Below are 109,411 nucleotides of genomic sequence, written 5' to 3'. Positions count from 1 at the left end.
CATTATTAAAGCAGACTCATGTAACTAAAATATATGATTAACATATGCTTTTCATATCATAGTTATAAGTATATTGTATGTGGTTGCTAGCCGCTTTTTCTTGAGACCAACACAGTTGTACTTGCCTGTGTATTACTTTTGTGAGTTCTTCTTGGCTTTTGAGATGGGAAAACTTGATTGCATTCTATGTGGGGGACCTCTAACTCTAATCATATATCTTGATATATAAATTACCTCAATCTATAACATATTGTTTTGTAAATGGGGCCATTGTCCGGCTGTTCAATTGTTATGGAGGGGACCAGAGCTAGAATTCTTTGTTTTTACCTTTTGTGTGTTCTGGTGAAGCAACCCAGTTGGGCAGCATCATTAGTACTGCGGGTTTTTTTGAACATTTTATCTCAAATGAATTGCTAATGTGGTCCAACACTAGTTATTAGCAAGATTTGGAGGATTTGTTGGTGTTTATATTGTTTGTTGTGGGATCAATTTGTAGCACGTGCGTCCTAGATTAGGATCCGGTCTTATAAAATTACAGACCTGGAATTCAAATTTTAGTATTTTACATAGGAAATTGGGTTCAAGTGAAGAGCATTGATAATGAACATTCATTTAATCATTATATGTATGGATGGACAGCCATGAGTCTTAAGACGTGGAATGAAGGGTTGGGCACATTCCATAGAGTTTGGTTTCATTTCTTTCATAACGGCAACGCAGCCCTTTATAATATGCCTGCTTCCCATGCCCAGATAGGTTTCTCTCCATCACCGGCAGGCTAGCAACCAAATTTAATTTTCTGTTTCTTCGGATGCCCAGTGTACTAAACTTCATCGGAGCTCATCTTCTTTCTGACTCGGCCATGGAGTCGCAGCACCAAAAGAATACGACACACAAGAATGTTAAGGTGCTGTGCACAAACCCTTGTTGTTTCTTTTGCGCCATGAATGAGGCAGACCCGTCTCTCAGGAGGGCTGGAATAGCCAAGTGCTTCAAGGAGATGCCTCTCAGAGACGATCAAGAGCACGTCCTGGCATTGAGTGGGCTCTGGAACATCGCCATGACGCAGCCTGATGACCCGGAATTTCCGTTGCTCGGCATCTTTGAATGCGCTGCAAATCTAATCCGCAGGGGGATCAGTGACAAAGAGTGGCTTCTGAGGGACCAGAACATCTACATCCCATACTATGCGGCCCATATTATTGGGTCCTACACCATGAACAAGGTTCAGTTTGCAGAGAGAGCTGTGAAATCAGGCGTGATTTCGTCACTGATGGAGCTTTTGAGAGGAAAGATGAGTTGGGTCGAGAAAAGAGTGGCTGTTCGGGCACTGGGTCACCTGGCAAGCCATGAAAGAACCTTCGAAGCCATTGCTGTGCATGAAGCTGAGATAATACACGAATCCATGGAGACAGCTTCCACATGTCTTGACGAGGTCTACGTTGAATTCGTAGGCGTGGAACATACAAGAAGATTGAAGTACCACTGTGATTTGCTAACAAGAGGGACTGGAGGATTGGAGATTGAGAACAGAAAGGCTGAGGAATGGGCTAGCCAACTCCAGTGCTGGTCTCTCTATCTCCTGAACTGCTTTGCATGCAAAGAAAGATCTCTGAATCGCATCTGTAACAAAGAGTTCTTGAAGAAATTGTGTGGAATGTGGGGTGGGTTGGCTAATGGATCTTCTCCCGCAGGAATTGGACTCATCAGAAATCTGTGTTACACCAAAACCGGAAGAAGAAGCGTGGCAGATTCAAAGGAAGTGATAGAGAGCCTCTGCAACACATCTAGATCTTCAGATGAGTGGCAGTACATGGCCATTGATTGTCTTCTCCTAATTCTCAAGGACCCAGATACGAGATATAAAGTTCTAAATACTGCGGTTCTGTTCCTCGTTGATTTGGTTGAACTCAGAAGCCTCAGAGGAAGAACCAAAGTAGGAGAAGCAATCACACAGACGCTACTACAGGATTATAATCAACTCAAATACGGGAATCTGGATTTGAAGAGCAAAAGAGCTGAAAGAACATTGGAAGAGATATGGGATTTGAAAGTGGAGAGAAAAAAGAGAGAGAATATAATGACAGAAGAGGAGGCTAGAGAGAGAAGACTCCTGGCGGGCGTGATGAAACAAGAAGGAAATCAATTGTTCTGGTCAGGTGACATTGAAGCAGCAGTGTTGAAGTACACAGAAGCTTTGGAGTTGTGCCCATTAAAGATGAGAAAAGAGAGAGTTGTTCTTCATAGCAATAGAGCTCAATGCCATCTCCTCCTGAGAGACACAGAATCCGCCATTAGCGACTCAACTCGAGCTCTGAACCTATCCAGTGTGCTGAGTCCTCACAGTAAGAGCCTGTGGAGAAGATCACAGGCCTACGATATGAAAGGTTTGGCCAAAGAAAGCTTGATGGACTGCTTAATGTTCATCAATGATCGTATCAAGTCTCTGGACACCAACGGTGTCAAGATCCCCTACTACGCGGCACGTATGATTACCAAGCAGATGAACACCACGTGGATTTTCGCAACTGCCAGGTCAAAAAATTTGAACAATCATGGTGTCGAAAATCAAGAATCGAACGGGCATCACCAAGTTGATGAAACGACAATGACGACGGATACAAGGAAGAGGCAGAAGGGCATTGCTGGTAAGCTACTTATTTCTTGCTGCATTAAACTCCAATATTTATTTATCAAAAGTTGCTGCCTCCTTAAAAAAAAATAAAATTTCATGAATATTAAATTCATAAATTTAAAAGTACAATTTTACAAAGCATCGCCACCCAGTTGATATTTTAAAACAACGGCCTATGCCAATAGGCCCCAAAAATGGGCACAGTTGCAGTGAACCAAAGCGGAACTTTTGGGCTGGCATGTGTGATTGGTTGAGGTGAATTTGATCTGATAAAGTAGGATTCGATCAAAGGCACGTTAGAATATTTGGGTATTAGTAAATTCCATGATTTTATGGGGTGAACTCATTAACATTTTGATTGTCGTCAGGTATGCCCACTATTGCAGAAGAACCGGCGATTGGAATAATGCAGGGGAGAAAGCTAGAAAGGACAGGACATAAAAAGAAAGGTCTCAGCGTTATTGATAAATTGACACGTGCCAAAATTGGGTGACGGCATTGATCCGGTGTGGTTCAGCTTTTAATTCTTAAAATTCCTTTGTCAGTATGTACCGAGATTTGGAATGTATAACCATTACGGCAAAGGGCTGTTAGCCTTCTTTCACCTGGTGGTTGCATGCCCTTCGCAGCCGCTGTCAGTTGCTCTCTTCTCTCTCTAAGACTTGGAAGCCCTCCAAAGAGACCTATTCAAAACAACTTATTGATAGTGAATCGAAGTTAGATTTGCGGAAGATTTTATCATACCTACCGCACTAATTATGGTTTGACGTGATGCAGAAACACTACAATTATTGTTTGAAATCTGCATTATTCAATAAACTTGTTTGCTTTAGTTGGAGTAGGTAGTAGTATAGCTTTCAAATTGGTAGGCGTCTCTACCTTTGGAATTGAGCCACCGAGTAAAACCGTCCATTTCATTAGCTTTATTAGGAGCAACATCTTGCAAGGGAAGTTTCATTGTCATGAACAGGCTGAAACTGACCTGAAACTCAAATCATTTCTCACTGGTTACTACGGTTCAACTCACATACGTACAAACTCAAGGGTCAAGGCAGGTGGAAAACAGGTCCAACATGTGCCACACGTGCACTCAGTGTCTTCGATAAAAGATGCTAGATACCACTAAACGTTAGTGAACTCCCATTCTTGTTTTCCATCCCTAATGATTAACCATGTATGGGTTTAATGAGAACGGATCTTGCTTCAGCTGACCATCTTTTAAAATGTGATCGATTTCAAGGTGAAGTTGGTGGAGCAAGGAAATAAGATTATTTTAGTGTCTTCCTTTACTTCTGCATAGACCATGAACCAGTTTGGGAGTTATCGTAAGTGATTTAACAAAATGTTACTAGTGTTTTATAACACTTGAGCAATTTAAGATTATATTTGGTAGGCGTAATACAATAGGATGAAATATGTATATTTTAAAATATAATTTTTAATTACATATGATATCTTTAAATACTCATAATTAACATATTTAAAACTTATAAATATAAAGTTTTTATATTATGGTATTCAATATATAAAAATAATTTATAGATAATATATTAATATTATTTTATAAATATTTTTTAATCATAAATTTAATTTATAATAAAAAAACTATTTTACAAAATTGGTATATAAAAAAAATAAATTTATGAATATGGAATATACATATCTTATATATCAACATAACTCATATAGAAGGATATAAAAAAGAAAGTGAATGATATATCCATCCATTTATTCTATTTCGTATTTAGATGAACATAAAATACAATAAGTGATGAAATAACTTATCTTATACCATTTTATGTTCAACTAAATATAAAATAAGATATAATATCCCTCTTTTATCACATCTCATACTATATCCAAACATCGACTCAAAGAATTTTAGATAATCACTTTTCCTTTTTCTAAAATGTTATATATTACTGAAAATACTATCAGCAGTTATTTTTTATTTTTAGGTATACTACAAACAAAATGATATAGACGAAAAGCATTTTTATGAGAATTAATCCCAAAAACAAGTTCATAATAGCAATAATAATAAACAACAAAATACAGCTTTAATTATAAATTTTACAAGAATCTCAACCATCTGAGTGGTTCTGTTCATGACTAGAAAGTTCTAAGAGGGAATTCTCAAACAACACGAAAAACAAATGGAAAATTCATTTTCATGGGATTTTCAAACGCCTCACCTTTATATATTCACCTTTGCTTTACCACGGTAGATCTGACAAATTCAAAAGACCTAGTAATGGAGTTAAATTCTACCTCTTTAGGAGGCCAAGGGGAGATCAGTCGTCATAAGAGCTCAGAGCAGCAACAACAGACCCAGTTGTCGAAAAAGTTGACGCCACGTCCGGATACTCTTTCCAAGACGTTGTGACCTTGAGGGACGGATACAGCCAACTCTTCACAGAATCCAAAAAGGAGTCTGGCTCCAAGTTCAGAATGGCCTCCCAATCCACCTGAAAATCTTTGGGGATGCTTCCAGTGAACTCCATGTTAGCAGCAAGAAACAAACCCAGCAAAACTACAAACCCAACTGCAGCAGTGCCTCTTGACAGTGGCATGAAATTGTACCTGAAAAGTAATTCAGTTTCTTTTACATAAACAAACCGCATAAATTGTCTAAAACCATCTGTGTGCATTGGCATCTTACCAGTAATATGTCATCCTCAAAATTGCATCTCTCACATTTTCAAGCATGTCAAAATTAGTCGAACCATAAGTTTTTTCCCCACAATACGCATTGCACAGGGCCTGCAAATCCATAATTGAGTAGAGTCAGATATTATGGCAGGATCAAAATCTTTTAATTTCAATATCAGTGCTAGGCCCAAAAAAGTGAGTGTATTTCAATCTCAGCAAAGTCTGCATGATGAGTCTATCAGAGAACATTTTAGAATTGGCACACATTGAAGGAAAATATGTCCAAACATATGGGATACCAATGGCCTTGTGGGTGACTGGCATCCAACTGCCTCCCGATGGCAGAGAATTTACGATTGAGACCTGAATCTACCATGGCTAAACTTCAGAAAATGCCAAGAAAAACAGAGGTAGTGCCAGTCATTAAAATATAAACTCCATCTTATTGTAATTGTGACTTTATCCTGAGATAAATGCAAACTCATGCAGCTGAATTCCTAAGTTACAAGCGAACGTTTAGTGCCTCAAAGTTGGCACTGTTACCAGTTATGATGTTATAGGGCACCACACCCCAAGATGCAATTGAAAACTCTGTCCAGTATGGCTGAAACACATGCAACATGAAAATCATGGTGCTTGAAGGATTAATTCTAAACCTGACAATAATGGAGAAATATAGGAAATGATCTATTTCCATCCTAAGTATTGAATGCTCCACTCGGTTTGATGGATTAAGCTAAACAAATTCTAAAAACTACAGCATGATAACTCTTTGAAAGATAAAGAAACCCAAGCACATGGCCTTATCCAGATGTCATTTTAAACTTTGAACCATGCTTCTTGTGGGAACACTGTTTGCATAATGTCACGCATTATTGTGCTAGTGGGAATCACATAGCATGGGCAAAACTGTTTGCATAATGTCACATTACTGTGCTAGTGGGAATCATATAGCAGTCTGAATTTGAGCTGCAATTTGAAACATGAGCAAAACAGGCACCACATTCAATGCCTGAAAGAAACAGGAAAGGATTTGGCTCAAGTTAAGGCTAGAAGAACATACATCCCATGCCACTGCCATTTCTGTGTCAAAATCATCCCATCTAGAAGGTGTGCACGGTGTTCTAATTGCAAAGTCAAATCCATGTTCGCCCCTGGAAGAGATACACTCAGCAAAGAAATACGCAGTAAAACATGAATAAAACAAAAGAAACAAAAATTAAAACAAAAAAATAAAAGAAGAAATAAGTCTTGAACTTAATCAGTTATGAATTACATTTTCAATAGGGTGATCCTTGTTCCCTCAAGCCGTTTCCTGAAACAAGCATAATAACAATAAGATATTAGGTCATGACAAGAAATAGACGCCTAAAATATTACATCTTCCTTGATAAGCCTAGTTACCCCTCAATTGCTGTACTATTGCACCAAGTAGCCAACCAGAAATCCTCACCAACAATTTTGTAAAGATCAGAGCAGGATTCTGCATGCATAATCTGCACATTGTGTTTAAATTAGCTATTAAAACTACCCTTCCTTTTTAATAAAAGTATGAGACATGATGATAGGAATCAAAGAGATATAAAATCAACAGAACCAGAAAAGTAGATAAAAACTAGCAAATATGCTTTGAAGAAAAGAGCATTTCACACAAACAATTGTTCTGAAACAAAAATCACTAATTTTAAAGTGTGATTGGGGGGTTCAGAGGAGAAGAAGAACAAAGAGGCTTGCATAGTTGCATTACCTCCCAGTAATGCAGTGGTACCCCATCTGGTAAATAGTCTGTATTTGATTCCCCTAATTTTGGCACTTTAGAACTAGGGACCTAGCTAATGGAGCGTAACAAAAATCATGACACCTTGCCATAATTGTTCTTCTATTTCACCACAAATGGACTCTCTTAGCCATTCCATCAAATCCAGGTCAACTAATATCCTTCCTCCCAAGGTGTGTGGTTGGTTGGACAGGTCACTGATAAAATCTATTTGTCATGCCCATACCTCATTGCAACCTGAATTTAAGATGCCAGAAACCTAGTTTTCCAGGTTGGTGGTGGTCAGATAGGATTTTGGACTAACAATTTAGATTCAGCTGGAGCAAAAGAGGGGCACCAGAAAATATATATTATACCAACCTCTTTTCCTTTCTTTCTTGAAATGTGAGTTTCTTTTGATCAACTAGACCCATTTGTCATGTCCAGACCTGATTGCAACCCTGAATTTCGTATACCAAGGATCCAATTTTCCAGGTGATTGGTTGAGCAGGAAAGGATTTTGGAGCAATAATTCACATTCAGCTGCCACAAGAGGGGAGCACAGGACAACAATGCATGTCTAATTATGCAATCTACTGCCAAAGGAAGATCCAAACAGGTTGACAAAATAACTTCCCATGGAATATCCAAGTCCCTAGAGCCTACAAATGTTAACCCTGCCAATAACCATAAGCACACTCTTTTTGAACTTAACTTGTAGGCCTAGGGCAAGTTGGCAATATCTTAACAGGTATCTCACATGTTGCAACTGGGGATCAGATGTGTCAGAATAATAATCAAAGAATCATCTCCAAACTAGAGGTCAGAAATATCTAGATCAAACTGCCACCAAAAGGGTGAATGAAAGCGTAAGAGCAAAACCACTGTGCTGGGGCGAGAGAAGATGTTATTTTTGTGTCTCTGCTGTTGTATTAAGGTGGACAGACAGTTCCTTCACCTTCTCTCCCCACCCTTCTCTCTTAATAAAATCTATCCTTTGAAGTCAGGAGAATCACTTCACCATTTCTAAATTCCGTGAACCAAGTCACTTCCAAAAATTTCAGACAAATAGTTAAGTTCAATAATGCTTTGGCATCTCCAATACACATTCAACAATTTCATTCTTTATTCTTGACATAAAACTTGTGTGTCTCATTTAGTGCAGTGAAGTTATGACACAGAAAGTAGTATATTGAAGATGCAACCTTTAATTTATTAGAATTAAAGGATTAAATGGATGAAAAATCCCAAATTTGTAAATCTAACCCCTTTCATGTTTGAACTTGAAAAATAACCCATCTTTGACATAAATGACATTCAATATTTAGATTATTTACATATATGTTTTAAAAGAGAAGGTTATTTTGACAAGAAAAAAATAAGGGTATTTTTGTCAAAAATATGTATTTTTTAGACTTACAAAATGTGGAGGGTTAGATTTCCAAATAGGGAATTATTTCACCCCTTTTAATCAAATAACCCAATTTATTAACATTTTCATGACATATTTGAATAGTATTCGACTAGAACTTCTTGTTCCACTCTTTAATTTCCTAGTTAACCACATACAAGAAACAAGATCTTGACAATCTTCTATATAAATTTGATTAAATGGGAAAATAGTGGATGAACACAGGATAAAGCCCCAGAGCAGTGTTTTTACAATGGAAGATACGGAACAAACTAATAAAAAACTCACTTCTTGTAGTTTCCCATCTTCAGATAGATACATGATGTCATCCGCCTTGTTGTGCACATACCTTTTCTCCTTCATGACAGTCTTGGCAACATCTAATGTTCTGCAAGATTAGCAAATAATCAGCATCTATTAAAAAAACATTGTTCTTAAATGGAATAAGAACAACCTTTTACCTCTGGTAATTTGGAAAATAGCGAACAACTTTTGCTTGTCCAAGAATAAGTGGTGTGTGAGACCCAAATCCAGAGTTGAATTCTTCACTGAATTGCAGAGCACCCAACCAGAATAAGTAACTCTTTAATCATTCAAACAAAGAAGAGTGAACTGTGAAACTATGAGAATCAATGAAATTCATCCACACATTGTTAACCAAACTCACATTCTATGGATCAAAATGGACCAATGAATGAAAATGTCTCCTAATGTTGGAAAATGAATATGATTAAGCCATGCCAGTTTCTGAATATTGTGGCACTGTGCCTAACCTAAACTCAACCCCTGTTTTGAGCTCATAGCTGCGGTTCAAATGAACTGAGTGTTAGACTTAGGCAACCCCAAACAAAGTATGTGTTGTTCAAATTATATATATTGATTTAGTAGATACACTTGTGTTCTATTTATATAATCCTATAATCTATTTTCTATATATATTTCCAAGTGTAATTTCATCTGAAATGTGGATCTACAATCACATGCCATGTGACCATCATGAACAGCAGGATCAGTTATATATGGATGCATTCTCAAAGGTCACATTATTTGTTGTTCCACTGCTATTACACTGCCCCAGTGCCACTCACTGCCAATGCTAATGCCTACTGTTGTGTCAATGGATCTTTCAGACACCTAGTAGTTCTAGTGCCTACACCATGGACCATCTTCCACTGCTCCTACTAGGTATTCTAAGGAAGCATCTTCAACTATCTTGTTGCAGCTATAATATCAGTATCTCTTCCAGGGATGCCAAGTTTGCAAGGAGGCATCTATCGTTGACCCACTTACTACTGCTTCTACTTGGCCACTTCTCCACCAAGAATGTTGCTACTCTATCAAGGCTACCACAACTCTTACCAGTTTGGCAACACAAAGAGGAGATACCTCTAACATAGTACTACCAACCCCTGCAACTATGTTGTCAGTGACCAATGCGGAATTGTTGATAAGAGAGCCATGTTTGCTTGTGTTGAATGCCCACAAGTATAACATGAAATGATGAGCAATTGGAGGTCAGTTCCCCAACTTCACTCATTAGTTTTACTAGTGAATCATGAGCATTAACAACTATGGTCTAAAGCGAAACTCAAGAGCCCACCTAGGCTAAGTGCACCTTGGTGTTAGGCTTTGACCTACCCAACCTAAAATATGTCTAATGATTTGTGGATCTTGATTTGATAGCTAGAGTTAAAAGCATGCTAATGAAGATTGGCCCTGGCACTATAGCTTGTCAAGTTTTGAGATGAACTAATCTAACATAATGGTAAAGAAGTTGATTTCGAGTGTTACTTGGACCACAAGCCTGAGCAGGTTTTGGACCAATGGTAAATAATTGTCATCTCTAGAAGAAAGAAACACATTTTTCATTTATTCTTGGGACAGGAAGAAAAAAGTTGCCTCTCTTAGGACATGGACTTCTATAAGGAACCACGATTAAGAAGAAATGATACATTATAGATAATGTAGAACAAGGTTAGCGGAACTCTATAAATGCTAACCTCACAACAAAACAACAAATGAGCAAAAGATGCAGTGCTTTTTTTTTTTTCCCCTTTTTTTAATAGGCAAAAGATGCAATGCTTATACACAACAAATAAGAGATACTAACAAAAAGACCATCTGATCACAAAGATACATTACCTCAACTTATTAACCCACACAACTGGGTCACAAGGTTCAGAGATCTGTCTCCATTTCACAGCCAAGGAATAAACGTCATGCCATGACATCATAGGACGGCCTGATGATCTATCTTCTGTAATACTATATGAAGTTGATGTTTCTGAGGAGCTACTTGTACTACAGCCAGCACCACCTCTATTCAGACTGGGCGTATTGATTTTTTCCTTTCTCCGGGCTTTCTTTCCATGTTTTGATGTGTTTCTATTCCGTTCAACTTGCAAAGAACGCCAAGCCTTTGAGACCTTTTGTGCAATCTCAATAGCAGCTAATCCCGCCATACGATGCTGGGACATGTTCAATTTTGGAAGATAAATAATACATACAGAAATTCACCAAAGGTACAGCACAGATAATGGAGCTTCCATGAACAACAACAAGAATCATTGGAGCATGGATTGCTTATGTTAATAGCCAAAGGCAGTATTCTGATTACCAATACTTAGATTCTAAACATGCTTCTTTGCCCTTATTTTAATATTTGAAAGAAAATATGTTTGGTTACAATAAGCCCTCAAATGAAAGAACAAATATGCACACACATATATATATCACAAGAAGGAAATCAGAAAGTGAAAAAGCAGACACAAAAAACAAGCCATAACAAGAAATAGAGATTAACTTGTCCATCAGAATAGTGCATGAATTACAATCACCTGGCGCCTATTGGGTAAGAAGCCTGGACAATTATATTGTATCTTCTTGCCAATAGAATCTGCAGCATGCAGAAGAGCAGCCTTCTGCTTTGTAACAGCAAAATCTTGCTTTCTATGCTTATTCTTTTTCAGGGAAGGTTGCCTGAAAACATTTTCACTTACATGCTTGGGGTGCAATCTTTTGCACCAGTATTCCTGAAAACCACAATAGAGAACATAAAATTCGTGTGAATAAAGAAAAGAATATGTTTATTATAGGAGCAATTGTCTATCAAGCATTTTTGCATTCTCTAAAACTGTGTATATTTAATTAGTTTGGCGTATGAACAGACGATTAAATCTCAATTAACATACGAGTGAAGTGATGTACAAGCTAAAAGGTCAACTCCTATGTTCCTACTTATTTGCATTCATATGAGAAAGTACTTGTTGGTGGTACTCGGCTTGTTACTATACCCTGATAGTCACCGCATTACCTTTTAAACTTTAGACCATAATAAAGGAATTGCACCCTCTAGAAATTGAAAATTATTAGTGAAAGTAAAGCCATATATGAAAGGACACATTCAACTCCTATGATATCTTTCTTATCATTGATAAATAATTCTTTCCATTGAAGAATATAAGGATGCAGAGAAAAGGATAAGCTACCTTTCACAAACAAAAGGATCTGATCAAACGTAGGGAAACTAAGCATGGGACAAGGAAAATTATGAAGTGCAACAACCCAAAACCGCAAAAGAAACAGATAGACACCAAAAAGAGCACAGACGAAGGAGGTAGAAACTCCACTACAAAACTATCTAACAGAAAGGTTCCAGACTTGGCAAGAAGGTTTAGTAATTGGTACACTAAGCATGAAATCCAAGAGTGGAAGCACCCCAAAACTCCAGTTAAATCTATGATTTGACATGACCAAACATTCATGATCCTCACTTTTTAGACACCCAAGAAATGACCATAGCATAATCACCATCCACTGAAAAGATTGACAGTCCAAAGAGTTAGCCAGACAAACACTCTGATGTAGTGTCAATCTCTGCCTCAACAGTTACATAGACCCCAGCTGGTTAGGAGAAAGCTCTCAACATGCTACCATCATGATCTCCCTCCGATCACTGCCCCAAACCCTAGATGTTCCCCATCACCCAATAAGCTCCCATCCAAGTTTAATTTGAGGACACCTGATGGATGGGATCCACTCAGCTTGTATCTCCACCATACTCCTGGAAAAACAAACAGAGCCTCCAATCTAATTGGATGAAGATTAAATGAATATTAAAAAGAGAATTTGTAATGAAGCCTAAAGCAAACAAAGAAAATGGTTGCCAGAAAGCCACCGCTGACTTCCATCTATCCTCCAAATTCTGGTGTTCCTTTCAAGCCCTATCACCTTTAATTGAAGTGAGGCAAACAAGTGATCATGGCACTCTACCTCTTGAAAGTCCTCCAAAACCCCAAAAGGCAATAATCAAACATATCAACTACATTCCTAGGAGCCCAGTCAATCACTGCAAGCTCAAAACCCTATGCCAAAGCCCTAAAGAGACCAGGCAACAAAAAATGGATGATCCACTGACTTACTACAGTCCAGGCACATAACACAACAATTAGAGTTGAGGGTCTAGCCAGGTCTCCTCAACTGCAACTTCACACTGTCTACAGTATGTTGTTGGAAATTGTACATGCAATGTGCATAAACAATTTTTCTTCCTACAGAAACTAAGTTCAAGATCGAGAAGTTTTTCCTCAAAGCCATACACCACATAAACCAGTCCTAAAAATGTTGTCTTGAACCTGAACATAAAATCATATATCCAATGAACAGAGTTATGCATAATAGTTTGACCCAATTTTGCGGGGATTCAATTTGTCTCAACTTTAAATATAAAGGAAAGGAAATCCAGAAGCTTTAAAATCAATGCAAGCAGATATTCAAGGTTTCCTTCCAGAGGACTTGAGAGAACTGCCTTCAGGAATCTATTCCCCAAAACATGTTCATAATAGTGTAGGACATAAACAACATATGGAGCCAGTAAGCCCAAAATAAACTTCTCATAACAAAACTGAAACATAACATGAAGCACGATATTGCATGTTTCAAAGGCTAACTTTTGGGAAAACCAGAGACAGAGCTAAGTTTTTATTCATGAATTGGTGCAGAAAGCAGCAGAAAAATAATAACAAAGAAATAGAAATTGAATTATCAACAACTAGACATTACCTTAAATAGGGGATTAATATCCCTATCAATATCAAACCAGCAAAACTCAACATTCATCTTTGAAGCAGCATATAAAGCAAGTTCTTTCTGCAGAAAAAGGTATGATATAAGTAAAAATCGATCATTTGAGACCAAAGAGAACATAAATTAGGCAAAGAGTAAATTTTCAATCCTATAATTGGTGAAGAGTAAAGATTTGGTTGACCATAAATTAGGCAAGATTGATATTATTTTGTTCAATTGGTTAAGTATAAATTTTAGAAACCAAAGAGAACAAGCCAGGAAGTGTCCTAAAGTTTTACTGATAAAAAATGTTCCCATGTATGTATAAATATAGATATATAGATATATAATCCATGATAATTTAGGTATGTGATATTTTAGACATACAGACATGAATACATACATGCACTTAAAAGAACATATACATTAAAAAAAAGGCATATCTATATCTAAATAAGAAGTACAAACTTGGTGCTTCTATAGTGCCTACATACTAAACCATCTCCATATGCATTTGCCCATATGTAAGATATTTATGGCATGTGTACATATAACTCAAGACTCACCCATCATATGCCAAATTTGTCACTCTTGTTCTGATCTAGTTACAAGGTCAGCATGTTCCATCCTGACCAGAAAACAGTCCAAATTTGGTTGTTACAGGCCAGGGCTCTATTTCCTAATCTAAATAACATCCCACTGAACAGACAAATTTTTATTTTCAACCCTTTATTGGTTGGGCTGGGAGAGATGGACCTCTAAGCCTGCTGGAATATCAAGAAGTTTGCTGCATGTGTTGGTAGATAGAGAAATAACAATTTTATTCATGCAAACTCATTTGTGGCAGGTAAGAGGGTAGAACAGGAACCTGCTAGTTCTGAGAAAAAACCTGAGTCGGCTACCATGATCAGCCAGTTCCAGGTACAATTTTCTGGTGGTGCTGGTCTGGGGATAAGCAGCCTCAAGTTGATCATAGAGCAAATACAAACACCCTATTGGACAATCAATTTTCCTAAAAAAATCAGTAGTTAGAATTTGGGCCCACAGTATATGCCATGCTCTCTAACACCTTTCACGTATTGCCCCCGACCCACACATGGAGAAACAAACAGATTCGTAGCCAAATGAATCACAACAACCTTTTTGGACTTACATATGAGCTCAATAAATTGGGAAAATAAACATACAGTGCAATTTGAACTCATGAGCCTCCACCAATCCAGACCCTAATATTTCAACAATTAATTTTCCTAAAAACTTAAGTTATTGGATTTAGGCCACAATCACCCTCCTCTACATGTGACGAGGCACAAACTGCATTACTATTATTATTTTTTTTAATACGTAAAAAAAGATATGCATAAATCAATAATAGAAAAAGGAATACCAGAGTACACAAGACATATACAAAGAGCACCAAAAGGAAGGCCTCGAAAAAGTACACAAAAAACCCCCAAGACACTCAAAAAGACTCAACCCACTCTACAAAATCAAACAAAGGCATCGGACCTTCTCTTATATACAAGATAACCCAAGGAGAAAGATTACAAAAGAACGAATGTTTTTTAACTTTTGATCATTTTGTTCTTTGTCTCAAAAGCTCTTTGATTACTTTCCCTCCAAATTGTCCAAAATATGCAAAGGAAAGCAACTTTCCACACCTTTTTCCTTTTGATCCATACAAAGGAATCATGCCAACTTAAAAGGGTATCTTTGACTGAAGAAGAGATCACCCAATCTACATTGTAGCGAAGAATATGATCAATGGACTTCCCCTCCCATTTACACATAAAGCATCTATTCACTAGTGATTGCCCTTTCTTTTGGAGATTGTCTAAAGTCAACACTTTTCCTAACTTGCTTCCCACACAAAAAAGCTCACCTTAGACAGGACTCATGGGTTCCAAATAATGTTCTTTGGGAAAATGACCGTCTTCACCACCTCCAAGGCTGCACAGAAAGATTTAACTGAAAACAGTCTTTTTTTACTTTTTTTTAAAATCACCTTGTCATTAACATCTCTTCTAATTATCCTTGCTTGCAACAAGGAAAAAAAAATCTCAACCTCTTCAATCTCCCAACAATTAACATGCCCACAGAGACCAAAGTTCCCACAAATTCGCCACCCAAACTTCCTTTAACAAAGTCAAAGCATACAAAAAAGGGAATGAGTTACAAAGGGGCTCCTCCGTACACCATCTATCCATCCAAAACTTAACTCTTCTACCATTACCAATTTCCAACAAGGTTTTACTAAAGAAGAGATTTAATTCCTTCCTTATAGCTTTCTAAACACCAACCCTATAACTACCTCTCACTCCACAAGGGTGCCAACCTGCTCCTTCCCTCTCATACTTCTCCTCTATAATTTGTTTCTATGAAACTTCTTCTTTAGAAACATACCTCCAACTCTACTTTCCAAGGAGGGCTTGAACCAACAAAGAGAGACTTCTAATACCCAAACACCCCTTTCTTTTATCCATACAAACAGTAGACCAACTAACCAATTGAGGTTTCTTTTCCAAATTCCCACCTCCCCAAAGAAAGTCTCTTTGAATCTTTTCTAACCTCACTCTTACCTTTTTAGGTATAACAAACAAGGACATGAAGTAGATTGACAAGATCAACAAAGTACTTCTAATCAAAGGAAGCCCCTCCTTCTTTGAGATGTATTGTCTTTTCTACATCAAAAGTCTTCTACGAAAGTTCTCCTCCACTTCGTCCCATATTGCTTCAAATTTGCACCCAAAGGCAACCCTAGGTAAAAAGAAGGAATTTTCCCCACCTTGCAACCCAAACTACATTAATGGCAAACAAATCACATTTTTGATAAATAAATTGATATGGGAAGGACTTAAACACGAGACCTTCAATTGACCTAACCAATTTTCCTAAAAGTTTAAGCTAATAGGATTTGAGCTCACAATGTATATCATACTTTCCAATACATCCAACACCATCTCACTTGGAACCAAAGAAAACACCAAAGGGACACATGCGTGCACAAAGAAGAAAAGAAAGTGAAAAAGAAAGAAGAAGGGAAATGTCCCTAAGGCCTAACTCATATGAGAAGAAATTGAGGTGTGGATGGTGAAGTTCTATAGTTTGAGTCCACAAGCCCAAACCCTAAGAGAGAGAGAGCGAGAGAGAAGAAGAAGAAGAGGAAGAAGAAGAAAAGGTCACCTATCAGGTAAAGAAGGATGTGGGGAAATACAAATCAAAATAACATCCACAAAACAGAAGAGCCATATTTGTTAATTTAAGGTGGGAATTTACTAGCTTTCCCTAATGCATTAACACCTAGGTTCCCATTTCTGCATTAGCAAAAAATATGAGTAGCATTATGGAGGAGTGCCTCCACCAATTTCTCAAGGATACTCTTCTTGCCATTCAACACCCCAAGTATTTACTATCTTCACTATACTTTCTATAATGTTTGTTTTTGGTTCTGGTCCATCAAGGTGGATAGTAGAGAAATATAACTTTAAAAACAAAGAAACAAATACTTAATAATATTAAAAATGCATTGCAACAAAACCATTTTTTTTATTTTTTATTTGTGCATAATGGAGATGTTTTTCTCCACCATACTTACTACTTTCTTCCATGACAATTTCGATAATTTGTACAGTAATAACTCTAACCAATTCAAGCTGGAGAGCCTTATTACGTTGTGTAGACATATGCCAAACTCAATAGTCATATGCATGTTTGTGCAAGATGATGCAAATAAATCACTTAGAATGCTTTGTAAGCATATTGCCAAACCATCAATCTGATAGACTAGGGCAAACATTCAATCTGTGGAAGAATGAAATTACGAAAGTCATGATTTTGTAATTGAGGAAAGAATTAGGCAATCCTGTAATCAAAGGGATCTAATGTAATTAAGTTAGGAAAGTTCCTAATTTTGGTGTTATGAATTTTTTTTATATATATGTAAGTTTATGTATAGGTTAAAAATCAAGGAAAAGAATTTGATATCTTGTATCTCTTTCATTTCTTTTTTTCTACATGGTATTAAAGCATTAGGCTCTTAAATTTGGAAAAAAAGTGATTTTTTTTCGGCTTTCATTGTCGAGTTGAAGATCATAGTCAACCTTCACTGTCGACCCTAAGGTTTCCCTCTCATTTGAGTCACGCCATTGTTGTAAACCTTGTTCTGACGCTGTAAACCCACATCGCGAACTCAGCAACCAAAGACCTCAATCATCGTCCTCACATTGATGTCCTTGTGAACTCATCCCAAAACCATGATTGCACCCTCTGCTTTGTACCAGTATAGATCTTCCTTCTTGCAAGCCTTGTGTTATTTGCAAATGGACTCAATAGTACTCATACAAGCCCTAGCTACCTCGACTTTGCTTGTCTTCTTCGGCATCGTTGATCTTTCTCTCACATGATTTGAGTCTCTGACGGTGACGACAATCCTTCTTGCTCTGTCGGAAGCAATAAAGGATTGTGTCTTGCATTAGTTCTCTACAACTTCCCTTCACGGTCAACAAAATCACGAGCTTTGAAGTTTCGATCACCACAAGCCATGTCGACAGCTAAGTTCCCATACTCTGCATATTTTCTATTTTTTATTTTTGGTTGGTCTAATCCTTTCTGCCTTTAATCTTAGCCCTTTTTATAATTCTTTAAAAAAAAAAAAAAAAAAAAAAAGTCGAAGGTATCAAAAACTACCGTTGTCACTGCTCATTATGAGGGAGTGATAACCAGTCACAACATAAGAGAATTACAGAATGTTCAAACAACATACAGACTTAATGGGAATAATTGCTTAAAATGATCACAACTTGTTCATACCTTTCTAAAAGAAAAAGGGAAACTCGGTCATCTTCTGGGAATTAGACTAAGGAAATGAGACCCGCGATTTGATGCATGGGATGAGCAAAACTCAATGATTATGGCATGGTTGTGGAACTCAATGACACTTGAAATCAGTGATACATGTATATTTCTGACAACTGCTAAAGACATTTGGAATGCACTTCACAGGATAGACTCGAAAGCTCTAGATGCAACCCAAGTGTATGAAATAAAAGTTAAGATTGGAGCAACAAAACAGGGAAACAAGGCAATCAAGGAGTATGCCAATATGTTGAAAAATCTATGGTAAGAACTTGATTACTATCAATGCATTGAGACAAAATGTCTTAAGGATGCAACAATCTTGAAGAATTATATAAAAAAAGAATTATACAAAGCTCTAGAGTCGGGCTCTTCAGTTTTATTTCCGATGAACATTTGGAAATCATGTGTGCAGTCAAAAGTAGCTCTTCAGTTTTAGTTCTGATGAAGAACATTTGGAAATCATGTGTGAAGTCAAAAGTAAGTTTCTTCGCTTGGGAGACATCTTGGGGCAAAGTTCTAACCTTCAACCAAGTTAAAAAGAGAGGTCAGGTCTTAGCAAATAGATGTTATTTTTGTCAAGCAGAAAAGAAATCCATTGACCATCTTCTTCTTCACTATGGGAAGATAAGGGCTTTGTGGGAGATGTTTTTCACTCTTTTTGGAGTGTCTTGGGTGTTTCTATCTTCGGTTAAGGAAACCCTATTGGGTTGGAACGGATTCTTTATGGGAAAAAGGCATAAGATAGTTTGGAAAGCGGGTCCCCTTTGCATTTTTTGGACAATTTGGAAGACAAGGAATAGGATTTCCTTTGAAGATGAGGTGTTATCTAGCCAAAGGCTGAAAACTTCTTTTCTTAACTTTGACAGGAGACTAAACTGTTTATAAAATATGGTCCTTCGACCTTTTTGGAGTTTATTGATTGGGTGGGTTCCCATTAAGGGAAGTGCTGTTTTTTTTTAATATCATTGTGGACAGTTTTTTGTTTCTCCTGTTAGGGAGTGAGTATTTCCCTTTCTATCTTGTACATTTTGAGTCACTATTTTACCATCTCCCCGTAATATAATACTTTCCTTATAAAAAAAAAATTATATAAAAAAAAGATCAAATATACGATTTCTTAGTTGGTCTCAATGTTGAGTTTGACCAAGTTAGAGTTCAAATACTTAGCAAAAAGCTTCCAACTTTGAAAAAGACTATCTCTATTATCCGAGCAAAAGAAAGCAAGAAAAATGTCATACTTGAACCTCATAATATAGAAGGCTCATCTATGGTTGCTAACAAGGGCAATGATTAGATGGCTAGCACTACTGATAACAAAAGGAGTGATCGGTCAAGGGATTCAAACTGTGATAATAGGGATAACTTATGGTGCACTTCTTGTCAAAACACTAGACATACACGGGAGAAATGTTGGAAACTCCATGGTAAGCCAACCACATCTAACAAAGAGTGGGGTTACAATAGACGACAATGGAGAGATAATGAGCAAGCACACTTGTCTCTTGTTCAACCAATTGAAGAAAAATCCTTGGAACAAGGCAGAATCAATTAAGAGGAGATTGAAAAACTGGGAGCTTTGTTGGGAACTCTTGAGAAACCTTTAGGTACCTGCTCATTAGCACTTTTAGGTAAGTTTCCTATATCCATTAGATTAAAGTCTTAGATGAAACCTTTGTCTATTCTTAGGTTATAAATTCAAGTGTCACAAATCACATGACTCATTCATCACATCAAATTAACAACTATAACCCTTGTCCAAGCAATAGGAAAATAGCCACAGCGAATGGTTCATTAACCACTAAGGCAAGTGTAGGAGATCTCCAAATTGATCTTACACTCACACTTAGAAATGTGTTTCATGTTCCAAAGTTGTCCACTAATCTTGTCTCTATATAAAAGCTTACACAAGATTTGGGTTGTAATATGACTTTTTACAATGTTTTAAAAACCAAACCACGCCGGTGGATCCGACTGCCAATCGGCGATCAAACCGATCTGGTCAACCCTATTAAACTGTTTGGCTATTGAACCATCTACAAACCAACGGAACCAATGAACTAGACGATTCTCCATGAACTGAACGGTTTGTTGATTATTATTATTATTATTATTATCAATCCAAAATGACGTCATTTTAATGCATTTTGCATTGAAACAACGTCATTTCCTCTGGGTATAAATGTTCCACTTTCAACCCCTAACTCCCATCTACCCTCCCTCTCACGACCAGCCTAGCCACTCCTCTCCTCTTCAACACCAGCAGGCTTCCTCAGTAGTCCACCCCCCCCCCCCCCCCCTTTCTCCAGCACGACAGCACCTCCAACCAGCACAATAGGCTCATGTTGGCGCTGACATCGACAACTCCACCGATAACAAGTGCTCTCCGGCCTCCCTCGTTCAATATTTAATTATTTATCATTAATCCGTTTGATTTATTTAATTATTTCATTTGATATTTGTTATTTTGTATCATTTTTAATTTCTAATTTTTTAAATTTTGATTTTCAAATATGTGATTTTATATTTATGATTTTAATTTTTAAATTTTTGAATTTTGATTTGAATCATTTTATTCATTTAAAAATAAATTTCTTATCTTAAAATAAATTTTTGATTTAAAAGAAGTTTTTGACTTAAAAATAAATTTTAAAATTTTTTATTTTAGGATAAATATATGATTTTCAAATAAATTTTTTATTATCAAATATATTTTTTATTTAAAAAAAAAATCTGATTCTTTAAATTTCTAATATTTTGAATTCCTAATTTCAATTATCAATTATGAATTATCATATAAATTTTGTTGCATAAAATATTTGATAGAAAGTTTGTAATTTGAAATGGAAAGTCTGTAATCACTTATCAGTATTGTAAATCTTAGATTTTTAATGAATGAAGCTTAGCTAGAAGTTTTTTAATTTATAATAAGTATCAATGCAATTGTTGATAATATTTTTGAATATTGATTAAAATTGTTAGTTTTTTTTTTTTTTTTAACAATTTGATAGAAAAATGGAATCAAACTTAACTCCAACCTCTACTCCAAATTCAACCGCAAATTCACAATGAATTAGAGGTAAGACTGACCCTGCATAAAAGCATGTTTTTGAATAAAGATATGCTAATGAAAGGAAAGCTCTCATTTGTTTGTATTGCAAAAAAGTTACAAAGTGGGGGAATTCATAGGATGAAACAACACCTTGCTGGAGTGAAAGAAGATATTGAACCATGTAAATCGATTCCTTCTGATGATAGATTTCAGATGGAAAATTCTTTGCAGAAGTTTGTGAAATAGAAAAAAAAAAAAAAAAACAGCTCAAGAAGCTTATAAATATGAACATCTATATGATCCTAATGTGTCACACTCTAAGGGGGATGTGCCGAAATATGAAGAGGTTCAAGAAATGCAAAATCTTGTAACAAAAAATAGTGGAAAAACAAAAATTAAGTGTTTGGACCACGGTTCAAATCCTAGTAGCAACATGTTTGGATTTATGATTTTTAAATATCATTGTGAAAATGAATCCCACATTGAAAACGGGGAACAAAATATAGCTATATCTAAGGAGGGAGTGCTCCTCTATCGGTCACATGTGAAGAATGGGCTAGGCAGCCCCATATTGGGCTGCTTGGCTCACATTGCTATGTTCCTGAAGTTTTGACATTGAAGGGAGTGCTAAGGTGACGCCGATTTTTCAGCGATATTCCCAAAATATTGAGAAAATACCATAATATCACCGATAAATTGGCAAAAAATGGGTAGAAAAATCAGACTCTGGATATTTCATCCCATATAACATGTCGGGACTGCCCAATACTCAATATTTTGGCGAAATATCAGTGACATTGCAATATTTTCGTCCTTGATTTCAAGCAAGTATATCCAAACTAGGAATGGAAAACATCTATTCACCAACTTGAGAGGGAGTGTGGAAAAGTGAAATTAAGAAAGTCGTGATTTTTAATTGAGGAGAGAATTAGGCCATTCCATAATAAAAAGGATCTAATATAATTTAGTTCCAGTTCCTAATTTTGATGGTAGGAATTTTTGTATATATATACATATATATGTGAGCCTCTATACAGACTAAAAATCAAGGAAAAGAATTTTATACCTTGTATTCCTTCCACCTCTCTTCTTCTACACAACATAATACCAAAAGTAACCAGGTGAGGTTTGCTCAACTTGAGTTCAAGTTGGGGATATTTTCTTATATTCTATAGGAAAGGAATGTCATGCTCATGCAGACTTGAGGCTAACTTGTAGATAATGCTAGTTTTTGTGGATCAGGTCAAGTTTTGTCAGTGTTCAAAGCCATTGAACCATGAACAAGCTAGAAGAAACTTGAAAATTACAACTGGAAACGGATAGTAGACTTGACAAGGCATGGCATGGAAACTAGGGATTTGATGCAAACATTTGCATTACTATGACAATGGAATCAGATGCTAGCAATCAAGACCAGATAAAGGGAATGGCAAAAAGGGGAGCACAGCTAGCCCATCACTAAAACGATGGCTGCAAAAAAATTGGCAAGTCAAATTACATGAGACAGTTCAGTTTTAGAACTGGATTTTTTTTTCTTTTTATAGGCAAATTAATCATTTGTTTAGAGGCGTCTAACAGAAGGGGCTTTAAAATAGCAATTCTGTTTCAAAGGAAAATCACATTACATACAATTCCATCAAAAAAAGTTGACATCTATTTGAAATAAAATTTAGATAAAAATCCTGCTTATATTGCAAACGATTTTTATAAAACCCAGCCAAAGATTATGGGTGCGCCACTATTACTAAGCACAGCCATATTCTTCCAAGAAAGGCAAAACAAATTCACAATAATAGTGGCACAAATAAAGGCAAAAATGTAAATCGCAAGCAAGCAAGCAAAACAAGAGCAACATAAATCAAGAGGCCTAAAGAAAAATATCCAAATGAAGCCCTTTTAAGTGCAAGTTAATTTTGAAATAAAATTAATTTATCTAGAGTTCCATTTTAAGGTAAAAATAATATGAAATAATTTATCCATCATTCTTTTTCGATTTGAATTTTTTATTCATTTTTTTCTAATTACCATTTAATATTTTTCCAAAGAAACAAGTTCTCAAGTTTCATTCCATTATTTTTAGAAGCCAGTATTTGATCTCTCATCTTCCCAATTGGATAAATAGTCAACCAACACATTTTTACAATAATAGAAATTAACTTAGAATACTTAGATTTTAGGTGACTGCCTAAATGGCTTAGTGATTGGATCAGTCTTACTTGCAGAAAAATCACACATTGATGCTATTATTCAGGAACAACTCACAGTAGGAATGAATTCAATGTTAACCTATACATCATAAACTGTTATGTCCCAATCAAAAAAAAATTTAACCTTTGAGTGTGAATTTGTGTGACCATGCATTTCAATATAGACAAAGACACATAAACGTAGAGAATAAATATTAAACAATGTTAATACTGCTAAACAACCAATTATTTACTTGCATGTTGTCAAAAGATGACTTTTCCAGTTACCAATTGTTTGAGCAGAAATCTGAATTGATTTGGGAATCAAGGAAGATGATTAGTTTGAGGCATGCAATTTCGACTAAAAACATTGAGTCTAAGTATAAAAAAATTAATAAAAATAGCCCACCATGGCTTAAAAACGACATGCTTTGGAAAGAGACAATGACAAACGACATGATAGCTAAGGATTTAATGAGGGTTATGGCTCAAAATAGACTTGGATGGTAAAAAAGGATACATGTATCCAATCTCAAGTACTGAAAATAAAGGCCTTTTCTGAGTTGAGTAAGTTACTCATGTCTAACAAAATATATTCCATCTACAATTCAAACCTGATAGAAAGCCAGGCATTGGAGCACAAATTTTTCCATTGAGTCTAGTTCCAACGTCAAAGCCTTATCATAGTCCTTAATCTGATGCCAAAAAAAAAAAAAAGAAGAAGAAAAAAATCCATTTCAGAAAATGCAGGAAAAGGGCAATAAAAATGTTGCACCATATTTTAACCCAACCCTCCCCCACCCCTAAAAAATAGGAAAAATAAGAAAAAGAAAACTTCTCAATACCGCTTCTCCATATTCTCCAATAGCATGGTAGCAGGAAGCTCTTAGATACAAACACTCAATGTTTGAGTTCTCAATGCCTAACCCAATTGATAAATCCGTGATAGCTTTCCTGCCAAAAACTCAATTCAGGCAATTAAAAAGAAAAAAGAAAAAAGAAAAAACTCATTACTGGTGGAGAAATAACCTAATAAAGAAAAAAGAAATTCATTGAAGGTTAAAAATATGTTGACTTTGCACATACAAAGAGTAGATAGTGCATTTCTATGGGCCTTTGACGATTTCAATATGTCTAAAATGAGATTACTGATTTGTTTCCAGATTTTGTTCTCTTTTCATAACCTAGACCCAGGAATTGGGAAGTAGAAATTTTAGTTAAGAAGGATGCTTTCACACTTGAAGAACGGGTTAGCACCATGCCACCTTAAACTGAGTGTTGGCTTATTCCATTTGTATTTTTTCTCCCCTACTTCTTTTCCTAAAAGAACCTCCTTGCTGACTAGAAACTTAACACAAATAGCATGACCATCATTATTAACTTCAACAAACCCTTGACCAAGCCCTTCCCCACAAATACAGAAATGCTTCTCTATCTGCTTTGCGATACCATTTTAAACTCAAGGATTCTTCCAGTGGCCAATAACATAAATGGCTCACAAGGTAGCACAAAGATTTGATTGAGCAATTACTAGTTTGAACAAAATTATTTAAAAAAAAAAAAATCCTTATAATAAAATATCAAGTTGATAGAAAGTTACTTGTGTTCTCCCATGCCATGACGAAGTAGTCCACGCAGGTGATATGCTTTGGCAAACCTATTTTAGAAGGCAATAGAGAAAGCAATTATATCTTACATGGAAAGTTTTCGAAGTATGGAGTGTCACAGTTGCAACAGAGCACCATATATGCAGCACAAATTAAATTATATCATGAACGATATTGTATGAATCCACAGAATTTACCCCTCATCAATTTGTAATACTCGTTCAATGCATTCTAAAGCCTTTGTTGGATTTGCCAAATCTTGATAGAACTGTCACAAATTCAACACAAAGCACTTAAAAAAAACTAGTTGATACATAGAATTGATACTATAAATTGAATAATTCACACATTTCTCATAAAATTTTATAGTTTTTCAAAAGCTAATGCAATGCCTTCCCAATATTCTCTTGATGGAACTTCATCATGTGATATAAATGATGACAATGGTGACAATGATAACTATACTAAAAAAACAGGAAGCTCATTGACCATGCATCGGGAATAATCGAAAGATGAATGATGCGCATAATTAATTATATGGTGGTTCCAAACTTATAAATGATGGCTAGAATTAATCATAACACGGTTCCAAACCTTTAGTGATAACACATATTTACTAAGTCAAAAGTTTTTTGACGGGTAGCCTCAGATTTTACATCAGAACAGACCAAAAAAATCCAACAATCTGCAGCATATCAATGGCATTAACTGATGCAGTGGGGTCATGCATGTCACCCAAACAAACCACATACTGAGTGCATAAGGAAACAACCTGGTACAAATGGCCAATACCAGCACATCTAATGTTGCAATAGTAAAGGTGCATGTAACCCAAAAAATTCTCAACTGTGCTATGGCATTATGAGCGACCAAATTTGCCAATTTTTAAGCACTAACCAGCCTGATCCGCAATGTTGAGCAATAATATTGCCATATAAATAATAATAAATAAATAAAAACCCAATACTTGTAGTTCTTTATTGATAATTTAAATTCTACAAGACTTGATCAACTAGACAACTTCTAATACATATTCTGCAGTCCCATTCAATTCCAGGACCAGACCTGACAAATCTTAAGTGCCAATAGTCAAGAAGAGCCAAGGTTGACCTTGCAATTTATATAAGTAGCTCTTGAAGCAACTAAATGTCAAGCCCAGATAGTTCTTTATTGATAACTTAAATTCTACAAGACTTGATCAAATTGACAATTTGTAATGCATATTTTGCATTCCCATTCAATTCCAGGACCAGACCTGACAGGATCTTTAAGTGCCAATAGTCAAGAAGAGCCGAGGTTGACTTTGCAATTTGTATAAGTAGCCATTGAAGCAACTGAATGTCAACCCTGGATAGTTCAAGCTACAGAAACCAGTTGTTCCACCCCATATATGTTTAGTTAATTTGTTCCAAACAGTTTAATGAATCTTTTATTTGATCAGCACTGAATTTCCATTGATCAACCTCATAGTTCAGCATTGAAATTAGTGTATTTTTTCCATACAATGAATTTCAACTTCTTTCAATTTAAAAATCAATTGAGTAGTAGTTCATGGATACCTGAGTTAGATGAGCCCATCCCTCAAGGAAATTCTGATCAAGTTGAATTGATTTCATATGTGCCTCCTCAGCCCTTTTATATTCGCCAATTGAAGATAAAGCCAAACCCTATCAGATTCAAAATTTTCTAAATCAACAATTTATTAAAAAAAAAAATGCCTCAAAAAGAAATTTTGAAAACTTCTACTAGACTCCAGAATTAGTTAAGTTCCAGGTCTTGTGGACTCACCAAATATGTGTATGCTGACTTGTTCTCCTTATCAAGCTGCACACATGCAGAGAGGTCTTCAACAGCAGCATTAAAATCCTTGAACTTGAAATTAACAATTCCTGCATTAATTCGGATCCTAATGGTCACTCGTATTTCATAGAACAATCACTATATTTTTATTTGATACCCATAAGTTGACTGATATTTTAATATTACTAGATATTTATGAATTAGAATTGCAAGTTATCGGTGATGTCAAGGTGATGCAATTGCCTCAGCACCCTCCAATCACACTTTTTTTTTTATGATGTACTATAGAATAACTACATATTCAAGTTATTAACATTGCCTAACTTTTTAATTTCATTCACTGACACTACCAACAATTTCTAAAGGGTACCATCAACTGCAACTGTCTTTAGAGCCCTCAAGTCTGAAACTATAGGAATATGGTGATAATCATCAATAGTATTTCGAATAATTCTTTCCACTCAACAAAATTTCAAATTGCAACTATTACTTCATTACCTCTATCTAGGGTTACATCCTCCATCCATACGTATAAAATGAAATTAAATAGAAGAAGCCGGGTCATGAATTTAGGTATATACAAAACAAAGAAAAAAGAGTGTCCTAAAGAAGAATAACAAAAGAGAAGAGACTAAGAAAGCTACCCCTTTCATGCAGAATATCTGTGGAATTCGGCTCAAACTCTAATGCCTTGGTCAAATCTTCAATGGCCTGTTAACAAAAGAGAATCAAATATACAACACATGTAGGTAGGATGTGTGCACAATAACAAGCATCAATAACTTCAATAACTTCATGCATTGAGATATATATTAAATGGGAATTTCATAAGACTTGGATTTTAAAAAGTTTTAGGATAGATTTGATTCAATAGCACAAATATGCAAGTGTTGCAAGAATAGGTATAACATTAACCATGAGGAAGAAGGATCAAAACAACACCAATTTCAGCTCTGATCAGATATGCATCCTCTAACACATTCCTAATAATACTTCATAAATTTTGAAAATGTCCAATATTTACAGGCCAGTGTGTGTATAGTTAAATTTTGTCCCCATTGAAACTTGAACCTAGAACCTTCCACAAACCCTCCCAACTCTTTACCACTTGAGCCAAGCCTCAAGGGCCCAATGTTTACATATAATTGTAGCATACTCAACAACAATAAAATTAAAATTTTAGGAAAAACTGCTCTAACCTCAGATGATTCCCCTAAGGCAGCTCGGGCCTGGCCTCTCCGCTTCCATGCCTCACAAGCAGATGGGTTTGATTCAATAGCCTAAAACACAAAATATTAGAAATGACATTTAACTAGAAGTTGCAATATTTTCGACACTTGTTTGGATTGGGAGCTTTAAGTACCTTTGTAAAATCAGCAATGGCAGAACTTAGTTCACGTTGAAATGCATATGCAGTTCCTCTTCCCACTAGTGCCTCAGGATAAGTAGGATCCTCTTTCAGTATCTGCACATATAATATACAGAAAAGCCAATGTTTCATGAAACTTGGAAATAGGCCCATGACACTCACAACCCCTCAACCCCATCCCCACCCAAAAGAAACAGAAAGACAACAAAATAAAATAAATAATAGAATGTAACAAAATAATAATTAAAAAAAGAACCATGAAGACCAATCGTAAAGCACTAGAAGACCATGAGGATAACTAATAAGGTTGGAAGAAGTATAACCTGATCAAAAATGGATATGGCATTGGAATAATTTCCTTCATTTACCTGCAAATGAAGTAGATCATGATGTTGAAATATAATAATTCATTTAAGACATACAACAAAAAAAGAATAAACAATAATTGCAATCTATAGATATACATGAAGCCAAAAAAGAAGAATGCTCCCTTTCTGATGAAGTTCAATTAAAACTATATCATGACAAAACTTGAATATGAGAATCGCATATATGGATAATAATAAATCAGGGAAAAGCAATGCTGAGTGAAGAGTTGAAACATACTTGTGCTATTCCCCTTGATAATCGGAAATCTACACTTATTGACTTGGTCTTTGAAATCCTAGTAACACAGAACTTTTTATTCCTGTTGGCTTCATCGCCTAATTCACTGCGTATATCATATTTATTACTTGATTTTCGGCGAACCTCAGATATATCACTTGATTTGCTGTGAATCACAACAGATGATTTACTGCTTTGTTCAGATGTATCATTTAACTCGCTACATAACTCAGACTCATCACTTGATTTAACAAAGATGTCATAAGTTCCATTTGATTCACTATTCAATTTCTCATTCCCATTCACTGTATCTCTTAATTCATCATGGCCATCAGATGTATCAAAAGCTTTGCAGTGGATCTCAGATGTATCACTCGATTCACTGCATAATTCAGACTCATCATTCAATTTACTATCATTTTTATGAGTTGAATTTGGTTTGCAGTGGATCTCAGATGTATCACTCGATTCACTGCATAATTCAGACTCATCATTCAATTTACTATCATTTTTATGAGTTGAATTTGGTTTCTCATTGACATGAAGAGCTGATTCAGATACAGATATGGATGACTCAGGTGACTCCATGGCATGGTTTTCACAAGTGATTCTTCTGTTTTGTTTCAGAAGCTCTTCCAGCTCTAGAAATTGCTTCAAATCAGCAGATTGACGAACAGCATGGCCATACCCTTGCTCCCAAACCAGAAGAGCATCCTCTTTCTTTCCCAAAGCAGAAAGTGCATGACCTAGACCACATAAAGTACCAGAGTGAGTTATAAGAGAAAGCATAAGCCCCCACAAAGTAACTAATTCATTCTCTAGCTTAGCTGCAATTTTTTCTTCAACAAAGAAAGGGGGTTTCCTTATATGGAATCATAGAAAGAATCAGCCAAATGAAATAATGAAGAATTCATATTTTCACAGATTTACCTTGATCATTATAATAACCTTTATCAGTTGCATAAGCCACAGGAATAGATCTCATCTGACCAAATCATCCCACAACTGAAATCCTCACCACATTATACTTTTCTTGTTTAAGCAAGCAACATGCTTGCATAATCATGTCTCAATTTTCCCTTTTATATTTTTAATGTTTACTTTCCTCAGTAGAAGCACCTCATTTTTTTTGCAAATTTTCAGATTCTATCTTTTTCTGTTGGAATAGTATATCTACACTCAGCAGTATAATTTCAGCAAGTAACCATCTAAATTACAGAAAAATCAAGCCCTAATATTGTTTTTTTGTATGATGCACATCATGTTATCCATGGCAACTCTTCACCACTCTTGCTTACAGAATTAAGAAACCAAACAGCATCACCATCAAGAGAGAAATCATGTAAAAAGACGAGAGAGGATGAAAATAAATTAATGAGCAAAAAAATGCATAATAAACAATGATGGTAGAATCTTGGTCTTCAACCAAGAAGAAGCAAAAAAACTTTCTTATTCAGTGAACAAGAATTCAAAGCATCATGCAAAACAACCTCATGATGCAGATGAAGTTAACCAAAGTATTAAAGAAGCAGAACAACGTGCATGCAGACATGAAGCACCGTTGTATAAACTAGGGATCAGAACCATGATACAAGCGATAAGTTCCCAGCTGTTGTAAATTAGATTGATCAAGGATTAATTTCACAATACGTACATCAATTGAACAATTTATGAACAAAATGATGAGAGTCTAATCCAAAGTGTCGCTTTAGTAGATGCAAGATATGCCCAAATAATAGCTAGCTTCTGATATCCCTTTGAATATGTGCTAGTACCTGGTGACAATAAGGGGATACTTTATTTTGGAGGAGGAGGAGAGGAAAACTTTAAGGGTGAAATCCTTCTACAATTCCTTGTAATAAGAATCTGGTCCTGCTCCTTGCCAAAGAAATTTGGGGTACTTGTGCCCCTTTTGAGGACCTACTTTTTCACTTGGGAAGCGGTGTGGGGAAAGATGCTCACCATTGATGTACTTATCAAGTAGTCAATGATAAATAGATGACATCTTTGTAAAATCAATAAGAAATCCACAAATTCCATCCCTATTCATTGTGATAGAGCTCAAAAGTTTTGGGACACATCATTAGTAATTTTTCAGTTACAGTGGATTTTTCCAACTTCTGTGAAAGAGCTTCTTTTGGGCTAGAAGCTTGGATAAAAGGCAAAATAAGGTCCGAAGTGTGGCTCCCCTTTGCTTATTTTAGCGCTTGTGACAAGAGCCAAATAGAAGGATCTTCAACAACTCCCTGACCGAATGTTGTAGCAAATTCTTATTAAGTCTCTTTTGGAATGGTCTAAAGCCCCATTGGGGTGGGGAAACTGTTCTATGTTGGATTTGATCAATATCCTAAGTTATGAATACCAGAGCTTTTTGCTGTTTTGTCCTGGTGTTACCCTTTTATTTTTTTGTTTTAACGGTGCCTCTTGTATACACCTGTGTACATAGGGAGCACTCCCTTTGTTTGATGGCAATTTTTAATATTTTTTATATACCTATCAAAAAAAGGGCTGCACTAAACAATTTATATTTATTTTTAAACAAAAATACCTAGGTTTTTCTTCTTTTCTCTAAACCTCTGAAAACAATACACTTAAAGAAAGAAAATAACTTTTATTGTTGATCCCCCTAGCAGGAAACATAATTAATTTTCTATAATTTCACTTCATGTATTACTCCATCCGATCACTTTCTCCCGAACCTTTGCAGCATGAATAAAAAGTTCAACACCAAGAATAGGTTGAAAGTCCTAAATATCACCTATACTCAGCCAGTGATCCAAGCCCCAAGATATTTTTCTCCATAATTTTCTTAATCGTTATAATTAGGTTGAACAACTTACTCTACCATACTATACCACAACTAATTGAAAATGCAACTACTGAACTAATTAACAAAGTAGAAAATATCACAATTCCGCTAACATAGAACCCAAGACGAATGGCTCCCACTACCACCATTCAGATTCTAAAAACAAAGAAATCAAACCATGAGATACGAAAACACAGAGAAAAGCAGTAAAGATTTGAAGAGACAAACCTTTGAGGATGTATGCTTGAAGTAGCGTGGGTTCAAGCTGAAGCGCCTTGTCACAGTCCCTAATCACATGCTTGTGCAACTCCAATTTACTGTAACAGAAGGCTCTATTGCTGCAACCAAGAACACACACATTTGCAGTTGAGGATCAATCAAATCGCAGAAATTGAATATCAAATGCAGCCAGGATTAGAGAAATTGAGAAGTGAGCTCGCACCAGATGTCTTGGATGACGCATGACTGCGCAAGGAGAGAATCGAGAACACGAATGGCCTTGGACCAGTCGCGACAGCTGCAGAGCTTCGCAAGCTCCTGCCTCTCCGATATTGCAGACTCCATGGACCACGACCACGACTGAGCTCCTCTTGCACAGATCGGAACTCGTCAACGCCGTTCCTTCTCTCGCCGTTTTCTAATGAGAGAAAATCTTTGAAAGGGAGAAACGAAATGAGACTTGGAGGAAAAGGAAACGAAGCAGCTGGGCAAGTGTTGGAGCCACCGATAGGTGATGGTTAAATGGGTTCATCCCCTCCTCCTACACGTGTGACAAACTTGAACCGGTGACTCGGTGTAGTGTCTGAACTCTGAACTAGATATCACGATTCATGGTCGGACTCAACCCGAGTCAACTCAACCATAAGAAGATTGCAAAATCCTTTTTTTTTTTTTTTTTTTTTTATCTTTCAATTCATTTATAATTTTTTTTCTCCCTTTATGGCATGGAGACAAACCAAACATTATTTTTTAGATAAAGTTAATCCTTTTTAATTAATTTAATTTATATTATATCAATTCCTACTATCCACTAATGTTTTCTCATAAAGTGAAATAATTAATAAAATAAAATGACCATGTAGTTTGTGTTTATATAAAAAAAATTGATTTAAATAAGATTTTTTTTTTTTTGTTATTTTTTATTAAGATAAGTTTGGACGATCGAAAAACTTTATTATAGTTAAGAATACAAATGTAATTTTTAAAAAAAATTGAAAAACACTATAAAACAAAAATACTTATAAATTCAATTAAAAACGAAACAAAATAATTTTTTAAGTCAACTTTTGTAACATCTTTAACAAAATAGACTATTAAATGATCAATTTTATATTATAAATATATTTTTTTAATTAAATAATTTATTATTTTATTTATTTCTCTATAAATATGACTCAGTTTTATTTAAGAAAATAGTCAAAATACATTTGTCTCGAATTTCTAAATAAAAATATTCAATAATCATGAGAAAATGGGAAAAAAACAGACCCCCACGTGACTTTGCGTGAGTAGTCGTGCAAAAAGATGCTTCCTCCCAAACAAAGTAAAGTGGAGGAACCGAAGATTAAAGTGAACGAAGGAAAAAAATACATAAATAAATTAATAAAAGGAAAAAGGGGGTTCATCAAAGATAGTTAAAACTTAAAAGACATGTAAGAAAAGAATTAGTATCGTGGCATTAGTAGTAGAAGTGTAGAACATGCCTATTGTGATCGACTGATTGTATATTACGACTCGATGCGGTATGACCTCGCTCGATTTGAAACTTTGTCAGAGCTCCGTTTGGGCCCTTTAAAAATGCGATCGACTGCAGCCCAGTCCATTCGTCAGGCATTTGATGAGGTGCCATCATTGGATTGCCAAAAGCAAATATTGCCTGGTGGGCCTGGTCCATGGGCCATTTTTAGGGTCACAGTTTCCACATTAAGCTGTCCAAATTTTTAAAAGGGTGGTTAAAAAATTAAAGGCATTTCCCTCAAACTTCCTCTTAATCAAGGTAACCAAAATTTTGGAAACAACATATTCAATTATTCATTAGATATAAATTCATCTAGAAACCACGTAATCATGTTAGAGTTAACTTATGCCTTTTGTGCTCTAAAGATTTTTGGATGTTTATAATTTTAAAGTTTAAATTTCATTTTTTACATTCATTTTTTTAATCAATTCTTTATAAATGAACGCAAAATTATAGGACATGGACACAAAATGGTAGGACACAAGGAAAATATTAAGGATCCATTGATATTTTCATAAATTTAGAGCAATCGAATATTAATAATATTTTGTTTTCTTAACTTATTAAATAATATTTATTTTAAATAAATTAAGAGCATTCAAATATTAGTATTAGCTTGGATAAGCATGAGATGAGCCATAATTCGTAGGTATTTATATACCGTGCACCACATCGTACTTAAAAAATGACCATTAAAGCTAAATAAATCTTATTTCATACTAATGATGTCTTCATTAGCAATGGGATTACCATGTGAGAACCATCTTTTATTTTTATAAAAAGAAATGTTAGAGGGTATTTGGTAACTCAGAACAACTTAAGAACTCAATTTAAGTTGTTAAATAGATTAAACATGTTTGATAAAATAACTTAATTTCACAATTTACAACAAAATAACTAACTTATTTTTAATTTTATTTATTTATTTTTGTCTTATTTACTCACATCTAATGATAATATATTTAACAACTATGACTCCACATACATGACTCAATTCTTATAGTAAATATTTTAAGATTATCTTACAAACCTACAATATTTTAAGTATGAATGTTTAATACAAAAATTTATTACTTAAAATTAATGAAAATAAATATTAGTTAAAATTTTTAAAAATAAATATTAATTATAATTAAAAAGGGTAAATGCATTAATTTAATAACTTAAAATCATTTTTAAGTTAATTTTATCAAACAAACTTAGTACTTAAAGTAAAAAATAAGTAATAAATTTTAATTTAATAACATAAAAATAATTTAATTTAAATTCAACTTAAGTTATTAAGTAATAAATGTTAGATTTACTAAACACCCACTTAATTTGAAATGGGACCAATGATGTGAGATAAAAAAATGTTTATTGAGAATGTAACTTTGTACATTGAAGACATAAGTGGATTTTGCTTCAAGTATACCAAGGTTGAAATTGGTATGGTTCCAATCACAAAATTCAATTCTTTAACCATTCTAATGATTTATAAAAATAAATTGGAACTCCAAAATTATACTTATTACTTGCCCAAACTGATATAGAATATCATTATAGTATTTAAAGAGTAGATGCATAACGAAGAAAGATGATTTATTTGCATATTTTAAAAAATAAATTAGATATTTTTATAATTATTTTGAACAAAATATTATTGCTATTTATCATTTATAAAAACATGATTATTTATTTTAACAAATATATTCCACTTATAAATTTATTAAAATTTAATATTTATATTTTAAGTACATAATTTATATTTTTTATTACGTACCAAATTTATCATTACATTATCTATTTATTTTTTAACTACTCCTTTTAATTAAATATTACATTTTAAAGTAGATAAAAATTTGTGTGAATTTAAAAAATACAATGACTTATTATTAAAAAATTTCAATTTTTATTAATGAGAAATATATCATTCCAATATTTATTTTAGAAATTGAAAATTTTGGATACTTTTTATAAAGGATAATTTTGAATGAGGTTATAAAGTAGAAAAGATTAAATATAAAAAATAAATAAATAAATAAAAGACGGATGCATTTGGCTAGAGAGTGATTTTGTAAAGCAAAATTTTTAAAAAATAATAATAATAAAAAGATGTGTGTTTAGTAACATAAATAGGTTGTAGAATGGATAGGGGTGATATTTTATTTTGGGCCTGTGGCCCATTCGCAAGTTAGTTGGGCCACCAAAATGAAGTGACAGGCATTAAAGCATAGTTTCCCGCAGAATTAAAGGTAAAAAATTTTAAAAATGCATAAACCGAATGGAGCTTTCCAGACTCTTATGTCTGACGTGGCACTATAAATGGACTCACTTGTGGCCTTGGGTTTCCCTCACTGCCGCCACGTAAGAAAAATTATTTATTACTCCATTAGACCGGAACACCACCATGGTTTTACTCAAGAGTAGAAGGCCATGTCCAAAAGCAATTCCAAATTTAGAAGTAAATCGGAATCCAATATAAAAATACCCACCCCAAATAGTTTCCCACCGTGCCCTATAATAATAATAAAAGATAAAAAAGCCCTGTTACATGTATGTGACCTGGAGTCATTAAATGATGTTTGAGATATTTAATGATGTTGATATATTTTATTGATTGTCGACGTGGCGTGATTGGGATCACGCTTACTAGCATCTCCATGCGGCCAACTCAACGCCTCCACTTGAATGCTGCACAGAAAAATGGCCAGAGCCACTTGCAGTTGTAACTTGTAAGTGTATGCGATAGGCTCAATAATTTCATTGATAGGGATCTTGTCCCCCACCTCGTGCAGCTTGTATTTTAATCAGCCCCACCCCTTTTTTTTTTTTTTTTTTTTTTAAATAAATAAAATAATTGATAAATAATAAAAATTACTATCAAAATTTAGAACTGTATCAAATATCAATGCACATAGCTTATGTGGAGATAATGTAAAGCGATATTTTTACTAATTAAAATTATGATTTTTGAAGAGAAATTTAGAAACGTTAGGAAATATAGAGGATTTTTTTTTTTTTTTAATTATATATGCTGCATTGTTGGTGGGTAGGAGCCATTTGGGTCAGCAGTTCATTGGGGCGCCTCTTAATTATTTGTTGAAGTGGAAAAGGAAAAAAAGAAAAAGAAGTTGTAAATGGTAGAGAGTGGAAAATGAATTCATAAGAGTTTTTAAATGATTTGTTGAAGAGACAAGAAAGACGAAAAGGAAAAAAATAAAATTGTAGATGCTGGATAGTACTGAATTTGATTGATAATGCCATGTCTTAGCTGGAAAGACTATTTGCAAAAGAAAAAGGGAGAAGGGCAAAAACATGAAAAATAAAGAAGAAAGTAGAAAAAGGAAAGAAAAGAAAAATGGAAATTCCTGGTACTGAATCTTATTACAACAAGTACAACTACACATGGATCGCAGGATAAACGGGAGAGATAACTACCTGGGTCCATGAGGACCATACTGATTTACCTGATCAGCGCGTACTAAATGGAGTTAAGCAATAATTCAAGTTACAATATTATAGCGAATGTGACGAAGGAGCACTGGCACTACAATATCCGGCGAGCTCAGCTGCGGCAGATGGCCGTCCGACGTCATCACCTCCACAATGGACTCGCCTCCCAGGTTCTGATGCAGGTACTCGGAAACCACCACCGGCACGGCCAAGTCCTTGATGCTCTGTAGAATGTGACAAGGGACCGTGACGTGGCACAAAATCTGCCTGAGATCGACCTGGAAAATGGTCTGTGCCACGCTCAGGGCGATGTCCGGCCTCATGTTGAACAGAGTCCTGCTGAATTCTTGAACCGCCACCGAGTCCATGTCGCCGCCGACCGCCAACGGCGCGAACCCGGAGCACCACGCCTTGTAGTTCGATCCCATGGCTTCAAATAACTGGTCTAGATCTTCCTGCTCGAATCCTCCGTAGTAATCAACGTCGTTCAGGTACCTTAAAATCATTGGAAAAATGAAAAATATCAATGATCTGATTTTTTGAGCTGATCTGTGATTTAATGTAAGACTTTGACTTCCTACGACGACCTGAAACCAATAGTCCGTCGAATTGAATTTAATCACGAGATCTACCTGGGAGAACCGTTGATCGAGATGAGCTTGGAGAAAAGATCAGGCCGAGTGATGGAGGCGATGGCGCCAATCATGGCGGAAACCGAGTGACCGACAAAGATGCAAGATTGAACTTGGAGCTCTTCCAGAATGGCGAGCACATCGTAGGCATAGCCTTCAAGATTGGAGTAGCGCTCAAAATCGAAGTATTCCGGATTGGTGGTTCCGGCGCCCATGTTATCGAAGAGGATGACTCGGTAGTCGTCGACGAGATGAGGAACAAGATGCTTCCACAGAGATTGATCGGTGCCGAAGCCATGGGCGAGCACGATGATCTGCTCCCCTGATCCCACCACCTTCAAGTTGTGAGCTTCTTCTACTATTCCCATCGATATTTTTCTCCCACTCGATTATTTTTTTGCGTTTATTTTATTGGATTTCTGACGACCTTTTTTGTTTTTTCTAGTCCCCTATGAAGATGGTTGACAAACTACCACCACATGTTGACACTGTGATAAGATTTTATTCAATGTCAATCTGCTACACCCTCCATACATTGTCTCTACTTGTGTAAAACCTTTTACCCAAATAATTACGCTGTCACAACAGGTTTTTTTCCTATCAAAAAGAAAAAAAAAAAAAAGGAAAATATATTAATATTTCTTCAAGGACTTATGTCTGATTTTCAATTTCCATTAAAGGTCAGATTTTTTGATAGGATAGTTTTAGGATTTTTTTTTTAGGTGCAAGTAGGTAAGTAGGTTAAAATAAAGTTAAATATTGAATATGAACATTTTAAATACGGTTCCGACGGCCAAAGTTGAATGTCGTGGTACATATGCCTTGGTCTCTAATTAAGGAGCGTTGACAGATAACAAAGCCGCCATGGAGATTTGGTCTAAATGACTCCTAAATTTGGGGAGGAGCTGCTCCAAATTAAGGTTTGGAATCAACAAAGTAAAAACCTTTGAAAATACTTCAATTCTGTTTTAAAGAACTATAATCTAAATATTTTAGTAATTATTTCATTTATGTGGAGCATTTCATTAAATATCAAAAATTCAATTTTTACTAGTACCAGAGAAGACGAACCACGGTTGCGCCATAATTGTGGCGTTGAAAGAGGTAGTTGGGCTGCAAAGAAGCAACATCCAAGTGGATGTAAAATCAACAAAGCCGTCGCTTTAGTGCACATGTCTGGGCCTTGTAGTAGAGCTCTGGACAAAGTCTTGGAAAAAAAAGGACAAAAGGAAATTGAACGAGTCGAAAACCGCAAATTGAACAGTAGTGTTGTTTTGAATATAATTATTCTCTCAAATGTAGATGATGATGGCGGCGATGGAATTTGAAACAGAAGTAGGTTATGCTCAAAAAATATCTAGCCTCATGTCACAGCATGGCTTTTTCTTTATCGTATCAAATCAAATGCCGAAATGTTTTTAAGATATGTTTGCCGTTCACATTTTGGATACCAATTTCTTATTTTTGAAATTACTTACCCTGAGAAATTTTGTGACAAATCTCAAATCTCAAACCAGCAAAAAAAAAGAAAGGAGAATTGTGTTTTGGGCCCAACTGGGCCCAAAAATTAAGAGAAGGCCCATGTAACCGACCTAATTAATGATAAGGATATCAGATATTAACAGACGAAAATGCCCTTTACATTTCTAACTCAAATGGTTGTAAATTAATGGGTTTCACAGCTGGTAAACTTAAAATGTCATGTCACCAGAGTGAATTCTCTCTTATTTTTATTCACATCCACCATCGCCTTCTTCTTTGTGATTTTCTCTCCAACACCCACCTCTTGAAATTCAATTTCTAGATAGAAAATAGTGGAAAATTTTCTTAACTACCTGTGATACAATGACGATTTCTTCTGGTGAAAACTCTATTGATAGGTAGTTTTTTCTTTGCTAATGGTCTGTTTTTGTTGTTGGATTTGATTTTCTTTTTCTTTGATTCAAGATTGATTGCAATATCTATGTGGGTTGTTGTTATTTCTTCAGATTGATTGAGAACTTGGGAGATGTGTTGTAATGTAGGTCGTTCAGCTACTCAATAACTCCCATTTGTTTGGGTTCTTCTATGTTCCGTTTCCCCTGATTGTGTTCATACCCATTTGTAAAAGTAATTTTTCCTTTCACAGGTTCTATTCTGCTTTGTGTATACTTTTTATTATACCAAGTTTGCTAATTCCCAATTCTTTAGCTTTTGTGTTGTTGAGCAATTTTAACAGAAATTCCCACTTTTTATCTTTTATTTTTTTGGATTCTATTCATGTTCTTGAGCCACAAACAAAAATCAAACTTTTTATTTTTGGAGTCTTTCATGTTTTATTGGTTCCGTACGAAAGAGAAAAAAGAATTTGTAGAAGAATGGGCTTGTTGGCAATTGGCATGCTTGTGATTTCATTGTTCATTGTTCATTGTTTACTTGCAGATTTTTTTGGTTAATTTGTTTTTCTTTCATGGTTGTGATTTTGCTTTTTCCTTGTGAGAGATCAAGATCATTTCATGTGATTGGTTGAGTTTGATAAGATCTCAATCGATGAACTCTGAGCTCCATTTTAGATTCCCTAATCTGTCTTGATTGTGTATTAATTGAATAAATGCAGCATATGATATTATTAGTCTTTTCATTAAGTAATGTGCGGAAGCCACAAGCTAACTTTGATTTCTGATCAAGATCTGAAAATATTATTTTGTAATCTGTCCTAACATGCAAATGTTGTGTGTTGGTAATAGAGAAATCGATGTCTTCTTGATTGTTTTTTCCTATATACAATATTGACTGTAATAACATTCTCCTTTCTCATCCCTTCAAATTAATTTGTCTCTCAATGGATTGATTTAGTCAACCTTGAATAATTCCTCAACTCTAGGATATATTTTTGGTCATGAGATTCGAAAGTGTTCCAATACATCAATATATATACTTTCAAATTCCCAAACATCTATGTAGTCCATCAGCTTCAGTTTTAGTGGGTTATGGGCCATATGGTGCACTAGTTGGACAATGCAAGATCTCCGTTTTTGTTTGATGAGTCCAGACCTCTAAAAAAGCCTCAAATGTAACTATTGTTCTGTGGCTCACAAACACTGGGCAAGATGTATATGCATAAGGTGTTGTGTTCCTCTGGAACATTCTAGGTTATTCCATTTTTTACATTTTTCCTTTTCGTTTTGTATACCTTGACCTGGTTACATGATGCATGCGTAGTTAATGCTACTTTTGGTCCTATTGTCTTTCTATGTGGCTGGAGACTTTTGTAATAAGGCTTTATAAGCTCTATAGGCTTGGGGCTCATAGAAACTGATATCATGAGATTAATTTAGGATCCACTCTCTCAAAATTTCTCTTGCTCTTTGTGTTAGCTGTAAGTTCATGACTATTTCACATTTTATTAAAAATTCTATTAGCTATCTTGATTTTATCAAACTCATGACCTTTTGCTTTCTGCTTGAATTCCTAAATTTTCTTTTTGAAGATTTTTCTTGTCTTAGCCCACTCTACCCAACTTTTCCTTTCTTGTTCTTTTGATTAGTATATGAAACAATTCTTATTTCGTTGATCAATGTATATTCTTGCAACAAATGAATTAAAAATTTAATTTGTGCCCAATTAGTTTGGTGTAAATTTCATCCACATTTATCTCATGTAATTTTAATTGGAAATATTTGGTGTTTATGGGAATAAACAGGAAGCTTGAAATTGCTAATCATTGGCATTAAATTGAAGCAAGTTTAGAAATGACAGTACTGGATCATGAGAGAATGGATGAGAAGGAGAATTACGGACATAAGAAAATAATGTCTTCCTGTTTGGCTCTGAAGAATTGCTTGGAGGAGAAAAGGGTGACTACTCTAAAAGTGAGCCACAGTTAGAAGCATTTTGGTCTTCTTCAGAGTTTCCTCGTAAATTATAGACAATTGTTAGGCCTGGTGCCACATGTGATGTTTAAAAAGTTGTTCACTAGTTGAATGGAACCCATCTTTAGGCATGCTTTTTACTGAATAAAATATATGTTTGAATAATAATTTGTCATGCTTAACATATAATCTTCTTCTGAATTCTAGCTGAAAAGTTGGAATTAACTTCGAATAGCTTCACATTAATAGACATATTCCATGATAGAGTATTAAGTGTAACCAAATATTGAAATGAATCTTTATTAAGATTTTCTGGATACCATTCCATTCTCAGCAAATAAACAGTCTTATTAACTCTAAAGTAAGTGTTAAGTACCTAGAGGAGAACAAAAATAATAAAAAAGAAAAAAAATTTAAGAAAATAAATTGTAAACATTTATTTATCTTCTTTTCCCTGATTTTCTTAGCAATCAAAGAAGAAAACAATTTTATAAAGTCAGAAACAGAAAATATGAAATTAATAAAATTGCAAACATTATTTAGAGGTGGAATAAGAAAAACTTAGAGATGTTGATGAAATAAAAATCATGAATTAAATTAACATAAAATTGGAATGAAAGGCTCATTGCAGTTCAACCTATTAAAGTGCAACAAAGATTAGAATGAATATTCATTACCATTCTATAACTAGGAAACAAACACAAGACGAACTGAATGCCTTAAGCAACATCAACTATCCATTACTTTGATTTCCAGAAACTAGAAATCCGAGATTCACCCAGGAAAGTGTAAGAAGTGATCTGAAGTAAATAGAAATCTTTAGTGCCAGTTAGAAGGTGAAGCTACTAGAGTAGCGGTAATCGTTATATCTGAGCAGCTCTTGATAGTTATCCGAAGTTGAGCGTAAAAAATAACTCTTGGTCTGTATAGAAAATCAAATTTCATTTTTTTTTACTCAAATAAGCCAAACAAAGGCCAAAGAGGAAAATAAACACAATCAAATTTCATATATTTGGAGACTAAAAATTTTGGGAAAGAGACTCACTTCCTAGGGTTATTTATCATTAGTCTCTGACATGCAATTCTAATTCGAGTATGGCAAGGAGTTCGGTGAGCGAGTTGGTTGTTCATCAGCAATCTAGTTGCTGACTCAGCTCCTAAGGTTTTATGCCTTTGGAAGAAGAGTTCAATGGCTATCACTAGCAACGTCTCTCAACATTGAGGGTTGAGAAGAGTGAATAGAAGAAAAATGTCAAACAATTAGTAAGAAAACAAAATCACAAGTCATTTGAAGATTCTCACTAGTGGGTTCTCAATAGTTTGAAGTAAGGAAGTGACTCTTAGTGGGTCATTGGTAGCCCAAAGTGAGCGGCAGAGGTAGTGGTTATATAGTAGCTCTATTGAGCCATTTATAATAGCAACTCCTTTCTTCTCCTAAATATAAGAGCTCTTATGGCAACAACCTATTTCTTCCCTCAGTTATAAGACCTTTTATAGCAGTAGTTATTCCTTCCCCTAGCAATAATGTTGCTTTGGTTGTGGATTTTGCCTAATTAAAACTAAGTCATTATATCTTACATTTCTTATAGTGTAATATAGATCATTTATATATAGATGTAGGAATTAGATAAGTAAATCCTTGTGGAGACCACCTAAGTGCTATTCGTGTTCACTAGTTCTTTTTTAGTAAATTCACTTTTTATTTTTAGTGCTAAGGACTATGATCAGTTAAAAATCAAAGTAAAACCTGAAATTGAAGTGTGAAATTGATTGTTCAAACAGATTTCACAATTAAACCTTGAGCAAAGAGTTGTAATTGGAAATAGTAATCAAAACATTTGAAATTATCTTCTAATTGTTGTGATAATTTCACTCAAAAAACAAACCAAAACAAAAAAATTCGCATATTGCATGTGTCTTCTAAAGGGGGACAACTTGTCCTCATAAAATTGCTTTAAAAAATGGGTTGAATACCGGTGTAACAAAAAGCTAATCAAGGGATACTTAGATTGCTTCATAATAAGACATCATAGCAACTTAAAAGTCAAACAATTGTTTTCTTGGATGTTGTTTGATAGTTTAAAAAACCATAAGAAAGTTGCAAAAAATATGGTAGTTTTGTTTTTCCTCTTTTCTTTGTGTCAAGTTGTAATTTAAGTGTAACCTAAGTAAAGAAATGGAAAAATTAAATTATTTGGTGAAGCATTACACTAGGTAAGGAAGTTCATTTTGACTTAAAAATTTTCTAGGTTTTATAAAATATGGTTTGAGGTGACACAACCGAACATACTTTGAGTATATCCATTAACATTAATCCCATCCCTATCACCATTCCTACCACAACACCTCTCTTTATCCCTTCCTCTACCCTCATCCCTCCTCCTAGACGACATGGTTTTTGCCTATCCCCGTAGCTGTATAGTGAAGACCATTAGATCCCTAAAACATAAATTTATATGGTGTTAGTGAACCACATTTTCCATATTACCAAATTGTACACAAATATTACCCGACAACTTACAAAGCTGATAGAATAGTATTGAATAAATAAATGTTGAATTGTTAAAATATTATATTAGAGAACTTTCCAATATAACTGATACATGGTAACTATAATAAGGGAGATGAAGAAATCACTTAAATTTCATGCATAATATATATATACTAACTTAAAAGGTATCTGAAAATGAAAAATTCAGAAAATGATTTCAGATTATATATAAACAAGGGAGTCATTTGTTCACACCAATTCAAATATGTAAAATATCATAAAATGAAATTTTACCCATTTTGATACCAACATGCATTCTGATTTATGTTCTCACAATACATTAAAATTGCATGACTATAGATTATAACTTCTTGTGGCACTCTACCAGAGAAGCCAAAACCTCTCAAATAGTATGTTGGCAACGGAAAAATGCAAAAAACAACAAAGATAAGCAAACATGAAGAACCATACCGAGATTGGGAGTGAACTGGTAGCAGAACCATCTAGGCCATTACCAGCCATTGTTAATATTGTAACTGCATCATTGGGCATAGAAAATTAGAATGTTATGCACAGTTAAACTGACCAAGTGAATAACTAGACAGCAAGTATAGTACAATACTATGAAAGTTCAGCTAAGTGACATGAAAATGCACGCATCCAACGATGTGAGTAGGACATACTTAAAATAGGAAAGTGAAAGTATACATCAAGTTAAAGGATACCACATTGAATATGCAATTTCAAATTAAATCGGTAATGAAAGCAACTCCAAATAATGAAAATTAAAAAGTAGTCCTATTAAAAAAAAAATTAAAAAGTAGTGCATTGTGTCTATAATAAGGACAATACATAACATCCAAAAGCAACAACCCCATGACCATAAAGCAAATAATGGAATAATGAGGGATCGTACACAAAATGAAAACCTTACAAGCAAAGAAATGAACATGTCATGGCAATGGATTATTACATTTAGACCGATTGTGACTTATGCCATTGCATCGAGAGCAATGAATAGCTCTCTTATGGCTAAATTGTAACTCAATACACCTTTGCCGGGGTCTTCCTGGAGGACGTCTCACTTGTGGGGGTTGAAGACTAGGAAATACTTTGCCTTGGCCATCTTGCAAAGTCCCAGCCTCACAAACTTTAGGCATGTTGTGTGTTGGTAATGGTTGAAACTGACCCGAGTAAATCAAATGTTGGGTGGAGACTTTAAAACATGGGTCGATATAGTCATACACATCGTGTCTCAATGTGCGGATCACAGCACATACATGTGGACATGGCAACCCGGACATTTTCCATGTTAGACATGTACACTTATGTTGTTGCATATCCACAACCAAATAAACCTCTCCAGTAAAAACCTTGAACATCCCACCCAAATAGGGCATCATAGTAATCGGAGCAGATCTCATGATATTTGACATTAGCTTTTCCTCTGTTTTGGGTCCAACCACGCTCTTCCACTTATCTGTACCATGCATATGGGTGTCCAACATGGCTACAAGTTCATCCATGTGCATCAACAACAACGTATAAATTGTTTGGTGTCGTTTCTCTCTTAACCACGCATTGAAGGACTCTACAATATTCATTTTATCCCAACGTTTTTTAAGGAACTTTGACATCGCCCAATGCTCTGGACTATTCTACGCAACCCACCTTGCTAGGTCGCCATTAAAACGCACAAGTTTTTCAAACGCCTAATTGTAGTCTATATCCAACCGAGCATATGCAATGTTGTCTAAAAGTAATAAAACATCTTCTTTCCCTTTCTTTCCCCTAATGTTTTGCCTATTGAAGAAGCTTGAAAAGTTCTCTTTCACATGTCAATAACAATAGGCATGATTTTCTACCCCAAACAACTCCGAAACACTACGCAATATCCCTTATGTCTATCTGATATAATAATTAGTTCTTGACCATCTAGGATCCCCTTCAATTTCTCCAAGAACCAATACCAATCCTCATAATTTTCTAAACCAACCACACCCAGTGCTAGAGGGAACATTCCATCATCTGCATCATATGCAATGGCAGACACAAGAGCTCCTTTGTATGGACCACTTAGGTAGCAAGAATTAATAGCCAATACCGGTCGACACCCCATGGTGAACCCTTGAATTGAAAATGCATGGGCAATGAACAATTGCTTGAAGTGACCTTCATGAGAAGTGTACTCGGCAATAATTTCGGGGTTAATTTCCCTTAGCCTATGGTATAACCAAGGCAAAAACGCGTAGGACGCACGTGGAGATCCATATAAGCGCTCTTTTGCCTTCTCTTTAAGATGCCATCATTGGTTATAAGTCAATTGAACTCCATGATCACGTTCAAAATCCTTGCAAATTTGTCGGGGAAGGTATTCTGAAGTTGTTCTAAACACATCTTCAACAACAACAACACCTCTCTTTGAAGAAACCCTCACCTTAGATGAACACTCATATTGAGCTATATGATTATGATTAACTTGATAAGTATAAACTCGCAATATTTCATTTCCTTCAACAGCATGAGCTGTTATCTTCTAAGGACAACCCTCAACTGAACACTTTACTGACATATGAGTAGGTGAATTTTTCTTATACTTGTATTGAAACCTTCTAGCTAATGACATTTGGTATATTGCATTCCAAAACTCATCTGCATTCTTAAATGTATGTCCGGAACCTAATATTGTCTCACGATACCGATTCGATTCCAAAGGAGTGTACTCACTATCTGCACAACGCGATGCAAAACCTCTTGATAACATCATAGTATTAGGACTTGCATCGCATGATGCATTAGACGAAAGAAACGTAGGAGGTGGACCTCTGCATTTACATTCATAACCAAAATTAGACTACATAATGCGTAAAATTGATATTCAGAAAATTTTAAATAGACATCCAAGTGACAGCGCATTACCCAAATGCCAACTGTGTATTCGGTATATTTGCCTCAATGGCTTCCACACTGGGTGACTCTACTATGTACACATTTGCAAAGTCATCATTGTGGGAAACCACGTTATCCAAATCATCCTCATCTTCTAAATCTTGGATGACTCTAGGGTTAAACTTGAGGGTGTAGTGCATCCTCCTCACATGAAGGGAAATGTCAACTTTTTCTAAGACTTTGTGAGTGAATTCTTCAAATGCCATTCCTTTATAAATGTGAATACCTTTGCTTCTTCCACCAACATATTCCCAAAGGCCATCATTTTTTTGGACAAGTTTGCCTCCCACGAAAATATAACAGTATATTCTATTTGTGGCATCCATCAACCTATTGAAATAAAGCACAAATTTATATTGTTGAACAAACAATAATGCATATTCAATGTGATCTTAAAAGTTTTTTCATTTCACAATATACTATGTTCCCATACGAAAAAGTTATATTTCAAAAAATGTACATACAAACAAATGTAACTTTAAAGTCTTAAAAAATAATTTCTGTTGCTTCTTTTGATTATTCTAACCATTGTCAACAGTAAGATTATTTTAAAATAGGCACTAATAAACAAACGGTGAGTTAAACTAAGATATGAAGACCAAGCTTCTATCTTCTCTTGGACTGGTAAATACTACCTAACCTAAACAAAACTAAAAATAATAATAAAAATAAAAAACAAAAATGAGAAATGTAAAACTGAAATGGAAATTAAAAGATTGAAATTAATAGATTAAAAAAAACATTAAATTAAAAACTAAGAAAGACTATAAAAGGAAAAAAAAAATGAAAGATTACAACTAAAAACTATGTTACTTCTACTCCTACTTCTAAAAACAAATCTCTAGCTTATTTTCCCTATCATTCCCCTTTACTTATATATTCATAGTTCACATTTTTATAAGCAAAAACCTCTCTCTCCAACTACTTTAGTGCTACCCAATTTGACACTACTGCTTACCTATGGTAATAATCTAATCGTGTCAGTACTTGGAACTTTAAGACAGAACATCACAACAATATCTAGTAAAGTAGGAGGATTTTGTGTCCGATTCGACATAATACTCTAGAACATATATATATACACCAAAAACATTGGAATTATGGAACTATAAGACATTCAATAGGAAATAATCCCCCACGTTTTATTAAGCTCTGACCTATACTTACACTAGGTAGAAAACAAATTCTCATTCTCACTCAAACCCTTAGACAATTTCTGTTGGTACTACTATATCAGACATGCTTACAAACTTATTCAAAGAGAATGGAGATATTTAAATATTAATTATAAAGCATTGCTTTGCAAAATAATATGAAGAGATAATAGCCTAAAAAATGCAACAAATACAGAATTCTCGTCTAAACTATCATGTCCTACTTTAGATGATTCATACAAAACCATAAACAATAGTTTAACACATTTAAGGTTTAAGGGTAAAAAAAACTAATAGATAAAAAAAGATAAATCTGTTACTTGTGCCTACATCTCAAGCCAAGACACCATAAGAAAACTTTAGGGGGTCTTTTTAGGTTTTCCATTTCCCCTTTCCATTTTTCCTTTCCCGGTTTTCTAGCAACCAATTAAACAATTATAAATTATTTTCAAGTATATATGACAATTTTTCACAAATATTTTTTTGAATTTAAAATATACAAATAGCATGAAAAAAAAAATCTAAAAAAAATTACAAAAATAAAATCAGATCGATTAACCCATGAATCATGAGTTGCAGGTAAAGTGCATTTTCTACATTCTCAAGGCTTAAAGAAAAAATTATGGTTCAAAATTTTTCCTTCTTTTTCTCATTATTTTCTCAGCATCCGAATAATAGTAACAAACCAAGAAGTCAATTATTGAATGGGAACAGTAACTTGAACTCCGGAGATCAAGTTGAACACAATTTAGAGATATAGACAAAGTACCTAACTTACTAGAGAGATGTAGTTCTTCAAACATTAGCTAGGTATTTACCTATAATTTAGCATAAATTCATATAAAGCATGCACATTCTTGTTTCCACTGAAAGACAGCAAAGACTGTGGGCTGTTATCCACATCAGATATGGATCCAAGACATCGAGTCTGAATTGAAATGAGAATCACCAATGAGTAATAAATCACAAAGAACATCAAGAGATGTAGGCATGCTTCTATAACTAAGGAGGTTTTCATAATCAAATTTCGGAAAAAAAAAAAAAAAAAAAAAACAGCAACAGACATGACTCTTTATATTTTGCCCTTGCTGCTCATAAATTTGTCATAAACTAAATGTCTAAGAAAATCCCATTGAGGCAGCTATAACAAGCAAGTAGTCTAAGCGTCCCATGTTCTATTCCAGGTGTAAGTTCAGCAAGGTGAAAGATAAAAGACTATCAAAATTAAAAGCATAGACAAAAACCTGGCCCAGATTGCATTTCTCAATCTCTAAAAGCTAATAAAATCTAGGCCGAGATTTAGGCAATCTACTAACCTCAAATATGCAACAAGAGACACCCAACTGAAATCGAGAGCTTATTCAAATTTTCGAGAGAGACAAATGCGAGAAAAAATGAAAGAGGCGCAAAGATTGAGATGCAAGCGATGGAGGAACTCAAGAGGAAGAAAAGAAAACAGCTTCTAGGCTTGAAATTCTGACGAGAAAGCAAAATTAGGGCAAAATTCCAACCTGGATTTTTTTGTTATTGAGATGCAAGCGATGGAGGAACTCGAGAGGAAGAGAAGAAAACGACTTCTAGGCTTGAAATGCTGAAGAGAAGAGAGAGCAAAATTAGGGCAAAATTCTAACCTAGATTTTTTTGTTTATGAATTTTTTTTTTCATAATCAGCAAAGGTTATTTTTGGAATTAATAAAAGTGCATATCCTTCTTTTTAATTTTGACACTTCCTATGGGTTTTCAGCTTAAATGGGTTAGTTACATGGACCTTCTCTTAATTTTTGGGCCTAGTTGGACCCAAAACACAATTCTCCTAAAAAAAAAAAAAACAATGGAGACGTTATAAGTCAAAACTGATGTTTGATTTTTTCTATCTTTAACTGGATGTACTCGAGGGGACCGTCAAGTTTCAACCATTGAGTTGAGACTTGAGAGCAGTAGGCAAAGCGCATCTCTAGTACATTGTCAAGAAGCCGTCGACCCATTCTCATTCTTATTGGCTTAGTACTAATGCTATCGGGTGGTGGAGATGAGGCCACTATCTGTAATCCGTCCCCATTCAAGACAGACAATTATCTTAGTTTATGGCTTTCGGTCAAAAATTTTTACCTTTTGTGTTTCCATTTTTCTTCTACGACTTGAGTGCGAAATTGACTGTCAAATGGGATCTGTCTAAGCACTTAAGTCTTTTTGTACATGAAACATTTAAAGGAGGGCGAAGATGGCGAAGATACTGGGTGTACGAATATATTATCTTTTGTGACACAAGTATTTAAATTAAAAAAAATAAAAATAAAAATTATATTTATTTGTAATTTTAAATAATGTCTTACAATGTATCGGTATTTATTTATTTTTAATTTAAAAAGTATTTCTAATTTAATAATTTTAAAATATAGAAATTTTATTAATTTATAAGTTAACGAGATGGGTTATAAACGCATGATTTTGACAAGATTAATTAAAATGGATTAGACAGGTTGAATAGTTAATTTTGAACATAACTCGTCTCTTATATGAATTAGAGATTTAGAGGTGATGATAGGAGCGATAGGAATAAGGTTATGTATACATTTCACCTCAACCTCTAAATTCACGTGGTATTCTTGCTTTCAAGTTTCAACTAATAGGCTGCTGGCACATAAATGGAAGCTCACACTACTAGTGCTTATACCCGAAACAATAACAGGTGACTTTAGTGGGTGCGGGGTGCAAAAGAAATAGAGCGGGAGGCAGCCGCACAATGTGCACATGGGCGCAGTGGCATTGGCCTCCAGGCATACATGCTCAGACACCACTCACTCTGATTCTTTGTGACGTGCCATGTTTCTTGAACCTAGTCGTGGAAGAACACAGACCACAGTAAGGAGTAGGACTAAGGACACATCGCATATGGAGACTTTAGATTGTGGCACACTGCTCCCCATGAACTGACACTAGACAAGGGACAGAAGCAAATACAAAGGTGGACGGTGGACCCTACTCTCTCATGTCCTTAATCATCTTTTTTGGGCAGTCCTTTGGAAGATGGGGTGGAGTCCTGGAGTTGGGGTTGTATGTTTCAGATACTACGTCCCTTTTGTTTCTTGGCGAAGTGGTGAAACTTTTGATATTTCTATGAGGGCCTCATGACTCATGAGATCTTGATGTGAATGGACATCTTATGGTGAAAGGAGATTCGCTGGGTTAGGGGGTATTGAGGATTGAAAAAGGCACAGATTTTTCACTTCAATCCATCATGGTGTTCCAACTTCCAACAGAAGATCTAGTTCTAATTTGTTACGCTAACCGTATCTTCAACATTAGATGTTGGCGCCACATAACGCACAACACGACACATCTGCTGCGGAAAAAAAAAATCGTTGTAAAAGTCTGAAATTGATGCTATATTTCTTAGAACTTTTGCAATTTTCAATTTTCTTTTAAGATGAAAATATCATTTTTGTGTGATTTATTTTTTATTTTTTATTTTTAAATTGTAGAGTGATTTTGAGATTTTGAAGTAAAATACAAGAAAAGATAAAAAAAGGAAATATGAATATTAAATAGATTATATAAAATATTTTGTTTATTTATTTATTTTCTAATGTATCATTAGTGTAGGGTAAGGGTTGACTACAGATTTTGAAGGCTCGACAAGATCAGAGATTTGGTCGCGGTACCAAGAAAATTGGGTGGGCCAGAGGAAAACGGGCCAAAGAAAGGCGAATCCAATCCTACGGTCCCGGCTAGAGTTGATGAGACAGGCCGGACCAGCTTGGTCTTTCATTTATAGAGCACCTTGGCCCTCGCCCAGGTCCACGACTTAGCAGTCAGCTCACCCTAATCCTGTGGCTGGCAGTGCTATTCTCCCGAAACGAGCAGTATGAGTCCATTTGGCATATACCTTATTGGAGGAGAAAACACTTGCAATTCACTGTGTTCAAGCTATATATATTTCCTCAAAATGTCATACAAATAACAAAAAAAATTGCTTCCAATAACTCTCCCCAAAACAAAGGAGGAAAAAACGAAAAAAAAGTAGTCAAAATCAAAGATGGAATCAATGTATCAACCCCATTATTCACCAGATTATGTACAAATACAACACACCCCCCTGTGATTATTGTTTTGAAGGCCCATTGTGTCCCTTGGTTTTGGCACACCTATCTATATGGTATTTTATTATATTTATTTACAAGAGGGTACATATACCTGTATGCAAGTAGATTTGCTAGTGAACAATGGGAAATCGGTTGTGGGTTTCATCTGAATTAAGAGAGAAGATGTCAGCTGGGGCACTGGTGCAGTCAACAATGCCATGATCCTTGAGTCTCCCATTTGGAGAGCCTTGTGCATGATCAAGGTACATCACAATTACAGTGATGTCATCATGGAAATGGCGCCTCACCCCTTTTTCAATTCTTCTTATGTCGTCATATCTCATTTCTCTTTTCCTTGCTGCTTGCTGAAGGGCAGCTCTCACTAGTCGTTTTGCTATTCCCTGTAAAAGAGTTTACCAGCTATTAAACAACCTCGAAATATGGATCGACATCATGAAGATGCAGATACAAAGGAAGATGAAGATATGAAAGCAAGAAAAAGTGATTAACTAGGTAGTGCCTTACAATTCTTGGATTTTTTAAGACGATTTCAACAGCTGCTTCATCACTTAACTGCTCCCAAAGGCCATCTGATGCAAATATCAAGAACAAGTCGTGCGGCTTTAAATTTCTAATTACTATCGAGGGTTCTGCTGTCATTACTGGTCTTTTCAAAGGAATAGGTGATCCAAATTGTTGAAAAAGAGGATCTCTACTCAATTCGGGTTTCTTTAGATAGAAATCTCCTATTGATCTTGAGACCTATATATATACATATAAAAAAAAGACCGTTAAGGGAAGCCCAGGTCTTCTCCACATGCACTTAGATATGAATATAAATTTCAATAGAAATAAATGAAGTAGCAGCAATAAGGAAAATTCCATTAACTATGGCAGTTATAGAAAGTTGCACTGTATATCAAGTACCATGTGATACTAACACCTTAAAGTTTACAAGATGGTCCAGAAGTTTAAGTCATCGTAGTCATGCAAGCTTTTAAGTATGATTTCATTACAGCCACGGAACTTATAACAGGACCAACTTGCATAATCAAAGTAAAGATAGACATTGGTATATAGGAACATATCTCATCTATGACCATCAAAACAAAAAGGATAATGATACATATGGTCATATAGGGGTGCTTTTGCACATTGCCTACACATTTTGCAAGTCATGCCTTGTCAAACTAATATTTTAGCTGCATGGAGGAGTGGCCAAAGAGCATAAAATGTGATTTATACAAGGATCAGAAACTCAGATTTGACTGATGAAGATATTTCTTTTGATAAGTAAGCAAAATGAACATGTTGATAACAATAAAGAAACTATACACCTAGGTACACAAGAAGCATACAATGGATACCAAAAGGCTTTGTCAGAAATAGAACATAAAAAACTACTCCCTTATCCCGATCCCACCCAATCTGCAAAATTAGTTAAAGACATTGATCCTTCTACTATCTACATCCTAACCCATAACACCAAACTTCTAAGGAAAGAGCACTTCAAGGATTGGACCAGTTGCTCTTCATTTTCAAACTCTCTTTAATTCCTTTCCTTCCAAATTGCCCAAAAATATACAAAAAAGCACTTCTCCAAACCTTCTTGTTTCTTCCAACAAAAGAGTCATGCCAACTTAGAGTCTTCTACCCGACCCTAGAAGGTAAGACCCAAACAATGCCAAATAAAGCGGAATGTTTAAGATAGAGGAGGAATATAATGATCTTTATTAAGCCTAAAGACACAAAAGTAATAAAAGAGAAGGTGAAGGGCTTATGTTAATAAACAAGACAGAATTCCCTTTATGCTTATTCCTATCCGCCAGAATAAAAGGGATGACCTTCAACATCTTATTTTACCATATCCACCAAATCCTTCTCAAAAGAATTGCTTAGAAAATCCTTTTGGAGTCATTTATTTTTAGATCATATATGTACTTTTTGAGAATAAATTCTCAATCAACTTTATGTTAAAGTAAGATTGTGAGAAAAGCATTCTTCCTCACACTCATATCAACCATGGAAAGAAATTTGTGGTGATAAAAGATGAGAGAACGACAAAATGTGGCAAAAATATACAGCAAGGCTCTATCTTTCAGACAGAGAAGGACAAATAAGATAAAAGAGGATACTTTCACCGAAAGGAATTCAAAATTACAAATCACTACATCCGGGAGTTTGAACTTCTTATACGAGCAAAGAGAATTGAAGCTGTCATTTCTGATAGGATAAAATTCAAATCAGATGAAGGCTAAATGCCTAATCCAAAGGAGGGGAAAATATTCACCATGAATAGCACAACCATATAACAAGGGCCTTAAAAAGCACATTGACGACTATTCATACTTCATCAGAATTTCAAGTTCATAATACCTAGATTAAATCAATGATGTATCAAACAAAATAAACCCATATGCAGATTCACTATCCAAACAAGAGTAAAGTGAAGCCAAATGCAAGTTCACTATGCAAAGAAGAAGCAAGCGCTCAACCCCAAAACCAATTGCAAATCTCTAGTAAACAAGTCCCACATAGCACATAATGGGAAAGAAGACTGCCTTAAAGCCACAAATCCATCAAACAACACATAATCGACCAAGATATCATAAAGCAGATAACTTACATCTCAAACTCAAATAATTACTTGTATTATGTTAAATTAATCACAGCAATATGCACATATATTATGTTATACCAAATTTTAAATCACATCAAAAATACAATTACAAGGTGAAAGAAAAGGCCATAATTAATACCTGAATAATGCCCCTAATGCGCCAAACTCCTCGAGTATACACCACAATGTGGGCATCATCAGGGTGAAGGGCTGCCACCTCCTTCCTCACCTCCTCAACTCCAACATTATGATCAGTTGATAATCGCTCCGCCACCACCATCTGACTGCTATTCATCCTCCCTCCTGTGACTTTCCGCCCAAGGACTGCCCTTGAGTCCCCGAGATTTGCTACATACAATACATCATTCGAAATTGCCCCAACCAGACAGCACGAACCCACAGATGCAATCTGGGGCCTAGCTAGCCATGACTGCTTCACTAAATGCAAGAATTCCTCTTCAGTGGCATTAAACGCCTTTTTTATCACTTCCGCAGATAACCCCCCTTGTTCAGACGAGAACTCTGAGAAAATAAAGAACAAAATTGAAGAAAAAAGATTATTTTCATGAATAACCAATACCGATAAGCGGGAAAGAAAACGAAAATTAAGCTCCGTTTAATTGCTGAGAAAATTTTGAATCTGATGTCTCGTCTTGTCTCCTCAACTAACCCGGCGCAGTTAAGTACAGGTATTTATCTTACCCGGGTCCCAATACTAAAGAACCAAACTCTCAAAATTCATTTTCATCCTTTTTCCAACATTTCCTCAGGAACCAAACAAACGGAGTACAGAGAGGGTTTAGATGGGGTTACTAACTATGTAGAAAAGGGAAGATGTGGTTGGTAATAAAGCGAGAGGCTTCAGGACCGCCGTGGCCGTCGTAGACACCGATGTATGTGGCTGAAGGGGAAGTGAAGATCTGGCTTTGGTCTTCCAGCGACGAGTTGGCTTGCACTACTGCAATCGAATAGTCCCCAGATGCATGTGGCTTCAAATCCAAGTGCCATAGAAGCTCATCTCCACCACCTGCCTTGAAACACCTCTCCAATGGTCTGCAACACGACTCCAAAATCTCTCTCATCTTCTCTCTCTGGAAATTGCTCTTTCTCTCTCTGGAATTCTGGTGCCAAGAAGTTTGGTACAGTTTGGAGCGGTGTGAATTAAGAAAGAAGACGTGAGTGTGGTGGTAAACGACTTTTTAATTTGAAAATACATTAAAAATTGGAAAAAAAAAATGGAGTGAGAAACGTGGGAATGCCGCGTTTGGAAAACAGAGAGAGAATGAGTGGGAATTTTTGGAGGAGACGGAAAGCGATTTTCCTGGAAAATTTGGTGTGGGAATTCTGTCTAGCCACTTCTCGCTTAGCGTCTTTGAATGGTTCTTAAAATTTTGCCACGTTACCATTTATATCATAACCTTGCAAAGATTGAAAACTCAGTTACAACTTGCACCAATATTTCCATCTTGAAATTTTCGCTTTATTTTCTCCCTCTCGAATTCCGACATCCAAACAAAGCCAAAATGGAAGCCCACTCAAAATTATCACATTCACGCCCGACCCTGGAGGCCAACCTTAGCCACGGAAACCTGATTTGCATTTTCAAGGAGGCCTCAAATAACCGAATCGGGACCGTCCAAAGAAGCTACTAGAACAACCGTACGGTCACGATCAAATGTTTTTGGATGTAGCCGTGACGTGGAGGGAGAAGCTCACCCATTGCCTTGTCAGATGATATCTTAACCTCATCTGTGTTGGGCATGCGATTCTCTAATAATAAGTCAAATACTTAAAATAAAATGGCCCCTTTGATTCATCACTTTGGTCCATGGGTTGGTGGAGATGGCAAATTCGAGTTCTAACTTCTAACAAGATTGGCGTTGAAATCAAATTGAGTTTGAATTTAATTTGCCACCCCATCCAGTTTAGAAACCAAAGCAAAGCAATTTTAAAATTTGGCCCACCAAATCCTCCTCAATTTTGTTAGGTGGCTCATGTTTGTCCTTATAAAATTTAATGAGTGCGTTACGGATAACCCTTGGAAAGTTCTTGATATTTATCATTTAAGCTCACCCACCGTTGAAATTCGCCTCCTTGCAAAAATTCTTTTTCTTTTGACTTTACATTTTCTAGTTTTATTGTTTTTTCAGTTGCTCAAATTTTAGCATTTTTTTTATTTTTTAATTGAATAAAAAAAAGCTAAGTGTTTTGGTTTTAAGTAATCTATTAATAAAAATGAATTCATTATCAATAATTTCAGTTCAATTATAATCATCGATATTAATAAATTATTTTTAATTAAATAAAAAAAATAAAATATTTTAATTTTTTTATTCAATAAAAAAATAAACATCACCTAAATTAAAATATGAATGATTTTCTATTTTTTGTTTTATCCAGAGTTAGCGGTTGAAATTAAAATTCTAATTTTTAAATGATATAATTAATTTGATAAAAAATTCATTAAATATATATTTTTTGTAAGTTAAAATATGATTTTTATTAAAAAAAACAATATTTTTAAAAATTTTATATTAATTTTTTTAAAAAAAAATTATAAAAGTTTTTGACAAAATTAGTCAAACATATATAGAATTTGAAAAAACTATGATATTATATTATTTTATAAAAAAATATTCCTAATATACTTTTTTTTATGAAAATAAAAATAATTGAATTGAAACACATCTTACTTTGATGAATCATACATGCATTAAGATGAGATGTCTAAATCTCTTTAATACGTGGATCTCACCAATTTGGTCAAGATTTTCAAGTTTTATCTAAATGGCCAAGCTTACAAGAAAGAATGTTAGCCTTTTCTTTTCTTGGACTACTAACATGGGTTCAAAAAACTTGTCCTTGAAAACCATGGTGAGCCCCTACTCTCTTTTAAATTTTCCTTCCTCCTTTGATAAGGATTCATCGATTTTCCCGGGGACACGATGGCGATGTTGCTTATACCTATTCTCTTCCATGGCCACAGTCCATTATTATATTCAACCCAAGTAACCAAATTTGAAGTATCGGAAAAAACCCATTGAATTGATGGGGTAGGTTCTGACTTCTGAGTCATTGGCTCATGGTGTCCCCCAAGATTCTTCTCGTTAATGGGTGTTTGGAAGGTAGGAAAACGTCAAATAACTGTACATCTCTAAGAGCTTCCAATGTGGGGTGTTGTATAAAGTGATGGGTCATGGATCAGGGGATGATTTCTCGTTGGAATAATCAAATAAATTTTAAACCAAATTTGGACGTATCACTCAATGTTGGAAGTTAGGTCACCGTACTGTTGAAAAAATGGCTCTTGCTTGGAAGGTGGAGGGTGACCTCATTTTTTACCACTTTCCCTTGTTGCTTTTACCTATTTGTTACGAGGAAACACACAAGTCCAATTCACTTGTAGATTTTTATTTTATTTTTCTTTCAAAAAAGTAAAGATAAAGGGTGACAAATTTTGAAGTGGTGTAATTAATTTTAGAAAATGAGAAGAACCATTTCAACAAGTTATGTTTTGTATGGATACGGCTCAAAACTTTTGGACTTTTCATTGTAGCATTTTGATTGGAATCGCTGGAGATGGGGACTTTCCACCGTAACATTTGCTTCCAATTGTCGTTGATGGTGTGAAGCTCATGTTGGTCGGTTGGAAGGCGGCTAAATATTGCAATCATATATTTTTTTAGTTATTTGTGTTGCACATTTTTTTTGTCTTGTTGCATAATCTTTTTTAAGGAAAATCTCTTAAGGTACATCTGAAGTTGTTTAAATAAGATGAAATTATAAAATAATTGTTGGATTATGAAATTTGATTTAATTTTATTACGTTTTTGCTTGAAATGTTAGGGATTAAATTTCTTAACGACTTAGAAGGATCAGACTCTCTGATCAGCTCACGGGATTGAAGGGATATTAATTTTTTATTTTATTTTTTTTATATGATGAATCATAGATTCCTCTTTATTATGTATTTAACTCTTTTATATTTTAATATTTTATTTTTAAAGAATATGAATGTAATTGAAAGGTTTATTTTTTAAAAGTTTTATCCTTATAATATTTTTTATTAATGAATTATTAAATATTAATACACTTTGTTATCATTTGAATTATATTAATAATCAAAATATATTGAAATCTGTTTTTTTTTTTATTTAAATTTTTTACTTGTATGAGAAATCCAAATTGTGAGTTTTGGACTTTCGTAAAATCAGATCAGGCACAAAAGAGGAATCCAAAGTTGTAATTTTTTTCTCTTTTAATTAGCGATTCTGTTGGATACCAAAATAATGAATACTTAAAAATTAAAACTTCGGACGGATATCTCCGGAACATGCCTGTTTCAGACAGAAATATTAAATTTGTTTACTTTATTATTAGAAAATCCTATCGAGTTGACTCACTGTTTGGACAAAACTTGGTTTGCACGATGGGTCCCTTTGCCGAATCACAGGACTAGATATGAATCTAGAGAAGATCGAAATGAGGAATCTGACTACTTCAACTTCCGCGCACTTTGTGATTCACATCATTGCCCTCCGCACTCCAAAGTCCACACCCCTCTCTGATATTTTCCAACAAATTCACTGCAAATTTTCCCCCTCTACCACTATATTTGGGCCTCACAAAAATTTCAAGCATATTCGATCTATGGGCCGGGCCGGGCCTGGCCTGGTATCATAAGGTTTCTAGTTTGAACCACCTCAGGCCCACCACTGCTTCCTAGGACCCACTTACGAGATAAACTTTGGTCGGCCTAGGACCACATCGCCACGTGAGTTTTCCACCGATTTTTGTTTCATTAAACCATACCTGATTTTTTATGATAAATAAATTTTAAAAAGCCAACTTGGCTTGAAGATAATGAGAACCAGCTTAGTAAACGCTTAATAGTAACACTTGGCAGAAAAGTCTTATAGTGTAGAAAGTGGAGAATCAGAAGTCTCAGTCTACATAAGAGATTTTATATTTTTATAATTTTAAAGTAAAAAAGAGGATGGATTTTATTTTAGGATTTTTAGGTAAATATATTAAGTTTATGTTTTTTTAAATAATATTAAAAAAAAGAAAAAAAAAAAAAAAGAAAAGGAAAAGAGGATATGAACACTTCTCTTGAACCTGTCCACAGAGGTTACATTTATGTAAAGGGCAGAGGGGACAGAGAAACATCCAAAAGTGAGCATAAAAAGAATGATTCAGATTTCTTTCTCATGGAACGCTTACAATTATTATATAGCCTTTTTTTTTAATTTTCTAAGGGCAAGTCATTTCTTCAACTACCTTTTCCCAATTCTCCCACTACTTTGTTTTCGCAAGTCTCTGTCTCTCTTGCCAGCTTTGGCCACCTCCCTCTCTGTCTCTCTCGTGCTTTTGTGGCAGTCACGAAACGCCATTTTCACACGCCCCACACTAAAAAAGCATCAAACTTCACACTTTAATCATGACCACCACACCACCACCACCACCACCTCCTCCTCCTCCGTCTCCACCACCACCGCACATCACCGTCACCTCCAATTTTTTATCATCATGCCCACGCATCACGGCTAGGGTTCTCGTGTTGTTAATTATAATTTTTTTTTTCTTTATGCGCATGAAAGAGGAAAAAGCTACCACAACCAGCAGTGACCACATCAATGTCTCAAGGAAAGACAACAGTTCTTGAGAACAGAGCCAACCACTTGGATATTATAATTGAATAATTTTAAAAACATGAGGGAAAATTTAGAGGCAGATAACAAGAACATACTGGATAATGAAGGAAAAATGAAAAAATGAAAAAAAAAAAAAAGGTTGTGGCGTGGTGTTTTTGAATCTAGGCTTCGTCAGGAGCAGCTGCATGCGAAAGCTCCTTTAACCATTCAAAGGTGCGATGCATGTTCTTCTTCTTCACGTGTTGGCGCTGTTTCTGTGATGGACGTTCATTGGGGTTGCTGTCACCCCCATTGCTGCTGGTTTTAATGACGACAATCCTAGAAGGAACTGGATCAACTGCACTGATCGAACACTTACATCCACTTAGAAATTCTCTCTTCTTGATGGAAAATCTATGACTTCTTCGCTTTTCTGCGTTGAAACCATGATTGCTCTTTGCTGTGTTGTTAGCGGTGCTGTTGAAACTACTGCTTCTGCTGCTATTGCGGCTGTCAAAACCCTTGTTAGTAGAGCGGACTTTGAGGTCTTGCAATTCAATCTCCGGTGTCCGTACCAAACCCGGCCGGAAGAGGTCCCACATCGTCGATTTGCGGCCCCGGCTGCCGATATTTCCTTGCCGAGTGTTGAAAATCTTGATCTGGGGCTTGGGGCTTGGGTGGGCGTGGAAATGATTTCGCACTCTTGACCTGTGTGTGGTTGCGGTGGAGGTGCTGCTAATTGATGAATTGTGACTTCTACTGCTGCTGCTCCTGCTGCTCACGCTTGTAAATCCACCCCAAGAACCACGATCCATGGACTCAGACCTCGAGACACACCGGCTTGATTTCCTGCTATCGTTGCGGTAGCCAGCAAGGCCGCTATCGGAACTGACTGAAAGACGTAATGGCAGAATTTGGCCTTGAAAGAACACTTCATCTGCCGCACACATATCTGATTCTGCCAAAAGAGACCTATTCCACGACCCAAAATCGAAATCTTCCCCGGTTCCCACCACTTGAGGATTTTCTTCCTTACCCGAATTATCCTCTTTACATATTAAATCGTTCGGAAGATCACAGAACGACAATGCTTCATCCTCTTCCTCATCAGAGTCAAACTCCTCCCATTTTTCATCATCATTGTTTATCGCCATCTTCAATGGTAGATTCTCCAGTTCTGCTTAAAAAAAAAACTGTTGATGCAATAAGAAGTATGGAACAAAGAGACTGAAACTTATAGAGACAAGAAAATATTTGAATGAGAGACAAGTGGAATTTAAAGAAGTAAAGCCACTCTCCAAAAGCACCAGAAAAAAGAATAGTAGAAATAGAGATGAGTCAGTGCAGGCGACCCAAATTCCCCTTTTTATTTTCTTCTTTGGCAGTAAAGAAAACTGTAGCTGCCTGGCCGGCCATTACCCGAGCGAGTACATCTCCACTCTCGCTTTCAAATTATTTGAGTGGGGACACAGTTTTTTCTTCTTTTAATTCTTTTTGGGATCAAAACAGAAAATTTGGTGAGCAGCTGAATTGGGACCTTTTGTTGGCCATATTGCATTACATGAATCAGCAGGGAAGGAACTGAACGTATTTATTCTCTGCTCTATCAGGATGTGGACTGGATATCGGAGAGAAGAGGGGTCGGTTGGGGTTTTATATAATACTTATGTGTAGATCTTGGGTCGGTGGGCTTGATCCTTAGAAGGGAAATTGTGTGGCTCTGTGTTTGAGAGTGTCGAGCTTTTGGATGTTTAGTCATGGGCGTTCTGTGACTCGTGAAGGGAGAGAATGTGACTAGAGGGGGAGTCTCATCTTAACTGTCCATTTTTGCCTTTGCCCATCAGGCAGGGAAAGAATGGCTATTATTTTATTTCATTTCAGCGTTGTTTCCAGGCCCAATTATACCACCAAACCTATATATCATACAAAAACGGTCAACTTTAATTTGAAATCTAGTTGTAGAAGAGCTTTGCAGAAGTATTAAATATTGAACTTTCAAACCATATAATATGATAAAAAACTTGGGCTTGACCTGGACCCAAAAACACATGGGCCTTTTGGGTGGGAAAGATTTTGCCTGATCCATACCCACCTTTATCAATAATGTTCTTATATCTTACATGCACATTCCCAAGTTCAACTGCACCCCAAATTTTCCATATTGGGACTGATTTTCAATCTCGTTTTTACCATAATTTTCTGTTGGCTCTGTTCCACATCATGGGCCATTTCGAATGTTTCCTTACTCTGGATCAGACTCAAAACCACAGTAACATCACAGACACAAAGTTGCCATTTGAAATGATGATTCATTCATAATACAAAAAGAAGATTAATTTCAAATGCATTTATTTCTTCTCTTTGAACCCATGGAGGACATCTTACAAGTAATCCAGGCTCTCAAACAAACTCAAGAAAAACTAAGGGACCCCGTGGCGGTTCTTGGCATCAGTGGCGGAAAGTTCAGACCGAGAAGAGACGGAGGCACCAGAAATTGTGGGGGCGTCGGTGGAGCTACCTCTACCGGGCTTTGGTTGGAGATGGCCTTCTGTTCCATATCCCTTTCGCTTGTAATCCTCCAAGTCCGAGTACTGTGTGTATGGACTTGTCTCCATTGGCAGACCTTCCAATTTTCCTCCCTTTACTTCACTTTCTGCTGTCTTCCTCATCTGCTCTGTCGTCTTATCCATACTTTTCTCCAAAAGATGGCCGGCGTGGGTTACTTCATGGAGTTGATCGATATATAACGTTTTGTGCTTGCTCCAAGGCTTTGCCACGAATCACGTACGTGTCCATTGTTCATGTGGAGTGAGATTTATCTCGAAACACGTGTCCAATTTGTTGGTTTTTTAAAAAATTTGGACTCTACTATGTACTGTAGCACTTTGACACATGGATGAATATGATAATATTTTCTTTTAACTTTAACTTTATTCCCATTATAAATTTAAAACGTGATAATAGTTCTTTTAGTTTCATATATAGTCTTTTATAAGATTAAAAAAAAAATACTCTTTATTACTTTACAGTTTGATAATAATAATAATAATAATAATAATAATAATAAATTAATAATTACAGTAACATGTCAAAAGGTAATGCTTCACAGAGGTCTCCTCTTGCCAAGTACAAGTATGGTGAGTCAACACTCCCTCCTTGTAGCTATCTCTGAAATTGTAGGATCCTTCATCATAAGCTGGTTACGTACTTACCATGCCATTTGAGAGTTTTAAATTTTTTTTTGACCAGATGTTCTGTGTAATTGATCAAGTTATAAATGCCTTAACTAATGTTCTTTTAGTTACGAGATTTTAGTTACTAAGAGACAAACTTAATGTTGTTCAACTTTCATCAAGTTTAAGGTTTATACCAACATCGAATTTGATATTATGTTCAATATTGAAATATTCATTTTATTATTCTCAATTTTATATACTACATTAGATTTAAAATTGGATGTGGTATTGGCTTACATTTGATATTACATATGATATTTAGTCCGTTATTGTTTTATATCTTAGGTTTATTATCAATTTGCTATCATTATCTTGTGATGTCAATCTCAATATCAAATTTAATATATGATGTTATATGTTATTGGAGTTTGGAACCCATTATCAATTGTTCCTTGAGTTCTCATAGTTTTTTTATGTGTTAATATTAGATTTGACATTAGTTTGATTTGATGTAAAATTTGATATAAGATTGATATCAATTATTCCCCTTGGTATCAATTTGGGCAATTTTTTTTTTATCATTTCTCTTTGTTGCAATTTACAAGTTTTCTATTGGCCTTCTAGGAATATGGGGGCAACATCCGATGCCAAACAACGATTTTCTTCCTTTCGCAAAATTTAAATAAATTATGTTGGTAAATGACGAGTCTAGTTTGTGGGTTTTATCTTATTTATTTATTTATTTTTTTTAAAAAAATGTGTTTCACATTGGGCCTGAATGGTATGTTGGTCCAAGCTCCCCAAACAGATAGAAAAGATTGGTGACATAAACAAGCCTAGGCCCAAATTTATGGACTAATCGCCTATTGGGCCTGGTTCAAATTTACAGGTCTGCGGAGATCCTCATTTTCTGTAACCCCATTTTCTGTATTTCCGCATTCGGGAAAATGGCCATCCTCGCCGGACTTCATTATCGCCGGCCAATCCTGTGAAATTCACTACAATCGAATCGCAAGGCCACTTTATGCTATCTATTCTTCTCACGTCCGAGTTGTAGAATTCAGTGGTTCAGTAGCAGTACCGAGTTCGGCGGAGAAAACGCATACGGCCTCTTAGGGGTTTCAGAAAGCAGCTCATTCGACGAAATCAAAGCTTCGTTTGGGAAATTGGCTAAAGAGACTCACCCGGACCTCGCGCATTCAAATAACGATTCCACTGCTTCACAGAGATTCATTCAAATCCTGGAAGCTTACGAGGTATTGTATTCATAAATTAATCATCCAAGAAATGAATGTATTACTAGCTTGTGCTGTTGATTGTTGATTTATGATTATGCATTTGTATTTTGCTTTATCAGCGACTGTTTTATATGAAAGTACATTGAATTGTGAAATTGATTTGATCATTAGATTTCAAATGACTTAACAATGTATGAAGTCATCATATATTAATGGTATGGATTAATCTTCTGAGGATCAGGTTTTCTTTGTGAGGAAGAATTATATTTTTGAGGTAGAAATAGAGATTTATGTCTTTGTTTTGATGGATGGCAAAGAATCATCCGGTATGAATCCATATTCCAAGCACTGATGTGTACTCACTCCAGCAGACAGAGATAATAAAATTATCAGCTATCACATTATTTGAAACTCGAGAGCTGAACTCGCAAACGCTACATGAAAGTAGCAGCACCTCCTTATACGAGTCTTGTTGAATCAATATGAATCCAGATTCCATAATATAAAAAGAGAATTAAAATTACTAGAAATGTCCTTTTTATTGGTAGAGCTAGGATGTTTTGAATATCTGGTTCTGTGCATCTGTTTGTATTTAGAGGGTCGATTAGTATTCCTTGCATCAGTGAATTCCTCAAATTCAGAAAGTTCTGGCACCAATTCTTCCTGTCATGTGATTAAAATTGAAAGTTTTAGTTTTAATGTGGAACCTTAAAAAGGGATTTTGATGCTTACTTTCAACTCCTTTGTACTCATGACTCGTGCATCTGCTTGGGAGAATAACTTAATAATTCTGCTTGATATCATTTTAACTGGAGAATATTTTGAATATTTTTAAAATTGAAAAAATAACATATCGAAGTCATGGCAAGCTTTTAATTTACAGGGGATCCTGACTTCAAAGTGTAACTAATAAGGGATTGCAGATTCTTTCAGATACCGAGAAAAGGGCCCATTATGACTGGGATCTATTATCTACATATGAATCCCATATTGCAAAGGGCAGATGGAAGTTGTTGAATGGTTAAGTGGTACAGGTTTTCCATAAATGAGATATCGTCTGAGAAGGAGGTGGTAGCTGGATTAGGTTATTTTGATGTACTTGAAGGGGAATTTTATTCAGCCATTCATGCAGCAAATTAGGGCCCTTTAATTGAGTTTATGGACCTTCTTCCTGACCGTTTCAAAGCTGAGAAGAGGTCTGTATATGAAACTCCTGAGGTGCTGCACTTGGTTTCAGGGCCTGATCTTTTTGGGATGGTATGCATTGTCAAAAAAACTCCTGAATTGTCTCATGCCAGCAATGAAAAGTTGACTTATTTTGCATCTTTGGGTTTGGGTATGCGTCAATCTGTTGGGGATGCAAGAATCAGCATGAATTCTGATGCAGCAGAAGATGCAGGAACTCCTCAGATGCAAGCCAAAAATATTAAATATCATACATTGGATGCATACAAAGATTTAAAATTGCACGTATCTAGGAAGGTGGTTGCTGTAGCCACTAGAATCCCTCTTAAAAGTTACTATGATGGAATACAAAATGAAAGTTCTCAAGATCAGATAAAAGTTTTCCTTAGCTCAGATGAAGGCTCAATATATGTTAGCCATGGGATTTCTAAGGATTCCCTTCTGGGTGGTGCAGTTGGATTGCGGATTCCATTGGGGACAATAATCAGGCTTGGAACCAACCCAGAAGAAGGGTCCTGTTTCGTCTACAATAGCAGCGGTACAAAAACCCATGCGATTATAAAACATAGAACATTGATGGTTTTTATAAATGGACCTTATGTTTCTATCCTTGTCAGATTTTATCATGTCTTATGCACTTTACTGTTGGTTTATGTTTCATGAGAAAACAAAGACTGGTTTTGGTCCTAGATAATCGCGACTGATTTTCAAAAATCGGCATTGTGCATTTTGCCAAGACCCACTCAATATAGTAGTGTGACAAATATAGTAGTGTGACATGATTCTCCGCAAACGTAACTGGGTTTACTGGATGTTAAATATCAGACCTTGTTTCTTTTTCCTTATAGCTTGTGATGGACACAAATACTTGGGGTTTTGACCTTATTTGTGGCTACAGTGATTGCATCAACAAAATAACTCAGCATGCATTAATGTTGAATTTAGCTGCTTGTCGTATCTTTGGATAATGCACAATTGCACATTGCAAAGAACCATTTACAAGCAACTGATTTGGGATTCGGAAAATGCGGGTTGTCGGAATTTCTGTTTGCTGCTTTCTATCATGGTACATAGAAAAATGCTTGGAGTAATATTAACCATTCATAAGTTGTGATTACATTCATGTAAATAATTAGCAAGCATGCATTACCATTACTTTAGGTGTTTCTTGCTCTTTCTAGCTTTATAACTTCCTTTCAGTCTTTTTTTTCCTGATTTTCCATATATGTTTAGATAATTGATTTTTTACTAAATTTATTACTGGCATGGTGAAATTTTACTCTAATTTATTTAGAGCTAGATGTGTGTTTAAAATTTTGTGTTCCTTAGTGATGATTTAATTGTCATTCATCAGTGTCTACTTCATGTGGCTGTAACTATACCTTTTTCTGGGTGCTCTACAATTGGGTGGATCATTGTAATTTAAAATTTTATAGCATTTATATATGTCTTTTAAAATTTGTCTCAGGTAAAGCTCATGCACTGGTATCAGGTTGGAGATGAGGTTTCTGTCTGAGTGTAGATGCAGTAGAGCACGTTTACCACCTAGCAAGTAGTTTCATTCTTGCATATTCATATTGGATGAGTAATGAACTAATTTAAAGTATCCAACTGTTTAGCATTGGACAAATGAATTGAGTATTGCCTTTTTGTTGTGTTGAATTCATGTTCAAGGAGAATAGACCGGAGGATTCAGGCCAATTGATCCCTGATATAATTTTTCTTGTTTGATTGGGCATCTCGTGACACTGTTGTTATTTGCAAAAGTGTGTGATTGTATGGTTCTCCCCTCCTTTCACAAGCATGTGATGAACATATCACAACCACTCTTCTTGTTCCTTTAGTATCTAGAATTCTCTAGAAAGCTTTGGACTCCTTTCATACCTTCTACCATAGTGTGGAGATGTGTGAACATCTCTAGAACCTTCCATACTCTTCCCATCAATGACTTAGTATAGATGGCTCCAGGAGTCTCCAGAAACTTCTTGCTCTCTATATAACACCTATGGGGAGGGTCATTTGAAGCATCCTGTGACAATATGGTTGTGCACTGAGTCTGTCTTTATACTTCAGCTCTTTTGTCAGCAGGTATCTAAAAGAAATATGCACCGAGATTCAATTGAGTTATTGACTATATAAGCGGTCTAGAGCTGCCTTATTATATCCGTAAATAAGAAATATGAGATTGAGATCATAAGAAATATAATCAATACCATGTTCTCAAGATAAGATTGTGCACATACTAGTAATTTGTTATCCCTGTGTATCATGTGTTACTTATAGGCATTCCATGCTATGACAGGGTTGAACCCCAATTTAAAAAATTATTTTAACTTTAACTTTATTCTCATGATAAATTTAAAACATGATAATAATTCTTTTAGTTTCATATATAGTCTTTTGTAAGATTAAAAAAAAATCTCTTTATTAATTTACAGTTTCATAATAATAATGATAAATTAATGATTACAGTAACATGGCAAAAGGTGATTCTTCACAGAGTTCTGCTCTTGCCAAGTACAAGTATGGTAGCTAGCTCTGAAATTGTAAGATAAATAGAAGATATGACCAATCACAATATATTACTTGCATGATTTGGTGGTGTTGTTTTATACCTAGTTTGTGTGTGACACAATTTAGTCTCGTTACTTTATATCTAGTTTGTGCTCATTGCTTCATACCTAGTTTGTGTCCCATTACTGCCGTTTCATACACACCATCACGTGCTAATATTGTATAAATCGATCATTGTCCATCATCATAAGCTGGTTAATCATGTGCTAATGTACTTGCCATTCAACGGCTGCTTATATTTCAATAATAAGACTCACAAACAAACTGATTATTTATATCATATGCTCTCTTGATTCATCAATCCATTAATTAAACATACATACCGTCAATAATACTGTACACTGAGCAAGAAAACACACCCACTTTCTTGGGTTTTCCATGTTTTTTCTCTCAGGGAACATCATCGAACACTGGAACCAGCTACAATTTTTTGGATTTTTTTTGCTTCTTTTTGCTGGAAAACAAGAACATAAGGCATTTGAAAAACAACAATAATCAACTACCACTCCCTCTCTTTCGAGCGAGTGTCCTACAGTCTCTTTCTTCTTCTACTCCTTATTGATCCTAGGTCCAGCTGACCACGATTGGACTTCCGACCACGTGCTTGCCGTCCGACCACTCGATGCGGCCGAAAATATTGGTGTTTGACGGCATTGAGGTGGCGGTGAAGGTTACTTTAAAAGATTTTTTCTCATTCAACTCGCTGAAACTCAGCGATCCCGGCTCAACCGAAATCTTAACTGACTCGCTCTCTGAAAATATTGAGACTTTATACGTTGAGGGTGAGCCCACATTTGTGAGAGTGCGCGTGTGCTTGACCACTGTGGACGAGCCTTCGCCGCCACCACCTAGTGGGGTTTGGAGTGGAACCGCAAAGGAGGGGTAGTTAAGATCGGCCACACTGTATTTTTTATCTGTGTCACACGTGAAGTTTCTCTTGGCGAGAATGGAGATCTGTGGCGCGCTGTAGTTTATGGCGCAGAGGAAGTTGAGATAGTCGTCAACGGTTAGATCGTAGATGAGGCCCGGATTGAGGGCAGATACTGGGTCCACATGGCCAGCGCCGTGATCAAAAGCTGTGGATGGCTTTCCGGTGGCAACGTCTTGGATCTTTTGCCCGCTCTTGTAGTTTGTATAGGCGGTGGTCATGAGGGCTGAGCGTATTGCAGCAGGGCTCCACTCTGGGTGGGCCGCTTTTAAAAGTCCAGCTAGCCCACTAATGTGAGGACAAGACATGGAGGTGCCCGAAATAATGTTGAAATCCACGTGTCTTTTGTCGGTTGGTAACCCAGTGGGACCCACTGCACCCGACCATCCCGCTAAGATGTTGACACCTGGAGCTATCAGATCAGGTTTGAGAATATCGGGGGTGATTGAGTTGGGACCTCTCGAGCTAAAGGCGGCCACCACCGGTGAGGGTTGGATACCGACCTTTGTACCTTCAAAGAGAATTGTAACGGTAGCGTCGTGATCCGAAAACAGATAGCTCTTAATGGCATCGCCGGACTTCTGGCCAACCGCCGTTGCCGGCAGTAAGTGGGCGTCAGCCACAAGCTCTTCCCCGTTGGTGCCAGTGTTGGCCAAAACCATGCCGATACCACCAGCTGCTTTCACCACCGATCCCTTCTGAACCCTAGGGTTCACCCCGCGATCACACATCACCATCTTTCCAGCTACTTTCTCTGGTATCAACGTATTGGTCATGCATAGATTCCCATTTGGTGCGTTACTCGCATTACCAGCATAAACAAATGGAAGTAGCGTTCCCGGTAGTGGGTCGCCTCTGTAGAGGGACACGCCGGAGTAGTTCTTGCCGTTGCCGAGGCTAACGAAGGCAGGGAAGTCGCGATCCAAGGTTCCGGCACCGACGGTGGTGATCCATGGTGCGACATTTGATAAACTGTAGGGACTGGGGCCTGAATTTCCGGCTGAGCAGGACACGAGAATGCCCTTTTCCATTGCCCCAAAAGCTCCCATGGCAACACTATCTCGATAATAATCGGACATTCCACCACCTAGCGACAGTGAAAGAATGTTGACGTTGTCTTCCACTGCCTTGTCCAAGGCCGCCAATATGTCCGTGCTGAAGCATCCTCCTATCCAGCACACTTTATATGCAGCTATTCTGGCGCGCGTGGCCATACCACGCGCCGTCCCTTCTGCGAACCCGAATAGGCTCGCTCCTTCCACTACAGAACCGGCTGCTGTGGTTGCAGTGTGGGTTCCGTGACCATCGTCGTCTCTTGGCGATTTCGACTCTTTGCTTTCATCGATTGGTCCCAGAGTAGCCTCGTAGCCTTTGGAGAAAAACCTGGCCCCTATTAGTTTACGGTTACAGCTTGAGGAAGTGAAGTTGGTGCCAGTTTCGCACTCGCCTTTCCAGCTACTGGGGATGGGTCCAAGCCCGGTATCATCGAAGCTTTTGCTCTCCGGCCAAATGCCAGTGTCGAGTACCCCGATGATTACTTCGCTCGCTGACCCTGATTCAGGAAACAAATCGGCGCTCTTGTCAAGCCCAAGAAACTCTGGTGTCCTAGTGGTGTGAAGCTCGTATCTCACCTCCTCCAATATGGAGAGAATCCCAGGTCGACCCTGGAGCGATCGGGCCTCCTCAGCAGTCAACCGTGTCGAAAACCCATGAATGACGTTGCTGTATTTGTAGAGCATTTCAGCTGATTCTGATACCGATTTCAATGACGAGTCGTACCAGTGTGCACGCTCCTGGAAACTCTCCGGCATTTGGGATGTGGCCATGTGAACGATGTAGGTCCTCCTCTCTTCATCGTTCCTCTCCACTGCCGCCACAAATACGTGGCAGAAACCCAGAAGCGTAAGCGCAACAGTAAGAAGAAATCCCAACCCCTTCATCCTCTTCACCGTCTCCTGATCACTCCCTGAGTTGTTGAGACCAGGGAATGAAGAAGAAGCGGAACCGATTCTCTGTTATAACGAAAAACAGAGAGCAGAGAGGAGGGATGTTTTCGTGTGTGAAATCATGCAAAAGCTAGGAAGAAAGAAAGGTAATGGGGACGGTCCTCTTTGTCTGGTTCGTTGAATGATTGCGTTATGACAAAAGCGGGGACAGCTTAAATCAGAGCGAGGTATTAGCTTTCATCACGTGTGCGCCCTTCATATCCATCTCTCCTTCTGCATCTCGAGATTCTTTCTCAAAGCTCTGTCACAGTTTTATCTCTGTCACTTCTTTATATCTGCAAAATCAAACCCATAAGCAATCTCCATGTGTAACCACCCTCCATCTCTCTATACCCCACTCCTTTGGTGGATCCCACACGGTCAAAATCTTTAGCCATCGTAGAAACAATAGTCTTAACCTAACCACTTTCCATCACCGTTTGATTCCAGTCGATTCCCAATACTTACAAATTCTTTAATCTCGCGGTTTTTGGCTTTTGCTCACGGGTCTTGTCCTTAGCTACTCTACACCGAGAGGTGGGTGAATGGATGTGGAGGTTCCACCACCCAACCAACCGGCCTTTTTCCCTCAATAATAAAAAAAAAAATTATCCTCACGGCGGATTTCCGGTAAGGAAAGTCCCACGAATTCTGTTTGTACATTAGTTTTAGATTTAGATAAACAGGGGTCCCACGATCACGTGCATGGGTTTGGACGATCGGATAGAGTTAATTAATAGAGAGATTTGAAGACTTTTGCGTAACCACGGGATCCATCTCTCCTGTGTTGAAAATGAGCCCGGCTTCGACTTTACCAACCCCTCACCATTCATAATTCAAATTCGTGTTATTAAATATATTACACAATACGCAAAATATGTTATATTAAAAACTCCAAAAATTTTAATAAAATTATTGAATATATTACAAAAATAAATACAGTCATATAAATTTTAAAAATTAATAAATATATAAAGAGAATATTATTCATATAGGGATAGAAGTATATTAAAATATATATATTTGAAACTTTTTTATTTATCACTCATACTAAATATTATAGAAAACTATTAATTTTTTATATATAATATATTTGTTTAAATTCAATATTTTGAAAATTTTAAAAAATAATCATGAATCTCCTTTCAAAATATAAATATCAATTTTTCTAGCAAATATATTCTAAATAAAACCATTATAAAAAAAATTATTAATTTTTATTTTCATTTAAATAAATAAGTTTTAGAAATAAATATATATTTTTAATACTTAATCTATTAATTTAGAATTTTTGTATTAATATCTATATTTATTTATTTTATATAAATTTAAATATTTATAACTATTTTAGATAATTCAAAATCCTAAAATTTTAGATAATCCCAAAATTTTTTATGAAAGACGTCCTCTTTCTCTCAACAAATCCAAAATACCTATTTCATCTATCATTTCTATGTAACAACCAACAAACTCATTTTTACAAAATACCCCATTCATCTTCTATACACAGTACCCGTTCAACTCTTAGACAGTTGTTCACGGTATTTCTTCACAATACCCATTTTTTGGTTCGCGTCTCCATTACTCTAAAAACTACTCTCAACTCAACGACAGTTTCTCACATCATTTTGAAGTTTGAAGGTATTACTTCGATGAAAAATACCTCTATAAAAATGTACAAACTAAGGTTTGAAGGATGAAAATGAAAATGGGCTTCGAATTTTCCTTATTTTTTATTTTCCCCACCGATTTTGACTCCGATATCGGTCCGGTACGGCCATGGCTGAGGCGGCCACGACGGGGCCTAGATTCTGAACCCTGTCACCATTTCTTATAATAGTAACCACTTGGTGACTAACCAGTGTCCCTTTCATGCTCCAAACAATACGTCCACGGCAGCATGGTGTGGGAGGGACTATTAAGAATGCTGTACCTGCACCGAACTTACCATATGGACTGGCTTTGTGGCCCACCTACTACTACTTTCCTATCTTCCGCTCGATTCCATCTAAAAATAATAATTGAAGTTAAGCTAATTAGGCCTACCAAGGAGATATTCCAATGGAAATTGGAGGAATGGGCAATTGAAAGTGGAAACATGTGGATACGATGTGCTTCAGACTCTCACGTCAAACGAAAATTAGAATAAAAGTAGAAAATTATTTGTCGTAAATGAGGTTTCCGGAAAAAAATATCAGAACAAATGGATTCAACTTGGCTTCCTTTTTTGCTCTTTTTCCAAAAGGTTGTGTAATCTAAAGTATGGGTCAAGCGAGAATAACACCGGCCCATGTTGTTATAAAGAAAAAGCTACAACTGTGCCACCTTTTTATTGGTAAAATCAACAATAATATTCCCAACTAGACGACAGTGGAGTCCTTCTCAACCATTTCTTTCTCTCCCTTTTTCTTCTCAGCCGGTGAACCATAACAAAACTTTGGGGTCTCGGTCTCCGGTCTGTCCACAAGCATACAAAATACAGAAATGGCTCGACGTTATAAATTTGTTGAGAAGGCTAATCTCCTCCGCAACTGAAGCAAGAAATCATTGCCAGTTGGCGAACAGGAAGCATGTGGATAGGGGACCCCTCGGTTGTTGAAATTGTGGAAACAGCCAAACTTTTCACCGCATGGGGGAAGAAGACGTTAAAAATTTTCAAGGAAAATAACGGAGATTTCATTCAATAATTTTTTTGGTATTGTTATGCATTTTCCACATTTTGAGTAGTTTCAGACTGAGGAGAAAGATAGCGATGACAATGGGGTGAGCTTTTTTGGGTACCTGTCCCGACCCTAATGGATTAGTTTTAATATTAATAAACGGGTTTGGAACGTATTTGATAATTTTTTTTAAACCCGGGACAGATTTAAGGCAGGTTTGGGTATTGCCTTGTCTCGTCCCGATTATATATAAAATTAAAAATTTTAATTAATTTAATATAATTTTTAAATATAATTTAATTTAAAATTTAATTTTATTATTTTCAATATATAGATAATAAAAAAAATTTAATAAAATAAGTTATAAAAATATAATAATTTAATTATTTATAAAATATATTTATTTTAATATAATTAAAAATTTTAAAAGTAATTTTAAAAAAAATTAAAATTAAAAAAAAAGTTAAACGAAATGAAACGGGAATGAAAATTATTTTGAATAAACAGGGTGAGGTTGGGATGGGGACGACCCATCCCGAACTCGCTCCGTTGTCATCCCTAGAGAAAGAAACTCCTCTTTCATAGTTACTTTTTCTTATGAAGAATATGAAATTGTGGTTTTTACGATTGATTAGTAGGTTTCTTTATGGCATTCGGTAAACTTCATTGATTTTTGGGCACATAAAGATAACGGTAATTGGATTCGTCTTTCTTAAGTACATGTTAGTCAATTAGGTCATTCTCGGATTAGTAGGTTTCTTTATGACATTCGACAAACTTTATTGATTTTTGGGCACATAAAGATAATGATAATTGAACTCGTCTTTCTTAAGTATATGTTAGTCAATCGAGTCATCCTCGTAAGTTTGAGAAGTCATTTTTTTTTTTTTTATGTTCTGATTTTGAGATGAGATGATTTTGTAAGTTTTTAAATACCTTATTTGAGAGAGGTGGTACATTAAAAGATACGTTGATTTTTGTAACCTCCAAAGGACAATGGATTCTGGGGAGAGGTGAGAGTCACAACTTCCAATCAACCCTTCACAGTGAAGCAACCATAATTCCAGTTTCATTGCGTTAATAATACATAGGATACTTTTTATTGCTGATGATGGGAAATGAGGAAAACTTGAATCGTGGTGATGAGGTTTTGGGGTAGCAGTATCTCTTTAAAGTTATTTTTTATTCTAAGAGGTGGGCGGCGTGACTCAACAACTATGATCGAGTGGTTATCCCTTGAGTGTGTTTTTTTCTAGACGTGCCCATTACTATATAGAAAAAGGTCTACCAACAATTTTATCCAATAAAAAAATTATAGAATAAAAATTTGATATTTGTTGAATTTATAAGAATAAAGTCATTAAAGAAAAGAACAAATAAAGACCAAATATAAATTAATCTAACCAAAATACCAATACATACATACATATATATTAACCAAAAAGACAACCCAATCAATTATGTTATTATTTAATGTTAATGTATTTTTTATTTAAGATAGAGGAAGCATTTTTAGTTTAAAAAAATTAAATATTTTATAAAATTTTAAAAATATTTTTAAAAATCTGAAAAATAAAAAAATATTTAATAAGTAATTATCTTTAAAATACTTTTAAAAAAAATACTTCAATTAAAAATATTTAAAATAAAAACATATATCAAAAGCAATATATATATATATATATATATATATATATATATATATATATATATATATATATATATATATATATATATTCACCATTACCCTTTATTAACTAGTAACAAACGTTCATAATTTTCCCATATCATGGAAATTTTTTTACTGCATGTTAGAAACTCAAAGGCAAATCCATCCGCTTTCAAGAGAACTCCAATTTTGGGAGACAAATACTATAAACTTAGCACGTGTCCAAATTAATAAAATTGACTCCAAAATTGATAAGTCAATACAAAAAATAAAAAAGAAAAGTACCCCATCTCTTCTCTTCATTCAAACTACTCCAAACTACCGAAGCAGCTTTCGGGGGTGCCTTGAGCTGCATGGTCTCCATCGCCACATAAATATTGAATGTGAAATGGCACCCCAATGAAACCCAAGTGGGAACCAGAAGACCTTAATCGGTACTGTAATGTCATCATCCATCTACATTACTGGAAGGCATTGAAATCCAAATCAGACCTATTGGTACGTGTTATCTTTCCAAAAAAGATAAAAAGTGAAAACAAAAAGGTGAAAATTGAGGAGACAGAGATTGCGAGTCGCGTCTTTTCGTCATCGACATATCATTCATTATTTCAGTACTATGTTCTACCGTTTCTGGTGTGACACGTATTATTGCTTTCAGAATTATAATGAAGGTTACCATTTATAATCAGCCGAATAGGAAGGAATGGTTTGAAAATTCATATCACAAGTAGAACAGTACAAACATGCTATGTAAAAATTATTTGATTTTCTGTTAAATTTTAATATATAAAATTATTTGGGAAATGTTTTGATGGGGCTATTTGACAAATATATTATTTTCGCAATCTAATTTTATGAAATCTAAAATTCAATTTTTAATGTGAAAAATTATATATTTTTTATGCATTTTATGTTGATTATATTTTTTGTATCGAGATTTTTTTTTTTTTTTTCCGTACCCACCATCCGTCTCTTCCTCTCTCTCTAGTGAAACCGGCCGACCGGTGTCATCACCGGCCACCACTCACACTTCTCACCGGCCGGATGGTGGGTACTAAGAAGAAAAAAAGAAAGGGCCAAGGACACAGGCCCTTGCTTCCTAATATGTGTTCTGAATCTACACTTTAAATTCCTTCTTTTTCAAAGGGCAAAATCACGCTTTGTCTAACTATTTTATTTAAAGATTCTTTAGCAATTCCATCATTAAAGAGGACCCATGACCTGATTTAAAAGAAAACACAGCTGTAGGAATAAAAAATTTCAGGTCCCACAGAGAGAAAGGAGCTTTTGCAAAAAGATTAAAACATAGAATTTTCTGGAGTGCTAAATTTAATGGTTATATTATTGGTTGATAATCTGATTGAAGACCATGATCTGAAAATGGCTGTAGAAGTCTCCTTTTTTTTTCCTCCCTTTGTGTTAGGATTGGACACAACAAGCTTTTTCAGAGCTTAGCTGCCCCGCATCAGTTAATCATTACAGCTGCCCCGCAATATCTAATCATTAAAGCTTTGAATTATTACTAAAACTGTAGAGTCATTTCTCTCTTTCCTCTGTCGTATATCCGGGATATTCTATTTGATTTGATACCAGTGTATGGGAGCAGAAATTGAGTGGAAGCCTGGAAGGCATAGCGTGTCGTAAGTTCGTAACATCCGAACCTCACTATGGAAGACACTATTGCTGACACGCGAGAATAGACTTGGCCAACACGTTGTTTTTAACTTTTCAGTTATGCTAATAATATTTTTGGAGGATGTAGACAAAATTTTCGCCCACAATCTCAAAAAAAGAAGGATAAGAAGATGCCGCGAAGACCATGGCAACACTGACACAACGTAAACTTGAGAATAAGATAGGACACATTGTTATACAGCCCGTTCAAATCTATGTATGAGATGACTGTCATGTTAAGCAACACCTGAAACTACGATGGATTCGCATCGGTTTTCAACTGTAGAGTAACAAATCATTGCATACTAAATATGGACAACCAAATATCGTATACGACTACAATGGTCCTCAAAAGATATATATAGATAAAGCTAAAGGTTTAAACATAAAGAGAAACTTTCTTTCTTTGTCCATAACATGCTTATTTAAAGAATCTTTTGCATATTCCTTCAACATTTTACAATAAGCTTTATCCAAAATGTTGGAATGACTTAACCCGATCCAATATGTCAAAAATGGGAGTGATGCCCAAGTTGGAATGGCCTAACCCGATCCAATATGTCAAAAATGGAAGTGATTTCTGAGAGTTGAAACTGTCAAAAACTGCCCAAAAACTTCATCACTAAAGATATATATATAATCTTTATCTCTCTCCAGTTCTCTAACTCTTGCATTTTCTTTTTTTAAAAAAAAAAAGCAAAGAGAATTTCAAAAAGAAAAGTTTTTTGAAGAGTAGGTGAAATGTTTTTATGTTATGAAACTAAGTGGTTCCCGTTTTGATTGCGGTTCCATTCAAGATCTGAGTTGAAAATTTGAATAGTAAAACAATTTTATTGGATCTTGGATATTTTTTTTAAAGGTAATCCAAAGTTTTTTTTAACACAAAAAAAGGGAAAAATGTAATGAAAAAGGAATATAGAGCATTATGTTGAAGTAATGCTTGGTCACTTGTTACACCATTACAAAATAAAAAATAAAACTAAAAATCATAGAATGTAAATGAGTGTTTTGAGGTGAAAAGAAATTCAAATGGGTTAATCTAAAGATATAAAGCAATATTCGTGACCAAAAACTTTCATTGAGTTCCAGATTTGATTTTAGTGATCATTTACTCTAGCAATCAAGTTAAAAACTATAAGACTCATACTCTCCATTATTCTTTCTCAAAAATGGGGAATGATGCAATTAAACTTTAATAATGTCTTTCTCAACCGTGTTTGAAAGAAGGAAATCTTCGTAGATAAACCTTCAAGATTTATCAATCATGATACTTTTTATATGGCTTGCAAACTACATAAAGCTTTATATAACTTCAATAAAGCCTCAAATGTGTGGTTTGAAAGGCTTAATGAAGTACCAACTAATTTAGGCTTAAAGTCCTCTAAATAGGCATCACTTTATTGACAAGACGTGGGTGCAAATTTGATTTTTATACTCATTTATGTGGATGGTGTGATCATTACTAACCGTTCTTCACACATTTAGGAACTAATCAAGAAACTAAATGCATCTTTAACTCTAAAGAATCTTAGTAAATTCCATTATTTTTTGGGAATAAAAATGATCAAATATAGATCAAGTAATGATTTTTTCATTAAGTATACTAGAGATTTACTTCAAAGGATAAAAATGGATAAAAGTGAAGTCTTTACCCACTCTTATGGCTAGTGGGATACAACTTTCAACTTTTATAGGTGATGCTTTTGATAATCCTAAGCTCTATAAAAGTATTGCAAGTCCTTATAATATATAAAAATTACTCAAATTGAAATCACTGTTGCAATGAATCATGCCTTTCAATTTATGCAATGTCCCTTAAACCTTATAAGAAGTCTATAGAACACATACTTTGCCACTTAAAGTGAACCATTGAAATTGGTCAACAATTCAAACAAGTTAAGTACTTCAATTTTGAAGTTTTTATTTTTTCATTTTTTTAATAAATTTTTTATTTAATGCATATTGGACATCTAACCTAGATGACAAAAAATATGCATTAAATATATATTTAGATATATCATGTCTTAGTCCAAATCTAATAATTTGGAATGTAAAAAGACTCAACACATTTTCCAGATCATCAATTAAAATAGAGTATAAGAGTTTAGCAAATGTGAAAGTCATATATAGGTCCAATATCTTCTACATGCATCGAAGATATTCTTGCTTGGAACTCCAATTCTATAATGTGATAAGCTTAGTTCAATAACATTAGCCTAAATCCATTTTTTCATGGAGACACTAAGCACATGGAATTAGAAGTGCATTTTGCATGTGAGGGTTTTAAAAATGCTTTTGACCATCCAAGATGTTCATGTAATTGATCAAGTTATAGACATCTTAACTAATGTTCTTCTAGTTACAAAGTTTTAGTTGTTAAGAGACAAATTCAATTTTTCTAAACCTTCATCAAGGTTAAGCTTTATGCCAACATTGGATTTGACATTATATTCAGTATTGAAATGCCCATTTTATGATTCTCGATTTTGTATGCTACATTGGATTTAATATTGGATGTGGTATTGACTTGCATCTGATGTCACACATGATATCCAATTCGCTATTGGTTTGTACCTTAGGCTTATTATAGGTTTGCTATCATTATCTTGTGATGTCAATTTCAATATCAAATTTAATATTGGTTCTTATATGTTATCGGATATGATACTGGAATTTGGAACCCATTATCAATTGTTCTTTGAGCTATCATCGTTTTTTATGTGTTTAATATTTGATTTGACATTAGTTTGGTTTGATGTACCATCTAATATAAGATTGATATCAACTATTTCCCTTGCTTGGTATCAATTTGAGCAATATTTTATCATTTCCCCATGTTGCAATTTACAAGTTTTCTATTGGCCTTTTAATCACAATTTTTCATTGCCTGGATCGATTTTTGAAACTATTTTCATTGTAAAATTCTTTGAAAAATCAAAGGTTCCTTTATTATTGAATCTTGGATGTCATTCATGTTATCCATTTGTGTATTTCACAGGCTTTATTCTAGACTAACATCCACCATGTCTTGTTACTATTAATTATCGTTTTTGGGCCTACATGGTAAGTTGGTTCAAGCTTCCCAAACAGATAGAAAAGATTGGTGACATTAACAAGCCCAGGCCCAAATTCATGGACGAATCGAGTCTTGGGCCTGGCTCAAATTTACAGCTCTACGTATATTACTCTGTAGCCTCATTTCCTGTATTTCCGCAATCGGAAAAATGGCCATCCTCGCCGGACTTCATCACCGCCGGCCAATCCTGTCAAATTCAGTACAAACGAATCGCAAGACCACTGTATGCTATCTCTTCTCCTCACGTTCGAGTTGTAGAATTCAGTGGTTCAGTAGCAGTACCGAGTTCGGCGGAGAAAACGCATACGACCTCTTAGGGGTTTCAGAAAGCAGCTCATTCGACGAAATCAAAGCTTCGTTTAGGAAATTGGCTAAAGAGACTCACCCGGACCTCGCGCATTCAAATAACGATTCCACTGCTTCACAGCGATTCATTCAAATCCTGGCAGCTTATGAGGTGTTGTATTCATAAATTAATTATCAAAGAAATGAATGTCCAAGAAACGAATGTATTACTAGCTTGTGCTGTTGATTGTTGATTTATGATTATGCATTTGTCTTTTGCTTTATCAGTGACTGTTTTATATGAACGTAGATTGAATTATGAAATTGATTTGATCATTAGATTTCAAATGACTTAACAATGTATGAAGACATCATATGTTAATGGTATGGATTAATCCTCTGAGGATCAGGTTTACTTTGTGAGAAAGAATTGTATTTTTGAGGTAGAAATGGAGATTAATGTCTTTGTTTTGATGGATGGTGAAGAATTATCCGGTATGAATCCACATTCCACGCACTGACGTGTACGCACACCAGCGGACACAGAGAATAAAATTATTAGCTATCACATTATTTGAAACTGGAGGGCTGAACTTGAAAAAGTTCCATGAAAGTAGCAGCACCTCCTTATACGAGTCTTGTTGAATCAATATGAATCCAGATTCCATAATATAAAAAAAGAACAAAATTACTAGAAACGTCCTTTTTATTGGTTGAGCTAGGATGTTTTGAATATCTGGTTCTGTGCATCTGTTTGTATTTAGAGGGCTGATTAGCATGCCTTGCATCAGTGAGTTCCTCAAATTCAGACAGTTCTGGCGCCCATTCTTCCTGTGATGTGATTAAAATCGAAAGTTTTAGTTTTAATGTGGAGCGTTAAAAAGGGATTTTGATGCTTACTTTCTACTCCTTTGTGATCATGACTTGTGCATCTGCCTGGGAGAATAACTTGATAATTTTGCTTGATATCATTTTAACTGCAGAATATTTTGAATACTTTTAAAATTGAAAAAATGACATATCGAACCATATGCTTGTATGATCGAGGGTACTTGTAATGCTTTGTGTCATGGCATGCTTTTAATTTACAGGGGATCCTGTGTAACTAATAATGGATTGCAGATTCTTTCAGATACTGAGAAAAGGGCCCATTATGACAGGGATCTATTATCTCAGAGAAGGCTAGTGCAGAAATATTCTAGACAGGGTTCAACTTTATATACATATGAATCCCATATTATGAAGAGGCAGATGGAAGTTGTTGAATGGTTGAAGTGGTACAGGTTTGCCATAAATGAGATATTGTCTGAGAAGAAGGTGGTAGCTGGATCAGGCTATTTTGATGTACTTGAAGGGGAATTTTATTCAGCCATTCATGCAGCATATTATGGCCCTTTAATTGAGTCTATGGACCTTCTTCCTGACCGTTTCGAAGCTGAGGAGAGGTCTGAATATGAAACTCCTGAGGTGCTGCACCTGGTTTCAGGTCGTGATCTTTTTGGGATGGTATGCATTGTTAAAAAACTTCCTGAATTATCTCATGCCTGCAATGAAAAGTTGACTTCTTTTGCATCTTTGGGTTTGGATATGCGTCAGTTTGTTGGGGATGCAAGCATGAGCATGAATTCTGATGCAGCAGATGACACAGGAACTTCTCAGATGCAAGCCAAAAATATTAAATATCATACATCAGATGCATACAAAGATTTAGAATTGCATGTATCTGGGAAGGTGGTTGCTTTAGCCACTAGAATCCCTCCTAAAAGTTACTATGATGGAATACAAAATGAAGATTCTCAAGATCAGATACAAGTTTTCCTTAGCTCAGATGAAGGCTCAATGCATGTTAGCCATGGGATTTCTAAGGATTCCCTTCTGGGTGGTGCAGTTGGATTGCGGATTCCATTGGGGACAATAACCGGGCTTGGAACCAACCCAGAAGAAGGGTCCTGTTTCGTCTATGATAGTAGCGGTACAAAAACCCATGCGATTATAAAACATAGAACATTGATGGTTTGTATAAACGGACCTTATGTTTCTATCCTTGTCAGATTTTATCATGTATTATTCACTTACTGTTGGTCTATGTTTCATGAGAAAACAAAGACTGGTTTTGGTCCTAGATAATTGTGACTGACTTTCAAAAATCTGCATGGTGCATTTTGCCAAGACCCACTCAATATGGTAGTGTGACATGATTCTCCGCAAACATAACTGGGTTTACTGGATGTTAAAGATCAGACCTTGTTTCTTTTTCCTCTATAGCTTATAATGGACACAAATACTTGGGGTTTTGACCTTATTTGTAGCTACAGTGATTTCATCAACAAAATAACTTAGCATGCATTAATGTTGAATTTAGCTGCTCGTTGTATCTTTGGATAATGCACATTGCAAAGAACCATTTACAAGCAACTGATTTGGGATTTGGAAAATGTGGGTTGTTGGAATTTCTGTTTGCTGCTTTCTATCATGGTGCATAGAAAATTGCTTGGAGTAATATTAACCATTCATAAGTTGTGATCACATTCATGTAAATAATTAGTAAGCATGCATTACCATTACTTTAGGTGTTTCTTGCTCTTTCTTTCTTTATAACTTCCTTTCAGTCTTTTTCCTGATTTTCCATATTTGTCTAGATAATTGATTTTTTGCTAAATTATTACTGGCATGGTGAAATTTTACTCTAATTTATTTAGAGCTAGATGTGTATTTAAAAGTTTGTGTTCCTTAGTGATGATTTAATTGTCATTCATCAGTGTCTACTTCATGTGGCTGTAACTATACTTTTTCTAGGTGCTCTACAATTGGGTGGATCATTTTAATTTAGAATTTTAGAGCATTTATGTATGTCTTTTAAAATTTGTCTCAGGTAAAGCACATGCACTGGTATCAGGTTGGAGATGAGGTTTCTGTCTGTGAGTGTAGATGCAGTAGAGCACGTTTACCACCCAGCAAGTAAGTTGTGTCATTCTTGCATATTCATATTGGATGAGTAATGAACTAATTTAAAGTATCCAACTGTTTAGCATTGGGCAAATGAATTGAGTATTTCCTTTTTGTTGTGTTGAATTCCTGTTCAAGGATAATAGACTGGAGGATTCATGCCAATTGATACCTGATATAACTTTTCTTGTTTGATTGGGCATCTCATGACACTGTCATTATTTGCAAAAGTGGGTGATTGTATGGTTCTCCCCTCATTTCACAAGCATGTTATGCACTTATCACAGCCAATCTTCTCGTTCCTTAAGCATTTATTTGCTTTGTCATTTTTTTATCACTGGCCAGCAACTTCTCCTAAGACATTACGAGTACATGCACTCTTCCTTTTTTATCAATTCAGATAAACATTTGTTCTTTTATTAATACCACTTAATTGGTTCTTTTATTTTCAATTATTTTTAAAATGATGTTAATATTGATTCTAGTGAAATGGCTTAGTTTATGGGCTGGTGCATATGGTTGTGCACTGAGTCTTCGTCTTTATACTTTAGATTCTTTTGTCAACAGGTATCTAAAAGAAATACACACCAAGATTTGAATGAGTTATGACTATAAGCAGTCTAGAGCTTCCTTATTATATCCATTAATGAGAATATGAGATTGAGATCAGAAGAAATATAATCAACCATTTTCTCAAGATAAGATTGTATACATGTAATTCGTTATCTCTACGTATCATGTGTTACTTATAGGCATTCCATGCTATCGCATGGTTCACCCCCAATTTAAAAATTTTTACCTGTGTACTTAACTCTTTTTAAATTCCTTGAACAGATATTGGCTGTTTGAGCCTCGCTGTGGAATGCATGATATTGGTGGTTGGTATGTTGAAACTTTTGGCAAAGATAAGAAAGGATGGACAATCCCTTCCCAAAGATATTGGGATGGATTTGATGCACATGAACAATATGAAAAGTAAGTCCTTTATGTAATAGCTAAGGGCAATCTTAAGCCTTTTGATATTTTGCAGCTTCTTTGCATGATTAACTGCTCACTGAGGTCAGAAAATGTTTTTGCTATTTCTGGTCTGAAGTGCCACATTGGAATCAGTTTTGATCCTGGTAGAACTAAAACAAATGCCATGTGTCATAGTATATTCTAATATCTTGTTATCCTCAGAAAAGTTTATCAATTGAACTTGAAAGGGAATCCCAAATTTTGAAAATTTCCACAAAATATACAACTTCTCTTTATGCATGTAATTTTTCAATAGAAACCACTGAGTTACATTTCACTTATTTTGCCTGAAAACAATTCAATTATTCCCTGACTATACCTTCTAAGAGCATTAGGAGGCAATTTTATTTCTATGCTCTTAATTTTTGCAAATGACTAAAGATGTCTTCTACCCTGGTGGGTCTACACCATACCATTTCTTCGTTTTTGCAAATGAATATTCCTGTGTTTATTTTCTCTATTCTTGTCATCAGAATGCACTTCATTTATTTAAATTGTCTGCAGGAGGGTCCATCCAGCTATGTATTTGCTTGCTCTTGCATATAGAACTCTAGATCTTGAAGATGCCAGAAGAAGGAAAAGGACAGTTAGGAATATTGTGGAAGGCAAACTGTTTAGAATTCTCAGTTGGTGCAAGAAAATGATTTAGGGAGGAATAATTTGGACCTTTGCACTATAAAGCTTCAGTTCTCTAGCATGGTAAAATTCCTTCTTTTTTTTCTGAGACCATATGACTAGCTGTTGCTTTTGTTTTACCATCTTAATAATAAAGTTCATATTAAGCTGAGTAGCATCACCAACAACTTTGGCAAAGTAGTCTGATATTTTGCTATAAGATTCATTAAGGTGATCCTTGGAATATAATTCAGTAACTTGTATGCTGCGCTCTGGATTCATGAAGCTTACCCTTTGTATATATATGGCGACATGCTTGTTCAGTTCTATCTACTTCTTTTTCCAAGAAGATGATACCTGTGGAATTTGAACTCTGTTGAGGATGATATTAAAGAGAGGAGTAGATGCTATCTTTTGATCATGAGGAGCAACCGGATTATGCTATCTTTTCTTAATAGCCTTTTTTTGTGGGTAAAGTTGTACATAGATGTAGGTTCTATTCATTTAATCGATTTGTTAGGCTCTTGCTAAAGGAGGGAAGTTATTTTTTGTGACCCCTCTTTCTGGATGTGCCTTTTTGGCGCCTGTTGTATTCGCCCTGTGTATTTTGGTATGCTGTTCATTTGACGCTTATTATAAAATCTTATTATTTTCCTATATATAAAGAGAATAGAATATGCTCTGACAATTCATCTGGTTACTTCTGCTGTCGGATGATGGCTAATGCAGGAGGAGAACTGGTGATATTTTGACCTGCTGTTGATAAATTGGGTTCATTCTCTATGGTTTCACATGTTTGCTGTCTGTATCTTTATATAACAAGCTGCTGAGCCTATACGAAAGCTTGGCCTTTTTTCTTTACATTAATTACTTTTGATGTACATGTGTTTTTTCTGGTTACGAATCCCCTTATTATTTTATTTATATGCTCCAAAAATTCTCCATTATATACTCATTTACACTCCCCTCGTGTTTCTGACTCATTAAATAATCTGGGTAACCGGTTTCCCCAAAATAATGAGATCAAACTTTGACCATGAACTTTATTGTCAATGCAGATTACATAGCGTATTGATAATCTGAATGTTAAATGACCAGTCTCTCCATTTTTCTGTCATATTATTTTAGTAGATCATCCCATTTGCAATACTGGCCACCAGCTAATGCACGATAGAACCTATCTCTGCAGTAGACTGGCCTTCCATCAGCAGCCTCAGCAGCAGCTGCTGCTAAATCATCATCTGCCATAACCTCCACAGGCAATCTTAACAGATCTTCTTTTCTAGAACAATTTAGAATCAAGTTGAAGAGATAAATGAGAAGTAGAATAAATACTGCTGAGCAAAGATTTTGAACCTCTATTTGTCTATTCATACCTTATATTGAACTTTGTGCTGATATTTGAAGTTGGAACATTTGACAGGGTCTCTTTTGTGGCAAAACTGGTTCTGAGGAAATCCTCCACTGGTGTAGCAAAGATAAATAGTGTCACTGCTGTAACAAGTAACACTCCTGTCCCAACTAGTGTTTGTTTCAGCAATTTGATGACTGGTTTAACCTAGAGGTACAATATTTTCTGTAAGATTTTCATTTTTCGTAAAGAGGCCCATAATTTTAGGCCACATCGATCTTTAAAGCCTTGTAAAATATGAAAAGACAGCATATAGCAAATATGTACTTGGCTTGGCATATAACACTTCCTGGGGCATAGATTATTTCTTTATAACAACATTGCAAAATGGATATATTGTTCATTCGTTATTACCTTATAAGAGCCCAACAGTCTATCACGAGCCAGGACCTAGAGACAAGAAAAATATAAGTTATCAATAAAAGAACCTAAGCAATAGAGCAATATCTGTGTCTCTGAGTCTGCTAAGCATAATAGAGGATCGTGTTACATCTTCCTAATTGTACTGCATCGTGTTATCTATCTTGGACTTTCAATTATTTGGTTATGGTAAATGGCCATAAGTAGAAGTCTAATGTTATGGTCACACTACCAGCCAGCCGCTAATTCTAACTGTTTTAGCCTGTGTAGATATCAGTTGAAGCTTAGACACTTGAGTGGCCCTATCATTACACTCAGTTGTTGATGCCCCTTTAAATTGGTTGAATTGATATGAAGTGGTCACATGATTGCGTCTATGCAGGTATCCCCAAAACCTATATTGCTTTTCATCTTGATGCATTAACAGGTTTGCATCTACTGGTAGTTTGATCACTCATTGAGTAAGGCTCCTCATTCATAATGTAAACATGAATAAACTTTTAAATAAAAAAAACCCTTTTTCCATGGCCCTATACCTTATCTTTTTTCGAAATATTTATTTTATGAATTCCTCTCTTTGTGAAGCTAGTTGGTCCTTCAACGCTTTCTGCCTAAAATATTCATCTCCATAGTGAAGTGCATGACTTAAGCTCTGACATTCCTCATGATTGAGTTGGACTTAAAAAATGTAGGATAATTGCATGCCAGTCTTTTCTGCTTCTGCTTGATATTCATTATTCTTCTTGTCATCATTCTAAGAACTTCATGGACCCCAAATTATGCTTAATTTGAAAGATGTGAAGGACCTTGATATTCCACAATTTTAACTGCAATATTGTAACTGTCATACTTATGAGAAGCAATGGCAATAATATCAATCTAAACAATATTGTCGAGCTCTATTCCAATATACAGTTCCTGTATATGAATCCTATCTTTTCCATTTAATCCTGTCCAGGTTGCCCTTTTGTACAAGACTTGAAACAAATTTATAGGCAATCAGAGGAAGAAACTCTGAGGAGGGTTGATGAACCCAGTTTTTTGTGTTATATTTTACGAATTCATTCTTGTTAAAGTCCGACCTAAATTTTCTGTGGCAAATACTCGTCCATGTTCTAGGTAACATAACCTAGAATAATAGAGCAGTTTGCTTTGTGTTCCTGTTCCACCAACTCATCCCCCCATCCCAACAAAAATGTATATAAATAAAAAAAGAATAATAAGGGCCACCAACCTCAGGCGGTTTTACCCACATTTGTCCATCATACCATCCACTCTCTTCATAAGGTATCACTGCTGATAAAAGTCTATCACCGACATAACTCCATCCCTTCAATAAGAAATATACATGTAGTTAAATAGTTTTCATAAGAAAACTGTGAATTAAGAAAATTATTTTATTAAACATTAAGCATGCCAATGACTGGGAATCATGTTCGAATTTTTTTTTTTCAATAGATAAACATGTAGCAGATATAAGTAAGTTTGTTGCTCTTGTTTTATACTCTTTTAAATTGATACAGGGATTGTGCGTGCATGTTTTCCTTGGCTCTTTGCCCAGATGGCATCATGCCAAGGATTTGTGTACAAGACTTTGATTTGAGTTTGTGATGTCTCCCTTCAAGGAGACTTTGAAGTGTGTTTTACAATGATGGCCCCATTAACATTAAAGCAATTTGAATTCTATTTACATGATACATGTTTAACAAATTTTGGATTGAAAGCTGTTTTCTGAGAATTTGTTTCAAAAATATAGCAATGTTTTAGACAAATCTGAGGCATTTTCAAGTGTTTTTGTAGAGGGTTTTAAGAAACAATTAGTAACATAGAGAATATGTCGAGAACTTTTGTATTGTACGTAAGTGTATAATGCTTTCACAACAAATAGACTGAGAAAACTGTTTTTATTTTTTTATTTTTTTAATTTAAGTTCCCAAAAGGAATTTTGTTTCTAAAAACAGTTGAGAACTATTTTTAAGAATTATTATCAAAAACTGATTTTTGAAAATTGTTTTCGAAAACATTTTCAAACAGACCTAAATTTCTTAAAGCAACTCTGCTTATAGGTATCATCATTGAAGCAGATCAGGCATTATGATGTTTTCTTGTATTAAATATGTTGTATATGTACAATTATTTTTCCGAAAATGAGGTCTCTGTACAGATGCACTTGTATTTATGTAATAAAAACTACAATAATTTGGAGAGAGTACCAGATAAATCCTCAAGACAATTAATGACACAAGGAAAAGAGTTCCTGTCCCTGCAGCTAGCACAAATCTTAAAGGTTCCTGCAAAGGTTGGAAAAAGAGATAAATTAACTTGCTTAGTAGCTGAAAGAGATTTTGGCCTGTAAGAATATCTACCTAGTTTGCAATAGTAATATACCCATGTATGTTACTTTGCATCACATTCTCACTTTTTTTTCTCCATCTTCCTTTTCTTGAGAAGCAAAATATTTGCTGTTTCTTCTGATAAAAAAAATAAATAATTACTGTGTCTGACTTTAGGTGGTACCAAATAAGAGTTTAGGCTTCATCTAGTGTTTAGGGAAAGATAGATCCAAGAAATGGTACTGGAAGCCTCATTTAATGTTGTGCTTGAAGCACGAGAATTTAGTTGTGTTAGCATAGGCATTAGTTATGTTTCATGGCAATTCTGCATTTTTTATAAATTGATTGAAGATAACATCTGTCATTTTTGCATGAGGCTGAAAATACCAGCTACCATGTACCTCATGTTGTGCAATTTATATAATAATATTCTTCCTATCAAACTATAGCTGTTTGCCTTCTTGGATTTACATTATAAATTTCTAAAATTACGTTGGTAAGTTGATACTCTAAGACCAAGGATTCATGGGTTTTGATATTGAGAATAAAAGCAGAGAAATGTCTCCTAGAATGGTAGTCTGTATAGCTATGAGAAAAGATTGACTGTCTGCATACACTACCATATTCTATCAGGTACCTAGTTTACTGGATCACCGACTCCATAATTTTTGTCTAAGGCAGTGAGGATTAGTTAATAATTCAATTTTTTTATTTTAAATGAAATATAGTCATTGTTCGGTTGTACTATTTGGGCTAAGTATCTTCCCATTCATGTCTCTAGTTCTCAATTTTGAAAATGGGAAACATGGAGAAGGCCCTGCTCTTTCCTTTTCATGCTGAGTCAGCTGTTGATTGAATTTCTCTTTTCCAGATTTATAACCATGCATATGGAATTTGCTTTTCAACCAGATAAATTTTGTTGCGACATTTATTGAGAAGGGTCTTCAAATTCAACTTACCCTTGAAGGATTAAAGCTCGCAGCTGCAATTGGCACTCCAAGAACAGTGAAAGCTACCAACCAAAGGCCTCCAAGACGTATGAAGAAGGATCCTGGACTTAGTTCACCCCATGAATATAAAGGTCCATCTTTCAGAGATGAGTACTCATTCACCTACCAGAGAAGCTGATGATGGTAAGTATAAATCCATAATAGTGTACTGCATAAAAGACATGATTCACTTATTAACTTCTTGTTCCATCTCTTTTATTGTGTTCTTTTTATCAATCTTGCATATTCCAAGGAAGCCAATATGCTGTCCTGTAAAATATAGTATAGATTCATATAATGATGTTTAAGTAGGTGGCAAAGCTATAAATTTATGATGTCACCTCTGAATTTTGAAAGCACAGTTCAGTGATTCTATCTCTCTCTGCAGGGACCATTGAAGCAAAAGACCTAAGCGATTGCAACTAACTAGTACAGAAAGCATTTGCTTAGTATGAACCTACCGGCCTTTGCTCGAACGGGACCTCAATTTCCAAGCCAGGATCCCAGCTCCCACCAGGGATTCCGCTTGTGCCCCCATCTGTCTCATCTTTCAATGCCCTGATGGAAATCCCAAGTTTCCGACCTTTGTGATACTGAATGGTCCATGAGCTGAAGGTGCTGCTTCCAATCGTGACTTGTCTTACACTAGGGATTGGAGAACAGTAGACATTTAGCCTTAGCATTTATCTCCAGAATTTGGATCAAATTGGTGCAGACAGGCTGAAGCTGATACTCAGTTGCTGAAACTGAAGCTGGAGGGTACCAGTGCTCTTGAGCTCCACGGTGATTTGCTTTTATTTTTGTTGTTTTTTCAGGGACCATGCATTATTTACGTGGACGAAAACAATTGACGCCCAATTTTTTGTTTAATATTTTGAGAAAAAGGATGCTGGATGGAGACCCAATTCCGCATTATTCACCAATAAAAAACTGCCATGTATGGGTGGGCCCGTCACAGAGGTTATGAGCACGTGGATTCTACTGACGTGTTTTGTCCAGCACCGTCGATCTGATCGACTGACAGGTTTATAATGTGGATTATCCAAAACCCTTGAGGCTTTCCCTATAATATCGTGTGGAGTAGAAGGTGGGAGTGGAAGTTCTCGCTTGTGCAACGTGGCAGGTGTTCCTTGCACGCCCTACTCGTGTGTAGGTCTCAAGTTTCCACGAGATTGATGGAGGTCGACTCTTGAAATTTTCTGGAGGGAACGCTCCTATGTTGAGTTTGGCGTGGCTTGTGAGTGTGAATTGCTATGCCAGTCGATGTGCGAATGGTTTGAATATGAAGTGCTTTGTTTTTACTTACTATTATTGTGGCCAGTTTTTCTTGTAACGGATTAGATGGGCCATTCTGCTAAGTGAAAAGTGGCCAAAAATTGAGCAATCATTTTCAATACTTGGAAGTGAACTGGGCTCAGATTTTTTCAATTGAAACTCAATTTGGGTTGGGCTCAAGGTAAGATTGGAACAACTCATCCAACATAATTTAATATTTTTAGATTTTTGTATAAATTTATTTTTAACCTTTTGTTGTTTTCTATTTACTATTTAAATTTTTATATAAATGTATATAAAAAAATTTAAGAATTATGCAACTTAATCAATTCCATGAATTTGAATATAATTGAATTAATTTAAACTCAACTCAAATCATAAAAATGAGGTTGGATTAGACTTAAAGTAAGCACCTCGAGTTATAAGTGGGATGAAGTTGGGTTTGGATTGATTATTTCATAGCTTAAGTTGAGTTCGGCTAGCCATCAACTAGATCGATCTACCTAAATTATAACTTTACTTAGAGTAATATATTAATCAGTTCTTTTTATATTAATAATATTATTTAAAAAATTTAAAGCACTTAACTTAAAGTGGGCTTTCTAAAAGGTTGGAACATTGCATGGACCTAGGCTTAAGTGTAACTCTTTTGGAGATCCAAATAGTTTTGAGCATCCTTGGAGAGCCAAATGACTTTCCCATTTGATGAATGAGGCATCCATCATCAACTCTACTGCATGGACGCATTCTCCACCTCAATGTGATGCAAAATTATGCTTAATGTGATACTGTCAAATTACACGCTAAAATATAAGAGATGAATCGAAATATTTTTCTTAAGGAGAAGTGCTATTCATAATGAGGTTGCATTAAAATCACCGACAAGGTTGATTATGATGAATCTAAATTGATTGAGTATCAAATAAAAAATAAGATGGAAAATTGAAATTTAACCCAATACTTTTCCCACTTTTATAGAATATGAATTGGAGTCCAATAAAAGGACAAGCCTTCCCCACAGCGTGCTCTAAGTGTATCAATGACTTGACCCGTTATACTAATTTCATATGAAACCAATAAGCATTCATCTTTACGGTAGACCACCATAATTTAGGTGGCCTATTCCATTTAGGGGCTGAGTCGTTGCATTCACCGTTTCCTTATTTAATTTTGTTTACTAAAAAAAGATTAATTAATTAAAAAAGATAAAATGATCTTAAATTTATAAATTTTAATACCTTTTATGTTTGAATTTGAAAAATAATTTATTTTTGATATAAATGTTTTTTAATATTTTAATTATTTCCTTAAAAAATATATTTTTATAAGAAAAAGTAAAGATAACTTTAGACCCAAAAAAAAGCTAAGGATTAAATTTGATCTTTTTAATCAAATAGCCAAAAAAAACTTGATATAAAAATTTTAAATAGTCTTTGTTTAACAAACCCGACCTTTTAGTTCGGTGTTCCATTTTCCTCTCCTCCCTTCTCGTCCTCTCACGGCTTTTATTCACGAAAACAGTAGAGAGGGTCAGCGTTTGGGTGGTCTGAAACGGCACTGAAGTTCAGTGGGCCAAAAGTCACAACACCCTGCGCTCAGTAGTCGCATACTCTGAACTGATTTGATTGGAAATATGACTGAGCATCTCACTCAGCTCTTCCCATATTTGACGACAAAACACTCCAACTCGTACATCCTCCAGCCTTTACTGCAACTTCCACTTTGTATGTCGGCTATTGGAGGCCACCTGAAAAGACAATACTGGATTCCAGCTTGAGAGATATCCTAAATTTTCTCCAGCTTCTTTGCCATGATTCCTCAGTTCCATTTACCTTCTGATGGAAAAAGGAAAAAGCATTGATTACTACTACTCAATTTTTAGATTTAAATAATTTCTTCTTGATCATTTACTTTAATAAAATTTGAACTTTATTTAAGAATATTTTAGCAAGTGATATAACCATACCAAATGAAGACAAAATTCATTTTTTAATTTTTAAAAATATTTTTTAAATTTTATTAAATATCTTATTTATTTTAAAAAAACATTTGTTAAGAATACATCCGTTTTTAAAAGCACTGAAAGTCACTCTACCCATTGATTATGGTCCAAATTTTTTATCATTATAGCGTACACTAAATGCACATAGTGAAATCCGTGAATTTATTTAAAATCTGCCAAAATCCGATTGTGTGGATTTGTGGGATTTGGTAAAATTAATAGCTGACCCACAGAAAACTCCCGCCGTGTGCCACGTAATGATTTAAACATCAGACACTGGCACTTCATCACCCGACCAGGCCTTCCCCGAGACCAGCGACAGAATAACAGTACTGTTGCAGCAAATGAAGAGCAAAGCGAAAGGCAAGTGGAGATTCGGCACCAAGCTAGGGTTGCCGGTGGTCTTCCTTTTCTGTTTATTCTTCTTCCTCGCCGGATTATTCGGCTCTGGTCTGCTCCCTCAGGTTTTCTCTCGTATCACTCTCTCTTTCTTCGTTCGCTTCTGCCTTCTGAATTTTTTCTTTTCAGGAGTTTTCTAGCTCTGAACCGAGACGGTTGATCAGAGAGGAGACAGATTATGATCCGTTGGCTCATGGAGAAAGCGGAGAGGATTCGGTTACATCCATCCCTTTTCAGGTGCTTTGCTTGTCTGTTTAGTTTGGAGTTGAATCGGTTCTTTTTATGCTTGCATCAACGAAAAAACCGTGTGAAATAATTGCCTAGTTACCTGAAAAGACATTTTTATCTTTGCTAATATTGTTTAGTAACCATTAAGGAGTCTTGAAGGAAATTTGATTATGTCGTTAACTTTCAGTTATGAATTCAAGTGAAATGGAAAATGGAAGTATCTGACTGGTTTGTTCATTCGTTGAGTTAAACCGTTCCTCCATAGTTCAGATGTTATTCCGCCTGGCCTTGTTCTCATACAGTCATACTTAATAAGATTCATACACTTAAGATACAAGGAAAGAGTTTCCCTGTTAGTGTGAGGGTGTATTTGGAGCAACTTCAAAGAATAATGACTTTTCTCAAAGTGCAGGGATAACTGAAAGTTGAAACAGAGGAGTGTGGCAAAAACTTAAGATGAAAGGATATTACAATTGAACCGACAACACTCCTTATTGGTTAAAACTAAAGGCATGTGTTCAGAATACTTTCTTTGATATTTGATAAGTATTAAGGATGCAGATCTAATCAAGAATTAATACGTGTTCCTCATAAAATCGACCAACCATAGAAAGATTAAGACTGTTTTTATACATACTCTATTTTATTACAATCAATGTGCTTTTCCCAACATATTTATTGCGGACCTTCTAACTTTCTGATGCAGGTCTTGAGTTGGAGACCACGTGCCCTATATTTTCCTAATTTTGCAACTTCAGAACAATGCCAGAGCATAATCAACATGGCCAAGTCTAACCTTACGCCATCAACGGTTGCTTTGAGAGTGGGAGAGATACGGGGAAACACTGAAGGAATTAGGACAAGGTATGTTTTATCTCACTTTATTGTCACTGTTCCTAATCACTTATGAGACTATTGGTTAGTTGATGCTAGTTAGTTGAGTTAAATTAGAGATGGAGATTGTTTATCTTTTTAAATTAATTGGTGACTGGAAAAGAAGGTTGATTGCATTGAGGTTCTAACCGGTTATGTGCATACTTGACAGATTGGAGTTTGCAATTATAATACACATTGAACATGATTTTTCTGTGTACCTGCTATACTGTTTCTGTCAAATATAATATAGCATTCAGAAGCAAGTATATCTTTATCCATGTTCCTGACATGGCATTTATTGTATGAATGGCTGTACTTTTAGTTATCTTTTCATTCAAGTGAGAGGCTACAGCTTTTGAGTTTTTTTATTTTTATTTTTTCCTTCAGTGTTCTCATGTGGTATCAATATGCATGTATATCATGCGGATGCAGATATCTTGATTTTATATCATTCAGTTTCATCTTTTAGTTTGTTTGAGAGGAAATTGTATTCCAGTTTCCATAAGTTCTCATGCACTTCCAATATCTTTTGGGGATCTTTTATTGAGCACCAATTCTATGTGTCTGCAGTAGACAACCCTTTTTTTTTTTTTGGATAAATATGCATCGGTGATGCTAAAACTTTGAACTAAGGAAATTTTAGCCACATAATGAATGGAATGTTCGAGGACAGGGGATAGCAGATTATGTAATGGCACAAAGGGCAAGGATAAGGCCCCAGTGAGGAATATGAAGATGCAAATGTGGACTGTGGATAATCAGTTGAAAAAGTGTTTGCTGGTGAAGAAAAGAAAAGTGAAAATTATGTTGAACACTCAATAGCTCAAATAGTAGACAGTGAGTTTTACTGATTATTCTTTGAAGTTGAAGTGGCATGCAGAAACTTTTGGACAGTCTCGTGATATTGGAATCTAAAATGAGTTGGGACTGTCCCTGGAATGGGCATTAATGTGTGGTAGACAGATTACATCTCCTAAACTAGTAACCATATAAATAACTTCTCTTGCAAGTTTCGTTTCCACTTAAATTGACAAAAGCATTGCTTTCCCTATGATGGACGAGATATTCATTTCATATTTTTCGTTTATTTTTTATTTTTTTTTCAAATACTTAGCCTTAAAGTAAATATATTTAATCTCATCCATGTGCTATATTGGACACCAAATTTACTGTTTTTTTTTTTTTTAATATGTGCTGATTGGAAAATGTTTGTTTCAGTCTTCCATAGCGTAATATAGTTTTTATTTATTTATTTATTTATTTATTATTTTTTATATATGTATATTTCTCACATCATAATTTTTTTGTTTCATATGCAATAGTTAGTGGCTATTACAGTACTGCTGTTTTTAATTTATGAACAAATTTTTACAAGGCACATATTGGTTGTCTTTTATAACCCATAGATTCATTGCAATACTTTTTTTTTTGGAATCAGTTCTGGTGTGTTTATTAGTGCATCTGAAGACAAAACTGGGACATTGGATCTGATAGAGCAAAAAATTGCAAGGGTCATAATGATTCCAAGGACTCATGGGGAGGTATTTCTGTCATGTTAAACTTTATCATGTTTGTTATCACCTATTTTGGCGGTCAATATCCAGCATGTTGAGTTACCAACTTTTCTAAATGCTAAAAACCCCCCTCACATGTAGCCCATACCTGCTTTGGGAGGCACAGACAGTAATGACACCTCCAATTAACCAAAACTCTGATACTATGTTGAGTTACCAACTTTCCTAAAAGCTTAAACTATTAGGATTTGGGCCTACAATACATATCACACTGCAACAAAGCACATAGGTATTCTTGTTCTTACAACTTTAAAATCCGCCAATTCCATTAATCTGTGAGTGTTTTCATTTGTTTTGTTTACAAAAATGCACCATGATTGTATGAGTTCATCAATGCTGTCAAAACTTCAACACATCCAAATTTGGCAGCTCACTAACCAAAAAAACATTTTATATACACCACTAATACTCGAAACACAGGTAAGGGAGTTCAGCTGGAATAAGGCTCAGTGCAATTCACAGAGGCTACTGGAAGCCAGCTGGGAAACCTGGTTGTCTGCCTTTTGTCTGTCACTTCCTCTTCAAAACGGCTTCTTTCATAGTGTTCAAATTTATTATTAATGTCTGTTTCTCAACAAAAGCTAGGAATTATAGAAAAGTTCTTTTGCTATCTACGGGAACATTACTTAGTGAATAAAATTGATTGATGGTTTTAACATTACATCTCTTATTCTATGATTTTTAGATATATGGCATGTGTTGAACACCTCTTAGATTTAAAAATGATCATAGATACTCAATAATCTGAACTTACAGAATAACATTGTAGAAGCCTCTTTCTAGACCTTGTTCTGATTCAGTTCTGATTTTAAACTCATTTATAGATTAAACCCAAGGAGAACTGCCTGAATTGGCTAGGTCAAATTCCCCCTTTTGAGTTTGTTGGTAAGACCTGTTGCATAAAGAGGCAAATGCCTCACCACCAGGTCAAATCCTTCTAATCAAAATATGACATAGAATCAATTTAATTACTTGTTGAAATAATACAGGTAAAAGTATAACAAGGTGGTAATTTTTAAAATAATATAATGATAGAATATACAACTGCTAAAATTTTGATAAAATTAAATTATTTTATTTTATTTTTTATTATTATTTTTATGTCAGTTTCAAATATGTCTTTTTAACAGTTAAATAATAGTAAAATCAGACACATCATTAAATTTACGGTATTAAATAGAAAACTACAATTTTTTCTTTTATTATTAATATTAAATTCATAAACTTAAGTTAAATGTAAAATAAAAACTCGATGAAAAATTAGTACAAAAATAAAGTATGATAATCATAAACCAACTGATAAAAATATTTTTATAATTATTTAGTTTTAGCTGAAATAACACACACAAAAAAAGGAACCTTACCTACCTAAAGGACTGATAAATAAAGGAGCAATAATGTTTAAGATAAATCATCTTTTAATTTTAAAATTATTTATATATATTTTTAATTCTTATCATTATTTTAAATTTAAATAATATATATATATATATATATATATATATATATATATATATATTATATTTATGATGTACGACACCATTATTCAACCACAATAGAACTATGGTTTGACTAGTGAATTGTGACTCGGTAACCTTTTTGGTTTAGTCACCAGTCTAGGTTTGAAAACATTGGTGAGACCAACAGGAACTTTTGAGGAGTTACTGTGGTTTCTTTGCAGTGATGAAAAGGTTCTTGACTGATGTTGTGTACCATGTGGTAAGTGTTGGTGGAGATTGGAAATCATGATAACAGTTAGAAATATGATGTAATATTGTATGGTGGCTATAACAATTCCTATTGTCTTCACCATGGTAGAAATTTCTGCAAGTCTGTCTACAAACATAATGCATAAACAAAAATGTCACAGTTTATGCTTTTCAAAAGTTTTCAAATTTTCCTTATTTTTCAATGACATTGGTGTATTTTTTCTTAAACAATTATAATCATCAATTACTGTTCTTCTTTCAAAGCATTCCAGAATTTTTTTTCAATTTTCTTGTTTCTTTGCTGAACAATTATTGGATGCACCTCTTTCTTTGTTGTTTTCATTGAATTAGTTAACTTCTCATTTCAGGGAAATTCTAAAATTATCTCATTAATACTAGGATATTACCATGATTCAGGCATTTAATGTTTTGCGCTATGAGATTGGGCAGAGGTATAATTCTCATTACGATGCATTTGATCCTGCTGAATATGGTCCACAAAAGAGCCACAGGGTACATGCTGTACAGAAATATATACTTTCATTTCAACATAAAGTTTCCTAGTAGTTGGATTTGTGTTCTACATGGCATACAAGCATACAGAGTTTCATTTTCAACACGTAGTATCCTCGTGGTTGGATTTGTGTTCTTCATAGCATACATGCATACAAAAACAAGCACATTTCTCTCCGGTGGCAACAAAAATGATTTTTTCAGGGCCTATGAGAAGTCATATTAATGCCTATTACATGCCACAGATAGTTGATCATAGTTCTTTCAAATTTACATTTATCATTAAGTATATATTGTGATGTTGGTGTTGCATATGGCTTAATCCATTGGCCTCAGCTGGTTAATTGCTGGTAGGTGAACCTGCCTCTTTTACAGGTTAGTCAATGGTCTGGTACATTGGTTCTGACCATTTGTTGAATTACAATTGACTTGTTTAAATAAAACAATGACCAAAATTCATTACTTTTCCTGTTCTCATGGTAGCCAACCAGTTTTAAGATTAATTTATTGGTAAATTTACATCTCCATAGTTCCTGTTCTCCTTGAAGTTCAAAAACGAATAAATTTCTTTTGCCATTGAGTGGTTCTATGGTGAAGTGCTAGTTTCTTTTTTAAAATTTATGTGCCACTTGTTCAGACTATTCTATGGGATTTATATTTATAATTCCCATTATGATGCATTTGATCCCATTGAATATGGCCCACAAAAGAGCCACAAGGTACATGCTGCATAGAAATATATAATTTCATTGTAACATATAGTTTCCAGTTGTTGATGTGGATTCTATGTAGCATAAATGCATAAAAAGACCAGCACATTTATCTCCCATGACAATAAAGATGATCTACCCCAAGTTTGAGAATTCATGTTCACACCAATTATATCCTCTGAAGGCACAAAGACAGTCAATGAAATTGCTTCTCTCTTCAAATTTAGATTTATTATTAAGTATTTATTGTGATGTTTGTGTTATGGCCTAATCCATCAACCTGGGCCAGTTGATCATGGGAAGGTGGACCGACCACTTTTAAAAGTTAGTCAATGGTTTGGTTTACATTGGTTCTGACCATTCCTTAAGTTATGGTTCAAAATTACCTTGCATACTTTTCCTGCCTTTTTGGTAGCCAACTAGTTTTAAATTGAATGTATTGGAAGAGGTTTTCAGCTCCAAGTTCCAATTCTTGACATTCGGAAAAGAACAAGTTTCTTTTGCCATTGAGGTGTTCTTTTGTGAAGCTGTAGTTTTTTTTTTTTTTTAAGATTTTTGCATGCCACTTATTCAGACTATTATGTAGGATGTCTTTTTGTAGAAAACTCTAAAGCTGTTATAATAGTTTTCAATTTTTTATATTATAATTCTTGATACTTTGCTAAGGAGTCAAAGATTACTCAAATATTGTAATGTTGTACTTGATCAACCTAATACAGATTGCTACATTCTTGGTGTATTTGTCTGATGTTGAAGAAGGTGGGGAAACCATGTTCCCATTTGAGGTAAGGATCAGAACCCCTGTTTGTTTCCCTGCATTTGTTGAATTTTCAAATCAACTTTTGTCACTCATCCTAGGCCTTGATTTCAGAATGGCTTGAACATGGATAAAGACTACGATTTCCAAAGGTGTATTGGTTTGAAAGTAAAGCCACACCAAGGGGATGGACTTCTATTCTACTCAATGTTCCCAAATGGTACTATTGATCCCGTGAGTATTTCTTATTGTCATCCTCATCAACATCACACAATCATAACTTTTTATTGACAAGGAGGTTTTTTCATTGTAATTCAAAGGAAAAATCCCTTTGTTCAAAACTCTACATTAGTTCACATACACGTACATGAGTGCTTGTGTGCATGGTTCCTCAAACTCTTAAGCCTGAATATTCATTTTTGAGATTGAATGCAACTGCTTCATATAAAAATGTTGAGTGAGACCTATAGTAGTTGCTGGGATTTTATACTATATTCTCACAAATTTTCTGAGCAGAGTACAAGCTCTAGAAACTTCTTCCCCAAGCAGAGCTAATAACATCGTGAAGCTCATTAGGATCCTCAAAAGGCACTTCTTCTTCTGTTTATTTATATTTATATTTATATTTATTTATTTTGAACTTTTTCCTTCTGCAAAAGCTAACATGGTTGCATAGAGGCTGGTCAAGAATGGATTTTGACCCAGTTTGTCTGGATGAGGATGCAGTGCCCTTTCATACGGAAAGGTGCCCACAAATTAGGGAATGAGCCATTAATACTTTAATAAGCACAGAAGCGCATATTTAGGAGGGACTACCAGATGTTTTGGGCATGAAACTATCCCTTAGGATTACCGTAACATCTTACATTTTTTGGGGGATAAGTTGTGATTTTAATTTTTTCCATAATTGTTTGATAGTTTCCAGGAGTGATAGATGCAAGGATGCAAGGACAATGGTTGTTAGTCACATCGTAATGTAACAGTACCTGCTGGTGGGTTAGATGGAGTGAATTCCACTGAACCACGTGTGTCACCAGAGCCAGCATTCCCTTTAGGATTGCACAATTCTACATATTTATTTTATTATATAAGCATATTTTTACTGTATTGTAATATTAGATTCAAGGGAAAAGCAATACTTGATCAGTTTAGTGTTTTCCGACCACAATGTCATAGCATGGCGCCATGGTTTAAGGCAGTGCTGGACGTCTACATTTGCACAAGTTCAGTTTTCTCCATGGTTGATTTTGTTGGCTTCTAACTGACAGCATTGATTGGGTGCTTTACAGACATCACTTCATGGGAGCTGTCCGGTAATCAAAGGGGAGAAATGGGTGGCGACAAAGTGGATCAGGGATCAAGAACAAGATGACTAAATATTTATTTCTCCAACCAGTGAGCTTCAAAAATTTTGGTTTGCTCCCGGCATTTTGCATCTGTCTCTTGCCATTGGAGTCTCACAAAAAAAAGGGGTGGGTGGGTAATTCTTCATAGTAATTTGTTATTTTCATGTGGAGTCACAAAATAATGTCTTATGAAACAGTAGGATGCAATTATCCTTTTAGAAGTTGCATTTACGTCAGCTCAATCACAGCTAAAATGATTGAACTTGGTGAACCCTTTTATCAAACCTTAAGACCCATAGGAAGGAAACTCACTTGGTTTTACCTACAGAGGTCTTAAGACTAAAACCAAATAATGAAAATATCGATAATTATGGATATATCAAAGATATATATATCAGTGGTTATTTTGACATAAAATATCGTTGATGTAAAAATTAATAAAAATTCTAAAAATATTAAGAAAAATGTTAAAAAAAATATATAAGAAGTAAAAATAGATATTTTAAAGTTATTTTTTTAAAAAAATTAATTAATTAAATATATATATATATATATATATATATGTAATTTGTCATAATAATATACTCTACATGAATAAAAAAATATAAATTTTATAAATGTATAAGTTGTATTATAGATTATTTTACAATATTATTATGATAATATGTTTAATTTTAAAATATATTTAATATTAAAATTGTGATCCATTTTAATTTAAATGTATCAATGATATCAAATAAATAATATATATATATATATATATATATATATGATTTTTTTAATGTTTATATTTATTATATTTAATAAATATATAGATTATATAAAAAAGACATTAAGAAAATTATGTTTTTATATTAAGAAAAGATGATATAATTTATTTATTTAATAATAAAAATTTAAAAATAAGTGAAATATTGGTAAATTTTTTTAAAATATCAGTTGAAACACGGAAAAAAAATCGAAAAATCACTAAAATATCCGGAAATATTGATATATCATAATAATATACTCTACATGAATAAAAAAATATAAATTTTATAAATGTATAAGTTGTATTATAGATTATTTTACAATATAATTATGATAATATGTTTAATTTTAAAATATATTTAATATTAAAATTGTGATCCATTTTAATTTAAATGTATCAATGATATCAAATAAATAATAATATATATATGATTTTTTTAATGTTTATATTTATTATATTTAATAAATATATAGATTATATAAAAAAGACATATTAAGAAAATTATGTTTTTATATTAAGAAAAGAATTTTGCATCGGTATTTATGGATATCGGATATATCGCGGGTAATATATCCGAATATTTTAAACATTGGTTAAAACTTGGGGTGGTTTCAATCCGACCCAAACCCAAACCCAATCCGATTTTTTATGGGTTTGGCCAAATTTAATTTATGATTTGGATTAGGCTTGGCCAAACAAATGTCAATTCCAATTAAAATTTGAATTAAATTTGGGTTGGGCTTGGCTTTGAGGCTCAGTTGATTCATTTAACATGTTGTGGCATCGGGTTGTAATTATCGGATTGAGTAATGGTATTATAAGTTTATATATTGGTATATTGATTTGTAAAGATTATAGGTTTCCAGTGAATTGAATGCTATTGTGCATTTTCTACTAATTAAATGCAAATTGATTAGTAAAATATTTGGTGAAATGGATGTTAGGTTTGTCAATTTGAGTCTAACCCAAGTTTAGAAAAATAGGTTTAAGTTTGGCCTGGATGAATCTCGGGTCAAGCTAAGGCAAATGGGTTTCATGTGGAATTTGGACTTTGGTTGCCTGTCAATTCAATCCAGTCTAAACCATCTGAATTCCCCTAATAGGCTAAGAGGCCTTACGTCTAACCTGAAGGTGGAAGCCAATTAGGCCAGGAGTGGCCCCTCAGTCTTAACTGGGATAAAGCCCAAAGGGGCTTGGGGCACGAGCATTGAACCCAGCCCAACAGGGCTGAAATTCAGGCCCAAACTGAGCCTATTTTCAAAATGGCCCCAGACAGGCAGGTTGAGCTCATTTTTGGCTACTTTAAGGCCTTTTAGTAGGAACAGACCAGTCCTGATCTAGAGCTGAGAAAGTAGAGAAAACTTGGCTGGAAAATATTCTACTTAAGCAAAAGTAAGTTTGAAATTGTTCAATGAATCCATTCTATTCTTTAATCTCAAAACTAAGCAATTTATCACTCCAATAGTGGACCGACATGTGGAGAAAAAAATGCAGGGAGTAAAACCGTCCGGTGCCGTGAAACTCGGATTGATGTAGGACAACCCTAGGATGGTTGTCTACACTCAAGGGTAGGTGGGTTAGGGTTTTATTTTTAGGGTGTAAGGAGAGGAAAAAGGAATAAACTTTATGGTAGAGAAAATTATAAGATAAGAAATAGAGAGAAAGAAGAAACAATGAAGAAAAGATGGAAAACCTTAGAGTCTCACTAAGGCCTTCTAGGAGTCTCACCTAGAAGAAAATCAATGGAGTCTCACCATTGAGGGTTGCAACCTTGCAATGAAAGAAAGTATAATATTATTCATCAAAATTCATTCATTTGATTTACATTGATTAGCCTATTTATAGGCTTCTTTAAGAAATCCAAAGTCTACTAGGACTCTAATAACCTATTCTACTAGGACTCTAATAACCTATCATGACTCAAATTCTAATTATATTATAACTCAACTAGCTAATCCTAATTAGACTCCAACAAATACCAATCCTAATTTAATTCCAAGTAATAATAATCCTACTTTAATTACAACTAATACTAATTCCCTTTCTTGATATATATCTTGAATATTCATCCTCATCAATTCCCCCTGACTTGAAAAAAACTCGACCTCGAGTTTTAGTGATTTTCCACGATCAATTGAAATTCCAAGCAATGCCTTCCACCCTTTCTTTCTTCGTCGTCTCTTTCCCATGGTAAGACAAGATCTCAAGATCTCTTGAACTTGTTCAATTTCATGCAAGACAAATACTGGAGTTCGAAAAACTTTTTGATGTTGTACAACAAGTTGATAATTCTTGAAATAATTATGTGTCTTCAACAAACTTGTGGGAAGTTGTTTCCCACACTCTTCTTGTAAATTGTTTTGTGGAAGAATAAGATTCTTGAATTCCCTATATTCAAAAGAAATTTCAGCAGATTCTTTATGTTTGCCACCACTCACGATAATGTTTGGCCTTGGGAAGTCAAACATCGATTCTTCTGAAACTTCTTCAACTTCTTTGAGCTCTTCTATTGGTTGATCTAAGATTAGTTTCATCACCTCTTGCTTTCTAGATTCATCATTGATGATTTCTTCGTCCTTTCTAGTAACTTCGACTTGCTTTTTAATAAGAATATTTGATGGCTCTTCTAGTTTCAAGGGTGCTACTTTTTCCTCTGGTTGCTTATGTGGTGGAATTTCCTTCATTGGACGAAGGATCTTCTTTCGCCCATTGCGCACAAGTGTGTAAGTGTTCTCATAGCCATCATGTTGGACTCTTTCATAAAAAAGCCATGGTCTTCCAAGCATAATATGGGCAACTTTCATCGGCAAAACATCACACCATGCTGATAACTCAAAATCATTACTGAAATTAAACGTCACTAGACAACGAGAACTCACCAAAATAGATGCGTCATTTACCCATGCTATTTGATAGGGATTTGGATGATCTTCTGTCTTTAGATTAAGCTTTTCAACAAGCTCCTCTAAAGCTAGATTGGAACAACTACCTCCATCAATAATCAAAGTACATAGTCTCCCTTGACAAGCAACACGAGTTTGGAAGATGCTAGTACATCGCCAATCCTCCTCTTCATTTAGCCTTGGTATGTTCACCAATGGTTGCATAAAAAAGTTGTAGCCTTCAACCATGTTTGCATACGTTGCTCCACTCCTCAATTACATATGCCTTCATGCCAAGAATTTCGTACTCCATGTATTCTTAGAGTGTGGTTTGCCTCGCCATTTTACCAAAAAATTTTGGTATCCACCTTGTCGAGTAGACACAAGTTGATCATAAAAAACATACTCGATCTCAAGACGTGGGCTAAAAGGGTTCACCATCTTGGATTTGATTTCTTCAAATGCCTTGTTGGCCGCCTTGGTCCAAATAAATAAACTAGGTTTCATGCATTCAGTAATTGGGGCCATAATGGAGTTGAAATTTCGAATAAATCGTCGATAGAATGTAGCCATTCCATGGAAGCTTCGCACCTCATGGATATTTGTTGGTACTGGCCAATCAACAATAGCTTTGATCTTCTCCGGATCTGTTTCAACACCCTTAGAAGACACAACAAAGCCAAGAAATACAACACTAGGACTCATGAAAGTACATTTTTTCAAATTAATGTAAAACTTTTCAGCCCTAAGAGTGCGCATTACTTGCTTCAAGTGTTCCTCATGATCTTTACAAGATCGACTATAGATAAGAATATCATCAAAATAGACAACAACAAACTGTCCAATAAAAGGTTTTAATACTTGCGTCATAATCCGCATGAAAGTACTTGGAGCATTGGTTAGTCCAAATGGCATGACTAACCACTCATACAATCCATCCTTAGTTTTGAAAGTTGTCTTCCATTCATCCCCTGGTCTAATACGTATTTGATGATATCCACTTCTTAGATCAATCTTTGAGAAGACTTTTGATCCAACCATCATATCTAGCATGTCATCAAGTCTTGGAATTGGAAATCGATACTTGATTGTGATTTTGTTGATTGCACGACTATCCACACACATCCGCCATGATCCATCCTTCTTTGGTGTTAGTAGGGCAGGAACTCCACAAGGACTTAGGCTTTCACGAATAAAGCCTTTAGTAAGTAATTCATCAACTTGCCTTTTCAATTCAGCATGCTCTGTTGGATTTATTCTGTAGGCTGGTAAATTTGGTAATGATGCACCGGGAATCAAATCAATGGCATGTTGTATGTCACGCATAGGAGGGAGTTCATTAGGTAACTCTACAGGCCACAAGTTAGAAAAGTCATCAAGGATTTTACGTGCGTTTGCTGGATATTCCTTATCTTGTTCTTTAAATTCTTCCACTTTTCGAGCCATTAAAGCAAAAATAACTTCAGTTTCCTTGCTCTCATTTTCAAATTGACACATAGTAAGTACCTTTTTTGGTTGTGCATTCTCATTCGACTTCTTAATTGGAGGGACTTCTTTCATTGGACGAAGGATCTTCTTACGTCCGTTGTGTATGAGAGCATATGTATTTTCATAGCCGTCATGTTGAACTTTTCTATCAAAGAGCCAAGGTCTTCCAAGTAAAATATGACTTACTTTAATGGGTAAGACCTCACACCATACAGACTCTTCAAAATCCTTACCAAAAAGGAATGTTACTAAACGACGAAAACTTACCGGGATAGAGGTGTCATTAACCCATGCTACTCTGAATGGATTTGGATGTCTCTCTGTTTTAAGGTTTAGCTTCTCAACAAGTTCTTGTGAAGCTATGTTCAAACTGCTACCTCTATCAATGATCATGGTGCATAATCTCCCATGGCAAGAAATACGTGTTTGGAAAATGCTAATACGTCGCCAATCTTCTTCTCCTTTTACTTTTGGAATGGTTAATAAAGGTCGTACTACAAGACTATGTCCTTCCGTCATACCATCATAGTAGTCACATTCTTCACTAACTTCATCTTCATTGTAGGTCTCTTCTTTCTTTAGGTAACTTTCCAATTCAGATTCTGGTTCTTCAACACAAAAGTGTAAACCTTTGGTTGGGCATACAACAGCATAATGACCATGCCCACCACACTTAAAGCATAAAGGAGTCGCGTCTACTTTTCTATCTCCATTGCTCATTGAATTTTTACCCTTATTACCATTCTGATGAGCCACATTCGAAGTTGGTTGAGTGTTGTCCCCACCATTCACATGAATAGAAGTTCTGAAGTTTGATGTGCTTAAAGGTTTGCTTGTTGTCCTGTTGGAGAAAGTGCTCCCAATTTGTGAACTTGGATGCCTGGAAACCCGGAATTTGAGGCCTTCTTCTATTTTGAGGGCTAGTTGATAAACGTCATCTACGGTATAAGTGTGTGCAGCTATCATCTCAAGTTGAATCTCCATTCGAAGTCCAGCTTTGTAGCGGGCTGCAAGTTGAGCATCACTTTCTCGCACTTGATTTCGAATGCTCAATTCATGGAATTCTTCTGTATATTCTTCAACGGACTTGGTACCTTGTTTAAGGGAAAACAATTTTGTATACATAAGTTGTTCATAATCAGTTGGGAGAAAGTGCTCCTTCATCTTCAACTTCATCTCGTCCCATGTGTCAATAGGCGGCTGGCCAGTTCTATGAGCTTGATTCTCAATATTATGCCACCATAGACGTGCTGCTCCTTTTAACTTTGCCTTCACAAAACGAACTTTTCTATTTTCGGGCATTGCATACCAATCAAAGTAATCTTCCATTGACATAATCCAATCAAGAAAAGCTGTTGGATTTAGTTTTCCATAAAATTCAGCAACTTCAAGACGTACCTTTTTTGTCACATCATCATCTAGCTCAAAAAGTTTGGCCCTTCTTTGATTCCCCATCATAAAATTGTCTTGTTCTTCGCGTGATCGATTTGGCGATTGTCTAAATTGATGACTTGCGATCTCCTCTTCAATTGGTCGTTTTTCTTGGCTCTTTTCTAATAACTTCATGATCTTATCAAGTTTGCTATTTAGTTGTACTATAGCATCTTGATGGGATTGTTGTGTGGTTGAAATTTCCTCCAAGCGTATTGTATCGGCATCTTGATTGCTAGAAGTTTTTTTGGAACTCATGCTTGCATAAGTTGCTCCGCTCCTTAATTGCATATGCCTTCAAGCCAATGAATAATATTATACTTTCTTTCATTGCAAGGTTGCAACCCTCAATGGTGAGACTCCATTGATTTTCTTCTAGGTGAGACTCCTAGAAGGCCTTAGTGAGACTCTAAGGTTTTCCATCTTTTCTTCATTGTTTCTTCTTTCTCTCTATTTCTTATCTTATAATTTTCTCTACCATAAAGTTTATTCCTTTTTCCTCTCCTTACACCCTAAAAATAAAACCCTAACCCACCTACCCTTGAGTGTAGACAACCATCCTAGGGTTGTATCAGAGCCAAAATTCTTGGCTTGAAGGCATATGTAATTGAGGAGTAGAGCAACGTATGCAAACATGGTTGAAGGCTACAACTTTTTTATGCAGCCATTGGTGAACATACCAAGGCTAAATGAAGAGGAGGATTGGCGACGTACTAGCATCTTCCAAACTCGTGTTGCTTGTCAAGGGAGACTATGTACTTTGATTATTGATGGAGGTAGTTGTTCCAATCTAGCTTTAGAGGAGCTTGTTGAGAAGCTTAATCTAAAGACAGAAGATCATCCAAATCCCTATCAAATAGCATGGGTAAATGACACATCTATTTTGGTGAGTTCTCGTTGTCTAGTGACGTTTAATTTCAGTAATAATTTTGAGTTATCAGCATGGTGTGATGTTTTGCCGAT

General features: G+C 35.3%; 9 protein-coding genes and 1 pseudogene across 22 annotated transcripts; 4 read left to right on the top strand and 6 right to left on the bottom strand.

Moving 5' to 3' along the window:
- Positions 1-661: 661 nt before the first annotated feature.
- LOC100242317 (uncharacterized) lies at positions 662-3,398 on the top strand. The gene is made up of 2 exons (XM_002279237.4): positions 662-2,648; positions 3,004-3,398. The coding sequence occupies exons 1-2, from the start codon at positions 812-814 to the stop codon at positions 3,126-3,128; spliced, it is 1,962 nt and encodes a 653-aa protein (XP_002279273.2). The 5' UTR covers positions 662-811; the 3' UTR covers positions 3,129-3,398.
- Positions 3,399-4,615: 1,217 nt separating this feature from the next.
- LOC100264606 (suppressor of RPS4-RLD 1) lies at positions 4,616-32,612 on the bottom strand. The gene is made up of 23 exons (XM_002279254.4): positions 32,244-32,612; positions 32,030-32,139; positions 28,993-29,738; positions 28,710-28,754; positions 28,381-28,482; positions 28,217-28,297; positions 27,662-27,728; positions 27,006-27,106; positions 26,777-26,884; positions 25,415-25,485; positions 25,211-25,267; positions 24,456-24,564; positions 24,225-24,305; positions 13,516-13,602; positions 11,292-11,486; positions 10,597-10,922; positions 8,916-9,002; positions 8,743-8,842; positions 6,692-6,783; positions 6,564-6,602; positions 6,351-6,441; positions 5,298-5,398; positions 4,616-5,218 (listed from the first exon to the last, which is right to left on the bottom strand). The coding sequence occupies exons 1-23, from the start codon at positions 32,363-32,365 to the stop codon at positions 4,930-4,932; spliced, it is 3,207 nt and encodes a 1,068-aa protein (XP_002279290.1). The 5' UTR covers positions 32,366-32,612; the 3' UTR covers positions 4,616-4,929.
- A 4,257-nt stretch (positions 32,613-36,869) lies between these two features.
- LOC100247525 (sigma factor sigB regulation protein rsbQ-like) lies at positions 36,870-38,088 on the bottom strand. Its single transcript, XM_002284007.5, has 2 exons — positions 37,607-38,088; positions 36,870-37,469 (listed from the first exon to the last, which is right to left on the bottom strand). Exons 1-2 carry the CDS (start codon positions 37,972-37,974, stop codon positions 37,025-37,027), a joined length of 813 nt encoding a protein of 270 aa, XP_002284043.1. The 5' UTR covers positions 37,975-38,088; the 3' UTR covers positions 36,870-37,024.
- A 13,875-nt stretch (positions 38,089-51,963) lies between these two features.
- On the bottom strand, positions 51,964-56,339 carry LOC100254308 (probable protein phosphatase 2C 63). The gene is made up of 4 exons (XM_010654441.3): positions 55,571-56,339; positions 54,893-55,275; positions 52,659-52,895; positions 51,964-52,534 (listed from the first exon to the last, which is right to left on the bottom strand). The coding sequence occupies exons 1-4, from the start codon at positions 55,833-55,835 to the stop codon at positions 52,265-52,267; spliced, it is 1,155 nt and encodes a 384-aa protein (XP_010652743.1). The 5' UTR covers positions 55,836-56,339; the 3' UTR covers positions 51,964-52,264.
- Positions 56,340-60,411: 4,072 nt separating this feature from the next.
- On the bottom strand, positions 60,412-62,190 carry LOC104879913 (uncharacterized). Of its 2 annotated transcripts, none has more exons than XM_010654439.3 (2): positions 61,806-62,190; positions 60,412-61,563 (listed from the first exon to the last, which is right to left on the bottom strand). In XM_010654439.3, exon 2 carries the CDS (start codon positions 61,538-61,540, stop codon positions 60,569-60,571), a length of 972 nt encoding a protein of 323 aa, XP_010652741.1. In that variant the 5' UTR covers positions 61,541-61,563; positions 61,806-62,190; the 3' UTR covers positions 60,412-60,568. The 2 variants fall into 2 exon arrangements, with proteins under 2 accessions (XP_010652741.1, XP_010652742.1); XM_010654440.3 differs by having other exon boundaries at positions 61,924-62,190.
- Positions 62,191-64,560: 2,370 nt separating this feature from the next.
- LOC100266374 (uncharacterized) lies at positions 64,561-67,011 on the top strand (annotated as a pseudogene).
- A 1,797-nt stretch (positions 67,012-68,808) lies between these two features.
- LOC100242388 (subtilisin-like protease SBT1.7) lies at positions 68,809-73,017 on the bottom strand. Its single transcript, XM_002284065.5, has one exon. The coding sequence runs from the start codon at positions 71,425-71,427 to the stop codon at positions 69,124-69,126; it is 2,304 nt and encodes a 767-aa protein (XP_002284101.1). The 5' UTR covers positions 71,428-73,017; the 3' UTR covers positions 68,809-69,123.
- A 7,644-nt stretch (positions 73,018-80,661) lies between these two features.
- LOC100261169 (uncharacterized) lies at positions 80,662-92,033 on the top strand. Of its 9 annotated transcripts, none has more exons than XM_019221046.2 (9): positions 80,662-81,008; positions 81,959-82,849; positions 83,709-83,794; positions 84,617-84,757; positions 85,304-85,498; positions 86,838-86,978; positions 87,456-87,567; positions 90,428-90,651; positions 90,896-92,033. In XM_019221046.2, exons 1-5 carry the CDS (start codon positions 80,700-80,702, stop codon positions 85,446-85,448), a joined length of 1,572 nt encoding a protein of 523 aa, XP_019076591.1. In that variant the 5' UTR covers positions 80,662-80,699; the 3' UTR covers positions 85,449-85,498; positions 86,838-86,978; positions 87,456-87,567; positions 90,428-90,651; positions 90,896-92,033. The 9 variants fall into 9 exon arrangements, with proteins under 9 accessions (XP_019076591.1, XP_019076596.1, XP_059594651.1 ...); XM_019221051.2 differs by having other exon boundaries at positions 86,144-86,978; XM_059738668.1 differs by having other exon boundaries at positions 85,669-86,978.
- LOC100264675 (protein CONSERVED IN THE GREEN LINEAGE AND DIATOMS 27, chloroplastic) lies at positions 86,419-91,190 on the bottom strand. 2 transcript variants are annotated; one of them, XM_002284091.5, is made up of 7 exons: positions 90,969-91,190; positions 90,478-90,630; positions 89,399-89,476; positions 88,420-88,515; positions 87,180-87,215; positions 86,791-86,972; positions 86,419-86,696 (listed from the first exon to the last, which is right to left on the bottom strand). In XM_002284091.5, the coding sequence occupies exons 1-7, from the start codon at positions 91,188-91,190 to the stop codon at positions 86,534-86,536; spliced, it is 930 nt and encodes a 309-aa protein (XP_002284127.1). In that variant the 3' UTR covers positions 86,419-86,533. The 2 variants fall into 2 exon arrangements, with proteins under 2 accessions (XP_002284127.1, XP_059594655.1); XM_059738672.1 differs by lacking the exon at positions 87,180-87,215.
- A 1,904-nt stretch (positions 92,034-93,937) lies between the features above and the next one.
- On the top strand, positions 93,938-102,167 carry LOC100256084 (probable prolyl 4-hydroxylase 9). Of its 4 annotated transcripts, none has more exons than XM_010654435.3 (8): positions 93,950-94,248; positions 94,313-94,420; positions 95,118-95,275; positions 96,726-96,828; positions 98,988-99,083; positions 100,513-100,578; positions 100,665-100,784; positions 101,469-101,754. In XM_010654435.3, the coding sequence occupies exons 1-8, from the start codon at positions 94,129-94,131 to the stop codon at positions 101,523-101,525; spliced, it is 828 nt and encodes a 275-aa protein (XP_010652737.1). In that variant the 5' UTR covers positions 93,950-94,128; the 3' UTR covers positions 101,526-101,754. The 4 variants fall into 4 exon arrangements, with proteins under 4 accessions (XP_059594647.1, XP_010652737.1, XP_010652738.1 ...); XM_002279375.4 differs by lacking the exon at positions 101,469-101,754 and adding an exon at positions 101,840-102,167 and having other exon boundaries at positions 93,960-94,248; XM_059738664.1 differs by lacking the exon at positions 98,988-99,083 and having other exon boundaries at positions 93,938-94,248.
- The last annotated feature ends 7,244 nt before the right edge of the window (positions 102,168-109,411 follow it).

Source organism: Vitis vinifera, chromosome 7 (genome assembly GCF_030704535.1).
Source record: "Vitis vinifera cultivar Pinot Noir 40024 chromosome 7, ASM3070453v1".
Taxonomy (NCBI): domain Eukaryota; kingdom Viridiplantae; phylum Streptophyta; class Magnoliopsida; order Vitales; family Vitaceae; genus Vitis; species Vitis vinifera.
Note: the sequence above shows the minus strand (reverse complement) of the source record. Positions and strands in the feature narration are given on the sequence as shown.

What these genes read in the sequence shown, in the direction of transcription:
- LOC100242317 (XM_002279237.4), top strand. Translation starts at nt 812, where the DNA reads ATGCCCAGTGTACTAAACTTCATCGGAGCTCATCTTCTTTCTGACTCG. An exon ending in GAGGCAGAAGGGCATTGCTG is followed by an intron (nt 2,649 to 3,003) that starts GTAAGCTACTTA and finishes GATTGTCGTCAG; the next exon opens with GTATGCCCACTATTGCAGAA.
- LOC100264606 (XM_002279254.4), bottom strand. Translation starts at nt 32,365, where the DNA reads ATGGAGTCTGCAATATCGGAGAGGCAGGAGCTTGCGAAGCTCTGCAGC. An exon ending in AGATATTCTGCATGAAAGGG is followed by an intron (nt 27,107 to 27,661) that starts GTAGCTTTCTTA and finishes GAATTAATGCAG; the next exon opens with GAATTGTTAATTTCAAGTTC. An exon ending in TCTTACCCAATAGGCGCCAG is followed by an intron (nt 10,923 to 11,291) that starts GTGATTGTAATT and finishes AACATGTCCCAG; the next exon opens with CATCGTATGGCGGGATTAGC.
- LOC100247525 (XM_002284007.5), bottom strand. Translation starts at nt 37,974, where the DNA reads ATGGGAATAGTAGAAGAAGCTCACAACTTGAAGGTGGTGGGATCAGGG. An exon ending in TCGATCAACGGTTCTCCCAG is followed by an intron (nt 37,470 to 37,606) that starts GTAGATCTCGTG and finishes AATGATTTTAAG; the next exon opens with GTACCTGAACGACGTTGATT.
- LOC100254308 (XM_010654441.3), bottom strand. Translation starts at nt 55,835, where the DNA reads ATGAGAGAGATTTTGGAGTCGTGTTGCAGACCATTGGAGAGGTGTTTC. An exon ending in CATCTTCCCTTTTCTACATA is followed by an intron (nt 55,276 to 55,570) that starts GTTAGTAACCCC and finishes TTATTTTCTCAG; the next exon opens with AGTTCTCGTCTGAACAAGGG. An exon ending in TCTTAAAAAATCCAAGAATT is followed by an intron (nt 52,535 to 52,658) that starts GTAAGGCACTAC and finishes ACTCTTTTACAG; the next exon opens with GGAATAGCAAAACGACTAGT.
- LOC104879913 (XM_010654439.3), bottom strand. Translation starts at nt 61,540, where the DNA reads ATGGCGATAAACAATGATGATGAAAAATGGGAGGAGTTTGACTCTGAT.
- LOC100242388 (XM_002284065.5), bottom strand. Translation starts at nt 71,427, where the DNA reads ATGAAGGGGTTGGGATTTCTTCTTACTGTTGCGCTTACGCTTCTGGGT.
- LOC100261169 (XM_019221046.2), top strand. Translation starts at nt 80,700, where the DNA reads ATGGCCATCCTCGCCGGACTTCATCACCGCCGGCCAATCCTGTCAAAT. An exon ending in GCACGTTTACCACCCAGCAA is followed by an intron (nt 83,795 to 84,616) that starts GTAAGTTGTGTC and finishes TTCCTTGAACAG; the next exon opens with ATATTGGCTGTTTGAGCCTC. An exon ending in GCACATGAACAATATGAAAA is followed by an intron (nt 84,758 to 85,303) that starts GTAAGTCCTTTA and finishes AATTGTCTGCAG; the next exon opens with GAGGGTCCATCCAGCTATGT.
- LOC100264675 (XM_002284091.5), bottom strand. Translation starts at nt 91,190, where the DNA reads ATGCTAAGGCTAAATGTCTACTGTTCTCCAATCCCTAGTGTAAGACAA. An exon ending in CGAGCTTTAATCCTTCAAGG is followed by an intron (nt 89,477 to 90,477) that starts GTAAGTTGAATT and finishes CAACCTTTGCAG; the next exon opens with GAACCTTTAAGATTTGTGCT. An exon ending in GACTGTTGGGCTCTTATAAG is followed by an intron (nt 86,973 to 87,179) that starts GTAATAACGAAT and finishes TTGTACCTCTAG; the next exon opens with GTTAAACCAGTCATCAAATT.
- LOC100256084 (XM_002279375.4), top strand. Translation starts at nt 94,129, where the DNA reads ATGAAGAGCAAAGCGAAAGGCAAGTGGAGATTCGGCACCAAGCTAGGG. An exon ending in TTACATCCATCCCTTTTCAG is followed by an intron (nt 94,421 to 95,117) that starts GTGCTTTGCTTG and finishes TTTCTGATGCAG; the next exon opens with GTCTTGAGTTGGAGACCACG. An exon ending in AAACCATGTTCCCATTTGAG is followed by an intron (nt 100,579 to 100,664) that starts GTAAGGATCAGA and finishes CCTTGATTTCAG; the next exon opens with AATGGCTTGAACATGGATAA.